Source organism: Camelus ferus, chromosome 26 (assembly GCF_009834535.1).
Source record: "Camelus ferus isolate YT-003-E chromosome 26, BCGSAC_Cfer_1.0, whole genome shotgun sequence".
Taxonomy (NCBI): Eukaryota; Metazoa; Chordata; class Mammalia; order Artiodactyla; family Camelidae; genus Camelus; species Camelus ferus.
In genome coordinates this window covers 13,456,818-13,578,713 of record NC_045721.1, presented here as the reverse complement: position 1 = coordinate 13,578,713, position 121,896 = coordinate 13,456,818, and the positions used below count along the sequence as shown (strand labels likewise).

At 37.0% G+C, this 121,896-nt stretch overlaps 1 protein-coding gene and 1 long non-coding RNA gene across 8 annotated transcripts; both read left to right on the top strand.

Annotated features, from left to right (window-relative positions):
• The first annotated feature begins 7,203 nt into the window (after window positions 1–7,203).
• Window positions 7,204–12,209, top strand: LOC116660065. 2 transcript variants are annotated; one of them, XR_004315430.1, is made up of 3 exons: window positions 7,204–7,260; window positions 10,112–10,342; window positions 11,986–12,209. It is a non-coding gene; the product is annotated as an uncharacterized LOC116660065 (long non-coding RNA). The 2 variants fall into 2 exon arrangements; XR_004315429.1 differs by lacking the exon at window positions 11,986–12,209 and having other exon boundaries at window positions 10,112–10,529.
• Window positions 12,210–12,363: 154 nt separating this feature from the next.
• Window positions 12,364–76,642, top strand: MSR1 (macrophage scavenger receptor 1). Of its 6 annotated transcripts, XM_032468674.1 has the most exons (11): window positions 16,752–16,791; window positions 17,909–17,995; window positions 23,953–24,059; window positions 25,391–25,504; window positions 29,147–29,559; window positions 33,258–33,444; window positions 42,142–42,222; window positions 47,619–47,699; window positions 50,855–50,908; window positions 65,765–65,953; window positions 75,892–76,642. In XM_032468674.1, the coding sequence occupies exons 2-11, from the start codon at window positions 17,958–17,960 to the stop codon at window positions 76,023–76,025; spliced, it is 1,398 nt and encodes a 465-aa protein (XP_032324565.1). In that variant the 5' UTR covers window positions 16,752–16,791; window positions 17,909–17,957; the 3' UTR covers window positions 76,026–76,642. The 6 variants fall into 6 exon arrangements, with proteins under 6 accessions (XP_032324567.1, XP_006191654.1, XP_032324566.1 ...); XM_032468676.1 differs by lacking the exons at window positions 16,752–16,791; window positions 17,909–17,995 and adding an exon at window positions 12,364–12,383; XM_006191592.3 differs by lacking the exon at window positions 17,909–17,995 and having other exon boundaries at window positions 16,661–16,791.
• The last annotated feature ends 45,254 nt before the right edge of the window (window positions 76,643–121,896 follow it).

Here is a 121,896-nt window from a genome sequence, read left to right as displayed (position 1 = left end):
TGGTGGAGTTCAGTCAGTCAGAGCAATGTGTTTAGAGTTGTTTTTGTCATTGTGTCTGATATTTTAGAAGAAAATTGTCCATAAGTAACATTTTTCTTCACGTAGACTGTCATGACCATATCTTAATTCTGTTGTTTTCATAATATGTACAGCCTGCCAACTGGATAAAACACCATTTCCCTGTCTTATGAAAATGCTATCATTAGAGATAAATTTGTAGCATTCACCATTATATTAGAAAAGAAGGACAAATTTATCCTGAAGAATATAAAAGAAAAGGCATAATAAAGATGTGACTAGAAATGCATGAAATTAAAAACAAAAAACAAACAAACAAACAAAAAGAAGTCAATCTAACCAAAAGTTTTTTCTTTGAGAAGAAGAATAGAATATGTAATACTCTCACCAGACTAATCGGTATAAAAAGGGAGAACACATTAAAAAAAATGGTGAAGGGGGTCAAAAGGTACAAATTTCCAGTTATAAAATAAATATCATGGGAATGTAATGTATAGCATGATGACTGCAGTGAGTAACACTGATTGCATGTTTGAAAGTTGCTAAGAGGGTAGATTTCAAAAGTGCTCATTACAAGAAAAAAAAATTTGTAACTGTGGATGGGGTTGGATGTTAACTAGACTTATTGTGATGATCGTTTTGCAGTATATACAAGTACTGAATCATTGTGTTGTACATGTGGAACTAATATACTATTACATGTCAACTGTACCTCAGTTTTTTAAAAAAGTCACTAGATATCTCAAAAAAATACTTCATCCTAGTAACTTCATCAATCTTCCTGAAAAAAAAATAAAGGAAAAACACAAATAATAAATATCTAACATGATATCTAGCAGTTGATATCCTAAAGACTTTAAAAAATAAGTGGGAAATATATTTTTATGATAATACATTTGAAAACTTAGAAAAAATAAATAAATATCATAAAAGACACAAACTAACAAGCTTCACATTGGAAAGAATAGATAACCTGAAAAGCCCTTTAACTTTTTATTTAATTGAAGTGTAGTAATGTACAATATTATATAATTACAGGTACACAGTATAGTGATTTACAATTTTTAAAAGCTATGTTTCTTTTAAAGTTGTTATAAAATATTGAATGTATTCTCTGCTGTAAATATATATCCTTGTAGTTGATTTATTTCCCTGATGATTAACAGTGTTGACCATCTTTTCATGTTGTCTATCTGCATCTCCTCTTTGGAAAAATGTCTTTTCAGGTCTTCTGTCCATTATTTAATCAGCTTGCTTTTGGGGGGGTGTGTTTTGTTTTTGTTTTTGTTTGATGTTGACTTATATAATTTGTTTATATATGTTGGACATTAACCCCTTTTGGTCATATTACTTGCAAATATTTTTCCCATTCATTAGGTTGTCTTTTCATTTTGTCAGTAGTTTACTATGCTGTGCAAAAGCTTTAAGTTTAATTAGGTCCCATTTGTTTATTTTTGCTTTTACTTCCTTTAAGAGACAGATCCAAAAAATATTGCTGTAATTTACATCAAAGAGTGTTCTGCCTTTGTTTTTCTCTAGGAGTTTTATGGTTTCCAGTCTTACATTTAGGTCTTTAGTTCAATTTGAGTTTATTTTTGTATGTGGTGTTAGGGAATGTTCTAATTTCATTCTTCTACAGATAGCTGTCCAGTTTTCCCAGCACCACTTGTTGAAGACACTGTCTTTTGTCCATTGTATATTCTTGCCTATTTTGTCATAGACTAATTGGCCATAAGTGCATGGATTTATTTCTGGGCTCTCTCTCCTGTTCCATTGATCTATGTCTGTCTTTGTGTCAGTACCATACTGTTTTGATTACTCTAGCTTTATAGTGTACTCTAAAGTCAGTGAACATGATTACTCCAGCTCTTTTCTTTTTTCTCAAGATTATTTTGGCTTTTCAGGGTCTTTTGTGTTTCCATATAAATTTTAAAATTATTTTTTCTGGTTCTGTGAAAAATGCCATTGTCTTGTCTTGTTCCTGATCAGAAAAGCCCTATAACTTTTAAAGACATTTAATTAGTAGTTAAGAGTCTTCTCACAAGAGGAACTATTTATAGATCTATTCTGTCAAATTCTACTAAACATTTTAGAAAGAAGTAAACCAATTATACTCAAAATCTGCTAGAAAATACGAAAGGAGAAAACACTTACCATCTGATTCTATGAAGTCAACATTACTCTGATACCAGAACCGAAGAACACTACAAAGAAAGAAAACTACAGACTAATACTTTTCATAAACCTAATCTTAAAATTCCTAACAAAATATTAGCAAATTTAATCCAGATGTATAAATAAGAAGGATGTGCTTCATGACCCAGTGGAGTTTATCCTAAGAATACAAGTATGATTTCAGTTTCAAAAATTAATATAATTTGTAAGATTAATAGGCTAAAATGAAAACCCATATATCCATAGCAATACATACAAAACAAGGCTTTTGATAAATTTTATCACCTGTTCACACTAAATTTTTTCACCTAAATTAGGCTAGAAAAGAATTACTTTAAGCTCATAAAGGACAATTAGAAACAAAAATAAGCAAACAAAACTTTCACTGAGTGCATATTTAATGGTGAAAGACTGAATCCTTTACCCCTAAGTTCAATAGCAGGGCTAGGATGTCCATCCTTACCACTTCTATTCAATATCATACTAGAGGTCATGTCTAGTAAAGTATGGCAATAAGGAAGTAAAATTCATATACATTGGAAAGCAAAGGATCTTTATTTACAGAACATATAATTATTTGTAGAAGAAATTTTGTAAAAACATGCAAAAACTAAGAGAACTATTAATGAAAGTCAGCAAGATTTTAGAATACAAAATCAATATACAAATGTTGATTGCATTTTTATATACTAGCAATGAACAATCTGAAATGGAAATTAAAAATACTATTTACAATGCATCAAAAATGTGAAATACTGAGAGAAGATATTAAACAGAGGTTGCACAAAACCTGTGCACTGAAAACTGTACAACATTCCTGAGAGAAGTTTTTAAAGACCTAAATAAATCATTTGTGATACATACTGTGCTTGTGGGTCAGGAGACTTGATACTGTTTTGTTCTGACCTAATTATCAATGACCTCTTCATAGTATGCCAGGTGTCAATTAACCTGGCAATAATTATACATATATTAATTATATAGAAATACTTAGAATAATAGTAACATTAATATTTATGTAATATTTAAGTTTGCAAAAGGCCTTTACATGTTTTCTGATTTGATTAGACACAAACTACGGTTGAATGAAAGCTATCATAACTACATACTTGAACAAATGAATTAATGGATGCCATCACTGTTTAGAAACCAGTAAATAGAAATTAATCATTTAGGTTACTATTATTTTAACATAAGCTCAGATAATGTTTAGTGTAATCTAATACACTCCAGATCTATTACTGCTCAAAAGTAAACAAAGGAACAGAAATCAGAAGGTCCAGTCTCTACTCTTCAAAACACCTCAGTAATTAAACAGGAATGAGAATAATGGTCATTGGAGAACTCTAATAAATAAGAGAACACATTGGGTTTTTTTCTTTCTTTTTTTTTTTTTTTTTTTTTACCTGAAATAAAATTTCCCATTTCTATCAGTAATACCAGCGGGACTTTATTTTAAAAATTAAGAATGAAAAATCCATAGCAAACACAATCTTAATATACTATCCTTTGTCTTTAATTCATATATGTGAGTTTAGCATTCACTCAAATAATTTTTACACTATTATCTCAGTTTTTATCTTTTGTATCCTGAATCACTTTTTCTTACTAGCATCAATTGATTACATTCTTTTCATGGCCCCTGTTCAATGAAATGCAGAGTAAATTTAGAAGTTCCTGCCTATGTTGCTGAATAATAAATTCTCATTGATGAGTCTACATTGATGATGGTGTGTGATCCATTAGGTTTTCTCATTAGCTAAGTGATTTCCCACACACAACCCTCCCCAGCACGTGTCATCTAAATCCATGCCTCAGCTAATTTGCAAATCACTACATATTCTAAACCTTTAGGTCATTTACAAACTGTCAAACCTCAAATACCGAAGAAAGTCTACTGTCCCTTTTCTTATGCGGGCCAGCCTTCTCTTGACCTTCGGATTCTTTCTATCACTGGATAAAGGTTACAAAGTAAACTTCTTAGACATGCAAACTTACAGAGCATATGTTTGAGGGCACCTCATTTTGCTATCTTTGGAAAGACAAGAGGAATATATGTGGGCTCTAGTGACCCATAATGAGTAATAGGTAAAACAAATTCAGCAGTGACTCTGCAGGCAAAAAAAAAATTCAGAAAGAAGTTAAAGAAAGAAAGAAAGAAGTTCAGTATCATAACAATAGGAAATTTTACTGCATGTTACACATGGATATTTAGAAAGGGAAGAGTTATAAAGATGATGAACATTCCTTTCTAGTATGGCTTTTCAAATTAGTAGAGAAAGAATAAACCAGTTAAAGAGGGGTAGTGGCATATCTGAGTAATATTTGGGAAAGAAAAGCTAGATCCTTCCTGTACACCAACAAAGAATAGAAAACAAATATTTTTTTAAAAAATAGAATAAGTGTTAGTTAACAAATTTTGTTACTTAATTTTGATGTATAATGAATATATAGGAAAGTAGAGTTGTCCTTTAGTATGTATGGGGGATTGGCTCCAGGACCCCTTATAAATAACAAAATCCTTGGATACTCAAGTCCCTTATATAAAATAGCATAATATTTGCATGTAGCCAGTGCACAACCTCCTGTACACTTTAAGCCACCTCTAGATTACTTATAATACCTAACACAATATAAATCCTATGTAAACAGTTACTGATGTGTGGCAAATTCAAGTTTTGTTTTTTGGAACTTTCTGGAATTTTTTTTCCCCTGAATGCTTTTTATTCTTGGTTGGATGAATCTGTGGATGTGGAACCGGAAGCCACAGATTTGGAGAGCCATCTGTAGGGGAAAAAAAAAACATAGTATGTACAGTTTAATTAATTTTTATCAATTATTATTATTATTATCACCTATGGAACCACCCGTCAGATTCAGAAATGTATATTTACACCCTCTCAAAAGCCCACCATCTTCCTTTTGCCAATAAGAACTTCCCCAGAGGTACAGAGGTAACTACTAGTATGACTTTTGTGATAAATATGTATTTGTGATAAATACATATATACAGCTCTAGACTAGAGTTCAATTTTACCTGTTCAGAGTTTTATATGACTAAATCACATTGTATTATTTGAATAATCCTTAAAAAAAAGTATATAGATAGATAGTTAGATATAAGATTAATCTGTGCTGTTTTCTACATCATTAGTTTGCCTGTTTTCATTGCTGAGTAATACAAACCACTGTAATAATACACTAAAACAGTAGTCCTCAAAATATGGTCTGCTGATCCCTTGGGTTCTTGAATCCCTTTTGGGGAGTCCACAAAGTCAGAGCTTTTTCATTATAATACCATGATGCTATTTGACTTTTTCACTCTGTTTCACTGGCATCAGTGTTACAAGGTCACAGGGAAGTAACGTTGCTGGTGTTTTTATGTGAGTCAAGGCAGTGAAACCAAACTGTCATGGTAGCCATCATAGTCTTCAGTGCCGCCCTTTCACAGAAACAAATGATCTGGCCAGTTTTACTAAAATGTACCCATCGTGAAGCCCTAAATGTTACTAATTTTTTTAAAAAACACTACACACTTTCAAAATATTCTGCATGATGAAATGAGAATATGTGAAGCACTTTGTCATATACCAAAATATGAAAGAAAAGTATTTGTGCAGTTGTTTACATTGTGAGCTAAACTAGCCACTTTTAAATGAAACACTAGTTTTACTAGAAAGAACAGCAGCAGACAAAATATGGTTATTCAGACTGGAGTATTTGACAGACATTTTCTCCAAAAAGAACAAAATGAGCTTACACTTCAAGGGTAAAGATTGAAACATATTGGTTACCAGTGATGTAGTTTATATTTTTAAGCAAAAATTTTGAAAATGTGAACCTGACAGATTTCCGGTACTTACTGACTTTTCTAATGGGATTAGTAGTGTTATTAAAAAATGTGATTTAAAAAAATATTGTATAAAGAAGCATATAAACATTTGGGAGATTTACATAATAAGCTATATTTTCTAAATGACTGTACATGACATTACAAATTCAAGTGAAGTAAAATGTCCATTCAAAGTTCAAGACAGGTCAATAATTTTTAATGGAACAGACTGTAAAATTTCATTATTATGGCTTAGATTCCATGCTGCAGTTAACTTTTAAAAAACTACTACTCATCAAATTTTGGTGTCATATCAACAGAGAATATTTTTTAAATATTTCTCATTTTTCCAATTATACATCTGTGTGAGACTGTATTTTCTTTTGTATACTTCAATTAAATATTTTATCAGTTGAATGCAGAAGCTGATACGAGAATCTATCTTCTGATTAGTCAGACATTAAATTAAAAAGATGTACATTTTGTACAAATATAAAGCAATAACAGTCTTTCCTTCATGGGGAATACACTTATTTTTTAGTAAAATAAGATATTTATGATACTATGCAATGGATTTATTATTACCTTAAATACATTTTACATCTTCAATTTTAATTTCTAGTATGGTAAATGTTGATAGACATAACTCACATAAAAGCTCTTTGGGTCATCAATAACTTGTAGAAGTATAAAAGATTCCTGAGATAAAAAGTTTGGAGAACCAACACACCACAATATATATTAATTCTATTCTTAATAGACATTTGAGTTTATTCTAATTGAGGCTTTTACAAAAATGTATGTTTGAATACAAGGGTTATATGTCTCTTAGTGCACATGAGCAGGAACTTCTCTGAGGTATTTTCATGGTTGATTGTCAGTCTGGCTACAGACTGCCCAGATTAAACATTATTTCTGAGTGTGTCTGAGAGAGTGTTTCTGGATGAGATTAGCATTTGAACTGTATACTCAGTCAAGTAAATGGCCCTACCTGATGTGTCCATTGGGCATCATCCAATCCATTGAAGGCCTGAATAGAACAAGTGGCAGAAATGTTCTAGCTCCATCAGTGAGGCAGGGGAAAAGGGCTGACTTCCTCTTTCCTCTACCAGGATTTCCACAGTGGCTTCCCTGCTTCTCAACCCTTCAGACTCAGACTGAATTACACCATTGGCTCTCCCAGGTCCCCAGCTCACAGATGGCAGATCATGGGACTTCTCAGCCTCCATCATCACGTGAGCCAATTCCTCATAACAAATCAAGCAGTCTCTCTCTCTCTCTCTCTGTATATATCTCCCACTAGTTCTATTTCTCTGGAGTACCCTGACTAAAACAGAAATATACTTAGAAATAAAATTACTGAAATATTGTATCTTCTATTAACTAGATAATTATATATATAAGTATATATGTATAATTCATATAATCTGGATATCAGATTTTTTTCACATTAGGTATGCTACAAATGTATTCTCCCACACTAAAATTTTTATTTTCATTGTCCATTGTCATAAAACATTGTTTATATGATACTGAGTTGGGAAAGATTCATTTTAAAAAGTCATGAAATAAAACCATAAAAGATTGATATATCTGACTACATAAAAAGTTTTTAAAATGATATTATAAAATAGCATCAACAAACATAACCAAAATGCAAAAACGAAAAAAGGAAATAATTATAATACTCGGAAAACCAAGAATCATTATCCTTGGTACAGAAATACTAATAAAATCAATAAGGATAAAAAGAAAACAAACTTCTATTCAAGAGACTACATGATGGACAAGTAATAGATAAAATGAATGTAAGTAACCAGTGCACTGAGAACATAGGTTAACCTCTAACCCTCATCCTAGCCCTCACACTAGCCCTAATCCTAGCCCTAGCCCTAGCCCTAACCTTACCTTTACCCTAATCCTAACCCTAAACCTTACACTAACACTAACCCTAAATCTAAACCTCTAGCCCTCTTCCAAGCCCTAATCCTAGACCTAAAGCTAACCCTAACCCTTACCCTGACCCTAGCTCTAATCATAGCCCTAACCATAAACCTTACCCTAACCCTCTAACCCTCGTCCTAGCTCTCACCCTAGCCTAATCCTAGCACTAACCCTAATCCTTATCCTAACCCTAACCCTAGCCCTAATCCTAGCCTTAACCCTAACCCTAACCTCTAACCCTCTTCCTAGCCCTGATCCTAGCCCTAATCATAGCCCTAACCCTAACCCTAAACACTAACCCTAATCCTAACCCTTACACTAACCCTAAACACTAACCCTAGCCCTAACCTTAATCCTAAACCTAAACCTAACCCTTACCCTAAACACTAACCCTAGCCCTAATCCTAACACTCAACCTTACCATAGCACTCACACTAGCCCTAACACTAACCCTAACCCTAGCCCTAAGTTTAGCCCCAACCTTAGTCCTAACCCTAGCCTTAATCCACTGTTTTGATAAACTGAATTTTATTTTTGAAATAAAAATATTTTTATCTTCCATGCTATTTAATTAAGAATCCCATGTATAATAATAAGTAAATTACCATAAGAAAATAAAAATGTTTAGTTCCTGGAATACATTGAGGATTCTATCATGCCTTTCTTAAGTAAATAACTCCATGTATCTTTATTGTATATCTTTTTACTAGCTGATTTAAACTCTATCATTGAAGGTCTCACCTTGCTTATTGTATGAATATAGCAAGAGATTTGGGTGCAAAGTGTTTATTTTGAGATGTAAATATAATCATCTCAGTAACCAATTTTCTAACAATTCTTAATCTGCCTCAGCTAGTAGATATATTAAAATGTAAGAAATAGAGTGTTTTGGGTATAGGGTTTGGAGCCAGGCTGGAATATTTGATATGCCCATGTCAGCCACAGTAAAAACAAAATAAAATGCCAAATAAACAAGCAAAATCTCTTCCATATGATGTAAAAACAGCCAGGCAAGACTGTTCCTTTTGGCTAAGGAATTCTTGTGTAAATTTATTGTAAGCATGATGACAGATGGGAAAGAACTCATTTAAATTAAAAAAAAAAAACCAAAGTTTGCCTTGCAAAGGAATTTTCTTAAGATAGTTTGTATTCATGTCTAAATGGTAGAAGACTCAAGATTAAGCCGTTTCTATTACAAAGAAAAACGCAGTTTTGAGCAGTTTCCGTGAGTTCCATTTCCTCATTTTTCTGCATCCTCCTTCTCTTTGAACTATTATTCAAAAGGTGATGTTGCTTTGTGTCCTTTGTGGGGTTTCTTCACTTTGGCTGATGATAAAAAGTTGCCATTTCTCTTGCCCCTATTACCATGTTCGTTGTTCTCCTTGGTTGGGAGCTTTCTGGATGACGTCCTAGTCCTGCAGAGAGCTGCAGGACTGCATCAGATCTGCTCAGGCATCTGAGCCTCATTAACAACGTTCTAACTATTCTTTCATCACAAATATGGCAAATTAAGGTGTTTACCTCTAAGTCTCTAAGGATTGAGTGAATATTTTTAAATGGATCATAACTGAAGATCACAAAGCATATCTCATATTCGTATGACATATCTAATGAAGAGAAATAGAATATGACCAATTTTTATGTAAAAATTCATTTATTCATACTGCCCATGATTCATTAGAGATAGTAAGCCATTTATAATGTCACCATTGAGATCGTGTAAACTATTGAACTTAGAACTCTTAACAACTGAATTGGGAAAAATAGAAAACGTCCTAGGCAATGGTGATTAGCCAGAGAAGAATAAATCAGTATTCTTGGGACTATCTGGTTTCTCTACAATGACTTCTACTTTGTTATCATCACTATTGTCATAGGAGGAACTCTGACTAATGTCAGCAGCAAAAAAATACAGCCAAAGACTATCTGGTCCCTCACAGAATTAGTGGGAAGATTGGAAAACCCAGGCTTGAGAGGTAAAGTAGGCTGAGCACACAGGCCCAAACCACCTTCAGTCAAGGACGATGCTTGTAGCATCACCAGCACGGGATTCTTGATAAGAAACCTTTCTCTGAACTCTCATTCCTACCATTGCTATGAATTGTTTCTTACCTATCCTAAGATTTTGTCTTGTTTTCTCAGGACTCAGAATTCAGGCAGGATTGAGTCACTGGCATGGCCTGAGTCGCAGCCTGCACTCCAGGTATCAAGGGGAAGAAGACAAAGCTCTTTGAGCTTCTCTCAAAAGATACGTACTCACAATGGGGAATCAGCCAGCAACAAAAAGGGTCTCTAACGCTGCTGAGTCAACTTTTTGGACCCACTTTGGTCATCACGATCATATTCACAAGGAGTACAGTGCTGCAAAGAATGGTCAGTTAATGAACAATTTGGGTTCTAATTCAGACTTGGTCCTTTACCATCCTCATGAAACCATCCTCATGATTTTGGCTTAAGGAAGTTCTCTGAGCCTTTGTTTTCTTAGTTTTGAACTAGAATAATATTATTCTGTTTAGAATATAAGGTTGTTATAAGGAATAAAATGAGATAGCACATGTAATATTTCTTTCATTTTTTTCCATTCAAAAATGTGTAAGATCTACTAAGTGTGAGACCAAAAAAAAAAAAAAAAGTAATGATGTATGCCCTAAAAATATCTTGAATATTATTATTAACATTTTTAAATCAAAAATACGTTGAGAATATGCATGTTCTTATTTGTTATTCTATTTGAAAAGCAGGTGAAGAGTCAAACAACACTATGTTAAATAAGAAATTTAAGGAGAACAGAAAATTGATGCTAGAGTATTCCCAGCACCTGCCCCTTCTCCTCTTCTGAGCGATATTCCTTATCCTAATTCAGCCATTTTGGGGGCAAGAGTTGGCATTCTTATAAAACCCCACCTCCAGGGAAAAGTCTAGTGGATGGGTCTCTCATCAAATTTAACCAATCAGAGCCCATTCCTGAAGCCTTTAAACTTGGAATCGTTTATAAAATACGCTCCTTGATCAGAAGCAATGCTGTGTGGGATCCATCAGTTTTGAATAAGGGATACCCTGCATCTGTTGACCGGTGCTGGGAAAAACAGGAAAGGCAAATTCACATCCTAAGCAAGTGTTTGTTCCAGTGAGGACTGAACATTCCTCCCTGAAGAGGCCATATTAGGAGGTTTCAGTGTCTGCCTCCACTGCTGAAATCTTGGAAACTCGTTAGCGACATCCAGATTGTCCTCGTTGAGAGAAAGCCCATGTGGCCCAGGTCAGGAGTCATTTCCATCTCTGTTGCAAGGTTCCTTTGCATATGTGAGCCTAGGGGAAGAAACTGGCTGACTTTCATCAGAGAACGTCATTTTGTCAGATTGTTAGTTCTCCACGGTGCATGCCCTCTAGTGGACTTTATCTGGGAAATGAGTGTTTTCACACTTGCCCGTTCTGAAAATTTCATTCACATACCCCCAGAATCGCAGGTTTACAACATTAATATTTGATTGTGCCCTGATCTTACTAATTCTCCCAACGACACAGTATTGCTTTTTACTGTCCTGGTGGGGAGGGGTAAGTTCAGTGGCTTCTATTTTCAGCCTTTCCACCATAAGAGCTTTTGCTCGATAGATCAGGAAACCAGTAAGAATTCTGCCGAGTGTTAAATATATCTATTCTTAGTAACATTTTGTAGTTGGTGAAATACGGGTCTGTAGTCCCTTAGGATCCACTATGAGATGGACTTGCGCCAAGACAGGCCATAAGTGCATGAAATGGCATGAGTTCTGAGCCTCTACTTAACAGCCACCAGTAAATCACCTTGGTATATATTACTGCCTTAGGGCCCTCTGGAGATGGTATCAAAAGAGGTTTATGATACAGTCCTTGTTAATAAACAGAGTTGTTTTCCCAGAACCCCTGTATCGAAGTCCTAACCCCTAGTACCTGACTGCTGGCCACCTCGTGCTTTTTTATTCCAGCCACGCTGGCCTTGCTTTGGTGTGTGGTGCTCTTCACATTTCTGTCTTTTTCAGGCATTTGGATGCACTCTTTTCTCCATCCCAGATAGTCTTTCTCCCTTTTCAGCAATTCAGTTTCCACTCCCTCTTCAGATGGTGAGTTTTTCTGAGCTGTCAGACCACATTGATGTTCACTATTGCTTTTTGCCTCACCATGGAACACCACCCTGTTCTTACCGTCCCGTCTTACCGTCCCATGCCCACGGGGGGTGCCGGGAATTACATTGCTCACAGTTACCTCCCCGTTACAGTTCCTGGTGAGAGTTGGCTAAGCAGTGGTGCTTTGGAGAGATTTGGAAGACGAAAGAGGAAGCCCTTTATTCTCCGAAAGCCAGTGCAGGCCTCTCAAACAGCAAGAGACAGGTTTGAGCTTTGGAAGCACTCCTGGAAAGCAGCGGCAGCAGCTTCTGAAGGTATGGGAGGAACGGAGATGTACAGATGAGGAACTGAGCATGTTCACAGACACTAAGCATCCATGTGGCTTCGTGGAAAGAACACCACAGAATGTAGATTCTGGTTTATGCCCTGTCCTGGGCCAGGTGACTCTAGATAATTTTTTTTTGAAGAATCTTTAAGTTCTCTCATTTTAAAATGAAGTGTTTTGCTATGAGGAAAAAAGACTCTGGTATGTATGAAGTTGCCGTGAGGTGGGGATGGTCAGTGGGCCGCGATTCTCTGAGCCGTAGTATAAAGTCCTGTTCTCTTTTTCAGCCCCTAGACTGACATCTCATAAAGATTCCAGGGGACTTCTGGGTAAGAATCTGCTTAATGATTTTTGCTCAGGCTTCAACTAATTGACACTTGGACCACTTTTAAGCTTCTTTAAACCACGTAAGTCTGTCGCTTTAATTCTGAAGCCAGACTTCCCTAAATTCAGAGCAAAGTGCATTCGTGTTTTTAAAAACAGCACTTAAAAATGAGTTGGCATTTCCTTTTTTTCTTAACTGGCACTTTGGGGCCTCTTTAATAAGACATGAATCACAAGGAAGGGTGAATGGGTCCTGTTGCCCTGGGGAGACGGCCAAACTTGCAAGGGACTTAGTCACTGTACCCTCTGCCCCCTCCACTTCCCTGACTATTCAAGGAGTGTGTGATTTTGTGGGGCTTGGCTCCTCTTTCTGGACGTTTAGTGTGACTTTTTATTTTTTGTAGAAAACTGGAGGTGATCTATCAGGTGTAGGAACTGAGGTACATAGGCCTGTTCGTGTGAAGTTTTCTGATAGCCTGGCTAGGAGTTGAGCTGTGTTTCATATTTGCTGGAGCTGGAGCTCTCACAGACTAAAATGTCCTCCAGTGTCCCTTTTTTTGACTCCTCTGTAGTTTTGGGGTTTCTCTAGAAACTTCCCTTAAAAAAAAGAACTCTGCAGCTCCTCCAGCTGTAGTGGTCACGGGAACCCATGGATGAGGGTAAGGTGTGGGGGAGGGGAAGTGTTTCAGAACTGCTCAGTCCCAGTCTTCCTGGGTCCTCCTCCCTGGACTGTGACCCACACAGGGGTTTCTTCTCTGCCCCCTCCCCCTTAAGTTGGGTGGAAGGAAGCTGGAGTAGGGTCAGTGCCCCTCAGCTGCCTGGGTGCTGTAAGATTCTGATAAAGCCTTTCCCCTAGAGAGTAAGGCTTTATTATGGAGAATGAGCCAGGTGTATCTAAAAATGGTTACTCCCGCCTCCCTCTGCCGGAGGCGCCTGGGTGATTTTTCTTACCTCTTCACTGTAAGAACCTGGTGGGTTCCTTGGGCATAAAGCCCAAGGAAGTCTGGGGGTCTCCCTAAGGCAGCAGCCCCCAGGAGTCTCTCACTCACACATTGGCCCCCACTTAGACTCCAGCAATTCGTCAAAATCACGCTTTAAGCCTTCTCACCAGTTTATGATTCTGGTGGCTTCTGCTCCAGGTAAGCTGAATGCAGCTGTGAGTTTATGTATTTATCCTGCTAAATTTGGTTGGGTTTGCCCTGAGACCTCAGTTCTCTGATGGTTCCAGAAAAAGTCACTGATACTCAGGTTGTTCAACTTTTTTTCTTAATGTAGGGACTTCCAAGGTCTTTAGTTATTAGGATTGGAACTGGAGTCTCCCATGCACTTTCTTCTTTCTTTTAAAAACCAGCAGAATGGTAAAGTGCATTGTTTCTCCAAGGAAAATAAATATATTGGTCCCTCTACCTCACTGAGTGTTGAAATATTATTTTATTATAATTATATGTTAAATCACAGAGACATAGATTTAGACCTAAATTCTATAGGTCTATAGTTCTCAACCAACTTTTGGTTAGAAATATATTTTGCAAATACAAAATTGTAAATTAAGTTAAAAAACCCTACAAAAATTCTAAAATTTTAATCACCAGCATCGCCTTAGAATCGTGTGGCTGAGCAAGAAACTTTTTGATAAGATTAACAAAAGGAAGATATGCTGGACTTAGTCTGTTACGTATTTTTAAACTTGTATTTAAAACTTGTATTTATCTTACTATGTAATTATTATTTTGAGTTCAAAATATGAAAAAGCATTATCTTTGCAAATGTGTCACATAAATATATGGTATCATGTGCCTTGTAATGACCTGTTGCAATTTTAGACATTCAAAAGTGTAACTTAATGGGTGTAAAATATGTCTTCCTTTGAGTTCAGCTTGCATGTCTCTACCACAGTGAGCCTTGTGAGACTCAAGTCAGTTCTTCCAACCCATTTCTTTGATTCTGAAACTTTATTTGAATATTAGGCACAATATCATATAGTCTTTACTCAAGACAAATACATCTACAAGCAGCAAAAATGAAGTCATTGAAATCCTGTGGGCATAACTGATGGGAAAGCACCTATTTTGAAGATGTGGAACGTGCCCGTGTTAGTGGTTCATTTTCAATGTAGCATTTGTGATAGAGGCTCCTGAGAATACACATACTGTTCTCAGACTGAGAAAAACGTGATTTTGCCAAGTTTTGAAATCAGACTTCATCGGATTTGAATACCAGCTCTGATGACTATGGTCTTGACAAGTTTACTTACTATCTAAGCCTCAATATCTTAATCAGGAAAATGACCTGACAAAGTTGCTGTGAATTCAAATGAAACAATGAATGTCAAGACTAATTCCCTCCCCCTGTTCTCAATTTAGTTAATCATTAGCTTGACCTGAACATTTTCTACCGGATTGCCTGGTAAGGTATCTTACATATAGTAAGACCTAATAAATAATATCATATGATACATTATATGATATATACACATTCACAGAGGGCTTTTTTTTTTTTATTTTGAATGAATGGTTGGATTGCCTGAGGAATGTGGAAATAATCAAACAGAGAAGTGGTTAGTGTTGTGGAAGTAAAGATATTTACATAATATAGAGACATCCTAGAAATACATCCCACTCTGACAGAAATAAACCTCATTAGGATAGAATTTTGGAAAGTTGGTGTTTTAGCTTGTTATTTCCAGAGTCTGACTTTTCTAGTCATGTAGAATTAACAGGGGTATCCAAATTTAACAATCTACCAAGGATTTCTTGAACTCTAGATTTTTTTAAGACCCTCAAAGGGCCATATTCTATAAGATGTGTATGGAAACAATTATAAAAGAAATAGTGTGGCTTTGGATGTTAGTCTCCATTCGTCTTCACTAAGAATGTGGTGAACTAGTGTGCTTAGGGAATAGTCTCATGCTGGCCCCACCTGGGTCCGCTTCTGAAATCCATTACCCTGTCTAAAAGTGCCTGGCCAGAATTTGTGCTGTTTCAGCACCCCTGTCACTAGTGCTGTTAGCCTGTGCAGTAACGACAATGGCTGTGTGATACTGCTTTCTTTCCAACACTGCATACTGCATACTTCCTGCATTCTCTCTAGAAGGCATGTTTTCTGGGGATAGCGTTTTGTGGTGCCCGTGGGCATGGCGAGATCATTTTGTCCATATTTTGGTAGAACGTTTGACCCTTCCTATTTGGAGCACCAAAACATGTCCATGGAATATAAACTAAACACCTTTCCCCAGAAAAAGTCAGGAATTAGTTCTAAAAAACTTAGCTAATTAATGTAATGTTGTTTGGCTTTTTGTTTTTTTAACATGTGTCCTACTGGAACTTGAATGTGATTAAATAAATGAGGTTAAAAGGGTAAAACTCTGAGGGAGGTAGAAGATGAAGGCCATTCCTTTCCTCTGATCCCATGCTAAGACCCCTTCCCTCCACTATACTCCTGGGGAAATAAACAGCTTCTTAGGTGCTCAAAAGAGACCTGTAGATAATGCTAATAACATCAGTATAGACTGCTGAAGTGAGCAATATTGGATTACTACCTTTACTTAGTGAGTGTCTGTATCCTTTCCTCCTGTGTTTTGCATTTGAAGCTACAGATAAGGGCCACTGGAAAAAGATTAAGAAAAACAAATCACTTAAGTGTGAAGTCTTCCCTCAGTGTTACATAGTGCAAAAGAGATCTTGGGAATTAATGGAGGATAAGGAGATTACTAGAAGATAAATGATATGAGAATCTAGAAGGCAGACATATCTTATAAAAAGGAAGAGTCATCTGCTATATATTATGTACCCTGTTACAATCACTCCCATTTCTTTTTCATTTCACTTCTCTTTTTCTTTTGTAATGTCCTAGATAGGAAGAGGAATGAGTTATCTGACAAATTTAGATTTTGCAAACTTGTGCACTGAGGAGAGTACTATTGAAATACATTGTTAAGAAAGATTTTCAACACACAAATGTGTCATTTCCTTTCTTCATATGCCCTGCTGAAATATTATGTGATAAAGCTTTGAGGTTTCAGTTGTTAAGAGAGGGAAGTGGATAAATCAGTGCTGCCGTCTTTGGGACACACGGTAAAGAAAGTTCATTATAACGGTTTTCCCCAATTGCTTCTGTTGAGTATATATGTCCACTCTGTGTCTTTTTGTGTGTTGATGTGTGTGTGTGTGTTTATGTGTGTATGTGAGATATGATATATATATATGTGTGTGTGTGTATGATCAATACTTTCTGGTAGAATTTTTTTAACCTACCATTAATAATTTGATTTGCCTGTTTGAATGATTAAAAAAAATAGAGCTTTCTGCTAGGTTTTCCATGATTAAAAAAATGTGTATGTGTGCATAAATATATCTGTATATTTTGTACGTTGAGTCAGCAAGAGGTTTTTTGTATATAATTGTGCATATTTGATTTAAGATTATTGCTTTATTTTTAAAATATGATTCAATGTATTTTAATGCATCTCATCTTCTTACTTGTCACGTAATACTTGTGACTTTAATCTAGTCCTTTTTATTACCTTTATTGCTCATGTAGCAAATATTGCCTGGGCAGTCACTGTGGGCACTTAACTGAGCTAGAAGTAGAGAAGGGATGCAAAAAATAAATAGAACTACCATGGGAATACAGGAGAAGCCAACATTCCTTCAAGGGGAGAAAGAATTATTTTTTAAAAATCTTCATGGAGATGCTAGAATTGAATTTAAGTGCATCTTGAAGAATGGTTACAATTTACACAGCATAGAACGGGGGTTAGCATTCTCCTTGGCCATGTGAGAGTAGTGCCAGAAAAGCCATAAAACCGAAATGATAAATGTTTTAGACAGTGATTAGAAGCTGATATTCTGGTGGTGCACGGCCTACATTCAAATCCCAGCTCCCCCACTGCCTCGCTGTGTAACGTTAACTGGTCACTTACACATTTTAGGTTTTGGTTTCTTCCAACCTTATAAAATGGAGAAAATACCTCATGGAGATGCTATGAGGATAAAGTAAAGAAAGTTCATATTTTTTAAAAAAATGATATTTTAAAATAATGTTACTTCATTTATTGGTGAATTGCTATATACTGGTCAATTAAAAATATTTTTAACCATCTTAATAATTTTTAAGTTGATATTATAACAATATTTTATGTATACATATATAAAGAATCTGCAGTCAAATAAATTAAAATATTTGCCAAAGGGCACATAGCTAGGAGAGGACACAGCCAACAGTCAAGCCTAGACCTCACATGAAAGAACTGACGCCCTTTCTCCTTCGCTACCAAAGGTGAGTGTCAGGGATAATATGTATGTTTCTGTTTCTTACCTTAAACCCTGGCATGGCTCTGTTCCTTACGTGGACAGCTGTTGGTTTCACAGACACGTTAATTTAATTTTCACTTCATATACATTTTTAACTGTTCACACAAAATCAGAGTTTTTGTTTTTAAATAATAAGGTTACAAAGTTATTGTTTACCCCAAATCTTAACAGTGAAATTAACATTGAGAGTTTGATGATAACTCTGAATAAGAAGTAGTCTTAGAAAAAGAATAGTCATTAAATATATGTTACATAAAAAAGTTTCATATCTAGATAGATATGATACCCTGGGGATGTATGAGCAATTGATATGAATAAACAAAACCCCAAAAAAATAAATAATAAAAAATTACATGGAAATATCCCTTCCACACTAAAAATTTAAAAATGAAAATGAAAGCTACTTTTGAGGTGTCATTTAACTCTTCTCAAAATCTAAATGGTTCCAAAATAAACCTGTTAGTGAATAGTGGTGAATTTGGTTTTAAACATGTATGTCTGAAATCTTTGTAAATGTGATGATCTTTTTAAAGAGCAGTCAGTCAGTAGATACTAAGAAGTTTAAGACAGTTTTCCTGTCACCTGGCCATTCAACATATGGTGAATTATCGTCAAGAAACATTTCAAAGGAAGAGAGCTAAATTATGAAAGTATTTACGACATCATCATCATCTATATCAGTAAAACATTGCCCTCTAAAGAAAAGGAAAATTTAAAAAAAATTATAGAAAAATGACTACATGAATAAGATATATATAAATTTGATAAATTATTATGCAGCCTGTCATTTTAAATTTGAAAAAATAATTTGAAGTATAAAAATATTGATATGATTTTAAGGGAAATGTATAAGACAAATGATACTGTACACTGTAGTGTCAATTATGTAGCATGAATATACTCAAATTTTTTCTTGTATTAGAGGGATAGAATGATAGAAATAGAGATTTTGTCCCAATTTATCATTGATAGTGTTATAATGTTTTTATAATAAAAACAGGAAAAATAGAGTATTGTTTCCAAAGAGAATAACACTGAAATTCTTTCATATGGTTTTTTTGTCGTAGCCTCTGTAAACTTTTCACCCACTTGGTGAAGAGCTGATATTGCAGAAATGTGTTTCACTTCTCATGAGAACATACTTCTGATAGATTAAACAAACTCAAAAGATTTCACAATTCTTTGTCAGTACGTTGATGTTTGGTAAGAAATTGTCATTTTCTGTGAAGTTACTTTTTCTCTTAACTTTGGAAAAGACATTGTAAGGCTCATTTGGATTGTCGTTTGTTCACAGGGGTATGTTCTCTAATATAACTGAAAATAATTACTCTGCTAGTCAGAGTAAGGGACTGAAGGACTATGGTTAAGTCTAACAAATGCCTTTGAGGCAAAAGTGGGAACTTGGTGGGGGAAATGATTTGTTTCAGTTTCCTATGTACACACAACTCAGAGAAAAACCTTTTATTTCCCAATGTGTAGCAGAAGAATTTTTTACATTTTGGAAATCTAGCTATCTTGCTAAATATTTTGTCTTTCATTTGTTTATGAAATTTCTTCTCAGATACTTATGTATGTGATGAACATCTAATAAGTGGCAGGAACTCTCTGGTCATTGAACCGAAGGGAGAAAAACTCCTGAATCATGGTTCTACCTTGGGTGAAAGGAGACAGACAGTAGACAAGGTACATAGGGAAATGTATTTCATGTTAGATGGTGATGAGTTTGGGTGGGAAAAATCAAGGCAGGAAGGAGAAGAGGAAGTGAAAGAGGTAGGTTGCAGTTTTAAATCTGATGCTGGAGAAAGGTCTGTCTGAGCAAGTGAGCGAGTGAGTCAGGACTTAGTGAGATGGGAAGGTGTTCATGGGTCTTGAGTAGAGGAGTCACGTGATCTGACTTACTTTGTAAGAGAAACACTCTAGAGGCTGTGTAGAGAATAAAGTGGAAGTAATAAGAAAGAAGCTGAGAGACCAAATGGGGAGCTATTAAAAGAGTCCAGGTGAGAATGATGACGAGGCAGGAGAGAGATGATGGGGAAACCAGGATGGCAGGAGGGGAGGTGATGGAAACCGTCAGTTTCCGTCTAGGGTCTGAAAACTAACTCACAGGATCTGATGGTAGATTGGGGTGTGGAGGATGAGAGAAAGTGGGGGACATGTGGGTCATGTTAGAAATTCAGGCTGTGATGTTGTTAGGCAGATGAATATACACGCCTGGAGTTAACGGGCAGTCTGGGCGGGAGATAAAGATGGGAGAGTCCTCAGAATTATAGACTGCTTTAAGCAGTGAGACTAGTGAGATGACCGAGGGGGTGAACAAATCTAAAAAGAGGACAAGAACTGAGACCAGACGCACTACAATGTTACTAGTTCAGGAGAGGAGGAGGGATAAACAGGGAAAAATAACCCCGTCCTCCATGCATGATCTCAGTATCATCTGCAGTATCTCTTCTCAACAGAAAAGCATGAGCAGGACCAGATTTCTGGTATATTCTCACCCTTAGTTCCTGCTCATTCTTCAAAACTCTGATCAAGCGTCATCTTTTCTACGTCCTCACCTTGACTACACACTTTCCCAAGAGTTAATCGTTCCTTTTTGGACTATGCCTGTGCTTTGTGGGTGTATATATTGCACTGGTTTTTCATGGAGATTTTAATCTTCCATTATGAGTGCATAGGATCTTTGGTGGTTGAGAGTGTTCTATACATATTGACTCAGACATCCCAGAGGCTTGCACGGTGCTTGACATCATGCCACATAGCAGGGGTTTGTTGGACTAGCCTACATGAAGGGACAGGTGTTTCCAAGTTAAAGTCATCGATTGTAAACATCACAATACTTGCCATCTATTTTTTTGTTTTTGTTTTTATGATGTAACATCTAGCATTCTAGAGCCACTTTAAGAAAAATGAGATTCTTTCTGTCTCCGAAGAAAATGTTTTTAAGCCAAGGAGGCCCTGTGGGTTCTGAATTGCAAATGCATTCGGAAGCTCAGGTGGAGCTTTTCTGAGCAAGTGTTAATTAAAGTAACGTTCATCCTGCTAGCTGTTGAGGCCAAGATTAGATCAGTGGGTTATCATTCTGGATTTGCTTTCTTTTCTCCTTAAAGTCATACAATGTTTAAGTTTTCTGTAAAAAACATTCATATAGGCTATGACAGAGGTCTGTAATATGTATATTTAAAGAGCTAAACACACAAAGAGTGATTTGAAGGATAGCCTCAAAAACAATTTGAGGAATCTGTATGGTTGCTTAAGCTCATGAAGATACTATATTTTTTCCTTGAAAACAAATCTTTATCAAAGATGTGTTAACTGTCAGATTACTCAAGACCAATAGTGCAGAGAGAGGAAGAGAGAAAGTTGAAGAGCTGAAGAGTGGTTCTCAAAGGCGGATGGGTGTTTGGAAGTGTGCAAGGATGACGTTTTTGGATTTTTTGCAGGGGAAGCAGTGATATAATGATTAGGGGACATTGTTGACATTTAGTGGACGGCAGCCAGGGGTGATAAACATCCTCTACAAGGAAGACAATCCTTCACAAAACAGAATTGTCCCAACCAAAATGCTAGTAATGTTTCCTTGAGAATACAATAGCTGCTCACTGATTAGAACTGACAAAATGAACATGAGTGCTGATTAGGGACAGGCTGGCGTGAGTGGCAGTGTCTCAACAGCCTAGCATAATCACCTGACCCTAAGATTTGCTTCATGTTCAAGGAAAGTATCAAAAGAGTAAGAATGTAGAGAAAAATTATGGACAAAATTGAATTATGGACAAAATCTATTTACAAGTAAATTATCCATCAGAAGAAACAAACCTTTTTTGTCCCCTTATCTCCAAACATCCATCTTTAAAAAACAAACTATATGGGATGACTGTCTCACACAAAACAAATCAGATCATTCATCCAACGGATATTTATTAAAGATATTCCATATTCCAGGTTGTTTTCAGCTCTGGTAACATGATGCTGAACAACGCAGACATGGTGCCTACGCTTATGTAGCTCAGAGTCTAGAGAGATTTATCAGATTCAAAGCTTTCACCTCTTTTTTACAAAAAATATTCCCATCTAGAAGATTGAGTAATACGAGGTGTTTTCTTTATATTTAAGTGAAAATAGAGTCATAATATCTCAACTATTAGAACCCAAGCCAAAGTCAAACACATGGAGATGGGGCCAGTTAGCAGACAGAGAGGAAAGGTTTCTAGGTATATGGCTGGGGTATCTAAGTGTATACTTTTGAGCCCAACCTTTATAAACTGAGTTCAAAGTTTAAAAGCCTTGCCACAGTCCCAATTCCTTTGAGCTATAGCTTTAAAGTGAATTTAGATAAGTTTCATCGTCACTTCATTTTAAAAAATTGTTCATCTGTTTTGCTTAGCCAGCAAAAAGCTGTCATCCAAGTCAAATAATAGGGTAAATTGAAAAGGGGGAAATGGCAGGAGAGTATGGATCTGAATTAACCATTTTGGTTTCCCATAATGGCCAGCGTTCCTGGGTAATTGTTTATTTCTTTTACTTTACCTCTGCCTAAGAAAAGAGGAAGTAGGTCTATAACTTCCCTGTCTGCCCACTTTCTCCACAGTGGCTGAATCATTTAAACAACACACTCCTGGGTCAGTCAGATCAACAGGATTTACAAAAAAACTAAAACCAGTGCACAGAATGATGCATGTACAAACTGCAGATTGCAAAATAAAGAATCCCCTTGATAATATTTAAAAAAAAAATATTGATGGGAGTTCAGTCACATCCTTACTTGTCAATAAATACCTCTTCCCCAAAGCAGGATGAACGTTTGCATGTGAGTGATTGTCCTTCATTTTCTGGATGAGAGATGAATTTGGTGTCCTGGAGCTGCGCGTGCACTCAGTTAAAACTTCAGCTGTGCTAAATCCATAACTCAGCATTAGAGAAAATAAAAAATGATCAGAAGATGTTGGCTTCATGCTAAATTTATCAATCAAATGAATGGAGCTGTTTCCAAGAAAAAGTCACATAATTTCTTTTCACGGCAAATGTTCTTAAAATGCGGTCTTCAGACTGGCAGCAGCCGGTGGTTCTAGAGAAGTTGTTGCAAATTCCTGCTCCTCACCCAAAATACCAGGAACACTGGGGGGTGAGGCCCATCAATCTGTTTTTAATTAAGGCTTTCAGATGATTCTGCTGCGTCTTAAAGAGACATAGACATGGATTGTGTGTGCCGTAGACTATGGATTGTGCTTTAAAAGGTACAAGGACGTATTTGAGAGCTGCCGATGTATGTAGTGAGGGAAGCCCTGAAAAAAAAATATACAAGAAAAAAAAAGTCATGAAAGGGAGAAAAAGGAAGAGGAAGACTCCATTTTCCCTGTGGTTCCTTGTCTAGTGACTAGACTTTATCTTCCTAAAGGGATAAACAGATGCCTTGGCAAAAGAATACTTGGCTCATGAAGCTCCCATAAAAGATCACAGGAAATATTTGTTCTAAATTTTGCATAACTATTTGTTCTATCCAGAACCTGTGACAAAAGATCACAGGAAATACTTGCTCCAACTTCTGCACTACTGTTTGTTTGAAGGGAAATTCTCTCTCTTTTTTTTTTTTTTCAGCTAAACAGTTGTTTTCTGCCACTTGGGAAAATATACATAAATATTTTAGCCAAGAAAGGAAAGTTCTCTCTCACTCTAAAAAAACACACACATGTAATCACAGGTACACGTTTGTACACAGAAAGATGCAGGAGTGGGTTCCATATAAGTCTTTCAATGTCAAAATGAAAATTTATGGCTGGGCATAATACGTTGCTATATAGGGCAGATTGTTATCCTTGTTCCCTTGCTAAAATTGGATTTTAATTATAAATATTAATTTGAAACGTTACACCAAAGGGCCCTAGCAATTCCATGTAATTAACATATTTTCCCCGTATTTGATAGAAGTATGGACCAGTGGGATAACTTTCTGGATCAGCAGGAGGACACTAAGAGCTGTACAGAGTCTGTGAGGTTTGATGCTCGCTCCATGACAGCTTTGCTTCCTCCGAGTAAGTACAATGGTGGGGTGCCTGTGGGGACTGTCCTTAGACTTAGTGACACTATGTAAAATGATGGTCTTGAGACTTAACCCTAAATGTGTGTATTCCATCTGCCAGGTTGGATTTCACACTTTGCTTGGCGGATGGAATACTTCATCTTGCTTGTATTGTGGTTGTTTCTTCTCTTTTTTTCCTCCTTTTCTTTATTTTTTCTTTACTTCTAATTTTTTTTCTCCTTTTCCTTCCAGTCCCTCATAGAACATTATTGAACAATGTCTAAACGTTTGTTTTTAGACAATGGGCCTACTATATGGTACAGGGAACTATATTCAATACCTTGTAATGGCCTATAATGAAAAGGAATATTTATGTATGTATAACTGAATCACTGTGCTGTACACTAGAAATTAACACAGCATTGTAAAGGGACTATACTTCAGTAAAATAAATAAATACATACATACATAAACAAACATAAAAAATGAACTCTCATTTTAACTTAGGAGTTTACAACCTGAAAATAAAATTTCCTTCTTTTTTTATTAAGCAAAAAAACAATGGCCATTGGAAAGAAATTTCTAGTGGATGTTTTATTTACCTAATCAGAGAAATATCTTCCTCTGCTACTAAGATTCCCCTCTACATTGAGTTCTCTTTTCCACAATTGGCATCCCATTATGTGCTGTTCCATATAAACAAATACACTAAAATATTAATAAGTTTTAGAGCATCCAGAGGATGGGCTTTATTGCTCCATTTCAAAGTTTAATCAAAATGTGAATCATTTTGTTATTTCATTATTTTTGCATTGCATGCAAATCCTAAGAGGTCTCCAACTGCAAAATTATTGAGATGGAATTAGAGAAGAAAATTTGCATAATCATCACTGAAAATAACATTTCTCTTATCGAACTTAAAATCTAGGAAAAAAACCTTATAATTATGTAGTTACTTGAGGAATTTTACTTTCACCCAGAATATATTCCCATGTTAAAGAGAAGAGTAAAAGACATGTTTGGATATGTTGATGTGGTATCACTATTAAAACTTACCAACTGATGCCTGCAAATGAGACAAGTACAACTTGTAGAGGATAGTAGCTTTGTCTTGGATGTTTAGATAATGGAGAAAAGATCAAATGTTCGTAGTGATGCCTGTATTGACTTCTCCTGTGACTCTTTTTTGCTTCCTACTGAATAAATGAGAACCTATTTTTTTGTTGTTGTTCCCTTTTTATTCCAGTAGGTTTGATAGGAACAGTATAATTGGTGATTGCAAAAATTGTAATTAAGTAAGAAGAGTAAATTTTCTAACAGTAGTTTGGGCTTTTGCTTTTTTAGATCCTACAAACGGCCCAACCCTTCAAGAGAAGATGAAGTCTCTCAAAGCCGCACTGATCGCCCTTTACCTCCTCGTGTTCGTAGTGCTTGTTCCTATCTTCGGAATCATGGCAGGTACAGGATTCTAGAGTTCGGAGACTCAGCAACTCCTCCTGCAAATTAGTTACTGCAGGAGCAAAAAGAAACATTCCGTCTTTCATATGTGGGAGGGTCATAAGAGGAAACTTCATCTCACAGAGCGCTCCTCAAATTAACTAAAAGAAAAAAGAGATTCTGCATAGTTGTTAAGTAAAACAATTTAAAAAGAAATAGCATAGCAAATGGATATTTAAGATAAAAATAGAGATATGTGGAGGTAAGATGGAAAGAATTAGACCATTTCAAAAATGCTATTATCTATAGAGTCCTATATACTTCTGGGTGTGCATCATAAATTTTGTGATAGATATTCTAGTCATCAATGTGAAGGTATGAATATGATCATTTACATTAGCAATGCCTAAAATATAAAATCAAGCCAGTTATTCAGGAAAAACACTTCTACTCCTAATACTGAGAGCAGAAAGAAACATTCCTGTAAGTCTTCAAAAAGAGGAGACCTTGTAAAATAACAGCCTGTATACCTCAGTGAGATTCTTACAGACTATGTGGGCACATATTTCCTAAGGGTATTATTTAAAACACCTCTAAAAATAACCTGATAGCATCCTTTCAAATTAAAAAAAAAAAAAAACAGAGCACTTTACTTGGTTTCTACATGATGTTTTTCAAGTACATATATTTTTGGAGAGTTTCGCTTGAATTGGGGATAAATTTGAGAGTTTCTACAGGGGTGGATGGCTTAAAAATAACTCAAGAAGATCTGTAAATATTACTCCCCTCAGTAGCATTTTTGAGAGGTTGGCATTTGAATTTATATGCCTTGCAGCTCTCCTCCTCTCTGTGACTGACCAAACGTCCACACGTGTGATCTAACAAGAGACAGGCTGGGAGTAAGATATATTTGTATGTGCCTAGTCATCAGCTTAACAAGAAAATGCTCCTAACATAAGGCTAAACCTCCTTTACCAAGAGGCAACCTAAAGGAATAGTCTAAGTCAGAGCCAAAATTCTACTAAGAAAGAAATGATCATGAAAACAACAACTCTAACAATAGCTATCGTTTTTGAGCATTAACTCTGTTCAGGCGCTGGGCTATAAATTTCCTGCAGATTGTCTTAATACTTACCCTTGAGCAGATGCTTGCCTATCCTCGTCATTCAAAAATAGGAAACTGTTCAGTGGTAAAGCTGGAGTTCCCACCCACGGCTCCTGACTCCTAATCTCTGTGGGCTATTATCTCCCAGTGCAATTGGGTTTTTAGAACAAAATCTGGTCAGCCAATAAAAAACAAAACAAAACAGAGTTGCCATAATTTTAGCCAGGAAGGTATTTTCCATTTGTAAAAATGACTCCTATTTTGGCCATTAAAAACAAAATCAAAACCAACCAAAACCAAACTCAACCAAGCAACCAATCCAAGCAACCGCAGCCATCCAAGTAAAAGAACCTGATGTGTCTGTCATTAGACAACCGACTTCCTGATACACTGAGGTCACCTGTGTTGATTATTTACATGTTTATCTGTAATTAGAAATGCGTAAATAAAAGATGTTTTATTGTTTTTGATCATTAGCTATCAGATAATTAGAATTTGGGTAAAATTCAACACTTTTATACAAACTGTGGCCTGCAGAGCCAACCCCAGGATGTGCAACTTCTTTCTACTAGGCCCCTGCAGAATACAGACTGAAGTCTGGAAAGACTTCAAGGTTGTAACCAAGTTCAAAATCTGTAGGCTAGTAGAAAGTACTACCACAACAATACATTTGTTCTAGGGTTGACAGTGATTGATCTGAAGTAGTTTTGTTTCCTAAAACAAATCTATTAAGATTGACAAAAAACTGAAACTGTTCAAATCTTATGAGTTCACATTAGCTCCCAAAGTCCAGAATTTGGAACATATCTCACTGTGTCTGTCATACTTGAATAATAAGCAATTGATAATCCATTTACAGCTGTAAGTTGTAGATCAGAATATTTTCCAAAAAGAAACTAAAATGCAATACATATCTCTACTTGATATCAGTAAATTTCAAATATAGACAAAAATGTATCCCTGAAATGATAGAAATTACTCGGCAAATATAAATCAGTAGATGAATTTAAATGTAGATGAAAACTCTAAAGTGTCTTTACACATTGAAAGATATTTCTTAAGTATAAAATCACCATGGTACCTTTTTTTAAGAAGCTGCTATTCACTATCATAGTATAACAACATATAATAAAGTCTCTGAACAATAAAATACAATCTAGGATTCATGTATATAAATCGTTACTGACGTACTGAAGATCCTTTAGCTCAAAATAATATAGAATTTTGGTAGGAGAAGGTATTACCAACATGAAAGAGTAAATGTGATCTGTAAAATTAAATATAACTCTCTCCCTAGGTCTTTGCACAAGCCATAAGATTTGTCTCCTTTCAAATATGAAATAAAAAAGACACAAAATGCCATCTCTCTGATGATAATGAAAGAAAGGAACATTTGAAAATAGAAACTCTGGCATTCTTTAGCTATATTGGTGATACAGAGTTAAACATTTTCAAAGAAAGTAAGCATGAGATTAGTTTTCATTCAGAAGTTGGGAAAACAAGCAAAATCTCTAAGCAAAATGTAGCCTTCATTGTCAACTCATGTTGAACTTGGTGTTAAGGAAAATCCCTTGGTAATGTGATGTTTTATCAAATCAGGTCTTCCCTTTCCATACTGTGAAAAGGTCTTATAAAAAAATATTGAATAATATGCAGAAGTCGTTATGATAGAGTACCAATTAAAAAGTCATTTCTGAAAATAAATAAATAAATAAAAAGTCATTTCTGAATTATATATAAAGTCTTATTTTTATAATAATAATAAGATGATAGTGGGAACAGAAATTTGACATGCATATACCATAATGTTAGCACTTAACCTGGAATGGTGAGATTAATGGTAAATTATTTTTCCTTATTACTTGTCTTTTCTAAATTTTCTGCTATGAGTATATATTTTCTAAGAAATAAAGAGGAGCCTTTTAAAAGCAGTATTTTTTTCAAGTTAAAAAAACTTAATTGTCCGATTTCCTGCTCTACTAAAAGTAAATCAGGCCTGAGTAAACTGAAAATGATGATTCTCTGCTAGTTTAGTGGTAAAATCAGGAAGATGAGCCAACAATTTATTCATACAGTGAATAACACTCCAACTTCTACTTTTACTCCATATTGTTTTTGTAAGATCATCATTTATCTTCATAATAACTAACACATTCAACATACTTACTTCAGACACTGTGTTAAACACTATCTCACTTCATCCTAACGGCAGACCTGAGGACCAGGACACAATGTACTTCATAATCTGTAGAATTTACTCTTACTGACAAAGTCAAATGCAATGGCCCAGAAGATTCATCTAAGCAGCAATTCAGAAAGAATGACTTAATCATGGAAGAAATTCTTATGTACAGTGGGAAAAGGAGACTGTTCTCTCTCAGCAGTATGCCTTCCTTGGTTCATACATTGCATATTTAAAATAAATGCCTGATGTAGTAGAGCATTCAGAATGTTAGAATGGGATGGGATGGAATGATATGGGATGGAATGATATGGAATGGAATGGTGGATGCATTTAAGGATACAAGGCGTGACTCTATTTTTACTTAAATATGCAGCGCAGCTCCTGAAGTGGGAAATGAAGAATTGCACATTTGGTTCAATTAGTGCAAATGATGTGTATGCAAGTCTCGCAGGAAAAGGAAACGACAGTGAAGATGAAATAAGATTTCAAGAAGTCGTTACAGAACACATGAGCAACCTGGAGAAGAGAACCCAGTATCTTTCAGATAACCAAGCCAATTTCATAGATTCTGAGAATTTCCAAAATTTCAGTGTAGTGACTGATCAAAGATTTAATGATGTTTTTCTCCAGCTAAGTACCTTGGCTTCCTTCATCCAGGGACATGGAAATGCAATAAGTGAAATCTCCAATTCGTTGATAAGTCTGAACACCACATTGCTTGATTTGCAGCTTACTATTGAGACACTGAATGGCAAAGTCCAAGAGAATGCATTTAAACAACAAGAGGTAAGAGTTTTTGTATTGGAAGGTCACATGCTGGGATTGAATCCATTTGGATCCTGTCTCTGCAGATAGTTCGGGGGTGGTGGCAGTGGTGGGGAGAGTTGGAAACCCTGTTTCAACATTATCCTGCTTACCCTGATTCCCCTGGTAATTTTACTGGAAGGTTTCAAATGGATTTACCTAGTGCCTTTTCCAGGTTCCCAGCAAAAGGATAAGTTTGTGTTTTCATTGAATATAAACTTTTTTAATGTATTTTAATTTTACAAATACTCTTAGAATGTCTCTTGGGACTGTCTAAGCCAATTACAGTTTTTAGATTATCTTAACGGGTTGAAAAAGACACTGTATTTGCAAATTTTACAACAAACCCAAAATTTCTTCATCATCAAAGGACTGGAAGCTTTATTTACTTGGGTAACTTACAAAATCTAAATTTCAAAATAGTTAATTTTGTCACTCTGAGAAAGTATACATAAGGCTTTATGTATAAAGGTAACTAGAATTGAGGAATTAAAGTTTGAATAATGTAAACATCTTATGACCATCATAGGATCAAATACACCAGACAAAAGAGCAAGACATTCTAGACCAGTTGCAGCAAAAATTTCTTTGCAAAGGCCCAAATATAACACTTAGGCTTTGGGGACCACATGATCTCTTTTGCAACTTCTCGTCTCTTCCACCATAGCACAAAAGTGGTCATAGACAATGTGTAGACAGACGAGTGAAAATGTGATCCAATAAATCTTCATTTACAAAAAGACTTTGACCCACGGATCATAATTTTCTCACCTCTGCTCTAGACTATTCTGTGGCCAGCCCTCTGGATAACTTTGTATTGATGAGAAAGAAATCAAGAAGCAAGTTGTTTATTTCAAAACTGGATTATTTTTGTTGTTGTTAAGTAATTATAATTATTCCTTTACATGAAAAACAAGGGTATAGCTAAAACTTTACTACGCATGTGAAAAAATAATATTACAGAGTATCAAAACCCTGAGATGGTGCTTAATGTAAAATCTGTGTATTTTCCACCATTAGCTAAGAAATGCTAGCATCTTTGTAGTAGACTTTGAGGAAAATGTCAGTTATGGGAGTAGAAACTGATTAAATTGGAGGGAAAGGAGAAGGGAGGAGAAAAATGACTTTGTGTAGAAACGGGGTCAGAGGAGTAGTGCTCAGAACAGGGTGAGGAGAAAGAGTTGGACACACTGAAAGAATAAGAATGTACTTGATATTGGTAATGCCCCCAATCCATCAGAGACTGCAGAGTATCTATGATTCCACATAAAAGAGAAATTGAAACCAGATTGGAAGCCATTTGGAGGGCAGTAGAAGTCCTAAATATGTTTGAAGTGATAATTGGTTGAAATTATCAAAATCTGGTGATGAGTGAGCTGTTTGCATTTGGATTTTGCACTTAGGTTTTAGAAGGGGTCCCAACATTAGAAATGGGGGAGGGAGTACAGGGGAATGGGGGAGCTTCCAAAGCTAATTTTTTTTAAAGCTTTTTCAAATTTTTTAAGGCAGTAGTCATTTGTAGAGATTTGGAAATTAAGTCAGTGCTAGTGTGTATGTGTATGTGTGTGTGTGTGTGTGTGTGTCTGTCTGTCTGTCTGTGTGAGCACTTGCTCACTGAAAACAGCATTTGAGATCTCATTCCCACTGCTTAATCGATTTGATTCATCTTTGAATCTTTAGCTCAATGCAGAAATAAGTAAATTAAATGAATGCCTGAATCAGTTAATGCTGTTTGAGGAAAAGGCTTATAAGTAATACCAAAGTAATATTTATCAAGGACAGACCAAGCATTAATTTGAAAGAGAAAAATAAAAGAGGGAAGTAGAATTGATCATCTCCATTGTAGGTAGAAAGAATTGAAAGAACACGAAATTAAATGCTTGTTTCTACCAGTGCCACCGGTGGTAGAGTGTGGGACATGTTTGTGGATGCTGTGTAGGACTTTTAAAAATAATATCAAATACACTTTATCTCTTCCTGATAAAATTATTTCAAGTGGCATCCAGTTAATGTGAGCACCATATGCAGTTTTCAAAGAAAGGGAAAAAGGCAACCTCAGCTTTAGGGATGAAAAACATGGTTGATTTCCAGGTCTTAGGTGACAAAACCATCTGCTAGTCCCTTGACCTTTGCTCTGTGGATATCTGGGACCACCTGACAGAGCTGGAGCAATTTGTAGGCACCTAAATTAAGTTTAGCACATTTATCACGTTGCTGTGCCCCGCAAACATCCACGCTCGCTATTCCACCTTTATACCAAATTGTACGGAAGATGCCATATAGAGGGGGTAGAGGGTAGAGATATTCTAATCAAGAACAAGGTTTTGGATGGAGGAAGACACAGTTGGAGCAGTGAAAACTGAAGACTCTGCTTGAGGACAGTGCTGGAGGAGAGGCAAATCTGGATATATGTTCATTCTTTCCACAGGTTTTACTTGACTATCTAACCTCAACTTGTCCACTCTAGTGGAGGGAAGTATAATTTTCTCTTTATACCCAAATTAAGGAGCAATACACCACTGGTTTCTTAAAAGGAAAAGTAATAAAGAAAAATACTGTCAAAAACTTTATAACTGGATATTTAATTTCATCATAATTCTGAAAGCAAATTAAACAAGAATTTCTTATGTCTACTGTTACTCTGAAAACCTTAGTATGTTGATAATACCCAGTATTTGAGGGCAAAAAGTAAGCACTGATATACAATGAGTAAGATTTTTTAAATGATACTGTATATTTGGAAGGCAGTATGGCAATATTGAACAAAATTTATATTTAGTCCCTTTGATCAGATCCACTAATATAGAAGCACTTGAGTAAATATGTAAATATCTATAAAATGGTGTTCCTTTCAGTATTATTTAAAGTTGTAAAAACAAATGTGCTACTTAGAATCTATCAATAGGAATCAAATACATTATTAAAAATACATACAATATAATTCTACTAAATTATACACAATAAGGCAGTCTCTAAGTACTTTAAGAGGTGAATATTCTTAATGTATTATTAAGTGAAAAATAAAAGCATATTCCAGAATGTACTATGATCTCTCAATGTTCACAATCTCTATATATTAATGCATGTGTGTAAATACACACAAAGTATATGTGCGTTTGAAAACATAAAATAATGAAATCTTAAATACAGAGGCAACAAAAATTGAAAGATATTGTTAATATGCTAGTTGTGATTGTATTGAGTCTGCAAAGCTATCCTTAATGTTCATTGCTACTGAGAATTATGACATTAACCTTTTATTGCTATAAAACAATTTAATACACAGATCTACTGAATTCATAGCATTGGAATTACTCTACAGCATAAAGAATTTCACTTCAGACAAATTAAAAACCATATGACAAGTGTTTTTTTAGCATTTTTATGTCTATATATTTGAGAATAGAAGCATACCTTAAATATATATTTAACCAATTTTTTTTTCTGGCAGGGACTGTGAAAATTCAGCCATTCAGTTAAAAGAGAAAATGCTTCAAAACCAAAGGCTTCAAAACAGTGCTTTGAAAGAGTTCTCTAATTTCCATATTCTTATTCCATTATATTCCTATAATGTTATAATGTGTCTTTAAAAAAAAACCTGACTTGCAGGGCTTCTTAAAATTATGTGTTAGGTAATTACATGTATAATAAAATTGCTGATGTTTGCTCATGTTTCACAGGGGATGAGCAAATTGGAGGAGCGTGTGTACAATGCATCAGCAGAAATTATGTCTCTGAACGAAAAACAAGTGCATTTGGAACAGGAAATAAAAAGAGAAGTGAAACTGTTGAATAACATCACTAATGATCTCAGGCTGAAGGACTGGGAACATTCTCAGACCCTGAAAAATATCACTTTAATTCAAGGTAAAATATCTTCTCATTCCTCCAGAAAATGACATGTTAAAAGATACTGATGTATGTAGAAATTTGGTATTTGAAATTCTATGGTTTAAAATAGTTTGGGGGTATACATTTACTACAAATATCCAGAGGAAGGAGACGAGATGATATCAAGACATATTAAGACAACAATATCTTGGTATCCTTTAAATAGAAAGTAATGGGAGAAAATGAAATCTCACTTAAGTTTTAATGAGTTATTGTTCAGAGCATGTCATATGTACTGAAAGTGAGTCCAAATTTTCTGTAAGGCACAAAGTTCTCTGTGTGCCTAAATCAAACTTGTTAATTCTGCTTCTCTAAACTTCCAGATTCTTTCTTCTTACCTGATTGATTGTATTATTAGTTAGAAAGGTCTTTAGAATTTTCCCAGATAACAATTAATTTGTTCATCTCTTCTTCAGTTCCTGTGAGTAAAACAAGGTGAATTGAATCGTACTGTTTTCAGTTAGTATATACAACATACATATTTCTACACTAACTTTTAGTCATTATTTACATTTTAAATATTTTTCCCATATTTTACTTTCAACCTTTTGATATCCTTTGTACTAGGTTTGTCTCTTGTCAAGAACAGTTTCTAAAATTTACTGTGCAGTGTGGCCATCTCTTTTCACTGTGCTTATTAAATTTTACTGTCTTGTTTTGTGCTCTGCTTTTGTCCAGTTCTGTATTCCTTTTGCTTTCTTTTCTTGTTAACTTTTGGGTTGTTTGAGATTTTTGTCAATAAACTTTTCTCTCTACCAAAGGCACCAAAAAGATGTTGGGAACTTTATAGTTATTTTTATTTTGTTGATAGTTGTCCTTGAAATTTACCTTGAAGTCGCAAATTGATCAGTATCTTCACTTTACCATGAAACAGACAAGGAACTTAAAATGCTCTGCTGACCCACTTCCCTAGTTTCCTGCTGTTTTTGAGTACAGCTCATTTCTATTGTATGTATTTTTTTAAACCAGAAATTTTGTCAATATTATTTTTCTTACATTATGCAAACAGTATTTGTTTAGATTTACCCATGAGTTTACCAGTTTTTCCTCCTTCTAAGTGCATCTGTGACATCTCTTCTGGGATCACTTTCCTTCTTCCTGAAGTACAGTTTTTGGAGGTTCATTTAGTGAAAATCCACTGGTGGTGAGATCTGTTGATTTCATTTTTTCCATTTTGTCCTTGATCTTTAAAATTGTTTTACTACCTGCATATTTCTTAGGGTGACAGTTACTTTGGTGAGTTCCATCTATATTTTCTTCTGGTTTCTGGCCTTTCTTGTTGCTTTTCAAATGATTGCTACCAAACTGCTGGTCAGTCTCTTTATCTTTAATACCTGTCGTTCTACTAATCTGCATTTTTACATTAACAATTTTTTCCATTTGGCATTCGTTTTATTTCATTTTCTTCTTAAATCCACTTCTATTTGTGGATTTAAGTCTATCATAAATTTGGGAACATTATCAGCTTCAGTCTCTTTGAATATTGCCTCTTCACAACTCTCTCTGCCCTTTCCTCTGTAACCCTAATTAAATTCATGTTGGATTTTCTTTTTCTAGCTACCATATCTGTTAAGCTCTATTTTAAAATTTTAACCGTTACATCCTATTAGTAATAAGAGAAACAGAAATCTATGCAATTTCATTTTACAAAGCACTAGGATAATTAAGAAGTCTTAATGTCCAAGTTTTTACAGGAAAAGAAAAATTAAAAAACAAGTCCCAGGAGACTCTATATAGTATAATTTTTGTTTCTAATGCTCACAATTTACCAAAAGTAAGTGTATGTTTACCAGTACATACACATGTAATAAGAATGGTTGTTTTAAAAATGCAAGAAACTGAGAAACACATCAGCTTAATGATGATGATGATGATGATTTTGGTTAATGATTATTTTTGAAAAGGAAGTAGATGAATGGGATTGGTGAGCAGCTAGATCGATAGCTGCTCGTCTGGTCGTTATGTTGCAGGTGTATTCTATTTATTATTGTGCTTTGTAGTTTAATTATATAGAACATTCCACATGTATTCTTAAATTATTACATTAAAACCAGTGATAAAGACAAATTTAAATTAATCCAGTTTTTCACTAACAATTAGACATTCCCACTTGGGATTGCAAATAAATATCCCAAACTTCACAAATCCACACCTCAAACCATTAGTTCTGGAGCACCTACCCCCATCCACCCCTCAAATCTATTGCTTCCCCAGTCTTATCTGTCAGTTGAGTCATTGTCCAACTGATACCTCACTCCAAGATCTTGGACGCAAGCTTTGATCTCCTCTTTCTCTCACTCCCTATGTCCAATCCACATGAGTCCTGTTAACCCTTCTTGACATACACTAAACTGCCTTCTCCCTCTCGCCTCTGCTGCTGTTCTGACTCAGGCAGCTGTAGTCCAGTCCTGTGCACTGCATCAGCTTCGCTACTGTTCTCCCCGATTTCACAATTTAAAACAATTTTTTTTTAGATTTAAAATTAAAAAAAATTTTGTGGGGGGAATTAGTTTTATTTTATTTATTTATTTATTTATTTATTTATTTAATGGTCCAGGGGATCAAACCCAAGACCTCGTGCATGCCAAGCACATACTCTACCACTGCGCTATACCGTACCCTCCCCTTTCCCTGATTCTGCTCTTGATCCATTCTACAGAGAGCAAAAGAGTGCTATCCAAAAATGATAATAATAATACATTATTAGATCTTTTCTCTCTTATGACCTTCCAGTATCTTCCCACTGGGCTTGGAATAAAATCTGAACTCCTACGTGACCTGACACTCACCTACTTCTCTGCCTTCTTTTCTAATCTGCCCTCGGTCCTTCTCTCTAGCCTGAGATCTGGAAGAACGAAAGTGCATGAAAAAGTGTAAGTTATTAAGGAGGAAGCGCTGGTTTCGCTTCTTGCTCTCCGCATTGTGCACGAGACGCCTTCTCTTTCTTTAAATGTTCTCTCTTGGATGTCCATTCCTTCCTGGGTCTACTCAAAATTACCTTGTTGGAGATAATTTCTCCCTCTTCCATTCTCATTTTTTTCCCCGTCTCTCTGTGTCATTGGTGCTGTGACTTCCTCAGAGTACTCAGAACCGCATGATGTGGTTTCACATACGCAGTCGCTCTCTGTTCATCACACATCTTCTCTGATGGAACGTGAGCTCCATGCGGTTGGAGCTCGTCTCTCCTGTCCACGTCTCCATGCCCGGCACCTGTTAGAGGGCCTGGCAGATAGTGGGTGAGCGATTGTATCTGTACTGGATGAAGAAGTGAAAGTGACACTTCTTTTTTATGAAGTTACACTTTGTAATGGCAATGTCATTCTTCCAGCTTTCTGAGACAGAAATTTTAATTGTTGTCATTTTCTTTTCTCCCAGGAATACCATTAGTTCTTAGGTTCCACATTCTCTATCCCTTTCTCATTTGTTTGTATTTGTGTAAACTATTCTTATCACTTCCCTGCCAGAATGTTTCAATAGTCTCCCATTTATTTCCTGCCTCAGTCTTTCAGACTACGATCCTTTCTGCTCTTGTTAGAATGCAGCCTTCCTAGAGGGAAACCCTAGGTTACAAAAAGCCTCTCTGTTGCCTCCTTATTAGACACATTTCTCTCTGTAGCACCCTAAGAGCTTCTATAATGTGTCTCTTAATGACTTAAATGCCTCACTCTCTCTTTTCTCTTTTATAAACCAGTGTATCAATTGATGTTACTGTGATTCTAACATATCCAGTACTTTTTACATCCTGCCTCTTGCCTTTTCCTCCACTTGAAGTGATATCTTTCCTCTTCTATTTATATCTGAAAATATCTTATCTGTCATTAATGTCCATATAGTATGCCACCTCTTACATGAAGCCTTTTCTGCTTCCACTGGATTTTTATAAGGATCTAAATATGAGGGAAGACTGAGAACAAAGTGAGGAGTTTATGATCATCATGTGCAGGACACGGAGAAGCACAGCTCTGGAAATGTTGGCAAATATTATTAATATTATTAGTGCTATGTTATCATCTGAGGATTTTAAGTGATATAATATTCCTGGGTTTGCTTTTCCAGTAAAATGGATAATTTTGATCTATGATATTTTTAAATTGCTGAGTATTTTAAATCAGTACGTCTCTGTGGCCATGTAGAAACCTTAGTTCTTTTTCCCATAACGTGGCAGAACAGATGGCTACGTTTCTTTACAGTTGATGCAGACATTTGTTTTTAAACTGAAACTGAAGGAAATATGAGGGTAAAATAGACAAAGTATGTTCAGACCAAGTTAAAGATAAAACAACAACTCTAGACTAGTCCAAGTGCAGGATGGTATATGAATGACAGCAGGATTGGAGAGACAGGTTTTCGGAAAAAAGCTCGAGAGCATTGTATTGATAATGTTCTCAAAAGTTCTACACAGGGAGCTATGAGAAAAGTACTATGTCATCTGTGTACCTCCATCCCTCCAAAATATCTGAAAGACACTAACATCATTTGTTGAGATACTTCCTACATTTTGTTCCAGGCAGTAGAAGTCTAACATCTTAAAAATGAAACACAATATAATAGGTGAGATTAATGCTACCTAAAAACTAAAATAACAATAAAAATGTAACATCCAGCACATCTAGTTAGAACTCTCTAAGGGAAGCCTTAACCTGGTTTTCTTACTCTGGGATTCAGGTAGCTGGTATCAGTATTTTTACATAAAAATAGACAAAGGGATCTTTAACTCAGAATTTTATAAAATAACACAGATGTATTTTTGTGATTGAATTAATGCTCCCACTTTTTTTGTTTGCCTTTACTGAAGTATAATCATTACAATGTTGTGTTAATTTCTGATGTGCAGCATATTTCAGTCATGCATGTACATAGATACATATATTCTTTTTCATATTCTTTTTCATTATAGGTTACTAGAAGATATTGAATATAGTTCCCCTGTGCTACACAGTAGAAACTTGTAGCTTATCTATTTTATATATAGTAGTTAGTATCTACAATCTCGAACTCTCAGTTTATCCCTTCCCACCCCTTTACCCCTGGTAACCATAAGTTTGTTTTCCATGTCTGTGAGTCTGTTTCTGTTTTGTAAATAACTTTGTGTCATTTTTTTAGATTCCATGTTTAAGTGATATCATATGGTATTTTTCTTTCTCTATCTGGCTTACTTCACTTAGAATGACTATCTCCAGGTCCATCAATGTTGCTGCAAATGACATTATTTTTTTTTTATGGCTGAGTATTGTTCCATTTGTGTGTGTGTGTGTGTGTGTATCACAACTTCTTTATCCAGTTATCTGTAGATGGACGTTTAGGTTGTTTCCTAAATGTTGTCTTGGCCACTGTAAATAGTGCTGCTGTGAACATCAGGGTGCTTCTATCTTTTCAAATTAGAATGCTCCCACATTTTGTTCTGTGTATAATTACTATACACAGTTACATGCAAAATAATTGAAAGGGTAGTTGGTGATTATGAAAGAGTTCCATTTCTTACTTATTAAAGAAATGGTGACAACTCTTCGTCTCAGAGGCGAAGAGCCCAGAGCTAGTCTGTGTCCCCTCTTTCTTGTCTCACGCCTTCTAGCTTTTCCTGGAACGTCTGTGCCTTGCTTTAGAGCCCTGATCACTAACTCAGAGTCTTTGTGTGTGCACTTTTTTTTTGCAAAATGTCATCCTGGAGTACTGTGGATTTGCTTTCCTTCAATTTGCTCAGCAAAATTCAGGCTGCAAATTGAGTCTTTCTGTCCTGCTGTTCCCCTCCTTTGTCACCGTGCAGAGATGAATGAGCTGCAGTTGTGTTCATAGTTGTGGAGGTTAAAACCTCTTTGTTGGGAAGAACTACACCCTGCATGGAATAGATGTGTAGCTTCCCATGACTGTAAAACCATAACATTCCTTGTATAACACCCAGGTGTATGTTCCCAACACCAAGCTATATCATAGGAGCATTTGCTAGTTGTTACTACAACTGCCTAATGCCCAGGAGTGTGTAGTTTGCATGATAATTATGTAAAACAAACAAACAAAAAAAAAATAGACACAACACAAACAGAACATTTGTCAATGGTTATTCTCTCAAGATGACAGAATTATGAATTATATTTTTCCTCTTATTTTTTCTAGGCTTTTATATTTCCTATAATAAGTAGAGTTGCTTTTGTAATGAAAGTGCAATAAGACATTACTGCCCAGTGGTGTCTAGGAAGAGAGATGGATAAGGTGCCATTGAGAAGCAGGATGATATCTAAGTAACCAGGGAGGGAAAGTCCCGAAACCCAAACTAAACCTCAAAAAATCAGAAACAGATCAGAAAAATGGAGAGAAGCAGGGACAAAGATTTCAAAAAAAAGCAAAAGAAATGGACAGAATATACTTATTCATGAGATCATTTTTATCTATTTGTGAATTCCCTCTTATTTTCGTTTACCTTAAATTTTCAGGTATTATATCTACCCACCTGATTAAAAATTGTAAACAAGTGCTCTCTAACCATTGATGCTAAACATAGTTGTGTGTTGACCTTGAGTTATGTGGCTGAATCGCAAGAATTGAAAATGCCTCTTTCAAAACATTGCTATTTGATTATTCTATAGTACATCCAGATTTGTTTCTTCCTTTTGGAACTGAAAATTGCTAAGTGTTCTGCTTTAAATGAAGGGACTAATACTTGTCCTGCAGCAGTCCATGTGGAAGAGGGACATACTCAGTGCCATCTCGCTAAAGAGGTGGTCACCAAATATCTGTTTTGCTGGGCACAGAAAATTCACATGATGAAATCAGGGTTGCTCAAACTCAGTACCAGGGGGACACCTTGGTAATTGTGAGCCTAAATAGTTAAAATCTTCCTTGCAACCTACCCGACTTATTTTATGTTATCTACATCCATCTAGGAATTCCTCTCTAGGAATTTTACTTGAAAAGACATTCCTTTAGCCATTTTCACTTTCCTCCCTTCCTCCACATCCCTCCTGCTTACCCAGAATTCTCTTTCTTCTCATTCTACCCTTTCCTTAAAGTATCCTGCAAGTCCTACCTCCTCCCTCAGTAAAGTCTTTTCAGCCATTGCTGCTCATGCTGATCAGCATCTAACAAATACCCAAGCTTCTCATTTTCAGCAGCTTGGTTTGGGGTTGTCTACTGCTATGTGTGGAGTTTGGTTTCCCTGGAGGGTATCACATGACTTATAAGTCTTTATTCATTAATTCTCCACAGAGCATCTAACTCAGGATAATGAAATCTGCCTGTTGGTGAGGTAACAGGGAGATATTCCGGGAGTCTTAGTCATCAGCCAGCCTCCTGGTTCCAGCCAGTCTGGGGTCGTGTGCTTGTGGTCAGCATGTAGTCACCACCCTCCGCCTGGGTGGGGGTCTTAGCTTCCGCAGAACTACTCAAAGATGTGCGTCAGATTGTCCTGTATGTCCCTCGAGGATAAACTAGGGCTCTGTTTTATCACTACTGACCATTTTTGAAGCTCTCCTTACTGTTCTTGCTTGACTGCCTCTCCTTTATTTCTGCTCTCTCACGTCTCTGGTAACTTCTCTGCCTGCTCTTTGGAGCTCAGGGAAGGCCTAGGAGATGAAAGGCTTTTTTTTTTTTTTTTTTTTAATACAAACAAGAAACAGGGGACCTGTTTAAGAAGTTGAGGTATATGTATATGTATGCATGTGTATATATATTGTGAAATACTACTCATTTGTAAAAAGGAATAAAATAATGCCATTTGCAGCAACATTGATGGACCTGGAGATTATCATAGTGAAGTAAGCCAGACAGAGAAAGAAAAATACCATATGGTATCACTTATATGTGGAATCTAAAAAAAAGATGCAAATGAACTTATTTGCAAAACAAAAACAGACTCACAGACATAGAGAACAAATTTATGGTTACTGGGGGGTAAATGAGGTAGAAAGGGATAAATTGGGAATTCAAGATTTGCAGATACTATCTACTATATAAAATACATAAACAAGTTTTTCTGTGTAGCACAGGGAACTATATTCAATATCTTGTAGTAACCTATATTGAAAAAGAATATGAAAAGGAATATACGTATGTATATGTATGACTGAAACATTATGCTGTACATCAGAAATTGACGCAACACTGTAAACTGACTATACTTCAATAAAAAAAGAAAAACAAACAAACAAAAACCAGGGGACCCAAAGGGGCTTTTGTATCCTGGAAGGCCCTATGGGGTCCTGTTTGGTGTCACTGCCCCCTTTTCTTTGATATTCCTCAATCCTAAGGGGAACAGAGAATAGGAGACCAAAAAAGGGGATAAAGATTTGGATAGAGAGGTCAATCATAAACTTGGCAGGGGAACTCGTTTTAGGGGGACTGTGTGTCATGCCCAGTAGGTGCACAGTACTCATGTGGGTTTGTGCCATCGTTGACTCGGTGTCTTTTCTCTGCCCCCAGGATCTGTGAACCTAGAACAGTGCTGGGCACATTTCAGTACAGAATCCACAATTAGGTTGTCTAATTTAGGGCTGTCTCATCATTGCACTACTCAGTAGCAGGGTCTGCTTCCACTGGGGAAGGTCAGTCTTACTCATTCTGTGGAATTGAACAAGAGATAAAAGGCTTTGGGTTTGCCTGTGTAACTGTCTTGACAGATGACAAATGCATTTTACCTGTGCTTTAAAACTATGATCAGTAATTGTCATTTATTTTTTAAAGGTCCTCCTGGACCTCCAGGTGAGAAAGGAGATAGAGGTTCCATCGGAGAAGTTGGTCCACGAGGCGTTCCAGGTCCAGTAGGTATGGTAATAGTAACTACTCCATCCTGCACTACAGGGCTAGGTGATAGACATCCATGGATGTGTGCAGGGGTAGGAACCATCTGATTGGTTCCCTGTGTGGCATATGTGTGCATGTGTGTGTGTATTGAGGGGATATTAAATGGTCCGGTAGCCTCATCACTATAATGTACTGAATGGTAAGCACTGAATTGATTTTTGAAGAAAGTTAAATGCTTTAACAACATGGGGTTGCTCATAAGTCTAGGGAGTGCTGTCTACTCACTGACTACAAACAGTGTTTGGCAGACCTAGCTTTAGGTCACATGTGAAGGAGAACACGAAAACCATCTTCACATTGAATATATTTGCAAGTTATCTGGTTTTTAAAATACAATAAAAAACACCCAAATTAATATGGGGGGAGGGTATAGCTCAGTGGTATAACTGGAACTTATCTGCTTAAACCTATGCAATCTGAGTGTAAATATTGACCAGAATACAGATGACTTTGACTTTGCTGTGAGCCACTCTCTGTATCTTATTCAGAGAAAAATTGTTTCAAGTTATTTTCCATTGTTTTGTAAACTTGAAAGTAATATTTTGAAAGAAGATAATAGAAGACAGAAAAGGAGAAAGAGCATGAACTTTCTTTGCTCTTAAGAAAATAAAGGAGATAATAATAGTAACATGACCATCATGATATTCATGGCTAGAAATAAACACCTGCATGCTTTTTGAAAGTAGAGAGTATATTGCATGGTCTAATTATAACTAGAATGATGTGTGCTGCTAAAAAATGTCTAAACACTATGAACTTCATCTTATTTTTCTGTGTTTGGATTATATAAAATGTTCTTCTTTTTGATCAATGTATCGACCAGCCCAGGTTACATCAGAAAAACAATTTTTAAAAATGAAAAGCATGAATTTGACACATGCTTGCCCTTTACATCATAGTGCTTAAAAAGCCAATATATAGAGTTTACATTAAAAAAAAAAGACTTTAAGTTTTTTGAAAAAAAAATATATATAGGGTGAATTGTTGGTTTGCTTTTGAAGGTACTGCCAGGTAAGATTCTGTATTCAGAAAAGTCCTTCTACTTGACTAGCATTCAGCAGATCTTAGCAGTGGTGCATTAATGTCACAAGCAGGGGAAGTCACCAGCGTTAAATCATCTGCCAGAGCGGCTATTGTCAAAGGTCTGTCAGCTCCTCCGTTACAAATTGCAATTGTCAAAGCTTTATAACTCAACCATAAAAGTTCAGTCTGGGCCACCACTTGCTGTACAAAGCATCATCTTGGGAACATCTTTTGCAGCTGTTTCTGAACTGTGGCTGTATGAAACAGAAAGAGGGAGTTTAAAGTTTCACCTTTCATTAATACCGTGAACAGACACTACTGCAAAGCTGCTTTGATTCTTCAAGTGAGGTTTTAGTCTGCTGCTGGTGGTACTGCTCATATACATAAATAGGCGTTATCCAGCCCCTCAAAAAAGAGAGGCAGATTTCACTGTTGGTGTGGTAGATGACTCTTGGATTATTAGGTTGCCTATTTGGATTTGGTGCACCGCAGCAAAAATACTGACGTGACCAGGCATCTCTCTGCCTAACTGCTGCATTCTGTCTTGCTCTTGGCCAGATTGCCTATTTTCCCCATGCTTGGTCTTGGAATCAGAAAGTTAAGCGTCTGTGATAGACTGTCATGGTAATCCTACATCCTGTTTTCAGCAAGTTTAGGAAGACTCCGCCATACACACAATCAAGCCCACTAAATACAGCCTGAGTCACAACTGTGATAGGAAAATCTGAGAAAAATGAGTGCTTATCCTAGTGGTCTTAAATGATCAATATAGTAAATATATTACAATTGTTACTCATGTCCTGGGATGGATATTATGTTAAAATAATATAATAGAAATCCATTTCAGAGTGCCATTTTCTTGCAAGCACGCAAGGGAGAATGACCTAAATAGAAAAAATGTTTCCTGAGACCTTTCTTGCACCTGATGCTCTACGAGGCCGCAGGGTCTGTGTACAGGGGTGGCGTCTTTACCGTCACAGAACTGCCAGCATGACAAGTAGTTGTATCAGGCTGATGAATGCCGTGATCGAGGGTTCTTGATCTCATCTCATCTCATCCCTTCTGGGGACCACTTTTAGAATGGTTATTCCCCCATGACAGCAATGCCTTAAAGAAAGGATACTTCCTTGGTTCCTAAAGGAACCTTTTTGTAGGCCATCTAATGGGCTGTGTTTCCACCCAGAGGGATCGGTCACAGGGCAGCCTGACCTGTAGTTATGGGAGGGGCTCCCTACAATTGATGCCTTGGGAAGGGAACCAAAGGTTCCTCCATCTGAAAAATTTTCATCATCACCCAATGCTCTTTCCTTTTCTCACACAACCTGAATTTTCCACCATGGAAATCTGGCATCTGGAAGGGAAAATAAAGTCCATCCTGACTGTAGAGATTGGAGGACAGGAACCATATTTCATTAATCTTTATATCCACACATGTCTTTACTCACACCCTCCCCTCCTCCCGATCAGTGCCCCAGAAAGTCCTCTTTCCCAGCTTTCAACAAGAATGATGCTTCTGAAAATACTCATCTGAGTGAGGAAAGCTGCCAGCCTGCGGCTGTAGCTCTGAGTCTGGGTATTGAAAGTGGGTTTCTTCGGGAGGTCGCAAATTGTGCCTGTGAGTGCAAAGATGTTGCTGCTAACCCAGTACAAAAGGCTGGTGAAAATGATTATGTTACTGTGATGAAGAAGGAGGAGGGAGAAGAAGAGAAGGAGGTGGGGTAAAAGAAAAGCTAACCAGTGCATTTTTTGCATGGCAAGCACTTTTCCATGTGTTTTCATGTGTGAGCTCTTTTAATCATCACATCAAACTTAGGATGTAGGGACAAATTATATACCTATTTTACAGATGCACAGAGAGGTGAAATGACTTGCCCAAGATCAATCAGCAGCTGGTAAGCAGGAGGGACAGTATTTGAACTCAGAGGGGCATGATTGCAAAAATGCATGCTCTTAACCAGTCTACTAGAGCAGAAAAAGAAGCTGAAAGGGAGAGCTGGGAGCCCAGGATATATGGATAATAATCAGACGAGCCATGAATGTGTGTGTGTGTGTGTGTATGTATAGAGAGAGCGAGAGAGAGAGAGTTGGATTTCTCTGATCTGCTATTCCTGCCTCAAGAAAGTGACAGATTTGGATGGTGTGATATGTAAGATCCCTTAAAACTAACATTCCATGGCTAAGTTTCTGTGTCAAATGTACTTATGTTGCCTTTGAGTTAGAAGCAGGTGCCAGACCTTCCCCTTGCTGCTGATTTTTGTAGGAAATTAGCTAACTGTCTCCTCAAAGTTTCAGAGAATCTGACCTCTTGGAGTAAAATTCAGTCGTGCTAGGCTTATATTTAGGGGTTACATTTTCAAACCTGTTAAACAAACAAGTCATATAATTCTACAGGCCATGTAGAGTCTGCTTAAACTTCCCCTCAAATAGAAGTCTAATGATCGAGTGGTTTCTATGAAAGTTCTTCATTTATAGAGTAATTTGTTCGCCCATTGAAAAATGTAGTATAAATCCTAGTTGAATAAGCTGTATTCTGGGAGTCGCTGTAATGTAGTCATTGAGCCATCACTGGAGAGGTTCTTTCTGGTCCCCTTCAATAAAGCAGATCTACACGCATTCTATATAACATTTCTCCATTTTTTCAAAAATTTATCATCTCCAAAATTATTTTTTCATTAACTTTATTACCACCTGTCTCTACATTGGAAAAATCTGTTTGGATAAGAACATTTGTTACCCCAGGGATGTGCATGGACTGACACAATATGTGTGCTCAACCTGTTATTGTTGCGTTAATGGGAAAAAAAAGTGGTAAAGATGGGAGTCACCAATGAGTGGTACTCTAAAAAGAGTGGGGAATGTTCTAAGATTAAAAAAGACAGAGAAAATTTAGAGTCAGTGTTTTTATTTGTAAATTTGTGTGACGCATCTTAATACTGCAAGTACAAAGGTCTGACTGCCTGGCTTGGATATTGAAGAAAGGTGTAACTATTAATCTATCAGCCTGTTTTGAGAACTTATATTAGACCTTGTTTTTAGGCTGTATGTTGTGAAGTCCAGCCAATATATACTACAAAGTCATATATCAATATATTTTATATGTACATGTGTATGTACATTATATAGATATACACACACACACACAATATGTCACTATATATACAAAGTAGTATATATTGAGTAATTTAATTAAGTTGAGATGGCCTGACTTTACTAATACTTCTAAACATAATTTGTCACTGTATTGCTTTGGATATCTGCTTAATTTCTGTTAGAATCAAAGTGTTAATACCTGTTGAGTAATATTTCTTAACTATTTAGAATAATATACTTCTTAAACTGCACACTTCTTGGAGAACAGTTAGCTCAGTTTTAGGGATCTATATGAACGAACCTCAAGGAAAGATTTTTTTAATGAATTAAATATGTGTAAGCCCTGCCTTCTGAACCTGGTGAACCAATGGCAATATGTTGAAAGACAGACATTGGGAAAAGATGTGCTTCCCAAGGAGTTAACTGAAGGTTGGATTAATAGGATCTCTGTAAACGGATAATAACACCTAAAATGAGATCTTTACAGTAGTTTATTCGAAACTGCTGAACTCCAGAATGAAATATTTTATCCCATAGGAAGACAACAGTTGCTTTTATATGCATTTTCATTAGTCACCATAGTGATTTGGGGTTAAAAAGAAATGACTCTTCTTATTTAAGCATGTAAAACTCTGGGTTTATATATATATATCCATAAGTGAATCTTTGTGTACTATACACACACACACATATACGTATGGTTACATTATGGTTTGGAGTTACAGTGGAATATGTAAAAATAAGTCCATGAGAGGTAGAGTAACATTCCAAAACCAGGACTTCAGTTTTTTTTTTAACAAATTTTCTTCAGTACTTCTCATTTCTTGACTTGTGCTTTTTCTGGGACAAATATTTAAGAATTCAGTTTTCAGCTTATACATTTCAAAGTTATTATTTCAGCTACAGCAAAATTCTGCCATTTGAAGATTCCTGATTAGACTGCATAAGCCTGCTGGTTAAGACTCTTAAGATTTTTTTTTGGACTCATGTGTTTTTTATTTGTAATAACAATTTGTTAGGTATTGAATATCTGCAATGTATGGAATGCACTAATGTTTCTACTTGTTGGTACTGTCTATTAATGGTGCACATGAAATTTAAAGACAGATATTATTTCTCCATTTGGAGATACACCTCTTTCATATTCACTAATGATTGTTTCATTATACTCTCAAATCTCTATGAAAAATGAATTGTTACCACTGTTTTTTTTTTTTTTTTTCCTTCATTAACCATGTACGTAGGTCCTCCAGGTCTCAAAGGTGATCGAGGATCGATTGGCTTTCCTGGAAGTCGAGGATTCTCAGGAACACCGGGAAGACCAGGTATTATGATCGTGTGTATTTTCTTTATAGAATATATCAAATAAATACCACCTCATAGCTATTCCTTTCAACTTCTCAGGTAACAAAAACAATGGTCATCATAGTACGAGTAGTGGCACTCACATGCAGTTCATTTTGTCACCTGAAACATTTTGAAATGGATTTCTGTCCACCAGAGGAAAGTTTCTATGTCCCAAAGGAAAATAGCTTAATATAAAACCACAACAGAGGATCTGTCAACTCCAGACCACCATAAATCACCATGAAGAATGGCATCTATCTTAGAATAGAGAGAGTGGAAAGACAACAAAGAAAAACAAAGAACCAAAGTATTAACACCCCTTTAACCAAAACAGACCCAACCCTGTTAAGTTAGCAAAATACAGGTAGACCTGAAATTCTATCCTTTGCAAGATGAACTGCCTGCTATGGTATATTAGTACTTAACAATCAACATTGTTTGGGGCTTTTAAAATTTGCATAATGACGATATTATTTCTGCTTCTTACGCCAGTAGCCTAAGCTTGAATTGTGAATTTTGCACAGAAATTTAAAAGGGAGTAGGTGTGTTGTTTCCTAACTTCAAAGTCAATTATGACCAAGAGAATAGAAGCCTTATCATTGAGGGTTTTATTTCTTTTTTCTTCTTTTTTGTAACAGATTTTGTTTTTTAGAGTACTGTTAGGTTTATAGAAAAATTGCCCAGAAAATGCAGAGATTTCCCAAGTACCACCTACCCACATAGAGTTTTCCCTATTTTTAGCATCTTGCAGTAGTGAGGTGCATTTGTTAGAATTGATGACCCAATGTTGATACATTATTATTAACTAAGGCCCACAGTCTGTATTAGGGTTCATGCTCCGTGTTTTACATTGTATGGGTTTTTACAAATGTATGGTGACGTGAATCCACTGCTAGTGTACCATTTAGAATAGTTTCACAGCCCTAAAGATCCCCTGTGTTCCCCCTACTCATCACCACACTCCTCCCTACCAACCCCATGATAACCAGTGATTTTTGTGCTGTCTCCACAGTTTTGCCCTTTCCAGAATGTCATCTATTTGGAATCATACTATATGTAATTTTTTCAGACTGGCTTATCCCGTTTAGCAATGTACATTAAAGTTTCTCTGTATCTTTTTGTGGCATGATAGTTCATTTATTTTCAATGCTCAGTACATTCTAATATTTGGTTGTACCACAATTTATTTATCTACTCACCTGTTGAGAGATACCTTGGTTGCTTACAAGCCTTGGCAATCAGTGAAAGATGGTATAAGCATTCACTGGGCACATTTTTGTGTGGAGGCACATTTTTGTGTGGACATGAGTTCACCTAGAAGTATGATTGCTGGATTGCATGATAACTAACCTTATATTTAGCTCTGTTAGAAATTGTCAAACTGTCTTCCAAAGTAAATGTACCATTTTGCACTCCTACCAGAAACAAGTGAAAATTCTTAATGCTCCACATCTTCACCAGCATTTGGTGTGGTCAGTGGTTTGGATGTTAGCAATTCTAACAGGTTAACATAAGGTATTTCTGACAGTATCAGTGTCAGACTGTGTCAATGGCAGTCAGGCTTGGGGAAAAAAATCAACTAACCATAAGTAAACAACCTACAGTAGTCTCCACCAGAGATCTGATTACCTGAATTGAACGGCATATTTATGTACCAGTCATCTCTAAAACCATGTAGCTTTAAACTAATCAGCTCTTTTTAGCAACATGGGAAAGAAGCATTTGTTAATTTGTTGGAAATTATCTGTATCACTCAGAAATTTCCTATATGGGCAATTTGTGTTCAACAGATACATGTATTTAAAAACTTTGAATTGGGCAAAAATCACAAAGCTACTTACAGAATCCAAGGTAGTTCAAAATAATTCTGTGAAGTGAGAAAGAAAACATCTTTTATCTGTGTTCTAAGTTTAAAGTTAAAGTGGTACATTAGCCTGTCTCAAATAGATTGTCATTCGTTATTTCTGGCAAAATCATGGTAAGGTTTTGCTGGGAGTCTTTCTAGTGCAGTCTATTTGTAACTTCCTATTTACACTAAATATAAAGGTTAACTTTACAGATGTGAATCACTACGAGCTACGAGTAAGTCAGTTACTAATTTGTCTTTCAAGAAAGCCTACACAAAAAGGAGACAGGTGGCAGAAATTTTAGGAATATTGAAACGGCCTGTTTCTCACAACCATCTATATACATAACCCACAGCCTTTCTCTCAGGGTGGTCAGGGAAGAGGGAAGGAATAAACCACAGAAGAGACAGGTAATTAGAGCACAGCGTAACATTTATTCCAAGAAGGTGATCACTTGCATGGCAGGTGTCTGAGGACTGGTGGAAGAGAGATCAAGAAGCAAGAACAGCACCCCTCTCGTGAGATGAAACTGTCACCATTGAACTCTCTTGTTGGGAGTAAGCGGTGATCCTCCAGACACACCTTTACGAACGGGACTGTGGGTAAAACAGCGACCCGCTAGCAAAGGGCAGGGTCGTAGCAATGTTTCCACACTTATCTGAAGCTTACTTGACCCTACATAAAGCAGCATCTCTACCACACTTCTAAGTATGTGAAGGGGGTTTCTCGAAGCCAGAAGTAACTACCTAGAGGTTTAGACACCAGTCAGACCTTCCTAGCTCCCCCCAGGAGTGCGGGAGTCCGGATCTCAGCTCTCCCAGAAACCCCTTCACAGCCCAGTCCAGAAACAGGAAACACAACAGACAAATTGTAATGGGGAGAGAAAAGTGAGTTTTGGGGTAAGACGGGAGACACCAGGCTTCCTGGGAGAGGTGGGGAAGGCACAGTCAAAGAAGGAGAGGGAAAAGGAGCCTGAATAAGCCTCAAACTGCTTACGCCTCAGTTTTGCCTCTTTTGGAAAATGGAAAATTTAATGCCCTGGTACGTAATTTAAGAGAATACATATATAAAGGACCGACCCAGAAAATGCCAAGTTCATAATAGGGCTTCTAAAATGGATAGCTATCATCCTCCTCCTCGTCCTCCTCAGCAGCACTGTGTTTGCATATCTGTACTTTGTTCCACCTCGATATCTAGATGACCTTGTGACACTGTCTTCATTTAAGACCAGCGTTGTGAATTGCCTTAATTAAAAAGAATTTGTTTCCTTTTTTTTTTTTTCTAAGGAAATCCTGGACAGAAAGGCCAGAAGGGGGAAAAAGGGAGTAGAAGCACGCTAAGTAAGTCTAGACTTTCTTGTTTGTCGTGTGTGCCTTGGGAATCAACAAGCCTGTGGTCATGGTGGTCTGTTGAGACCTTCGATGTTAATCCACAGAGCGTCTCTAGAAGTCAGCCAGTTTCCTACAAATAAACGGTGCCGATTGGAGCAAAGCAAGTAGATTAAATTAAGCGACTCTAAATCTCATTACCCATTTGTATTTAGTTTTTATGATGAGCATACCTTTCTAAAAATTCACGTAGAAAATTGTTCCATTTTCAAGCCAATTTCAATCTGCTGAAGGAAAATTAAGCTTATGAATAAAAACAATTACAGCCTCCTTGCCTACTAACTGAGGTAGCTGAAGAGTCACATACAGGAATTTGGACGTTCTCAGAACCCTAGCAGACTCATTCTCTGACAGCTGGGTTTTTTTTTTTTTTTCATTTTGTTTCTGTTTTAATAAAAACTTGAGAAGTAGTATTTGATATCCCAGACTTTCAAAACAGCAACAGAATAGATTTCACAGCAGGGATCTCTGTGGATGGAATGCTGACCTCATGTTCCAGTGTAGGAAATCTGTAAATTGGACCTTTAAAAATGAAATACTAGATGCGATATCTTCTATAGTCATAATGCCGTTAAGTCAGTAGTCGTGTGTCTAGGCTGAATCTACCCGACATAATGAAAAGATTATGAAAAGCAATGAGGAGTCTGCACTTGATTTCTCAGAAAACAAGTGTTCTTCCTCCATATTCCAGTAGGAGCTGTGTGTGTGTGTGTGTCTGTCTGTCTGTCTGTCTGTCTGTGGGACTGGCTGATACACGGACACAGTGATAATCCTGTTTACCCATCAAGAGTCTGTTTTAGACAGATTTTGGCAAATCCTTTGGTAGACCCCCAAATCTAGCAGTTTTCAGGTGTAATGATTGTCTAAGAAATACAGTATCAGTTTCTCTATCTTAGGAAAAATAATTATTTTAATCTCAAGTGCAGGTGGATTCCACAGTTAGGCAACTTCGGGTAACCATTGTGAACACCAACCGTTAGTGTGTGGTGTAACCCAGGACGATTTCCATGATTCTTTCCCCAGAGTGCTTTGGTGTTATTCCATGACTATCGTGTTGTTATAGTTAAGATAATAGAAACAACAGGAAGTCTCCCTCCTCTTTCTCCTTTGGGTCCATTTACTCTTTAAAGTGATCCGTTTTGTCTGCTGTTAACTTTTTATTCTGTTTCTCTCCTTTCTCCTTGTCACTCCCTTTATCTTCATTTGAGCTTCAGGGCAACACTCTTCCCTATCTGCATGTTTATCTCTGCCTTTATCTTCATCTTTGGTGCTTCTTTATCTCCTTGTCTCCTTTTCCTGAGACTTGCTCTGAGCTTCTTAACCTTGACTCTGGTCAAGCATGGGATGCTTTTATTTTGCAGACTGTTAATCCGACATCCATGCTGTCTTGTTCCCTGAGGTTATCAGATGCTTTGTACATTTTTAAAAAATTATGTTCAGAAACATTCTCAGTTACAGGTATTTTCATGGCTGTTTTGAAGTATATGTGCTTGCTTTCTTTGAGAAAGCATTATGAGAGAGATTTCTCTGTATAAGTGTCTAAAGCCTCCAGATTCCACTGAGAGTGTATCATTCCATGATGTTTCAGAAAGACAAAGAATCAGTATGTTCTGTTTTCGCCTTAATTTACCAGTCACCTGCCACTTCAGTATATACGGCTCTTCCTCTGTTCTCTCAGTGGCTACTCACTGTTCCATTATACAGCTCTACCATGATTTCCATAATAGAACATTCAGTCCCCTAGTCATGAACACTTGATGCTTTTTGTTCACTTTGGTTTGGCTCTAAGAAACAGTGCCACATTCAGCATTCTCGTACATGATTTGGGGAGAATGTTTTTAATAGAGAATTTGCTGTTAGTAGAATCAATAGTTCAGAGGTGACATGCATTTTACAATTTGAAGGATTCTTGCAAATGGCTCCAAAAAGGTGGTACCAAGGTATTCTGTATGATAGTGCCTGATTCCCCACATCTTCAGTGAATTCTGTTATATGAAAATTTATATCGAATTATTTTGCTACACATCTTTTTAATATTTTTCAGGTGTGATTTATGTAATGAAAATAACCATTGATTTCCTCTTTTTATATATGTGTCAGGACCAGAATAACTCCCTGATCATAATAGGGCAGGCCCCTTTTAAGATCAGGTGAGTTGGGCGGGACACCATGTGCTACCATCTCATTAAAAGGCCCTTCATCTCTGGACAAGTCATCAGCACAACTGACTCCAAGATCCCTTTGTGGCTCCTCCAAACAACCTTGGCTCCCATGTGGTGCCTGGTTTCTGTATGGCTTCCTCGCCTGGTCCTTGGCGCTCTTTGGGCCTCTGCTTCCCCGCTCAGACTTCTCCCCACTCTCTTACCACCCCTCCCCCCCCGTCAATACCATCCCCTTGCCAGGACTCCTCCCGTGTTCTGACTGGCTGGCTGCTCCTACCCATGCAGGAGCCTCTGCTGCCCACTCAGCTAGTGTCTCCTGAACCCAACCTAACCCGTTGCGTTCTAGGAGAAATCTCATGGCTACTGATTATACGTGGGTTCTTTGTACTCAGAAACACTGGTCTCAACCAGAGATAGGGATGCCACACAAGAATCCATTTGTTCATTCAGTATACGTTTATTGTGTACCTCCTAGAGCTGGACTTAACAGCTAATAAGATAGCTCTTGTCTCTGGTCTTAGGGAGATAATTGTCCCCACAAGACATAGACATGGAAACAAGCAATTAGACAATAGCAGAGCTGTGTTGGGGGAAGGACAGGGCTCCACTAGTGTTCAGAGATCAAGATTTTAAAATTCCTTAGAATTTTAAGAAGGTAAACTGACTTTGATTGGCTTAGTTTACCTTCTTATATTCTTATTCTCCAAATTACAGCATATTTTGTTCAAGTTTCAGAGTGAGGTGAACCGGAGTTGGGGCCGTTCATTCAACACATTTGAGCCAAAAAAAAAAAAAAAAAACACCCAAAGCTTGTTTCCTTAAGTTACCTGGCCATTTCAAGCAAGAATGTTTTGATCATAAATAATAATTCTGAAATTTTTTTTTTATTCTGAAAAGCTCTTTTCGCCACATTGCTTTGTTCAATATCCTAGGTAAAAAAGCACATGTGAAAAAAAAGTTTCTAAGTATGCTGGTTGTGTAAATAAATAAAAACTGTCAAAACAAACAAACAAAACCCCCACACAACTCTTTGTATTTTATTCTTTAAAGATCCAGTATAGGTCCTGGAGAAAAAGAAATATTTCAGTAGAACTGGAGATGTTTTGTGTAGGTGAAGAAAGGGCTGAAAATGAGAAAGGAGAAAAAGTAAGAAAAGGCAAACCAAAAAAGGAAAAACCAGGGATTCCATGTTAGTTTTGAAATCTATTCATCAGCAGTTTGAACTTTCACAACCGTCCTTTCTTTCCCGGTCTAACATGTAGCCCCCAGGGTTCACAGCATTGAGTTTCCAGTATTGTTCTAAGTAGTGTCCCTAAGTGTGTCTCCCCACTTGCGTTTCCTCCCATGTAAATAATGTCTGTGTTGTGAGGGTCACATAAGATACTGTGTGTATGCAGCTGGTCTGGAAAATCACAAAGTGGTTTCAATATGTGAGGTGTGGTTCACAGTGATCTCTCTGAACTGAAACCATTCTCCCTCGCTGGTATAATGCAGACATTTTCCATCTGTAATCAGAACAGAAGTGAGAGCAGAATGAGAATGCAAGAAGCCAAAGAAATGCCATGGACCAAAAGAGAGATGCTGGAGAGTCAGATAAGATTATCCATTCGATAAAGCAACACAAATGTGACTGGATCACAAATCAATGAGTTTATCTGAGCCAAGCAAAAGAGCCTAAGTTATAAATAAAAGGAGCGACTAAACAGAGTGTATGCCAGAGACCGGAAGCTGTCAACAGAGATCAGAACAAAATGTCAGGCTGATAAAACAGGAATTCCAGGCTCTGAGGAACAAAGCCTGAGCCCAAGACACTGATGAAGAGAAAGTTCCAAGAAGGGTTGAAACATATTAAGAGTTGTCAATTGTACCCTGGGTCTGTGCCTGCTGACACCAGTCTCCAGGAATGAAGGGGCAGAGAGGAATCAGTCCTCAATATTAGCAGACCGGCCAGGCTGACTAGCCTGTTAATGCAAACATCTGGAAATTAGTTGGATCTCCTTGTACATGGTTTGATTGACAGGACTTCCTACCCCATTCTGCACTGAGGGACAGGTAGCACCTGGGAACCCTCTTCCAGCAGAGCTTGATCCTCGTTGGCCCAGGATGGGAGACAGTTCCAGAGAATTTGGGAGACAGATTTTGGGATCCCAGAGATTTTGGGAGACAGTTCCAGAGAATTCAGTTCACAAGTTACCTGGGCACCCCAGAATGCAAAGAGATGCGTAAGTGTGTGAAATACTAACCCAAACTTTCCAAATGAAGGGAGAAGGTCTTCCTTAGACAAAAGTAGATGCTTAATGCCCAGTTCAAATGCCCAAATTATACCAAATTTAATAATGTATAATAAAAAGAAAACAAGTCTGCACCAAACTCTTAATGCTCCTCGCCAATTTGTCTGCTATGTCTCACCCTAACTTGGAAGTGTACAGCCCAGAAGATTTCCTGCCACACAATTGAATTTTGTGTGAAGCTCTGTCCTAAATGTACCAATTTCTGCTGTGTCCTTTGTTAGTGTTTTCTGCTGTATTTTTGGCCCAATAAGACTATAGCTGGGTTGTGAATTTTTTAGCAAATGTCTCATCTTGAAACTCATACCATGATATGAAGTCTCCCTTTGTCTTTCATTCAGTTACTATTGAGGACTCAGCACAATCTTAAATGAATTCATGGTCTTTCTCGAAGCATTCAGCTGACCAAAGTAAATGCTTCTCCAACCACAAAATACCTAGAATAATGAACATTTAGAGAACGTTTGCTCTGCACCACGGGCTTTCATGCATGATCTCGTCTGAACCTCAGAGGAGCCTTGGAGGTAGGTCCTGTTATCACTCCCATTTTATAGATGAGAAGCTGAAGCTCACCACCACGTGGCAGAACAGAAACACAAAGCCGGGTAGATTGATGTGAAGTCCCTGTTTGTAACGGTGGCTCCATCCCACGCTCCTGCACTAGTTTTGTATATTTTTATATATAGATACCACAAATATGTCATACGGAGGGTGTGGAGAGAGAAAGAAGGAAGAGAGACAAAGAGATCTGTAATGAGCAGTTTGGTTTTCTGGAATGGGCCAAGTCATTTGAAGACCTTCAGGAGATAATAGGTGTTATAGTAGGAACTCCATGAGGTCAAATTCCATAAAAGCATTCTTGATTAATCTTCATTTGCTTGTTTCTTCCTTCAAGTCCACTCCAGCAATTGCATCCAGTCTCTCCTCCTGCTACATTAACTCAGACACAGTCTTTCTGGAATGTTCCCAAAGCTTCCATTACCATACTAAGAGTGCATCAGGGGAAGGAACGACCTCTTAATATGCTATTTTAATTTCAGGAACTGGCTCGATTTTAATTATTTTTCAATATATTATGGCTGCTCTGATGTCCCTCTTCTTTCCTTGTGTGTCTTCTTTGCCTCCTCTCTGGACTTTACTCAGTGGCCCCAGCTGTGCTTCAGCAGAGCAGCGTGTCCCTGAACAGTGGTGGCTCAAGCTAACCTAGACAAATGGTACTCATCCGTGGCAGTCAGGTGGTGTTTCAAACTCTATACGGTTCCACAAGTTGTTGCTAAAAACGCATAGCGTTCCATTAACACAATAAATGTGTTCCTCAATAGTGTGTGTAACACATATGTCTTATAAATTGAAATCGAGATTTAAATCATTAATGAATCCAGTGGTGAACGCTTGTCCTGTTGAGGATTTGTCCCAGCTGACTTGGCAGCCTGACTCTCACCAGAGCTAATGAGAAGGGAAAAAAATCAACACAGTTCCAGCCAGGTCTTTTGCACCAGTAAAATTTGAAATTCATCCACCTGTGTGCCAGAATTCAGGCGGAGTAGAGAGATCCAACACACCTCTTTCCGAGGAGAATGCATGTTATCTTTCAGTCCACCTTCCAGTCCAGTTCAAGGTACAAACACTGAGTGATTTTGGAAAATTGTTTTCTCTTCAAAGTCAGAGACTCTGGACTGAGTTGTCGGCCCTGCCAATAACTGGACAGATTCAAGTTTAGTTGGCCAAATTTGGGACATTTTTCTTTACAAGATCCACAGCTCAAATCCTCTACAGTCTATGATTTCACAGGTTCCCAGAATAACTTTCAAAATAAAAGATGATTAATAGTTCTGTTACTACCATTTATGTAGTACTTTACAGTTTAAAATACATTTTTTCACATACTGTCATATTTGAAAGCTCAATCCTAGCAGGTAGATGTTACCATGTTTATTTTATAAATGGGCGGATGAAGGCTCAAAGAGCTTAAATCACTTATCAATGTCACAGCCCCTCTTAAAGGGAGACAAGAGGGCTCTTACGAGGTCTGGGCTAAGGCCTCCATTTTCAGAAATTAGAAAGAATGGTAATGTAATTTATGCTCTTATATAATGTGAAGTTTCTAAAGTAGCTCTGTTCCAGATCTTAATGAGTAACTTGATTATTTGGATGCCCTGGGGTTTTAAATGAAGAGCAAAAATTTAAATACACTATAGATAGGTAAATGAAATACCCCTTTATTCATTTTTTAAACATTCTCCTAAGTAACTCTGGAAACTAAGACTCCCTTAGAAGTGAAATACTAAATAATAACAAGATTTCTCTGAATGATAATAAATATCTCAATATAGGAACTGTGTCCCTTGGAGAAAACAATGTGCTCTGTGAAATGCAGACATTTTTATTTAATTGGCAATTTAAAAATCCAGTGGTAGAATTGGTGGCTCATGACACTCAGAAGAGAACTTAAACTTACACTCACAACTGTGCTCTGCTTTTCTTGTCCCAGTCGTCTTTTCAGGTTTGGGGGAGAGAGGGGGAAGTAATTAGGTTTATTTTTTTATGTATTTAATGGAGGTCCTGGGGATTGAACCCACGACCTCGTGCATGCCAAGCACACCCCCACCTTTCCCCCCATACACTTACTCTTACCCATCCCTGTGGGAATCTGTACAACCAGCGAGGGATTCTTTATAAATACCAAGTTCTTCCTTCATCTTAAATATTTGTCACTTATTTTAGCAAGATTATTTTAAAGTCCTATCTGATGATTCAGTTTACAAACTGAGAAATTAAATATAGGACATATAGCCTTCTGCTACTTTTGAATTTTCATACGTGGAACTAATTTACTCTTACTGATAATTAAGTTATGTTTACTCAGTATCATCTGAGTTTAGTACAGTTTATTTTGACGCCACAAACTCTCAGTCTCTGTTTTAGTTATTGAGCCACTGAACCATGGGTGTTCAGTGTCATCGTGATTGACCTCTGCTAAATCACTCATTTCCAATGTAACCAAATATCTCCCACCCAGCTATTCTGCATCCTTAAATATTGGGCATCAGTTCTTTAATATTGAAATAAAATTGAGCACCAACCAGTCTCATGTTCCAAGGCAATTCCAGTGCCTCCTGTCTAAAGTAGTTTGATGAAAATACAGAAAAATTATATTCCTCCATGTCTCCTCATTCAGATCCCTGCCACCACTGAGATAGTAGGTTTCATAGGGTTTCTAGAAATTCATGTTCACCTGAAGCCTCAGAATGTGCCCTCATTTGGAAGCAGGGTCTTTGCAGGTGTAGTTAGGCTAAGACGAGGTCATGTTGGATTCAGGTGGGCCCTATTGCTAATGATTGGCATCTTAATAAGAGGAGGTGGCACAGAGAAATGGTGAAGGCCATGTGGAGACACAGCAGAGGTCAGAGTGATGCAGTTACAAGTTGAAGAACACTAAGGCTTGCCAGGAGCCACTAGAAGCTAAGAAAAGGTGAGGAAGAATTTCTCCCTACAACCTTCAAAGAAAACATGGTCCTGCTACCATCTTGATTTCAGGCTTCTGGCCTCCAGAACTGTAAGAGAATAAATTTCTGTTGTTTTAAGCTGCACAATACGTGACCATTTATTGTAGTAGCCCTCAGAAACTAGCCTGCCTCGGCATGTTTGGCTGTGGCTTTCCCCCTACGTGACTCGTTCCAACAATGAGCCCCACTTCTCTCCCTTCACTTAGGAAAGGTCCCTAGCTCCACCTGGGGATCTAATAGAGTTTTACTGAAGATTCACGTAAAACAGGAAAATCTAAGCAGAAGAGTCTACAACTTAAAGTTAAACCTTAGACTTCGCTGCGCTGAAATTCCCAGCTGGCTTAGACTCCAGATTTTCCTCACCGGCCACTCTCCTCAGCCTCTCCCCTCGCCACTGACATCTTCTCCCTCTAGTTTCTCCACTTTACTCTATCTTGGGATCCAAAATACTTGTCTCCTTTGACTTCCACAGTAAGATTCAAAAATCTGTTACATTATTTTTCCAAGAAATTCAACCTGTTTTGCCAAACATCTGATACAGGTGGTGCCTTTTATAACTAAATACCTCATTAAGTTAATTATCTTACATGAAAAATCACTTTGCTTTCTAGAGGATATTTGCCATATTGCAAGAACTTTCAGGTCAACTTGGAACCAGGATTTTTTTTTTAAATTTTTTTGTTACATTTGGAGCTCAAACATAATAATCACCGTAGAGTAATAATTAACTGTAAATCCTAATTCTAATAAATAATACTAAAAAAAACCTGATCATGAGGTAAACAATATGATAATAATTGGCATGAAGTAACTACATCCTCAAAAGTCATTTTAACCTCAGTTCTTTACTTCTGCTCCAGTAGCAGTGATGGATACAAGCCAAAAAGCTTCAAGAGTTCACATCTTCCCCGACTCTCTCTTCAAGTTAGAATTTTGTCTAATTGGGGTTAGTAGCTGTGTAGTATTTCCTAACTTTTAAGGAAAGATTTGTGTATGCATTTTTATAATTTATTTAGGACTTGTGTGTGGCCCCATCAGCATCCCTGGGAACATGTTTTCTTTATAATATACTTCAAATATAAAGAAAATAAGGAAGAACATTTACAACAAACAGCTAATAAATAGTTATTACACATCACCTGGATTTGAGAGATGCTGTCATTTTACCACGTTGATTATATGTATATGTTTTTTAGGAAATATGTAAACTGATTTTGAAGCTGCACTTAACCCTGCCTACATTGCTTTTTTTTCTTTTAACATTTTTTTGAGTTTTAGTCATTTTACAATGTTTTGTCAAATTCCAGTGTAGAGCACAATTTTTCAGTTATACATGAACATACATATATTCATTGTCACACTTTTTTTTCGCTGTGAGCTACCACAAGATCTTGTATCTATTTCCCTGTGCTATACAGTATAATCTTGTTTATATATTCTACATTTTGAAATCCCAGTCTGTCCCTTCCTACCTTCTGCCCCCTTGGCAACCGTAAGTTTGTATTCTATGTCTGTGAGTCTGTTTCTATTTTGTATTTATGTTTTTTTCTTTTTTTTTTTTTTTTCTTTTTAGATTCCACATATAAGCGATCTCATATGGTATTTTTCTTTCTCTTTCTGGCTTACTTCACTTAGAATGACATTCTCCAGGTCCATCCGTGTTGCTGCAAATGGCGTTAAGTTGTTGGTTTTTATGGCTGAATAGTATTCCATTGTATAAATATACCACATCTTTATCCAGTCATCTGTTGATGGACATTTAGGCTGTTCTGCCTTCCTTGCTTTTATCAGGGAGTTTACATGTTTCTTTCCATTCATGGTTCTATGCATTTACTACATATGTACGTATGCATAAACAATAAACGGTTTTGTGTGTAATTTTATGTATGTGCTAAATCTCTCACTCTGAACTTGTTCTTTCACTCGGTTTTATGAATTTCAGCTTTATTTTAGTCATAAACCCTTTACAACAGTAGGGATGTTAGTGATTATCTGGCCACCACTTATTTTAATTAAATTAATCTTAGTTTTAAAAATAGCATAATGACAGAAAATAAGAAAAAGATTGTGTATTCGGGTTCTGTCCCATATACAAAATAAGTGTATTACTGTCAATATGACTGGATACTTCCAGTCTTTTTATATATCAAATTTTTTGTATAATTAAAATATTAATCTTAATATAGCCACTTAATACTATATTATCATCTTCCATTTTCTAAATGATTTTTCGATAGTTATGTTGAATGCCTCTAAATCTAAGGTATGTACTGTAATTAGTTCGGCTATTCCTCTATCCTGAGATATTTAGTATCTTTATTTTACTCCCTCCTTTAAAAATAAGCCTTCAGTAAACAAAACAATAATAACCACTGAACTTGTTAACTTTCACTATATTTGAAGTTATTTTCTCAGATTAGGTTAGAAAACCTTCTTTTGTAAATTATCTGCTCTTTAATTTTTTGTTGGATATCTTAAGGTCATAGAAATCTGAATGAGCTATTTGTATAATGAATATTTAATAATATTGTTTTTATTTTACATACAGACTTTTTAAAAGATACAGAAATTATCAGTCTTCTACTGTTCCCTCCCAACCCAGAAAATAAGAATAGTAAGATTGCCTTTCAAAAGTTAAACTACAATGAATCAGAGCAAAGAGATGTCAAATCACCTGACCCGAGGGAACATATTAACATATGTAAAGAAAAATGTATTAACCAAAGAGCCTTGGCCAGTCCCAGAGGCGAAATCTCACTGCTATGTCTCGTTGTAAATTAATAAATTAATTAAAGGAGTAATTCACTGGTGGTGATCTGACTTCTTGTGCTGATTGCCCACAGAGAGAAAATGGCCTTGTCAAGTAGTTAAAAATATTCCTGGTTTTGAGGCAATTACATTTCTGGTTGTAAATTGAATTGACATTTAGTCCCAAGATTCTGTTTAACATTAGTCTGCCACTAAATGATAAAGCCTCTAAACCTACAAAATCAGGCTTTGGAATAGGCGAGGCTTCTGATCAGACCCTCCCACCAGACCCTTCCACCTCGGGGGTCTCTCAGGAGACAACAGTGTCTTTTTGTCCCATAATAGGACTCAGGTTTATCTCAGTTAAATCAACCTTTCCTTCAGAATTTCCTTTACTGCTTTTACACATAGGAACTAAATTCTCTCTAGAGGCTGATGAAGCACTAAATTCTGTTTCTTTTATTTAGTGTTTGCTATTTTCAGCATTTGCCAATTTAATCCACTCAAGTAGTCCAGTTTCCATATCCCAAAGAGCTCAAAATCCATTTGTCCCTTCATTCATACCATAACTCTTCATCAAGTGACAGTTGGTCAGGTATTGAAAAGATCACTGTGAGGATCCCAGTCTAGGGGAGAAAGTCCCCTAGTTCACGTTGCTTTGTAGGTCAGCAGTGCTGTGCTAGCTTGAGGAGGGTTACGGGGCCAAATCTGGAGGGTGAAGAAATGGAAGTGGGGGGAGGGGAAGGTGCAGAGGCTGGAGGGAGCATTCCAGTCCGATGCCCCAGGAACCAAGGAGAGCAAGGCTTATATGGGAAATGTGAGTAGTGATACAACTGGAGTAAAGGGAGCAAGTAGAGGAGAGGTTTTCAAAGGGTTAAACTGGAGAAGTTAGAGATTAATCACAACCTTATTTGTTCTAGCAAGATTTTCCCTACTGAAATCCTTTGTCAATCTACTCTTGTGTTTTCAGTTATTCCCGGGGTTAGCAAGTTTTTCTGTAAAGGACCAGCTAGGAAATATTGCTGGTTTGCATGCAGAAGGTCTGTCATGCTGTTCAGCTCTGCCTTTGTCACCTCCTGAAAGCAGCCCCAGACAGTATTTAAACTAATGAGTATGGCTGCATTCCACTATTATTTACAAAATAGACAGCAAGCTGGGATGGGCTTATGGGCTATCCTTTGCTCATTACTGGTCATCTCTTCAAGATTTATCACGTTTGGAAATAACAGAAGTCAAATACACTCACATCTGAACCCCTACGGTAGGTTTTGTCTGTCTACAAAAGTTTATCCTCCTTGGTTAAGAACATCTGTTTAAGAAAGACAAGCATTAAATAGGGAAGTAGTAAAAAAAAAATTAATAAGTAAGGTATTAATGTCGAGATAATATATTTCTCCCAATGCTTCCACCACAAAATGTAAACCTTTTACATTGTAAATGTAAAAACTTTACATTTGTACTTCATTTTAAAGAATGAACTATTTCTCTAACCTTCATAATAACCTCAAAAATACTTGAAACTTGAGGACAGGATACCTGCTTTACTCAAATAATTCCTGGAACCAAAAATAAAATACCTGGTACAAAGAAGTTGTGTTTAGAAGCATTTAAGTGAAGCAGGTATCATTTTGTCTTTTTAACAGTTGGAAAATTTGGTCCTAGAGTTGTTGGATGTTTTAAAGAAGATCAGACAGTGTCAGAGGTAGAACTAAAGTCCAGATTACCTGACTCTTGGATTTTTAATTTCAGTTATACCCTACCATCAGATTAATGAAAAAGAACACAAGCTAAACATATAATCAATATTTATAAATACACCAAGATTATTAAAATGTCTTTTATGAACTGGACTTACTGTCTTTGCTCAAAGACAAAGACTTCAAAAAAAACAAACACAAAACCTCACCTTCAACAAGGAAATGTGCCCCCCCCATCCACCCACCATTAATGCTATTTGATGCAACTGACACTGTCTTTGGCTCAAGCATCTGGCCCAAATATTTTAGAACTGTCATTAAGGAAGAGACTGTAAAATGTAGGTTTAAGTGTTGTTATCAGACATGTTCTGTCCAGAGGACTGGAAAACAGAGATACCCAGCTCGCAACCAAAGATAAGAATGAAGCAACTTAAAGAGAGATTCTTGGATAAAAGTTGGGAAGAGAATCCTGGGCAATTTCGAGCCTTGGCTCAGTTGCTCTGGACGCCTAACTACAGTCTCTTCCCTGCGACCTACAAGGAAACCTGTGGTCTTTGACATACAGCATCTTTTCCGTTCTGATTTGTGTTTCCGTTTTTAGCCAATTACAAAGTAATAACTAATACAGAGAATCATTCAGTGGGCATATAGTCAGGGTTTATCTGTGGTTACTTGATGTGAATCTGGAAAAAGTCTACCTCAATAAAGTTAAGAGGAGAATTGAGACAGCAATGCAGAAAAAAAAATACATAAAAATTATTCTCTTCTGAAATCTTTAAGTAAAAAGACAAAAATACCCCAATGGAAAAAAAAAAAATCTGCCTGACTAAATATATTAGCTTGATGCCAGAGAAACCATTGGCATTATTTCCATTCACGTAAGGATGAGTTGGCTAAACTCGGAGGAAATTGTAATCTGCAGTCTTGTAGAGAAAATGCTATGATTAAGGCTGAAAAAATGAACTTTTCTCCATCACCGAAACAGAGTAGTTGAATGTGATGCTGACATTGGAGTCTGTTGACCTGCCTCATTCCACTCTTAGTTCAGAGATGGTCAAGGATCAGCAAAGTGTGGTCAGCTATCAATAGCTGATTTATAAGTGAAAATATTTAGGTGACAGGTAAGTACAGGCATGCCCAAACATATTTGGCCCTAAAGGATTCAAATAGAGGGATTCAGTCTCCCTCAAAATCCCACAGGCACAGGGGATCTGGAAGAAATCTGCAAGCCATTCTCCTTGAAATAAATGAAGCCAAAGTGTTGCATGCAAGCATCAGCAGCTGTTTCTCACGTAACATGCCTTCTCTCTTAAATATGGCATATAACGTCATCTTCTGGGATAGTGATTCTTAGAGTGTGGTCCCTGGACCAACAGCATCAACACCACCTGATGCCAGCACCTTGCTCTTGAACTTTCCAGCTTCCAGACTGTGAGAAAGGAATGTTTAACCCACTCAGTCTAGAATGGTACAGGCTGTTGAAAGAAATTTTCTATCTCAAAGTGAAATTTTTTTGTAATACTCACAACAGGCTTTATTTATCTGTCCTTAGGTTCAAAATGTATATGTTGATTTTAAAAATGGGAAAGAGCCATTTCATATTTATGTTCATGGCTGCATATGTTCAAGGTTTTATAAAGGTTTCCTGTATATATGGCAATGTTGATTACTTAGGCAATTGCAGAACTTTTAGTATTGTGGACATGTTATACATCTTCCCAGAGTTTACTGCTCTAGTGATTTCTCAAAATACACAAAAATTGTCTGATTTCTACTTTATTAAACCTTTTTCAAAACAAGAAAAACACTTTGGGGCAAAATCCAGGGGCCTTATTGCAAGGAATATCCTTGCTATTTCTAAATTAATGTTGTCACTATAGTTACCTTGTTTTTCTTGGTAAAGGATAGGATGTTTGTTCATCTATTTTTGTGTTTAGAATACAATGAAATACATTCTCTCTAACCTATATCACTGGACATAGTGATATAGTGTGTCAGTTTTTGTGTTAGTGTGTCAGTTTTTGTGTTAGTGTGTCAAGAAAACAATCACTTTGTTACATTTTTTTAAAATAGTATGAAAAATCTCTGTAATGATAACAGACTTGTAGCTGTTAAATTTTAAAGTCACTGGTACGTAATCATTGAAGTGTTCTCATAGATATTACCTATATTAATGTCAAAACAGAAAGAATAGATTTTACTCTTCAGATTTGACCAATGCAATGTTTGCAGTTAAACTCTTTACCAATAGGTGGTGCTAGAAAGTTTAATATTTATTCGAATAGTTGAACTTAATGGGGAAAATGTGCTAAAATGCTTGTTTTTAAACAAAAAGCATCATAAAGATATATATATGCAACTAATTATATAGATAGATATAATTAACCTCTCTTTGTTTCTGTTGCAGCATTATCTAAGACAGTTCGACTCGTTGGTGGTAGTGGCCCTCATGAAGGCAGAGTGGAAATTTTCCATGATGGCCAGTGGGGTACCATTTGTGACGACCGCTGGGAATTGCGTGTTGGACAGGTCATCTGTAGGAGTTTGGGATACCAAGGTGTTCAGAATGTGCATAAGGATGCTCATTTTGGACAAGGTAATTTTTTTTTAATGAAATGTAGGCATCATTCTCCAATATATACAGTCAAGTAGAGACAGGAATATACAGGATAGGATATAGGATTTCTTTAAAGGCCTTTACTAGAAAGTAGAACTGAAAAGAGGGATATTTAAAAATCAAAAGACATATGCTCTTAGGCAACCTTTAATGTTTGAACATTTAGAGTCAGTCTGTTAGTTGGAGAATGTAACGCAGAGGAAAATAAGGCAAAGTGATTGGTAAAGGTAGAACAAGAGAAATAGGGAATTGGTGACAAGGGATGACTTCCTGGGAAACTTGGTTGACATACCCGAGTCTTGTGGGCATCTGGGCAATCCCATGTCCTCTCTCATCCTCTCTTCTGTGGAACTGGAGAGGAGGCTGCCTGCTTCTGCACCTGTCTCCCAGTCATGTCCCACAGGAATGAGGTGTATCCTTAGTCCATGATGGAGCACCTGTGTTCTGAAAGGACAGTGAAGAGCTTTGAAAGGGAAAGAAGCAATTACGTGGGCTCTCTGTCCCTACTAATCACGCCTTCTCCTTGAAGGAGCATGATGGGAAAGAAGGGAAGAGAAATGTTATTTCCCTCTCTGTTCGAGGTTGAAGTGTATAATTTTTTCGCAGCATGTATTTTGTGTATTTTCTTCTGGATGACTCAGTTATCTGTTCTCAGAATGTATTGAAAGAGCTAGGAAGAAAATCCTCAAGAGGTAAAATATTTGAATGTTCACCCATGGTATGTTTACCACCTCCTTTTTTTCCTCTAAACTGGCACCTAATAATAGGTTTTACATATAATTACACATATGCTTCAATTCTGAATGACAGGTTAGAAGAAAGTAGCCATATATATGTAAACTAGAATTTCAGAGTCAGTCTTTCCTATCTATTTATTCTACTGGCTATATCCGGTAAATAATTGGTGTCACTAAAGTTGATGTGGACCAAAAAAAGATTTAACCATCTCAATTTTATGTTACTCTTCTAGATAGCTGTGGGCAATAGGAAATTGTGTGCAAAATTATAGAGATAAAATAGCATTGCCAGATAATCAGGTATAATGATAAAATAGTAGAGTGTGTCAAATTATATCCGAAGACTAAACAAGATAAGCCAGACTTCTTAAATTCATAAAAGATATTATTAAGTATTATTATGCTACAATTTATTGAGTAATAACCATGTGTCAGGCATGTGCTAAACACATAAATAGAATGAGTAACAGGTCACAATTATTTTCTTTACTCCTTTACCTAAATGAATTAATTGTATCAGATTTAAGAGATTAACTTAAGCAGGGACCCAGTTTTTAGAAGCCAGAAAGGTAATTTAATTTTATGAAGAGGGCAGTCACAAGACAAAAGAGTATGGTGATGTTGAAAGTTTCTGCACCCAGTTTCAGCCCCTGGGCACCAGTTTTTAATTTGTGCCTTAAAAGTTTGAATAGAAGAAACAAATGAAATGGAAAACATCTGTAATCTGCCACCACCAGATAGATCATTGGAATTTTCAAATTTTCCATTTCTACTACACTTTCAGATTTCAGACAGTGCAGATACAACACACTGTAAAATTTACTTCCTAAAGTGAAATGTTTTCAATATCAATAAGGTAGATTTTTTTTTTTTCCCAGAGAAGGGAAAAAGAAAAAAATCCCCAATTCTTAGTCACTGGAGAATCAAATGAATCAGTTAACTGTTTATCAAGACTAACCTGTGAATCTGAGTTTCCGCAGTGGTGTGTGGGGACAGATCCATAGTATGAAAGGCCATTTATTTTAAATATGTAATTGTACCAAACATCTCAGATCACTGTTAGCACCCACGACATGGACAGCTGCAGTCCTTATAGAAGGTGTACAGTTCTGACGCACGGTGCCTTACTCCCCTGGTAGATGGCTAAAAAATGCTTCGGTTTTAGAAATAATGGTGGGCAGATGATTTAAATTTTTAGGATGTGCCTTTGAAATATAGTTTGCCGGTTGTCCAGACGATCGAATAAACATGGACTAGCTGAATAGTACGATCCAAAAAGAGAAAAATATACTAAAATACCTTTCATCAACATGAGTTTTTTTTTTTTTTTTTTTCGGGGTGGGGAGAGATAATTCTGTATTTATTTATTTATGTATGATTTATTTATTTATTTCATGGCAGTACTGGGGATTGAACCCAGGACCTCGTGCATGCTAAGCACATGCTTTACCACTGAGCTATCCCCTCCCCTCACAAGATGAGTTATTTTATAGCTTAAATTATCCAAGGAATTAACAACTCTGCATTCATGTTTATATCTTTAAGAAACAAGCCCAGGAGTCTAGCTTTCTAAGCTCTTATATCTTAAAGTAAACTTTTAATCTATGACAAAGAGGAAACCAAATTCAGAACAGCAGCAATAATAGACGTACCTTAGTTCCAGGGAAACGAATACGACTTGGCAAAATACAATCCGTGGTAGGAAAGTGAGTAAGATATTGTACCCTGGCTCTGTGCCTTTTCTGAGTGTGAAAACTTGCCATGGACTTCAGTGCTGTTTCTCCACTGAGGTTCCAAACCTAGATGGTAAACCCACAGTTCGAGACCATTGTCTTAAGATGCCATTCGCTTGAAGGCCTGGTCTCACAAGTGAAATAGTCTTTTCCCCATGGCTTTTATTCATTCTTGCTTATACCGCTAGGGATTTCTAGTCTAAAGCACAGATAAGAAAGGACGAAAAGAAATATTCTGAAATAGTGGCCAAAAAAAGAAAAAAAAAAAAAGCTCATTATTTAAATATGAAGCAATAGAGTTTAGTCTCATGTGAAATTATTTATTTGACTATCTGGAGACAATCCTCCGACGTTTTCTTCAGATGACTGACTACTTGTCTAAGATGAGTGTCTGTTTTCAGTGTATTTATGGTAGCTGATAATTCCATCCATTATACTATAGTTTTATTATGATAAAACAACAAGGGAAATCAGAATTTTGGTTTTCCACTCACATTTTCAAGTGCCTACTAAAGTAACTTGGAAAGACTGAAAGTTTTATATGCTAATGAGATACGAGGTGAAACCTTAGCTTCTAATAGTGACATCTCAGACTTTCAGTTTCCTTTCCAATAAAATGGGAATAACACAAACCCAGCAGATTTATTTGGACTCTTAAATAAGCTGGCGTATAGGAAGTGCCAACACAAAGCCTGACCCAGGGTCCTGCTCCACAGGGGCAGAGATCACTGGGGGTGACACCGCCAACTGTGTGAAGACACATTTATTTGCCACCTCTTTGAAAGGTAGAAAAGTCAGGTTAGTGTGATGTTGTATAGTGGCATTAGCAATGTTCCAAGGATGGTAAGGTTGAACGTGGCTTTCCCTGTACAGAGGTGTGATTTAAGAAGCATCTTTTGTAACAACTCTCCCATGCTCCCCACTCAACTCCTCGCAGGCCCTGCTCTTGTTTCAGCTCTCTGGGTAGAGTTCAGTTCCAAACAATTGAAGAATGATTATGAGAATTTTTAAATAATAAAGCAAGATGAGCTGGGAGAAGGAACAGAACTGAGGTGATTTGCTCTGGAGAAAAAGAATCCAAGAAATAAATTTCATGATCTGGTTCCTTGTACGTTGTATTGTAAGAAGCAGGCTTACCTCGTAAGCTGATTTTGGATTAGACATGGCAAACAGCCTTTTTATGTAAAGCTGTTTAAACTCCTCCTCCATTTTCTAGTCCTCCACCTTAAATTTACAGTTTACTTAGGAGGAAAAGAAAAAGCAGTCTTGAATGCAGAACCAAGACAGGAAAGGAAATTTAGCAGTATGAGCAGAGGAGTAGAGGGGAGAGGAGGAGAAAGGTGAGTTAGAGTTTTAATATGTATCATTCTCTTAGGAAAGCAAGGAGAATCAGATTCATACTATATTGTACATTATTATCAAAATTGAAACAAGAAGAAAAAAGTTTAAATTTATCTCTTTTGTATAATTCTCCCATTAAAGAAAGAATACAATTTTCTGAACACAGTTTCTCCCCTTCCTTTTTATTTTTATTTTTTTTCCTTTCTGGCTTTAAAATAGTAAACCTGGCTCACCAGAGATAATCCTTATTAGCTTTAAGAACAATTAGTTTTACAGCTGCAAGCAAAATGATTTATAGGAATAAAGCTTAAAGCACATTCCTTTAAATAAGTTCTTTCATGCGGATGCACCTTTTGCATAAAGTGGAACATTCTTTTTTTCTGAGTAGACAAAAAGGTTACATTAAGGAAGCACTGAGCAGGCTCTGGTGCCTGCCACTGCATGTAACAGGGAGGGGACAGTGAGTCTCCTCTCTCCCTGTGCAGACTTTCCAGTCCCTCGTCCTAGTGGTCTCCCTATAGCAAACTTGGATGAGCTCTATCAGACTTTGGTGGCACTCTAGAAATTTGTTCTAGGCGAGTATGAGCCTGTAGGCTGAGGCAGGAAGTGAGAGCTGGATCTGGAGAAGCTATCTCATCTTCTCCTAAATGTAGAGGAGTTGAGGCTGAAGCTGCAAACTTCAAAGCAGAAACACAAGAAAATTCTAAGCCTAAATGCCATCTTTTTTTATTCATTACCGCTTTTGCATCCCATAATCAATTTTCTGAGTGGAATTTTTAAAATTACAAGAATCAACTGAAGAAAATCAAAAATATAACTGTACTTCTGAACTGTCTGGTAGTGACTGGGAGTAAAGACAATCTCAAAAGATAAATAAAATGTATCAGTAGGTCAGAACTCTAGTTCTTACATACTGCTCCCTGCACACTGAAAGTTTTAAAATGTAGATGTTTATATGTTTATATGTTGGATATTATATGTTGGAATCTGATACAGAATTTAGAAGGTTCTTAACATTCGTTTTGTTACTTGTTGGTAACAAAGACAATAAATGAGGCAATGAAAGTACAGAATAATATTGTTTATCAAGTGTTTACTACGTGCTCTCATGTAGTGCTCACAGCACCTGTGAGAAATAGATTTTATAGCCCCAGTTGTCATAGAGAAACTAAGTAAAATGATAGAACTGTCAAAAAACTTGCCCAAATTTACAGAGCTACTGCAGTGGTTGTGGGGGAGGGGTCAGCACTCATTTCTTAAGTTGTCTCTGCACTAGACAGAATGTCCCTCCAAGTTCTTTGTCCTTAAGAACTTCATTTCTAAAGAGCTTGCTTCTTCAGGATCTTAGAATCATAAATTCTAAAGATAAATAAGATCTTAGAGCTATTTCAGCCCCACCCCTCTGTTCAGCATATATGATAAAACAAGGAAAATAAGTAACTTCTCCAGAACCACAAAACTAGACCCAGAACTGTAAGTTCACTCATTCTCTGTTCTGATTCTCATTTCATTTTTTACTTTGATCCAATAATAATAACAACAACAACAACAACAACGTTTTTCTCAAGGAAGAAGCTGTTGACAAAGCACTTCCCAACTAGAAGTCTTAAAAGTGATATAAATGCATGTCACCCAGCCATGACTGGATTTAAATTTCATTCAGAGACTTTTAACCATTAGTGACTTTTGCTTCCCCACTTACTGATTCAGCAGCTGATCTCAAATCTCATCGTGTCACTATGTATCTCACTAACGTTGAAAGTATGATTTCCTCTTTTTTTTTTTTTTTTTTGGTTACTGAAGAAAAGATTAAAGAAACTCAGATCACTCAGAAAAAATACCAATATTTATCTTTTCCAAAGAGAAATTAAGAGGAAATGGTATCATCTGCCAAGCATACTCCCAAGCATCACAAACCAAACTCATAAAGTCGTGGGTTCCACAGACAACACGGTTATCGTCGTCGGCTTTGGGAAACACAGAATCAGTCCATTTGTCCTCCTTATGCAGCCTTCCAGTTGAGAAGGGAGTTGTAGATGTATGGATGGTTAGGTAGGTAGATAAACAGATCAGTAGATAGGATTACAGAATAAAAACATATCTAAAATATACACATCAATTTTGCATAGGTTTCCACCAGTTGAAAGAATAGTTCAGAGGCAAAAAATAACAATGACAGCACAACAAAAATCCTTGAATAACAGTTATAACCTAAAGAAATAAAAACAAATCTAGTTTTTAATCTTTGAGGTATACATGAAGATGAAATTTTACGAATTTTATGCTGCCTTTGCATTAATTTTTAATGCAGAAAACAATTTGTAAGGAGATGAGAAATACATAGGAAATAAATTTTTTCCTTAGGCTCAATAGTCCTGAATATGTTCACATAAAAATAAAATGGCAAATCTTTGAAAGTTATTTTTACATCTCTATTTGGGCTTTTTTGTGGTCAGTGAATAGCACCAAGTTTTAAATGTCATCAGGTTCTGTTGTTTGGCTCTGTTCTCTCTCCTACTTCGAGAAAGCCATGCATCCTTTCTGAGGCTCAGTGTATTTACCTGTAAAACGGAGATAATTGCCAATATTTTACAAAGTTATTAGAAGAAGATTTTTTGAATTATATGTGAAAAGACCTAGCATGTTCACTGTGTCTGAATCTTCCACGTAGCATGAGATCAGAGTTATTGAATGACACAATATATTTATCATATCTCTGTATTCTTGATGGGAAGAGCACTGGAATATGAGCTAGGGGTTCTACATAAAAGAATCAGCTTTGCCATCAGTTTACGTATGTGACCTCAGTTGCAACATTTACCTAAAGCAGAGGCCTTCACTAGAAGGTCAGTGCCAGAGAGAATGGATTCTGATTTTATTCACTCATGTAGGCCTTCAGAAGAGATCTGTTGCATGACTTAATCTGTTAACACAGGGGACTGCAGTCAATCACTGGTTAAAGACACTGGCTCTAGGCCGACCTGGGGTGGTGGGATGCTGGCTCCATCATGCACTGGCTGTGTGACCTTGGACAAAGTGACTTATTCTCTCTGATTTTCACTTTCCTCAAGAGTAATGTGATACCATAATAGCATTTCTTAACTTTTTAAGGTTGCTTGAGAATTCAGTGTGATAACAGCTCAAAATACTTTGAATATTTTCTGCCACATAGTAAACTCTTAAAAGAATGGGCTTAAATGTTCATTATTATGACAACAGCTCTGGTACTCTAACATTCATGAATTCCTCTACTGCGGTTTCTGAAAACTTGTGCTCACATGTCAGCACATTGACTGAGTAATACCTGTTTGGTGCTACCCCTGTGGGGATGGCCCTGCTGGATGTTCAGCCGTTGAGAGAATTCTTACCCTTAATTCTCTTTTCCTGCATTGTAAAAATTCTTCACTGCTGAGATAAACATCGAGTGACTAGATCTATAAAATGTAGAGCAAAAGCACCTCTGTACCATGGGTACAGAGGTCATGGGGCCATACGGTTCTCGTGCTCCCAATCTCAGCAGAACCATGGCTTTCACGAGAAGTTTACTTATGTTTATTGATACAATGTCTGTAAGTGTAATAAATACAATTTATAAATGCCCCACTGTTTTGGCTCCCTGCCATGGTAACATGGAAGTAGTTTTACTATTTATGCAATTGTTATTATTTGCCTGTGGTTTTGAGTTTCCAAAAAGTTTATGTAGACTTTATATATTTAAAACGAACATGCATACACAAACATGCTCCAACATACAAACACTCACGGGATCATAATATACACACAGAAAGAGCAATTTGTAAACCAAAAAGTACTCCTGGCAAGGTTTGTGACTTTGAGATCCTATTTCCCTAATCTGTTCCTTTTTATCTGCCTTAAAATTTCAAGTTGAGAAGGTTCAATACTGTTGTAAACGTTTCAGAAAACACTTGAACTCTCCAGGTTACTACTCTTCTAAAGGATCAGCCCAGGAAAACCTTTGCTTGTCTAATAGAAACATTGTTTGGATCCTAATGATTTAATTACTATTATATGAAGTGAAAAAATGCAATATCCCAAGTTATCTTGATAATATAAACCTAAATATAATTTGTCTTGCATTGGGGTGTTTCTAGTGAAGGTACAAATCATTCAAAAATTAAATGAATGTATCTATCTATATCACATGTAGAAATCAAAATCTCCTAACTCTAAGAGTAAATCTTCACAGAAAATATCTATATAAACACCCTATTAACTGTTTTTTTAGCTTACAGATTTTTTTCTTCTTCAATCCAGCTTGCAAATTTTGCCAGACATACAGTTGTAAAATGTAGTTCTGATGATGTTACTTTTTTCTGGTAACTCACAATATAAAATTCAAAAATTTTTACAGCATGATCCCAGCATTCTATTCAACCTTCCGAAAGAGCCCTTCTCTTTTCATTAATATACTTCATGTTTTAGATGCCAGGAGACCACTAACTGTTCTAATATAGCAAGCATTTTCATGCTGTCCCCACTGTATGGTGTGACTTCTTTTTAATCCATGGAAAACCTCCATTCACTTTTTTAAGGTTTGGTCAGATGTTATCCACATTGTGATTACAAAATTTCTAGTATCTGTTGATTTATTAATATAGGCACATACTACTGAATAATTATGCACATTATTAGCCATGCACATATTGTTAATTTTTATTTATTAAATTCACAGAATATTTGAAAATCAGTCATAAATAAAAATTAACAATATGTGCCATTATATATGCTTCTTTAAAAAACGTCTTTAACTCTTAAAGCTACACAAAGTCTGTTTCTAAGTTTTGAATACATTTCTAAATATGCTTTATGTAGCTCTTGTGACTGAAACATCATATTGATCCAAATGGAAAAAATACATTATTGATTATGCTTACAGTATTAGGATATTTATTTACCACCCACCAATTTTGCAGAAGTATTTATTGAAATTTTGCTATTAAATCATCAGTTTCTTGATGGCATAAAATGTTCTTGAAAACTCATTAGGAGGTTGACAATATTACATGTTTAACAAAACCCAATGAAATCATTCTTTTAGAGTTTTTTTTTTTAAAGGTTCTGTTCCCACATATCTTAAGTGTAAAAGAAAGAACTTTTTAAAAAATCTTTAGAGAATATCAGAAAAACAATTCCAAACATTCATTCTAAAGTTTTCTTGCCATGAATTCCTTTAAAAAAAACAGTTGTTGTCTATTCCTTGATAAAGTAATGTCCTTATCTTGAAAGTGAAGGTTAAGTTTGTTTAGTTAATTATCTGCTCAGTAGCCTACTGCTGACAGCCCTTGTTTTTCCTTCTACTCTGTCTGAGAAAGAATTCAGGCAGAGAATAAGTGTTAGCTCTGCCATTGTCTCTTGGTTTGCTTGTGTTTGCAATTAATAATCTATGGTCTTCTTGCAGGATAGGTTGCAATCCCTTTGCTAATTGTGTTAGTCTTACTTTGGAGTTTTGTTTTTTTTTTTAATTGAAGTGTATAGTTGATTTACAATGTGGTGTTAGTTTCTCGTATACAGCATAGTGATTCAGTTATACATTCTATATATGTATACATTCTTTTCCATATTCTGTTTCATTATAATAATAAGATATTGAGTGTGGTTTAATTAAAAGTAGATAATACACTTGGTAGACCAGGCACGTGCAAACTGAAATACACTGGAACTTAAGAACTCCAGGATCTCTTATGTTCCAGATATGCCTCGTACAGATACACCTAGATCAGTAAGTCACTGCATACATCAGTTATTATTAAAGCTTATTTCCTTCCTTCCTTCTAAAAATAAAACTAATTTATTAAATCCTTAGAGAAAACCAATCATTCTTTACTCTATGACTTCATAGAACTGTGTATATACCTTTGTTATGGCTCTTACTACTTTGTATTGCAGCAGTTTACACATTGACAGAATATAAAATTTTATGCGGCAGTAGGATTAATTTTTGAATCTTAATACAGAGCACAGAATGTGTATATAGATAATGATCAACACATTTTTGTTAAACTAGTGAATAAATTAATGGCTCTGTTCCATTCAAACATAAATATTAAACTATGCTTATTAATACAGTTATATCTGATTTTTGCAGGTACTGGTCCAATATGGCTGAATGAAGTATTTTGTTTTGGGAGAGAATCATCAATTGAAGAGTGCAGAATTAAACAGTGGGGTGTAAGAGCCTGTTCACATGCTGAGGACGCTGGAGTCACTTGCACTACATAATGTATCATATTTTCATTCACATGTACGAAATTGTTGCAAAATGATTTTTATTACTTTGCTTCATTAAAATCAGTTTAATGAATATTTAGGGGTTAAGAATATTGTCCAAAGGAAAGGGATATTTAAAAATCACTCGATAAACATATTAAACACCTTCTACTTACTGTATGTCTATATTTGAACCATTTTAACTTCTCTAGCTTTTTAAATGTAATTTTCTAATATAGTGACTTATGTATTGAATTGAATATATTGAAGTTAAGCCTTCTAGATGACAAATGCCACTGATAATGAAAACACACTCTGATCATTGGCTCCAATTTATATCTTCACCACAAGATTACAGCTTTTGCCTTCTTTGTAATCTATTTAGTTGATTTTAATGTGATTAATTTTTGAATAGGGTTGAGAAGATTTGTTTTGTGCTCAGTTTGCAAATTCTCCAATCCATACACATTTTTAAAGGAAGAATCTTGCCCAGCTATCAAGGTCTCTGTGCAGTAACTATAGCAATGTTAATATATGTTTCTGCCATGATGAAAAACTCATATTGATGTGACTAATAACATGGTTATTAACAATAATATGGTTGTATATTACATGGTCATGTATTGATAGAGCTTTTTTTTGTCTTTTTTTTTTTTTTTTGTCTTTTTTTAAAGTGAACCATAAAGTTAGTTGAGAGCAGGACGTAAGAGAAAAGGAACAGGCCCACCATTGCTGTAGGTGTCTAGACAATTTGTGGATCAAAAATGTCATTTTCAACATGGAGCTCAGTTTGTTATGCATTTTAAATTAAGTTGAGCAGTTGCCTTGTTACAATTCTAGAACACCATGTTTAAAAGGTAAGTAAGATCGATACTTAACTCCATTCTAACTAACAGCATGCAGATGTCTTGAAAGCAGAGGGAAGTTTCAACAACCCTTCTGTGGAGTCTTCCATGAAGTGAGTCAATAATTACAACCAGAGACAGAGGCATCTTCAGCCCTAAAGGGTTGATGACCGTGCACAGGCCAAACTAGTACCAAGTTCACCCTGGAACCTGGTGACTCTGCCCAACTGTCTAGGTGGACAGGCAGAAAGACCAGTGATTGCTCAAGTCCAACTGAATCTAATCTCAGCCTTGAGAAAAATAATTTCCAGGTTTCCTGAGCCCAACACACAGGAACATGTGATGAGAAAACAGTACCAGTACAGACTGGCTCTGCTGTCCTTTCTTTAATAGTGATAAGCCAAAGCACAGGCTTAAGCATTTTTTCATATCCTGAGGTCTCAGCTCACAAAGAGTAACCAGACAGTACCCTCTCGCTTGCAAAGGCACCAATGTTGTCTTGGAATTTGAACTATTGGAGAAGGCCTGCTGGAAATGCACTTTTATCGTGGTATGTTCTGCTTGTTGAACATAGGTGATTTTCTCCAGCAGTGTAATTTTGTGGTTAAGAGAATGAACTCTGAATCTAGACAGACTGTCTCAAACCCTAGCTCTACCTTGAGCTAATCATTCATTCTCTTGGGCTCAATTTCATTACGCAGCTGTTTCCTTCATATGGTAAACAGGATGGTGTTCCTTCACATCATCAGCCTGTGTGAGAGGTCTGGGATCAGTGCTGTGGGTTATGAATTTTATACTGCTGTAGGCTATGTGGATACCAATTTTCCCCCGTCTGTGTAGACACTCATATCTTTAAAACTGATAAGTACACTAAAAGCCCTTTTTGTAACTGAGATAATCTACTAAACTCAGTCCAGTGTAGGAAGGAACTTAGCCATGCCAGTATAATTCGGGGGCTCGAGTTACTTTGGAATGGTGAATTGCATTAACTCCTTCAGGAAGTGGTAATTTGTGATTTGGTTTTGAAAGGAAGGGAGGAAGAAAGTAGAGAAGGAAGGAGGGGAGGGAGGGAAAAAGGAAGAGAGAAAAGAATACCTGACCAGAATCAATGTATTCTACTTGTCTGGACACCTAGCATCAAAATAAATGCAAAATATGCATTAACTTATTTTTTAAGAGGAAGAAGGAAAAAAAAAAGGGGGGGGGGAAGGAGGTAGAAAATAAGAATACCGGTTGATTATTTGAGAATCAAACATATTTTACCTCAATTATCTGAATAATGTCACCTAAAACTTCCAATTTTTCCAAAAAATTATGAACCATGGGAGTCTATACGCAGGGAAAATGTTGAACTGAGGCATATGCCTAATACAAATCACACAGCAATCCTGTTATTAAGAGGGGAGTGGATCCTTTGGAGCCTGGGTCATTTAGGTGTGGTCAGGATTGCTGTGATGGTTATGCCCAAACCAGTCACTGGCAGGAGAACCAAACGTACCGTTGACGGATTAGAACAGTAAGTGTGATTTGCTCTCCAGGGCTGGAAAAGCTCAAGGTCCCATGTTAACTAAATGATATCATGGTTCTTGACAAAACAGGAAGGGAATGGCTGTCAAGCAGACAATTAACAGTGTTTCCACAGAAATAACATTTAGGAGATGGTTCTGTTGACATGTTATTGAAATAGAATATAGGAATTTTAGAAATATCTGTTTGGCACTAGGTGTAGCTCTGTGTCTCTTCCACAAGAATGCTACGGGTAAAAAAAAAAAAAAAAAGACCTTAAAACAAAATATACATCAAATAAGTGATATATGGTAACAATAATTGGTGTAATAGGGTTACCCAACTTTTGCCTCCTCCAATCTACTAAAAGACAAACACAAACAAAAATAAACAAAAACAAACAAAAAACCCTATACTCATTAGGCCATCTCCTCTCTCCACCACAGTGCTGGATTTAGATTGCATCCACATCCAAGTAGCTAGGGTAGAACCACATTTTCCAGAATGTTCTCTCCTGCATTGTTCCGGTTTATCATGAACCAGCAAAGACATTTTGCATGGGGCTGGGAAACAGAGTTCAGCAGCGGCCAGAGTCCTTTTTATGCCCAAAAGTCACTGCAGGCAGCCAGGGGCACAGGTGCAGCTCACGCAGGTGAGGCTGCCTTGCTGGCTGACCTGGTTTGCAGGACGGCAGAGCGTGTAGCTCCTGAACTTCCCTCTGGAGCCTCCTTCGGTGTCGCGCCCTCCTGAGCCAGGTGCACGCTGAGCTCCATGATGAATTTACCACCTTCTCCCGCAGGCCGCCTGGGTCGTCAGAAGCTGGAGGTGTGAAAACCTAATGTGGGTTCCAGCCTATCTCCATGGGTTTTATTTTGTCCTTCCTCTCGTATTGCAGCCTAAAGCCACAATTGCATAAGACTGAATCTCTTGGAGGGAACAAAAGAAAAGTTGCTCTGGATTTTGAGACAGTGGCCTTGGGCAGAAAAGGGAACAGGAGGCTATAGGACATTTATTAATTACAGCTGTGGGCTCCATATGTCGATTCTCTTCCCGTTTGATAAAGGACACATGTAAAACATGGAATTATTTTGAATTACTTTGGCTGTTGAACATGCTTTCTGACAGCAACACTGTGCTGAGGCTGAAAAACATGGGCCCAGGTTTTTTAAAGTGTTACGTAAAGTATCAAACTATTGTGCTGTACGTTTTTCTACAAAAAAAAAAAAAAAAAGGAAAAAAATGCCAAGTATGCAAAGAATTTTTTAAAAAGAAATTAGTATATTGTTTTTAATAACTCTAGAATTGATTGTGACCCTAAAGCTCTTTGAGGTTCCCTGAATGAAAACTTTAGAATTACATGCCTAGGTTAGGGAGAAAAGAAAAAAAAATTGAAATATATTTGTTAATTACCCATTAAGAACCTCCCCGGGGCCAAGTGAGTTCAATCAAACCTACTGTAAAGCATTTCAATTTTTTCAAAATATGTCTTTGATGCTTCATTCTCCTATCATTTCCCTAAGAAGACTGATAAAATTAATGACATAAATTGCTCATTTATTTTCTTTCATTAAATTGAATAAGGTTGTTCTGCTCTAAAGTTTCAGTGGCAGAAGAGAGTGAAAACACAGCATTATTCTGAATCAGGGCTGATTAGAGAGGGCAAGTCCTGCTGACTTAGAACTAATATGTTGTATTGAAATCAGCTGAGTGAACAGGGGGTAAACAGGATAACCAGAAAGTTCAGAAGGAAAAGGAAGGACGGACGGGTGGGAGGAAGGAGACGAGAGGGAGGGAGAGAGAGAGAAGGAAAGAGACCTATGGAATAGCAAAACTCCTGATCACCACTTCATTATACACCAAAAATTTTGAATTTGAAGGTAAGTTGAATTGTGATATTTTTAAAATCTTATTCTGAAGAAACGAGGTAACAATTGAAGAGAAAAAAGGCCCTTGAGACTAGTAATATTATTAGACCATTGTTTTTATCTTAATATTCAGATTCTAAAGTGGACTTCCTACTTAAAAACAGTTTCATTTCCCATTGCAGGTAGGAAGGGAATCTAGAAACTCAAGGGAGCAAATTTAACGTATAAAAATTTCTCCTAGTGGCTGAGCACTCAAATGACAATTGGGGGACTTCTCTACCGGGAAACTTGACTTATAGTCTCAGTGCGACAACAAGACAAACGTTTCCTGTGCTGGGACGCCGTCTGTGGGGCTTTTCCTTCTTAAATACAATTTCAATATTACTATCTTTTAATCCTTAACTTTTAGAAAAGTTGCATTAAGATAAAGCTCAAACGCGTAACGTCCTCTGTCTGTGGATTATGCTCTTCTTAGAGAGATGAGAAGTTTAAGCAATTTGTTAGAAATTATCAAGTGCCTTCTCCAGGAGCGAGGCATTTCATTTTCATCACTTTACGAAAAGACTGGTGTTCGGAAGCTGTGCTGTGGTCTGTGTACTGGTGGAAGGGGCACAGCCGTATTTCTGCCCCGGCTCTGCCTCCTCCTGACTGCACGTTCTTTAGGCAAGTTATTTAATTCTCAAACCCTGGCACATAAAATGGAAGTGATTATATGTGCCCTTCTTAACTTAGGGTGTGCTTGTGAGGACCGAATGTGAACGTGTATTACTGACGGGGCAGAAGTTACTCATTTTCAAGGACCCCCTAAAAGTCACTAGCCCTCACATATTTGATAGTGTGAATACAAGTAAAGAAACAGAATGGTTTTGAAGTTTCTCTTGGTTTCTAGACTGTATCCTTTGCAGTTGGGCATGACTCTGAAACACCAACATATACCATAGCATCTTTGGGTTCAAAATGTGATCATGTTCTGTAAATTCAAACAGAAAGTTTGCTGTGTGTCTAGAACTTTTAATCAGATCTTTAGGGAGGGAGAAATGCTGTGGGAATCGGCTTAGTCTAATTGGGTAAAGGAATTATCTTGTAAACTGGAAAACATTCCAAAGAAACCAGTAAGGCGGACACTTCCAAGGCTGCCTGGGGGTACTTAGCTTACATAGTGTAGACAGTAGCTCGAGGCCTCCACAGGAGTTAAGAGAAAGAAAAAGGGAGAGAGACAAAGAGGAATTTGCTCAGAGACTGATCTGGAGCCCCCACAGAAATCTCAGACAAAGCAGCCAAGACACTCCCCAGGTGAAACCTCTCTCCCTCTGCCTTCTGAAATGTCAGTCCCTTTCCCCGAGGAGTTTTCTCTCTCTGCGCAGGTTCTCTCACCTCTGCTTTTCTTTCCTTTCCTCTCTCACTCTGGAAAAGGCCAGGGGTTTCATGCCCAAGCTGCTAGATGAGAACAGGGCTGGCCTAGAGGAGGCCTGCCAAGGTCTGAATGCAAAGCCCTTGCTCATTAAGTGAGTCCACCAGCACCTGACACAGCACACACTCCTCTGAGTCAGGCTGCGGGAAGTCCCAGAGGTGGAGGGACCAAGAGACAGGAAAGAAGGAAGAAAACTGGGACCCTTCTTGGGCCGTGGTTATGATCTGAAGAAGAGGAATGTGGTTTGGCGCAGAGCTGACTTTTACCAGCAGGGCCATGAAAGGGTAAACCTTGCACAGCCTGAGTAGAAAGAACTGCTAAGAGCTGAAAACAAACAATCCAATGGCTAGAGGGAGACAAACGCCAACTCAGGAGTTTTTAACTGGATTTAAGAGGCATCTGGGAACCACTGTAAAGCCTGTGGAAAGGGAAGTAATATCTGATGATAATTGTGGCTGAAAGGGAAGCTGGTTATCTGCAGGCTTGATGGGCTGGTGATGTGAAACACCAGGCATCTGCTCAGCTCGGTAATAGGCTTGTCAGGCGGAAAGGAGTGCTCCTCTCTGTTACTCCACAGCCCTTGCAAGCGGGTCACAAAACCTGTACTGTAGCCGCCCTGGGGCCCCGACAAGTCGCGTGAAATTAAGCAGGGCAGTGACACGATTTATGCTTAACCTTCATTTATCTCTAAGATATTTACACCTCACCTCCTACTTAATGGTGCCACTGTTGTGATCAGATAGAGTCTGATCTCTATCTGGGGATACTGTTGAAACGTTTTAGTAGCATTGAATTTAGCATGATTATTATTGCTGTCTAGGAGGAGGAGGTGAGAGGCGGAAAATGTGCTGCTGTTTTATTCTCTGGGAGTCATTCTGGCTTGGTTTAATTCTGCGTATAGAATTACACATGTGTGGAGGATGAATTTTTAATATATGATAATATTATAAGTTTCTTAGTAGCTCTGATTAATCATTTTGGCGTAATTGCACTCCTTTATTGTATAATTCATGTTGTGACATTGCCAGGTGCCAGCGTCGTTTGTAATAGAGATTCTGCTTTAATTTCCGTATTTTTTGTAAATGGCTTAAGTAAGGCCCACCTTGGCATATAAAAGGTACAGTGTTGTGTGGAAAGTTTTAGGAAAAGAATTTTTAGCACAGATCGTGATGGCCAGATTCCTGTCTTAACTCATCGATACCTCCTTTAGGTCTGATGGTCAGATTGAGTGAATTTGGTGCTGGTTCCTATATACGACTTTAAACTCCAGACTTCAGTCCATGAGCATCAGTCAGTGGTAGTCTATTTGAACAATGAATGTACTGTAGAAAGAAATGATCTATAGCCATATATACCAATATGAATAAATCTCACAAACAATTAGCTTTAAAAAAGTACAGTAAAATGTAAATTGCTATAGATAAGTGTAGTTTAGCTCCGTTTGTATAGAATTTAAATAAATGCAAATCAACAGTATAAATTATTTAAGGATACATACAAATGTGATCAAAACTGAGAAAATAAAGATAGACAACACTGACCAAATTGAGGGCTTGGGGAATGAGGAGTGAGAGGGAGGATCACTGTCAGGAAATGTCTGGGGGCAGGAAGGGTGTGGTTTGAAGTGCATTTGGTGTTTGACTCTCTTGAGTTAAAGAGGTGGCCTCATAGGTATTCATCACAGCATTAAGACGTTTTGCAATTTTATTTCATAATTTTAAAGGAAAAAGTATGGTCGGGGCACAGTATGTGATGGTGATTGTTTTCAGAAGGAGGGAATGATAGCGTCAGATGCACTCAAAAATGAAGAGGAAAGAGTGTCCTTTGGATTTAAGGACCTAGTCAGTTCTTGTTGACTTGGTGGCAGGAGAGTGGAGTGGTAGGGATGGAGGTTGAGAAGAGACTGGAAGTTGTGGAGCTGGAGACAGGGAGCATAGACGACGTTTCTGAAAGGTAGACTTACACCTGCTGAACTCTCGTAAGATGGTCTGTGCACAGTTCAGAAGCAAACCTCCCATGAAGAGGTTTATCCTGTGTGCTTTTCTCTGTGTATACGCTGGTCACCCTTTAAACCAACAGACGTTGTAATCAGTTCCTCTACTCAGAAGCAGCCAAAACACAGCAAGTGTTTATAGTCATGCATTTTGCATTTTTAGAGACCTTAATTGCTTTGACTCTAGGCCACTTTCCATAAACGAGAAACAGCCAAAAAAGGTCAACAGGGCGGGTGCAGTGGAGTAAATTTACCTAAGAGTTTCCATTTGTTGGCTCAGCTGTAGGGGGATAGGAGGCAGAGGAGAGCTGGAGAGGAACAGATCCAGGGATCAGGAAAGACCAGAGAAAAACAGGAGAAATAAACTAGCATGAGAAGTGAGGATCAGGGAAAGCCTTCCTCAATTTGCAATTTCTGACCCATGAGAGCACAGTTAATACTTCCTTTGCCTTCAATAAATACATTCACAATTAAAAGCGCATTATCAGGGCATAACACATTGTAAAACTATGTGCTCACTTCTTGAAGCAGCCAAGCTCAAGTATTTAACTAAATGCTTATAAAAATGTTAATCCTGTGGCAGTAACATCCAGAAAATCCTGTATACCAAGTGAAGTCAGAAACAAATGATCACAAATGAAGGTTAAACCAGAACATCATACTAAAATAGAAAGGTGGGAAATAAAAATTTAACAGTGATCATCAAAACAAGATTTGGTCGTTGATCTGTTCCTGATAGAGTTGCCAGATTTGACAAATAATAATACAGAATGACCAGTTAAATTTGAATTTCCAATTAACATTTTTATAGCATAATAATACCTCTCATAATATTTGAGAGAAATCACAATTGTTTATTTACTTTTTTAAAGTGTACAGCAAATATCAAGTAATAGATATTTTGAAGCATTTCAACTAAGACTTTCGGTCCAATTTGACAAGAACTCAGAAGAACACTGAGAAGATGGGAAGGAATATTCCTCCAGGAGCTTTGGAGGCAAAGATGGTCTGATAGCCAGGACTCAGAGGCCAGGCTTCTCACAGTCATTTCTTTTGTCACAGCTGCTTTCAGATGAATGGATAGAACTTTAATCAGGTCACCCAAGATAAATCAGTCTCTCAGGCCACTTCCACCTCAGTATTTCCTTAGGAGACCTCATACCATTTTTCATCTGCCTGCAAGTCAGGGAAATGCTTGGACCCAACTGCAATCCATACAGGGGCACATCTTTTCTCAACCAAGAGCAATCAAAAAACCTTCCTGCCCCTTTTTCCTTTGCATTACGTTTTTGTTCTCCTGGTAAACGTTGGTATGAAGATAGGGGAAAGAATGCTGTTTTTGTCAGAGTCTTCTGGCTTGGTTTTAGGATCATTCATAAGAAAATGTCAGGTCCGAATTATCTTCTGTCGACAGAAAATTTAATAGGAAATTCAAAGATCATCCTTAGGATGAATGTCAACCAAAAAAACATTTTTTGAGTTTCAGAATTAGACTTAAAAAAAAAAAAAAGTCAAAGCCTAGGCTATATGCTATCAAAGATGTGGAAATGTGAAGTATGGTGAGGAAGGGTCCTTCTCTGCAGACTCCATCTTACATGTGGTGCCCCCTTAAATTAACCTCTAAGGAGTGTACAGCAAAGAAATCTCTATGGCATGGTTTCTGCAGGAGTGATTAGTTGTGGCCTGTAAACTCTGCTGACTGCTTGGGAGAAAAGAAATGGAAACACTAGTTAATTTGGCCACGAGATCTCTGCTACCGGGGCAAAGTAGGACCCAGAGGGAAAGAAACAACCGTTCCTGTTTAGCTGAAAGTACAGAAGAGCAGAGGGGGATCCAAACGTGGCAACGTCACAGAGCTGCCGCATACCCAGGGCTTACTCGGGAGAACATCCCTCCTTGGGAGAGAACAATGTTTTTTCGTAACGTTGTCAGCAGTTGTCCTCCAGGAGGCAATTTATGGTTAAAAACTTTGAAATTGTTACTTTCTTTTTATTTATTTATTTATTTTGTTATTGAGATATAATTGATATATGACATGAGATTGGTTTCAGATACACACCATGATTTGATATTTGCATATCTATCTAAATCCTCACCACAAGTCTAGTTTACCTGCATCACCACGCGTAGTCACACATTCTTTTCTTGTGATGAGAACTTTTAAGACCTACTGTCCTAGCAACTTTCAAGTATATACTGTAGTATTATTAACTAGAGTCACCAGGCTACATTATATTCCCATGACTTATTTATTTTATAACTGAAAGTTTGTACCTTTTGACTCCCTTGACTCATTTTGCCCAACCTCCACCCCATACCCTGGCAACGTTCAATCCATTCTGTGTATCTGTGTATCTTTTGCCTTTAGAGTCCACATATAAATGAGATCATACCGTTTTTATCTTTCTCTGTCTGACTTACTATACTTAGCTTAATGCCCTAAGTGTCCAACTATGTTGTCTTAAATGGCAAGATTTCCCTCTTTTTATGGGTGAATAATATTCTATTATTCTACACACACACACACACACACACACACACACACACACACTCTATATCTTCTTTATCTGTTCATCCATTGATGGCGACTTAGGTTGCTTACATGTCTTGACTATTGTAAATGTTGCTGCAGTGGACATTGGAGTGCTGTCTTGTGAAGTTAGTGTTTTTGTTTTCCTTGAATATGTACCCAGGAGTGGAATTTCTGGATCATATGGTAGTTCTATTTTTATTATTTTGAGGAACTTCCGTACTGTTTTCCGTAGTGGCTGCACCAATTTATTTTCCCACCAATAGTGCACGACGGGTTGCCTTTTCTCCACATCCTTGCCAGCATCTGTTATCTCTTGTATTCTTGATGGTAGCCATTCTGACAGGTATGAGGTGATACCTCATTGTGGGTTTGATTTGTATTTCCCTGATGATTAGTGATGTTGAGTGTCTTTTCATGTGTCTGTTGGCCATGTGTATGTCTCCTTTGGAAAAATGCTTATTCAGATCATCTGCCTATATTTTTAATTAATTTTTTTTTTGCTCTTGAGTTACACGAGTTCTTTATATATTTTGAATATTAACCCCTTACCAGATACACGATTTGCAAAGTTTTCCTCCCATTAAGTAGGTTGCCCTTTCATTTTGTGGATGGTTTCCTTTGCTGTGCAGAAGCTTTTTAGTTTGTTGTTACTTCCACTTGCTTATTTTGCTATTGATGCTTTTAACGGGCTCTTCTCTATAGATATATTTTTAACTGAGAAATTACTCTCTATAGGGGCAAATTCTACTGGATAGAAAATATATTCAAATCTATTTTTGCATCAAAATGTATAAATATTGTGGCTAAAATACGTTCACAGGTACTGGGGTTTTGTTTTTTTTTTTTTTTTTGGCTTCTTTCAGAAAGAGTACCTTTCTTTTATAAACATTTTTATGAGACAAAAATAGTTTCTATTTATGATAATTTGAATGTTTTGTGAACTTTAGATAATGCAAAATCATAGATAGGGCTTCTTATTTCATTCCAGTACAGAACTGAATGTAAATGTATCCAATTATTTAAAAAAAAAAAGGTACCATCAAATGATTCTTCACACATGTCAATTTTCCTGGCATACATATAATTTCAAAATTATATCTTTTGCACTAAGCTTTAATTAATCTGTTCAGTTCCACTCTTGCTTTTGCTGGGATAACAGTATCTTTCTGTTTGCAACCACTGTTTTCAAGATATTTTGGCATAGGTTGATATTTTTTTATCTGATTTTTACAACAGCCCTCAACAGCCCTTACAGATGTTCTATTTTGACAAGGAAAATCCTGAGTTAGTGACATAAATGGTTATGGGAAGTACATCTTGAATGCAGAATCATTCAAAATTATGAGGAAACAGCCAAAGAATATCTGTAAAACCTTCCCAGAGATCAGAAAAGTGTAGACCATTTCCTACCCACCTATTTTAACCTACACATTTAATATGAGTGCAGAACAGAATTATTGACGTATTCATTGAGACTCAGATCATCTTCCACATATCACCTGGTGGCTTAATTCCCAGCCACTACAGTAGGTAATGCTCCTAACAGTCGTGCGTATCAGAACATTTAGCTGAATAATGCAAGATTTGAACACAAATAGAAAAAAAAATGGGCATAGATTTTTAATGGGAAAAAAAAAAAAGACCCACTCACTGGAGTCAATGACACTGGATAGAAACACTTCTATTCTTATGAACTTTAGCAAATTAAATATTGAGAATGTTAGCTTGGATTCCTGACAGTATAAAAATTAGACAGGTAGAAAAGAATATTTGTAGGTATAAAGTAAGAAAAAAAGAAAAGATCAGGTGTTCTACATGGATTTAGCCCATGAATACTTTGTGTGAGTGTGATGGGGGAAAAAAATGTTAGGCATGATCCTGATAGCCCCACTCCCCTAGTGGCAACCAGAGATGCCTTTTGGCCAAAGAGTCCCTTGGAAGAACACCTGTATCAAAGGTCTGATCATGATTGTGTCTGTACTTGGGGAGATTCTGGGTCAACATCAGCCAAGCCTCCCACCCCCACTCCTGACAGGCTAAGGCTAAACAGGTTCTATGTGAGTGTCTCCAATCACAGCGTACACAGCACTTGCTCAGCGCTTGGGAAGACTATTAAACGCCACAGGTTCAATAAAATTTTAAAGCATCACCTTGCCACATACTCTTCATATCTAAGTCAGTTAGTAACTATATTGGCTGCTGACCTAGATGTTAAAAAAAAAAATGATGATGGGGTTCAATATTTGATTTATGGGTAGTTGCGCCAATTTATAAATCTCTTTGTCTACTTAGCACATTGATTTGCACGTGGGACGGACTTGACACACGTCTGGCAATTAAATGGAAGACCTGAGTGTGAAATACTTCTGGAATTGGGTTTTTAACACAACATTAATTTATATGGATATATGCTTGTGGCTAAGAATTGGGTATCTTTGCTGACAGTTTCTTAAATTTCGGGAGCCTGTTCTTCCTTAAACTCTCATTCTGAAAAGCTTGATTTTCCCTCCCTTTAGATTTGCTAATGTCTAAACTGAGAGTAAGGTTCAGAGCAACGGGCCTTGTTCTGCAAATATCATGCAGTTTGAGAATACTGTCTTTTTCTCCGAAGGGGCTACTGAAAGGGCTGATGACCCTGACTGGTTTGAATAGTAGTGACTCTCTTTCCTCCTCCTCCTCCTCATATGTTGAAAAACATAGTTTCTTTTTTCTTATAATGAAAAATACTGTCATTATTTAATAGTATCTTTATTTTTGTCTTGACTTTTCTCTCAGGAGTAACATCAACTCATTTTCAATATATATTTTGTTTCGCCTGTATGATTTTCTTATTTCTCTGATATCCAGACTGATTTATAAGGTTTAATTTATGAGTTCTAGGTTTTTTTTTTTTTTTTCAGTTCTACGGTTTAAGGGGGTGATTCTTTTCTTACTGTGACCAGTTCCTTTAGAAAGAACATTTTTGTTGCCCTCTTCTCTCTATAAATGATCAAAGATCACTTCAATTCCCTTGTTATTTCTAAACTTACTCCTTTCCTATAAAAATCAGTCTTGAACTCTTTCAAATTTCTGGCCAGAATAAATTGCTTTCCTTTCTCTCTTTTCTTCTCTCTTTCTGGGCTCTTCTGCTCAGTTTTGAATAATAAATAGCCTTCACATCTTGTCTCATTTATCTATGTTTCTGCCTGTTTTTCTACATTGCATTATATCGATTATTTAAAATATGTCCTACCTACCTCTTTAAGGCAGGCCACCCCCACTTATGTATTGAAAAGTATAATTTATCTCCCAGTCTACTTTCTCATTATTGGGGGAGCAACTTGGCTCCTCTTCCCTCGTGCAAAGGTGAAAAGTCTCATAGCAAGTGAGACTATGATGTACCAGAGAAAGAAAGATAATAAGCAAATCCACTTTATTGAGTTACATATTAAATGTACTAAAACAAGGAGAGCAAATTTCTCATCCCAATATTTGATCCTGATGGACTATTTTTAATAAAGAGTATGCCGAGTGGCAAATGAGCTTTCCTGGGGATTTGGAGAGATAGAAAAGAATGGTATCCATCCCCCGCTCGCTGGGAGCTTAGAGATTATTTGTGGTAAGCAAACTTCTAACACAAATATTTAGACAAGTGGACAAGAAACTAAGAGGTAATGCAAGGTCATATTTGATTAAGAGGCAAATAAATGGACTAAACCATTACAATTCTGAGTCCAGAAAGGAGAAAGGAGTTTTATTACAAAGATCAGAGCCCTGATCCTATTGCATTATCATTTTTTCAACTCTCAAGTAATAGTGTGAACTTTCCTATAAGATAAAAAGTTTTTTGTGTACAAATTTTGGAGCCAGTAGTTCTTACTGATTATTATAAACCTGTGGTTATTTAAAAAGGAGGTTGGGATGTCTGCAATTTAAAAAAAAAGTTTGGAATGTTTGCAAGTTAATCAAAGACAGAATAATCACAAAATACGTGCATAAAATGTCAGTCTTTAATAAGCACTCATCACCATTTGGAGCTGTAAAGCTGAATGCGTAACTGCCCAGGTTACTGGTAATCAGGACTGAGTAAAGGCTGCTGCTGGGATGCCAGATGCAAGAGGCCAGGGAGTCAACACAGGGAAGAAAATTGAAAGTAAAATTTAAGCTAGTAGCTAAAATCATAGATTATATTAAATAAATGATAAAATAGCAGAGTTTGAGATAGAGGTTGTTAGTAAGTGTAAACCATCTCAACTGCTTTTTTTTTCCCACAATTTTCTGCAATTTGCCACTTTTCCTGCTAAAGCTGTCAAAGAAGATGACCGCAATTTTGTATGAGATGTTCCACAATTTTCTTATGACGTTGATTAAAACTCGATAGCAAATATTTTGAGCTGCCCCCATGTGCACTTGAAAATGGATCACTATCACAGCAAAGTAACTGAAATCTTTCTCAGAAAGCAGTGTGCCTCAGCATACCACCCTGAACGCGCCCGATCTTGTCTAAAATACTTGATATGTCAAATCCACACTGGCTCATCAGGAAGGAAGAATATGTCGAATCAAGTAGAACGCCCGTTTGGAGAGATGCAGACAATTCGGGTTGGTGTGGTAGGTGCTAACGTTCTCTTGTAGTTCAGAAGCTTTTATTTTAACTGCCCTGTGAGGACTTTGCTGTGTCACATTAATGGAGGATATCTATTTCTGTCTGTCAATACAGATAGTTAACTTACGGATGAATCTGGTTAAATTGGCTTTACTTGGTATTGTTTCTTTTAATCTCTCTAACCTGCAGCCCCCTTCTCAGTATTTACCTGATACATAAGGGGGACACCCTTCAGAGAGCTTGACTTCCCAGACTGTGCACATCTTTATTTAACTTTCTGTCTGTGATTAATGCAGTATTTTTGGTCCAGACCCTGTAATGGGTCTAGCCGTGTTTGCCTACTACCCTCTAGTGACATTTTGCTTGACTAAGATTGGACTTAAGAGGGGGAAAAAATGAAAGAGGAGCGATGCGCCTGTTTGTCTTCTTTGTTCAGTCTTTCAGTGGGTTGGGTTGAGAGCAGGAAAGATTGAGCCAGCTGGATAAAAGATGGAAGCCTTGACAGGCAATCTGGGTTATACAAGGGGGAGGGAATTCCTTCTGAAACAACTTGCTGCAATTTTCTGCCTAGCCAACATGAACTTGTGTTCAGAATCACGTTTAGGGAACCACGTTTTATTTCCAATGTTCTCCAACAGCTGCCTTCCTCTTTAAAGATGCCAATAGTTAACGACTGGTTCTAGAAACTAATCGCTTATGACCGTCATTGGAATCACTGTTGGTGGAGCATTGGTGGAAGGTTCCAGACAATTCCCAGAGATCAAAGCATTAGCTTCAGCATTTTTTATAAAGCTTCTGTGGATGTGTCCAAATTCAATTTTCTGTTCTTTGCAACAGAGGTTCCAAACATTTCTATCAAATTATACTGTGAACAACTCTTTCCACACTGGCAGGGTCTCCTTGGGAATTGTTTTAACAACAAACTCATTTTAAAAGTTATGGTCTGGAATGAACTTGCAGACTCTTCCATTAGAAGCCAGTTATCAGCACTGTGTACATGAAATTGTTTTAATTTGCTCCCTTCCTTCATTTTATCTTTTTATTAATGTATAACATACACGCACAAAAGTTCACATATCATGTGTGTCACTTCATAAATTTTCGTAAACTGAAAACACCCGCATAATCATCACCTAGGCAAAAAGAGAATGTTGATGGCACATAGGAGCTTGTCCTGTCCTCTTCAGTCACCAGCCAGCCCCCAAGAGCAAATACTCTTGTGACATTCACCAGCGTATTTAGTTTTGTCTGTTTGTGCAACTAGCTCCCCTTCTCCCTGCAACCGCAAAGAGATGGGCTGATAATCATGCAGGTGTCTTTGATTCAAACAGGAGTGGCTTTAGACTGAATAAACAAAGTTCCCCTCCAGGGTCTCTTGACGCTCTCTCCATTCACGAACCAAGGCTACAACATCTCCAGGTGAAGGAAGTCTGTCAGGGACGTGAAGTCTGTCAGGCCCCCAACTCATGAGGGCCAGCAAAGCCCGCCTAGGCATAAACTCATCAAGAATTTGACCCGCCTGGTAACTTGTCTAAAGTTAGGACCATTCACAAGGAGGCTCGTCTACAGGCTTCGGAGGTGACACAGAACCCCTCCCTCTGTTTCTCCCCTGCCACGTCATTCCTTTCCCGCCCTCCCTCCTCACTCCTGTAAGCAAACAAATGACTCTCATTTTCTTAATCAGTGCTGCTGTATTCCATTATGTGACAACCATGCTCAACACAGCATTTTCCAAAGTCAATTAGCTCCTTAAATTTAAAACAGTAATTCTCTTATAGGTAGAAAATACACTTTTTATCTGTAGAAAAGCACAAGATAATTATTACTCAAAATCCCACCAACCAACAATAGTTTCTGTTAATATTTTGGTGAACCTAATTTTGGACTTTAAAAAAAATTCTTTTTACACACACACACACACACACACACACACACACAAAAGTGGCCATCATGTCATAAATTTAAAAACTTTTCCTCCTTTTCATCATTTAGTGTCACATCTTTATATACTCTCATATAAACTAATATTAATAGGCACATAGTGTTCCATTGTATCAGTGTTCCTTGATTTATTTAACAAATATTCAATTGCTGAACAATTAGTTTTTTCCTAAATTTTCTAAATTGTTATAAGCATTGCTATGAAAAATAAATATTTCATAATTTTCACCTACAGAGATATGTTGATGGTGCCCTTTTAGGTTTAAGCCAAAAAATCAGTGCAAGATAAGAAAGAACACAGTTAAAAAGTAAGAAGAAAAATTTACAAATTGAGTATCTTCATTATGGACTGAGGGAATGCCTGTGTATTTTTAAGAAACTGTTTTTCTGAAAAGATTGTCACAGAGCCTTCCTTTTTTTAAGTAGAGCAGACAGAGTATCAGAAAACATGATGGATTCACTGACAGATATCATTTGAAGCAAGACAACTAAACCATCTACAGACACTCACTGCAAACCAGTGGCAAAATTCCGTGATACTTGTTTTAATAAAAAAGGAAATCAGATTCCCAGGAGCAGTTCTTTTCTGTACTGAAAAAAAGATTCAAGGAAAAGTGATCTTTCCAAAGCTATAGCCACCAGAGAATTCCTCTGTTTTTAGACTGTAAGCACTGAAATCTTGGAGAATCTAAGCATTGAAAGAATAGGCTGCCCGTGACCTGTGTTTCGAATCCACAAAAAATGTTAACACCATGAACATTGTACAAAGCCACTGAAGGCGAGTTTACCAGTTACTTCAGAGATCTTCCTGTATCTTTCTACCATTGATTGACAGATTTAAGGGGGCTTTTTTCAACGTGGACAGAGTGCAGTGTAATGTAATGTGTGTCTGTGTGAATGCACGCACGCACTGTTGTCATTAGCGTAGAGACATACTAAACAAATAATCACAGGAATAAGTATGATTGAAATAAGAGCTATGTAGAAAACTTCAAGTAAAAAAATCTTACTTAGATACATTTTCAGACTATAAATTGATGGACAAATGAGAACTATATAACGTGAAATATATGTAAGAATATTTTTGTAAATATCCTGCGTACATATATGGCCCCCAAATATTTTACTTTTCTATGTTAAAGGCAAATTAAAAAAAGATCAATTATATGCTAAAGTTTTAAACTATTTAATTTTCAACCAGGGAGGAAATAACATTTAAAAATAATTTTATTCCAGGGAAGTTTTATATTTCCCTAAGGATTTGTTTGCTTTCTCCCTTCCAAATTGAGAATGCTATAACAAATTGGTTTCTCTTTTTGTAATAATTTTGAATAAACACAGACAAATTAAGAATTATTTTGAATATCACAGCTAACATTTGTAACCTTATTTTCCTTTGTTCTGACTTTCTATTTCTATTGCATTATTACTTGTATTTATCTTTTACCATATGCCATTTAAAAAAACTTTGTAAATAAGAATTGGAATATATAAATAACTTCTTTGAATAACTGAAAACAGTATAATTATGAAAATGTATGTCTATATAGATATTAAAAATTTTAGTCATCCATATATTTCTTATCTACCTGTTCTGAAAATTACCCATGAATATAAAAATTATTAATAAAAGAATCTATGACCCTAAAAGGTCCACACAAAAGCTACTAGAGCTGATTGAAGAATTCAGCAAGGTAGCAGGTTACAAAATTAACGTTCAAATATCAGTTGCATTTCTTTACACTAACGATAAATCAACAGGAGAAGAAAGTAAAGAAACAATCCCCTTTAAAATAGCACCCAAAGTAATAAAATATCTGGGAATAAATCTAACCAAGGAGGTGAAAGAATTATACACAGAAAACTATAAACCATTGATGAAGGAAATTAAAGAAGACTTTAAAAAATGGAAAGACATTCCATGCTCTTGGATTGGAAGAATCAATATTGTTAAAATGGTCACACTGCCCAAGGCAATCTACAGATTTAATGCAATCCCTATCCAATTACCCAGGACATATTTCACAGAACTAGAAAAAATCATAATAAAATTCATATGGAACCATCAAAGACCTAGAATTGCCAAAGCATTACTGAAGAGAAAGAAAGAGGCTGGAGGAATAACCCTCCCAGACTTCAGACAATACTATAGAGCTACAGTCATCAAGACAGCATGGTATTGGTACCAAAACAGACATATAGGCCAATGGAACAGAATAGAGAGCCCAGAAATGAACCCACAAACTTTTGGTCAACTCATCTTCGACAAAGGAGGCAAGAATATACACTGGAATAAAGACAGTCTCTTCAGCAAATGGTGTTGGGAAAACTGGACAGCAGCATGTAAAACAATGAAGCTAGAACACTCCCTTACACCATATACAAAAATCAACTCAAAATGGATTAAAGACTTAAACATAAGACAAGATACAATAAACCTCCTAGAGGAAAACATAGGCAAAACATTATCTGACATACATTTCAAAAATTTTCTCCTAGAAGAAATAAAAGCAAGAATAAACAAATGGGACCTAATGAAACTTACAAGCTTCTGCACAGCAAAGGAAACCAGAAATAAAACAAGAAGAAAACCTACGGAATGGGAGAAAATTTTTGCAAGTGAAACTGACAAAGGCTTGATCTCCAGAATATATAAGCAGCTCATACGACTCAATAAGAAAAAAATAAACAACCCAATCCAAAAATGGGCAGAAGACCTAAATAAGCAATTGTCCAAGGAAGACATACAAATGATCAAAAAGCGCATGAAAAAATGCTCAATATCACTAATTATCAGAGAAATGCAAATCAAAACTACAATGAGGTATCACCTCACACCAGTCAGAATGGCCGTCATTCAAAACTCCACAAATGACAAATGCTGGAGAGGCTGTGGAGAAAGGGGAACCCTCCTACACTGCTGGTGGGAATGCAGTTTGGTGCAGCCACTATGGAAAACAGTGTGGAGATTCCTCAAAAGACTAGGAATAGACTTACCATATGACCCAGGAATCCCACTCCTGGGCTTGTATCCAGAAGGAAATCTACTTCAGGATGACACCCTGCACCCCAATGTTCATAGCAGCACTAGTTACAATAGCCAAAACATGGAAACAGCCTAAATGTCCATCAACAGGTGACTGGATAAAGAAGAGGTGGTATATTTATACAATGGAATACTACTCAGCCATAAAAACCGACAACATAATGCCATTTGCAGCAACATGGATGCTCCTGGAGAATGTCATTCTAAGTGAAGTAAGCCAGAAAGAGAAAGAAAAATACCATATGAGATCAGCTCATATGTGGAATCTAAAAAACAAAAACAAAAACAAACAAACAAACAAAAACAAAGCATAAATAAAGGACAGAAATAGACTCACAGAGAATACAGACTTGTGGTTACCAGGGGGGTGGAGGGTGGGTAGGGATAGACTGGGACTTCAAAATTGTAGAATAGACTACACTGTATAGCACAGGGAAATATACACAAAATGTTATGATAACTCACAGAGAAAAAAATGTGACAATGAGTGTGTATATGTCCATGAATAACTGAAAAATTGTGCTGAACACTGGAATTTGACACAACATTGTAAAATGATTATAAATCAATAAAAAATGTTAAAAAAAAATAAACACCAAAATTTCCAGACTCAAAAAAAAAAAAAAGAATCTATGATAGCCATCTATTATTTATCATATACTCCAAGATATAAGCAATAAACTAGAAAAAGGTATTTTTTCTTCAACCTATTAATGTTTCCTGAAAATCTATGTGATTTTTACAAAACACTCATATGTTTCATATCATTAAATATACTTCAAATTTGTTGATAAATGTACAGTCAAAAACCTACATAAATAAGAATATGTACTTGAGGCTTGCTACCTATCTCTCATTGCAATCATATTTATTCCTGTGATTCTTTGATTAACATCTGCTCCTGTTTTAATGAGGGCAGGAACTGTATTACCTTGTTCATCAGTTGCCACATTCCACTAGAGCAGGAGTCAGTAGACTTTTTTTGTATAGGGTCAGATGATAAACATTGTAGTCTTTGCAGACCATAAGGTCTCTCGTAAGAACTCAGTTCTGATGGTCTAGCATGAAAACAGCCATGGACAGTAAGTAAATGCCTGGGTGTGCCTGTGTTCCAATAAAACTTAATTATGCAAACACTGGTGGCAGGCAGGCCCTACTTTGCTCAGCCCTGCAGTGGAGTTCAATACGCATTCAATATTTTTGAAACTGAATGAATGGGAATCAAATTCAACATAAGATCTGGAGAAAGGACAGATTTTGTAGTTAACAGCACTAATGATGGAACCGTTGTTTGCTCCTTTTTTTACACGTATTACTCCTGAGTTCAAAATAACATTTAATATTCCAAAAGCAATTAAGACCAAGATTAATGTGCTCACATTAGCCAACTCTGGATGGTAATGTAGTCTAAAGAAATATTACTTTGGTTGTTTGCAATATAATTTCAGTGGTTTATCATTATATTTTTCCCTAAAAGAAATATTAAATATTTCAAATTTTCAAAATTTTGATTTATTTATGCTTTTAATTATCCCCTCAAGCTATAAACGTTACATTACAAAACAGATTTGGTAAGCTTTAAGTGACGATACTTAACAGATTATCTAAGACAAAATCTATAGTTGCAGAAGTATAGAAAAATAAATAAGACAGCTGAAACTGTGATCCCAATAATTCAACCCAAAACAGTACCTGGCCATTTTGAGAAAGGATTGTTTAGTCTGATTTAGCAATGTAATTAGTCAGTAATGACTGTCTTCTTTCTACAATATTCAGAGGTCAGTAGAATAACAGCCCATTAACAAATATAAAGCATATGCGTATTGACGTTTGTGACAAGTGTCATCAAATCAAGGAATCACTGTAATTGACTGAGTTTAAGCGGCAAAAGCTTCTGAAAGTACTTGCCTATTGAGCTGTGTTTTCGAAGGGAAAGAAATGGATTGCCTGGGAGCACAGGAAAGGACGTTTTAGACACAGCACAGTGGAAAATGGATGCGTGGCAGGACAAGCCTTAATTCTCCCCTCAACCTTGCGAACTTAGGCCTCTCTAAATAAAGACATATTAAATGAATACCTCCAAGTCATTTAGCTCTTAAAAGAAAGGCCAATTTGTCCTCAGACACAGCTTTCCAATAGTTGCCCTAAAAGTATTTTCTACTGCTTCTCACACAGACTATAACATGCTATTGGTTTTTGTGAGCTTTGTAATTTCTTTTTTTTTTTCTGTCTACCATCTCTTTCATGCTCTGCTTTAGAACTTAGCTCACCTGCTGGGCATGCTGCTGGTGGAAACATTTAATCTGAACTTCAGCCATTTTCCTTCTAAGCCTCAAAGAAGAGAAGAATTTTTTCTTTTAATTTCTGATCATTTATTTGCTGGGGAAAAAAAATGAAACATGTTGCAGAAAGAATTAACCCAAATTATGTTGAGATAGCAAAGTAGATCCTGATGAAGTGCTTACCATGTTGCTGGTTTAACATGCTTTGTGGTGTGTGCTTAGATTGGTTCTTTCGCAGATCGGCCTGGAGGACTTACAAAGTACAGAAAAAGCATTGTCAAGAGTTTTAGACTAAAACAACATTTACTTTAAGAGAGAAATTTTATAGAATTGGGAAATAACTGTGCAAAACAATCAAAGAAAATCAGAAAGTAAACTTCAGTATTGGGGTGGGAAGTAACACTGAAAAGAATCACTGAAAACTTTTACATATGAGAGTGAATGCAATTTATTATATTCTATGGCTCTCTTGAAATGGAAGCATGGTAAGTAACCAACATATAAATGAAAAAAGGAAATACATGAACATAAAATGTGAGAAAGACAAATAGAACTTGATAGCAAATGTAAGGACACACTTCAACACTTGTAAACAAAGACTGATGTGTAGCAACAGTTTGGTCAAACTCATTAATCCATTTTAGGTGCACTCCCCAGTGTTGGTAAAGATGCAATGAAGCTAGTTGGGACTAAACGTGCTGGCGGCATGAAATTTCTTTAGGAAGTGATAAAATAGCTGATAATATCCGTCAAGAGGGGTAAAAATGTTAACACTTGGGATAAATCATCCCTCTTCAGGGAAATCATGCAGTGGAGATAATCTAAATGAAGAAAGGTACATATCTATCTAAAGATTTTCATAGCATCTTAAAAATAATAAAAAGCTATGAAAAATCTAAATATTAGTGATGATGGCAGATGCAGATATTTAAAATAGCACTTGTGAATACCATGTATCACAAGAAAAATGCTGCTAATAGTATTAAATAAAAATCTGAATACAAAATTGTATGTATCCACACACCTATACACACACACACACACACACACACACACACACAATGTTACATAATGATATGTAGTAGAGGTGGGAATATGGCTGATCTTAAAAATTTCTCATTCTAGTTAATGATTGGAAAATACAATTAAAAATTTAAATTAAGATTAATGCTACAAACTTAGTAATTTTCAATATAATTAATAGAATCATTTAATTAGAATAGTTAACATTATCGGGTAACTTTTTTTATGAACTCACACTTTTTGAGGTTAGAAAAAAGTTTATCTTTCTTAGTGGCATCATTGCTTTTACTTTTCAAGGATCTCTTTGGAATTGGCTCATCTGCCAAACTGCACATAAGCCAAGTTTCTGCTTTGGGGTGATGACAACAACCTGAGAAAAAATATCTTGGTGAAATAAAGATTCCACAGACTTCTCTTCCCAAAATAACACTGATTCCTTCCCAGGGAAGGCGAGGTTGTATGAATATGGAGTATCTGAAAACATTTCATAAGGATGTGGCTTTAGCCTGTTTATTTAATCAGGAGCTTTAGATTCCTAATCCGTAAAATGGAAACGATGTTTTCTATTTTTCAAGATTATCGTAAGGATTAAATGAGATACACCTAAGCTGCATTAACATAAATATATTTCACTTCCTCTTTTAAGTAATAAAGTGAAAATCAGAAAAGCATATGATAAAATTCCCTGCCATGAGAAGCATGAGACCTGGTTCTAAACTTGTGCTTCCTGGATACTCACCCTGTTTGAGTCTCAGTTATCTGATCTGTGAAATGGAGCTTGTCTGGATGACTTACTGAGGTTCTGCCTCACTTTTTTTTCCTCCCAAAATTGAGTTATTCAACCATATGCATAATTATAATATTTCCCTCATTTCATTTTAACAAAAGATTTATGTTTTGTCACTAGGAATAATCATCTCTAATTAGGGATATTCTTAAATGTCATATTTATAACTGAGGAACTTTTAAAGCACCAGATTGCAAGTTAAAAATTGAAAAAAGCATTGTCTAGATGAGCTTTTGTTTGCTTACTGGACGTGAGTCAGACAGACGAACGCCAAGTCAGCCTGGATTATGCTAAGTTAGCTCAGACAATAGTGAGTCTGCGCCAAGTGTGCTGAGTCAGCTCAGACCACACTGAGTCAGCTGAGATGACCCTGAGTCACCACGGACTCAGAGGTGGAGATCCATGTGACAGCTCCCTGGTCGCTCCTCCAAATCTCCCAACTCCATCAAATTGGCCTTCTTTGTTTAAAGCTATCAATTGACCATATGTTACAAATGGGATGCTCGCATAATGATTCCAGTTATACTAGACAGTCCCTCTCCATGATCGTGCTAGTGCCTTGGATATCTCAATGCCCTTGACCATTCTGTCCTGGGATTTGATGACAGGCTATTTCTTCTGGCTGCAAACACAAGATTGCCTTGAAACTGAAAACAGAGAAGCAGACTGAAAGGAAGGCAAAACCCATTTTCATAAGAGAGGCTTATCACTCTGAGTAATAAACACTCAAGCTCCACTTGAAAGTCAGGCTTTCTCTCCTAGATGGGGAAAAAATAAAGATTTGAAGAGGAAATACAATGTAAAGAATACAGAAAGAAGTGAGGACTCAATCAGATGCCAACATCCCGGAAAGCAAGAAGAGCAGGGTGCACCATCCCAGCTGACCTGGTCACCATGTGGCTGTACCAGAGCCTCACAGAGAAAGCTGTGTGTTATAAAGCACAACATAGATGGGAAATTCCCAGAAGCTTTAAGAATACTCCCCATGTTGGTGCATATGTGATTAAAAATAGGACTGAAGAAAATGTGCCGACGGGGATGGTTAAAGGGAAGATGCCCTGCATTTATTTAACACTTACAAGACTCGTGTTGGGTACGTATCCCTGACTCAGCAGGGTGGTAGCAGTAGACCTGTCGGTGGCAAGGTCTTCCAGAGCACACAATACTGCGTTTTTATGGTTTCCTTTTTTATAGCAGATACTACTTAATTAGGAAAAGAGATTTTATTGCGGATTTTATTTTACTATAAAAGTCAGAGCACTTTCAGGAAATGAATGTCGTGTTTTCCCAAGGTGCTTAGCTAAATGAGAGTTTCCAAAAAATGGCAACTGGCAACATCCTCCCTTTTCCTATGAATGATTGGCGTAAAGAAAAGTGATGGAATAATCCTCTGCCTGAAAAACCTAAATACCTGTTAAATGTAGATTTAATCTTTGTCAGATTTAAGCTTTGGAAGCTGTAGAACTGTTCAGTGACTTTTATACAAATCTCAACCTCCATGGGAATGGCAGATTTGAACTTATATTCACTCAATTTTGATTATTTACTATGCATAGCATGGTGCTGGATGTTACAGACGTAAGGGGCTCCACTACTGTCCCTTTGTGCCTTTCACTTTTGAACCCATTAAGAAATATGACCCCCAGAAAAGAGACATAGTCCAGAATTCCCATCCCTTAAGAAATTCCCACGGAGACTATCAATTAGTAGTTCGGCTAGTACACACCAAGTATGGACCGTGGGTTTTTCAAAAAGATGCTGATAAAGCAACACGAATACAACAGGGTTATAAAGAAGGGGAAGGAAGGAGGATTTGGTTGGGAGGGTTTCAAACTGCAGTGCTGCTCTAAGAAACTTCTGCTAGGTTGACCCCGGGGGCTTCCTGCCCAAGAGAAGTCAAAAGAATGAAGTGTGTGGGTTCACCCTCTGTTCTCAGGCATTTGCTGGGAGCAACCTAGCATAGCAAAGCCTCAACACGCAGTGTCAAGAGGGCAGCAGTGAGGGCTGACAGTGTACTAGTCCGGCACAGGAGACCAGGGTGTTGCAATTTGCGCTGCCACACCTTGTACGGTAATTATGATTTTTTTCCTTTCAGGCTAACGTCAGGTCAGCATAGTTATAGACTGGTAGAAAACTCTCTCAGTTTTTTATCTGCAAGCATATTTGTTTCACCTTCATGCTTTAAATATATCCCCTGTGTGGTATACCGTATCGATAGGCACAACTCTAGTCCTTTGAAAATAGTCTTGCATGATTTTTAACTTTCATTTTGTAGTAAATCAACTTTCAGTCTAATTCTCTTTTCTAAAGTAAATAATTTTCTTTCTGGTTACTTTTAAGATTGCTGTCCTTGATGTTCTGCAGTTTCACTACCATGTGCTTAGGTATAATTTTGATTTGATTATACTAACAGATGTGCTTGCATTGCTGAATCTGGGCATTCACTTCTCCTGCCAATTCTGGAGGGTTTCTTTTTTTTCCACCTCTATGATCTCTTTCTGGAACTCAAATTATACTTATATTGTACCTTCTCCCTCTAATGGTTGGGAGGTACCTGGGGATAGATTTTGCTAAACCAAAGAAAGAGCTGATTAAAAACTTGGTGTTTCTAGATGCATCCTACATTGCATAAGGAAGTAGGGAGAGATTGTCTATTTGTTGTCAGAAAGGTATGAGCAGAGCCTGAGCATGTTTGAAGAATGTCTTCTTGCTGATATTCTAGCATGATAAGGGTGAATTTATAAGATGATCTTAAAGTTTCTTCAAATCTTGAAATTCTATTATTTTAATAAAATAATGTTCAAGTACTTTTACTGCTAAAGCCTCAAGTGGTGTTAAATACAGTACTTTAACCTAAATCCCATAGTAATATGTGTAAAATTGTCTACCTCACCATTCTATCAAGAACTCTGAAATTAATTTAAGATGTTCTAGACAGTTGACCTTGCTGTTCAATCAGCATGGGTTAATGTTGATATGAATAGTCGAAATTATTTTAGATTGCCTCAGTGTTCTTGTGAAGTTTTCATCCATTTAAAAATGTACTAAAGAAGCAAATCTTCCTTCTTTGGCTACAGTTCCCATTTATCGTTCCATAATTCTTTTTAAAAATGTCTTGCCTATAGGGTCTTTGAAAAAAAAAGAACAAATACTTCTATTTGTCCAAATGCTTGTCTTCAGAAGGCACTGCTCCCTCCTCCAGTACACATTTCTCATATCCTTAAGTTCATAATGTAATTCATATCAGTCTACTTCCCCCGTACTACTCAGCAGCCTTTATTAGCATTTTCTTCTAAATCAAATGAACAAAAGGCAAATGAATGAATAAATGTAGAGCATTTAAAACAATGCCTGCAGGTAGATGAGGAAGTCTATGGTGGCATGTGAAGGGTTTATGACATCTTTTGCCTTGTTCACTGTCATTGGGATCATCTTTTACACTGCCGTCCACTATGCTTGGTGGTGTATCACCCTCTCCTGCTCCCCATCTGGTCCAAAGGACACTTAGTTATTGCGATTGGAGGGGCACCCTAGCCACATAGAGACTGGAAGACCTGTGTTTCCTGGACTGAGAATCAATGTGTTGGGTGTCAGGATTTTCTGCAAGAGTTGTGATTTTAAAAAATCCATCCACTTTTTGGGGAAGCATTTATGAATTACCCATCACCAACCATTTTTTCTTGGATACTACCGTGAAACACCAGTTTGCCAATTAGAGTTGTCATTTAATTTGATGCACATGGGGATGTGGAAACATGCAGTTGTCTTCCTCACCTCCACCAGGTGTGTAGTATTTAAACTGTTAGTGGAATTTCAAGTCTTCTGAAAACAGAATGGCAGTATGTGCATGGTACAAGTGCAGCTAATAATGGTTTCCATTGTAGAATGTTTCAGATGTTAAATCAATTCAATTCAATTTTTTAATTAATTCAAGTCTTTAATTGAAAGAAGTTGTTTTTAATATATGTTGCCATTCCACTTTAAGAGAGCTTTCATATTACACATCCAAGTAAATGGCTCCCCCTTGGTTTATGTAGTGCACAGCCTGTGTGGCTGTAGAAAGTGGTCTTGTTTGTTCATGTAACTGGAAAAAAGTTACCACATTTCCCTGCAGAGGTGAGAAAAATGCTCTCATTGCATTAGTCTTAAGGAAATTCAATAACTACTATGATTACTCTGAACAACTTCTCAGTAACACTAATTATTGATATGCATCCATTCAAATTGATATGTTTACTGATATATGTATGTATGGTAATTTATGATTTTCAAAATGTTAAAACTATTAATCTCATGCAAAAACAAAACACAAGTCAGCAATTTTATTCAATTCAGGAATTAATGAGCAAACTAGTAAGGTGTAAAGATTTTTTTAAAGACAAAGCTCTTAATGAAGTGAGAGAATTTGAAGATCATATATCTGTGTGTGCACACAGATGTGTGTGCATGCAACAAATACGTTATATAATACTAAATTGGTTAGTATCTCTTAGGGAAATAAAATGAGATATTGGTGGTTATCTTGTCTACATGGCAGAAATTGCTTTGTCTCCACTAAACAAAATTTGCTCTATTACTGTGGACAAATATTTTTTGCAGTACTAATAGTTCCGTACAAGTGAATTTCTAACCCACAAAATTATAAAATAGCCTACAAATAGAAAATCAATTAAATATGCACCCTCATACAAGATGAGACAATCGCTGGAGGGTTTCATAGACAATGCGCACTGAAATTCTCTGCTCCTTTCCAAGTCTCAACTCAGAGAACCACCAAATATATTAGGGATGTGAAAAATGTGAATATGGTGGAAGATACGTGAATTGTGTTGTCCTGGGCTGTTTTCTGAACATACAATGAAAGCAGAGTCTTTCTAGTTACTTACTTACATAGTTATATTTATGGAGCTAAGTATAGTATTTCTTCTTAAGGAACAATTTTTTTTCTTATATAGTCTTTCTGGGTTAATCCTTTGTGTGTGTGTGTATGTAATTTACTTCGGTCTTTAATATAGGGCATGTAAAAAATTTAAGATGTAAGATCAATGGATTTAAGTAAAAAGTCTTTACCATCAAGCCCAGTGTTATGTTTACATTTTAAGCAATGCAAGATAAGCTTGTCTATTAATCCCATCTGCTATGATGGTTTATATAATGATTTTATACAATGAATATTGTCTCATAATTGGCAGATTTTTCTTTTAGATACCCAAATAGTTAACTTACTTGCAAATTCTTCCCACAGAGTTTAGACATGATCTGTGCTAGTATATTTCTTTCCTGCCTAAATTTTTTTTAAGTTGCCCTAAAATGTTGGTCTTTTTGTAGGGTGAGATGCTCTCTGTTCCTTACTCCCATCATTTTTCTGTTCCTTCATCAACCAAAGTATTGATTGGTCCATATTTACTAATGGGCTGAATCACTGAAGCCTGAAATGCACACTTGTGTGTGTACCTCTTACGCTAGATTCCTGTCACCTCCCGGTGACATCAGCAAGCCAATTAGTTCTCCCTTCCTGAACTCTTTTCCTTGTATACACAGCTAAAGCAGACTTGGGATCACTTTGGATTGTGCAGCCAAGTGGAAGGAAGTACTCAAGTCACAAGATTAGGATTTAGGCTTAGGGAAAGATGTTCTGTTCACTTCCAGTAAGTTGCATGTTCCTGTGGTGTTTTTCCAAGACTCTGAACTTGAGGTCTCAGGCAATAGACCAGCTAAAGACATAGGGGCTACTTTTTGCCCCAGAAGTGTTGCCTGCTGCTTAGTGTCCTCAGCTCCCTTGGGAAGCCTGGGGAGAGAAGGAATGATGGGTAACTTCACTCATACACCTAATAGGTGTCACTATTGATTTTTTCTGCAACATGCATATACAGATTGATGCTTGGTACAGATGGTTGTACTGTCACATTGAAGCTCTTTATGGGACATAAAAAGAGGATAATATTTTGCATGGAAAAGAGCTTTTTTCAGTACATTTTCCAGTGTATTTTTCTCTAGTCCTCCCCACTAGGCAAAAACGACATTAAAATTACTACTTAAAATAGGGGAAAGAAAAGCAAACAAGCAAAAAAAAAAAAAAAAAAAAAAGGAGAGAGTGGAGGAGAAAGAGAGAGACTGAGAGAGAGAAAGTGAAATAAAAAGGAAATTGAGTCTTTCTTGAGTTCGTTAGGTATCAGGGGCTCTGGTTTTCCTTGGGAGCAGCATATTGCCATGATGAAGGGGTTGGATTCTGAAATCATATTTCCTGGACTCAAAACCTTCCACCACTTACTGGCTAAGTAACTTTCAGCAAATTATATAACCTTTTTGATCCTCAGTTTTTCCATCTGAAAAGTGGAATTAGTAATGGTTGCTGACAGGATGACGTAACTTGTTGCCTATGAGACACATACCAAGTGATGTGATTTGGGGTGGTTGCCTTCAATTTTCACAGACACATTGTAAGAAGCACTTAACATTTCAATGAGAAAAGGTAATCAACGTGTGAAAGATCATATCTAAATTATTAACACTTTCCTTCTTACTGAAGTAAAGGCGTAAATATGAGTCTGTCTTTTAGATTTACTGCAAGCAAAATAAGTTTGGAGGTGATCAAGAGTTAGAAAACACGTGTCTGTAAACATTTAGTTTATTTGTTTTTCTCATCAAGACAGCCCTAATGTGTAGCAGAGAGAAGTAACACACTGAGGTAACTTTTTCCATTTATAAGGAAGATGGACAAGAAGAGACATTTTATTTGGAGAAAATTGAAACCCCTTTTACCAAATTTCCTTTAGATTGTAGCCACTACTTAGCTTTTCCAAATTACTGTCATGGTTTCTGACATACCTCAGATCTCTAGGCAAAAAGCGTCCCTTGCTTTTTCCCATACATGCACCAGTATTTATTGTCTCTGTGATAGATATTTTGGTATTCAGGTCGATTCTAGAAAGCATTTATTCTATCCCTGAATTATCCTAATCACACTGCTGGGCCAGCCAAAATACAAAGAAGTCTTGACTGAGTCTGAGTTCCCCAAATAAATGTAAACTCTCCCTCCTCTAAACAGACTTCAGACTTTCTCTGCATGCCTCTTTAGACATTGTTGTCATTATTATTATTATTTTTGTGATGAAGAGGAGGAATTGCCAGTTGCAGGCTACGTTGTGGCTGAGTGTGCCATTTACTCTACATGGCTATGTCTAGGGAGTTACACAGTCTGTTAAACCCAACTCCTTACGTCTCACATGATGCAGCTTCCAAGGAGAACATCTCTCCTAAGAGAGAAGGGCGTTAGACATAATGAAGCTTGGTTTGTTGGGGAAGTGGTGAGAATTGCTTGATGTCTTCCACTTGAGTTTGTTGTAGTGTATTTCCGTCTTGCATGTTTAAGAAAATGGAGTTGCAAGGAGGTTGGAAATTAAAACAGAAAGATGTTTTCCTAAAACTCTATGAGAAGTTGGAAAATAATCTGCTTTGCATAATCACAGTGCATTACACAAAGAGAAAAGGGCCTTTTCCTCTTTATGCCTTGGATGTCTTGGGAGCCATTGTGGTAGCACCTGACAGAAATCTAGAAGTCAGCAGCAACACTTCTTAGGTGTAGATGGTGGTGCTTGGACGTTTGAGATGCCCGGTGGAAGAAACCAAGGAGCTTCCTTACAGCTCTGTACCTTGAGAGTGTCCCAGAATCTAGTGAAAAAGGCAAGGATGCCCCAAAGACCCACATGACCTGGGGGGGCCCAGTGCCCATGGCAGGGGCCAGCATCTATTGAATGAGGGACAAGTCCTGTTGGAGCCTAAAAATACTTGGTGGTAAATGACTCCACAGTAAACTGAAGTCTTAATCTGGAAAATGACAGCAAACATAACTTGTCCCATCCAGTGTTCATATATTCTATACAACTCTGCTCTCTCCTACTAGGATTGTAGGGAGGAAACTGAACAGAGAACAAATCCCACAATGATAACCTAGTATCACACGTGAAATAATGTAAACAGAAGTTTGAGAAGTAAATGAATGAAAATGGAATAACATGTAAGTAACGAGATTAGTGATTTTTAGATCCTGACTATGTGTCTGGGATCATATATTTATTGGATACAAATGACATATGAGGAACTGTGTTAGGCACTGTCAGAGGCACAATAAATAACTACAACCGACAATGTGAAAACAACACAATTTTCTTAACAAGATGACAGACCTAACAGGAAATGAGAAGTTAGACAAATGAGATATCTAACACAATTCTTATATAAGTAGCTTTGAATTTGGCCTCAATCTCTTTCAGTTTTCAGGATACCAGAAATGTAGGAAATACATGCTTCATGCCATAAGAAATAAAGCATAAGCAATTTGAAAACTGCTTCACTTCTTTTATTGATCAAAATAATAATGATCGCTATATATCTTTGTTCACAAAGCATGATTCGTTCATGACATAAAGCTACTTTTAAAAAAGGATTCTTACAGCCAAATTCAGGAAATGCTACCTCATATTTCATTTTCTTGAAGAGTCACCAAATATGAGCATATTAAAGACCTTGATAAAAAAAAAATTACCTAGCACTTACACCATGCCATGTGGACGACAGGTCAAGATTTACAAATGAATGTGTGTACGGGGGAAGTTGAATTGCTCAAGAAGATAGGTTGAAAAAAATTATTTAAATTATTACCTTACAATAAATACAAATGTACTAAACTGTATATTTTAATTGAAACTAAAAATAAAGCCAAAAAAATATGAAAAAATAGTGGAAAATATTTAGCTAATATATAATTATAAACTAATTTGTAGGCATATGAACAGTGAATACATTTTTAAAGTCAGCGTATGTGATGATGCTGGTATAAAAGATCTGTGCCTTGGAAATATCATAAATAAGATTGAAAAGCAAATATCAAGTTGAGAAATATACCAGGTGGGAAGGACCCAACCTGCTGTTGCCGACTTTGAAGGAATAGGAGGAGACATATGAGCCCAGGAGTGCGGGAGGCCACTGAATGCTGGAAAGGAGGAGGAAAAAGCTTCTCTTCTAGAAACTCTAGAAGGAATGCGGCGCTGTCAACACTCTGCCTTTACCCAGTAAGATCCATTTCAAACTTCTGCTGTAAAGAACTGTAACATATGTGTGTTGTTTCAAGTCAGTTGTGGGAATTTGTTATAGTGCAGCAGAAAGCTAATCTCCCAAGCATAACTGAATGTGTTTTACTATTATGCTCTCATCCTTACACTTCTGAAGGTAGAAAGCACATATTCTAAAGAAAAAAAGACTAAACAAAAGTAAGAGTCCTCTTATATTTCTGGCGTAGACTTGGATGTTCTCTGAATCCTGGGTTGAGTCAGAGACCATGTCTAACTTCATCTGAAGAGTGTCACTCAGTCATGCTAATTCAGTTCAAAGAAGACTTTATCCACTGGGCAGATGGCTATGAGAGAGAGCTGAGAAACAAACCCACTTTCTGAAAACTCAAAATCATTGTCTTTCTATTTCAATATTAAATTAAGCCATTATTTTCTGTATAGTTATCTTTTTAATTGCACCTTTTGGGATACCTCAGCGGGAGAGACATAATTATAAGGTGTGATATGAGCAATTTCATTTTCCTTTCTGTTTATTCAGTGGCTAAGAATGGTTGAAAATTGTCCTTTTATTTTTCTGGTGTAGTATTCAGATATTTAATCTGATTTGAATAAAACTGCAAAAGGGTTTCTGAACAATTACTTTGCTCACACATTGAAACCACAGCCCTCATTAAAATGTAATCATCAAGTTCTGTTTTATACAAGAATGGAAACATACAATGCATTCATTGTCAATTTACTCTGGAAGAAAAAAGGAGATATTTGTGGGAGAAAACCTGCATCTTTACGAACAAATTACCGATGCCTTCTAAATCGAAAAATGACAGTGCTCTAACGATTATCCATGTCTATGACAAAAAAAAAAGTTTAAGCTGATAAAACTGAGAATGACTTAGACTTACTTTCAGAGCACTGTAGCTATTTCCCTGTGTAGTATACATAGGCAGATAAATTCTTGGGAAAGAGAATCATGCTTTGTGAGCATCACTGGTGTGGGTGATGTATAGTAAATGTGGCCTCTTTGCTGGGGTTCATCAGTATAGTTCGTTTCTTGCCTACTTCAGATAATGAGCTAGACGATCATACAGAACTTGTAGCACTAGGATGAAGATGTCAGTTAAGCACCTGAGCATCCCCACGTCCTTGCTGTCAAAATAATAGTTTCTCACTAGATCCCCAAGTTGCTCAAAACAACAGATGACTTCATAAATATGTAACTGATTTAGTCAAACTTAACATTTTGAACTGAAGACTTCACTTAGGTAAACACCTACAAAACACACATTGATGTGTATATACACATACAGGCATTTATACATATGTACAGACATACACACCACACTATACACACCACTTACACACATGAATTCCACAATTATGATTAAATGTGATTATTTAATTTTCAGACAAAATTCATTCTAGTCATTAAAATTCTATAACTGGAGAGCAGTGAGACCCTATAGTTAATATTCTCAGTCTATAAAAGGAAATCTAAGACTCCCAAATGTTAGTAAATAAAACTGTATATAAATTAGGGCTGAAACTCAGGTCTCTTCATGCTTCTACCTCTTTTTTCCCATTGCTTTAATCTCACACTATAAATAGTATGCATGGATTTTATAAGTGTGTTCAAATTTGACATTATTTTTTACAGTGAGACATCTGGCTCAAAATCTTTCATTTGAGAAAAGATGCCTGCATGATCTCTAACTGTTATATGCGTGTATAGATACATATATATCTACATACACATGCACACATACATATAATTTGAAGGTATATGAAGATTAAAAATCTACAAACCTGTGTTGAGCATACCTGGCTTAGATGATCAGTGCATTAGCTCAAAGCTTTCCTAGATATTTCTAACATGATGTATTTACCTACCAAATTAGTTTGATTTTCTAGGTCACCTTTTTTCTACTTTTTTCCTCCAGGCAGATGTTAAGGAAAAATGAAATGAATTCACTAGCTTGTGTATTTTATGCAAATCGTTTCAAAACCTACTTTCTAATATTCCTTTATCTGTTTTAAGTCCTTCAAATGAATCTCATCTACGGCAGATTTTTAAAATTTGAATATTTTCTAGTGTGCTTTTAAAAGCAAGGCAAAATAAATCTTTTCTGATTTTTTTTTTTTTTTTCTGATCTACTACAACATGGTAGGGTAAATTGCACTGCGATCCTGAGAAAGAGAAACAATATGCTTTCCTGCATCTCTTCAAAAATTTTCCTTCTGGAGTTTCTTTTTCCTACTTCTTTGTGTTTCTACCCATATACCACCCAGTCTCTAGAGGCATGTTCCTCTCCCCCAAACAGCGCAGTTGATGTATGTAAGTGCGTATCTGTATCTTCTTAGTTTGACTGTTCACTAGGGCTGTCTGTTTCTACTCTCAAATGGTCTGAAGTTTCGGATCAAATCTGTGATTTGATAATGTTACCATATGGAAGTTTTTCATTAGCAGGAATTGATTATACATAAATGTGACGCTTTCTTTTTGTTTTTACACTTCAACTCATATACAAACCGTATAAAGACAGTCAAATCAGTTTAATCGTGTTGGTAGCCTTGTTGAAGAACTGGTCATTGCATTTGGAAAGATGGAGTTCTTTAGTGACCTTGGAAGAAGTAGTTGCAGGATGGTGAGGACAAAATCCAATTGGAAAAATTTCTAGAGAGGATGGAAAGTTAAAATGGAAGGTGAAAGCTGCAGTAAACACAGTGCTTTCTGAGGGTTTTTCTGTAAAAGAGAGTGGCGAAATCAGGCAGCAGCTAGTTGGAAATGTCGGGTCTAGGCAGATGTTCTGTTTGAAGATGGGAGATAGTCTATCAAACTCTGATTAAATCATCCTAGGTGGGGGAAATGGTGCTGATGGGAAGGAGGAAAAGAAGAAGAAGGTGAGAAAGAAAGAATGAGAGAGGGAATATTTGTACGAATAAAACCTTGGAATAGGAAATTTGTGAACAGTACACACAAAGGGAGGGATCAGTGGAGATAGAAGCAGAAACAGTTCATGCTTATAACCAGAGGAAAGACAGATCCTCTGGGTCTAGATGCAGGTAAGAAGGTCTGGTAGAGGACAGATGAGAACATTCTTTTCTAATTGTCTCACTTTTTTTGCAAAATAAGAAGTATTTCCTTCTGCTGAGAGTGAGGCTGTAAAGAGGGTGTTGATGGTTTGAAAAGGATCAGAAATTCTGACTAGTGGAATAAATGATTGAAGGGCAGGGTTGAGCCCACCTGGAGATTTGTGGTAAACACTTAAAATGAGAGAGGTCACAAAGCCGGTATGTTTTCTTCAGCCACAAGCACTTACTGGGGTTCTGACACAGACTGGATTAGTCAGTTGGGTTTGGCCAGGCCAGGACCACAGAGAGAGATTTGGGAGCCTGCCCTGGGCATGTTTCCTCATCCTGCTCTTAGAAGCTTTTGTCCTTGTGTTGCTCCTCCCTTCCCCCCAACTTCTCTCTCCCAAGAGTTTAAAAAACTGCCCAAAATTTCTGCAACAGGTAGGAAATAATAGGAGACTGTGCCAGGCAAAGCCAGAATCCTTTTGCTCAGGGACAATAAAGAGAAAGACAGGAACAATCTATATATCTTAATAATTACTCTGATTTGTTTTTTTCTTCTCAGTTAAGCCCTGTGATTTCTGAAACATCTTACCAGTTTGGAAATGGAATTAAAATTCTGCAGTAGACCCTAGTAAGTTACATATTATTGGTAAATACAACTAGTCACCAGGTGTAAAACTTTAATATTTCCTGTATTACCTGCCTACCCTGGGGTTTCAGAACCCAGAAAGTAAAATGAAATCAACCTTATTAATTGAGCAGAAGGGATTGCCTATAAAATCAGTGATTTGGCCATAAAGACATTTACACAGGCAAAAATGGTTCTATTGTTGTTTGTGAGTGGGCGTTTATTATAAATAAGGGCTGGAGAACCTGTGTGAAACAAACTCAGTGTGCTCAATGCTAACTTTCTAAAATACTCAGTTACCACCCATTTCTTGTAAAGTACAATTTATTATTCGGGAGTCTACTGGTTAGTCTAAATTATTACTTTCTTAACCTCCAAAATAGAGAAGATTTTAATAATATCACTACAGGGCACTGAGAGCTATTTTAACTAAATAACTCAAAAGATAATATATGAAGGGAATATACTTCCTTAGGTCTTTTTAAACCCTTCAGCATAAAGTGCCAAGAAGAAGTAAAACACAGACTTTTTTTTTTTTATCTTATAAGACACAAGGAATCAAAGAACTAGCCAGAGTCATTTGCAACAATCAAGCCATGAATTTAAGAAACAAAGGCTCTAAATACAAACAGTTCAGCTTTTTTATTTGGATTAGCTTATTACCCCTAGGATGCAGAATCTCTTTCAATAATCGTTATTAATATGGGAAACTAGACTCTTTGGCTGGACAGTATTTCAATCCATTGATCGCTTGCTGTGGTTTAGCCAACCTCACTGCCTGGCAACAACGTCTGCACCTTCTTCCTTGCTACATGCGTTGTCTAAAAAAAATGACCTTCCCAGAAAGATGAGGACAGCTTTCTTTCAGCAATAAAATATAGAGCCAATTGGTTTCTTTGCTCTCAGTCTCCAAACTCTTCAAAGTAACCAACAAACAAAGGCAATGAGATTTGAACATTGAAAGAATATTTGCAGAGAACGCAACTCAAAATTAAATAATAACAGAGTAACAAGAAGGAAAGGTACATTGAAATATTTTGATTTTGGTTACTTTAGGTTGTTCTTGAGAGGAGAAAAGAAAATAAGAACCTGTCCAAATCCATTTTCGTGGTCGTAAACCCAGTTTGACAAATATTCTACCGTCAAGAAAACATCTTACGCAAAACTTTCCACAGAAATAGGAATGAGCCTGCATATTTGTGTTCAAACTCATCTACAGCATGGTGTATCCACAGACAGTCTCACGCTGGGTTTTGATTGATGCGTCCATTAAGATGGTTTGGCTGTCATTTTATCTTCCCATTTTCACCTAGACAAACAATTGATTTTCTTAAAATACATAAAAGCAAAGAGAGTATAGTATATAAATAACATAATCTTCTTTAAACTAAAATTATATAATTCATGGATGGTGCTGGATACTTCTGCAAAGATCTCCCTGTTTTGGTATGCATGAGAGAAGAGGAAAGGGAACAGATCCAAATAGAAGTTGAGATCTGAATAGTAGGCGTTGTCTTTTACAGACACACTAAGCAGTCTATTTTTCTGCAGCCTTTGCCCTGCCTGTGCTTTCTGTCTGGAAATCGCTTTCTTTAGGAAGATGCAGGACTCTTTCCTGCCTTTCTTCAAGCCTTTGCTAAAACCTCATGCCCTCACACAGGTTGTCTCTGATCACCCTGTCTACAATAGTGTCATGTTATTTATTCTCTGTTCCTTGCATCTTTCATAGCCCCATCATCATTTGCCATGTTGTGTATTCATTTGCTTGTTTGTTGTTGGTTCCTTCTCATGCCCCCACTGTAAGGCAAATTTCATGGGAGTAGGGATCTTGTCTGTTTTATTGCCTGCTGTTTCTCCAAGTGCCTAGAACAGAGCCTGGCCCCTATTTGATGAATAAATAAGTAAATTCTTCATTCTCCTTGAAGTCCCAGTAAGTCAAAGTCCCTTACTTGGAATATTTAGTAAGTTTTCTGATTAGTTGTTTAAGTGCCTTGTTGTTTAAAACTTGAATCCCACAGTCTACTAAGCATTTACTCTTATGTCACTTCCACAGTGTCTACTTAGGGTCAGAGGAAAAGAAGGAGGAAGGTAAATTTGTAATAAACTGAACAAAACAGACACTGGGAGCTATAGTCTATGACGTAGAATGTGACTGCGACAGTCAAGTATTTTGTATTTTGAAATAATGTCCTCTTGATTTTATCATTCATTTCTCGTGTTGCATTCTGTCCCTTTTAACATCCCTCTTTTATTTTTCATGATTTTCTCTTTTATAGCAAAATTGCCTTATGGCCAATTAGTTCTGTGATAAAAATGTTTGTGGCAAAGATGCTTATGGAAAAAGGGCCTAGAACTGTGCCTGAATACTGTGAAACCTTCCCTTTCCGTATTCCACTGGGCTAGCAGAAGCAATTCCTTCTCGCTTACTTTTGAGAAGCCCAGCTTACCTGTGTCTGGATACCTTAAAGGACTTCATTACAGCAGGTGTTTTCCGAGATAATGCTTCCCTTCTTCCAGACCGGCCTCGCCTGCTATCATAACACACAGGCCAATAGCGAGAGCCACATCTCAGCACAGTCCTTAAGAACTGCCCCTGTTCGGGGACTCCCCACTGAACGGCCCATTCATTGGAAGGCTGGGGACCTGGCCAGTATGTATTGGCAGGAAACAGGAAAGCAACATGGAAGTGGATCTCAGGAGGGTTAGGCTGTAGAAGAGGTGGAACACAGTGGGACAGGAGAGAGTTTATTTCCTGTCGCTCAGGATTTTACCTCCTAGATGGACAGTTACAGCAGCATTAAGAAAAGACTTCCATTTGCTTAGTCTGGACCGTCTGGACCCTCTCTCTTGTCTGGCTAGAGATTCATATTCCAAAGTACCCCGTCTGTTTTCTGTTTCTGGTTGTGTTTATGTTTAAAACATGTTTCTGGATTGCTTAGGAAGGAGCCTAAGCATGTCAAGTCACGTCTTACGACGTCACCTCAAGGATCCTACGGAATTGCCAGTCCTCTGCATTTCCTTTTGGTAACTTTGCTAATAAAGTGGTTCTATGCTGTGGGAAAGAAAGATGATCAACCTGTACCCATTTTTAGTTTAATATTCTATTTTTCTTTAAAATTTATTTTAACCCTAAAATTCTATACTATAATTATTAAATTACAACTTGTATTACATACATCAGTTTTGATGCGTTGGGCCATCTCAAATATACTCCAAGGAAATGCATGATCTCTCATAGCAAAAGTCCTAGAAATGGGGTGCCTGCAGGCAATTTATAATCATTAAGGGCAGTATCATCAAAGAACTAGGTTGTTTCCTGTCTTGGCTTTACCATTTTCAGTGTTTTGTCTTTGCTCTTAGATTGAGTCTCTATTATTGAAAGAGGTTCCAGATGTTAGATCTAGACTCAGCATACCCAGGGGAGGTAAAGAAGCACTTTACTGCAGAGAAGGTAAATGGGTTAACACTCCCGTCAGAGTCTAGAGGTCTGTGCAAACAGGTCTCGGATTTTGACAGATGTCTTCCAAATGCTCAGCATCTCAAACCGTCTTCCCCACAAGCCCCAACCTTACTTTCTACACTTTGCATACATTTACCAACTGCATCCGTTATCCTAATGAATAAAACAAGTGGGTGACAGTTCAATTATGGGATATAATAGGGCCAAAGAGAGGTAATTTGTAATCATGTTGGAAAGTTCGTTTTTTGACAGTTACCACATCCTAAAACCGCGTGCTCACTGATTGCCAACCACTTTTATAACTTAAGCCAGATTTCTCTTGATAAATAGTAGAGAAAATGAAAATATCAAGGGAGAATTACACTTTGGTTATTGCGAAGGTTTTCTGTCAGTTCTCATAAGCATCTGAAAAAGGAAGCAACATTTAACCTGTCTCTAGTTTTCTTGGAGAAAACACATGTGCTGTTCAGAAGTGCTTTAATGTGTTTCTTTAGAGGAAATGTTCATATATATATATATATATATTTAATATTAGTACTTTTTTCTTTGATAAAATCAGAGCAATCGACTTAACTGGGGACAAGAATCATAGCCATTATCACCAGAGTATGTTTGGAAGAAGGTAATTACTGTCAACACAATGGAATGAAGGTTCCATAATTGATGATCAGACACTGAGCTTCCCTCTGTCAGTTGGGTTAGAATTACTTGTACTTTTTTAAAATTTTGAGCTCAATTTAAGTGGTCAGAGGGTGATAGGGAAAAAAGGAACAAGAAAATAAGGAAATGAAGCATTTACTGAGCACATAGGGATGTGCTCAGTAAATGTCAGGCACCCTATGAAGTGTTCCATGTGCATTTTCATATGTATCTGCCATAATTAATTCATGAGCGTGTTTATTAGTCCCATTTGATAGAGAAGAAAAGCAAACTGTAGACAGAATAAGATCTTTCTCAAGGGGCTTACTTGTTAGAAGTGGGCTGTGCTGCCCGAATCAGCCTGGTTCCAAAGACTTTTCCCTTCCTGTTCTGTCACACCTGGCATGTTTGTTCAGGTTGTTACTTCCTCGGGAGTCACGCCTTTATTCATTTGGAGCAAAAGATCTTTAAAAAACAGTATAGCTCAGTGGTAGAGTGTGCGCTTGGCGTGCATGAGGTTCTAGGTTCAGTGCCTCTGTTAAATACATAAATAAACCTAATTGCCACCACCACCACCACCACCCTACCCCCGCGGGGAAAAAAAAAAAAAAAAAAGACCTTAAAAACAAACAAGGTAGGGACTGCAGGAAGAAAGAGGAAATTCCTCTCTTAGGAACCAAATTCACAAAGTAAAAATCCAGGACTTGGTAGGTTTGGAGCCAGCGTGGTGACAGTGGGCTCCCTTGCAGCTCCTGGGCAGCGCTCTGTGGGTTCCGCGGGCTCTTGGAGGATAGTTTTTAAATAAGATTTCTTTCATCCTGAGGAATAAATGAGCAGTTGACTGGCATGCAGCAAGAGAGAGCTCTTGGTAGATAGGCTTCTGGGTTGGTGATGATGATGATATAAGGACTTGAATTTAGACATTAGCCGAAAGCTGAAAGTATACATTTAGCAGCATGAATGGTAAAAATAAATAAATTAATAACTGAGCATCGTAGAGAAAAGCAACGAAAAAACATTTTTCTGTCACAGGGTGAACTTGCTGGGAAGCCACTGGGAACTGGGCTCAAGGAGAGACGCAGAGCTTCTCTGGGCTTCACTGAAATCTTTGGCCTTTTGATTAACTACGTATACGTTAGAAGTAGCCTGAGCCCCTCTCAGTGTTTACAAACCTGGAGGGACCCGGGAGGTGGAAGAGAAAGCAGTTTGGGAATCACCCTGGGAATCTCCCCACCAAGTTTAAGCACTTAAGTTGGTTTTGAATTCTAGCAAATCTAAAGTAAGGGGACCAATGTAAGAAACACACACACACACACACACACACACACACACACACACACGCCACCGTCTTCTATCTTAAAGAGTTTCACTTTCTAACTCCCAGTTTCCTGTGGGGGGTGAAAATGAAGACGAGAACCAATCTCTGTTGGAGAGAAAGTATCTCTCATCTCCATTCCATCCTTGCTGTCTAGCTGGGCTGTGCGTGAGGAGGCAGGAATAAAGAAATACAGGCCACAAACGGCCAGGTCACTTTCCTTGGAATAGCCTGCTTATCATTATGCCTTTTAAATTCCATTTGCCAAAGAAGCCACGGTATACTGAATATACCAAATCGGTTATTTCGAGATGTCCTTTTCCAAGCAATTCAAAGTGATCTTATTCCTCACTGTACCTTTGAAAATTTCATCTATTTACCCTGACTATCTAGTTTTCATTTTTTACAGGAAACCCATAAAGAAATAACTGAAATTGTTATGGAAATATCTGAGAGTCATTGGTTCTGTGGCCCTCTGTATTCATGTCATTTCTTCGTCAACAAGAGAAGATTAGGGTTGAAACTCTATTTTCTACTCTTGGCTCAACAATTTCACAAAAGTGAACAACTCTAAATAAAAGGAAGGAGAGAAAAATATAATCGGGAGCCACGTTTACTGAGTACCTTTTCCTTCCAATGTGTTGGACCCAGCGAATACTGTGTGTGGAAGGATAAGGCATAATGCAACCGAGAAACTGCCACTTACAGTTGAATATTTTCAATCTGTAGGAACAGATACTTTTTTATTTCCAGAGAAAGCAAACTAAATGTCATATTTAAGCAGTTTTCTTCAAGACAGAGTAATTACTCTTAGTATTAGCAGTAGGAAAATTTATTCCCAGGAATTCAGAAAGCCTCAAACATGAGCCGGGAAAACGGATGGTAGAGCTGGGCTTTCTAACACCAGGAGCCCCCTCTGGGCATGGCAGTTCTTCACCCATAACCACAAGCAGATCCATTGTTCAAAGCAAAAGGCAGCGCAAATTCTCTTTCCATCTCCTGGTAACAGAGGGAAGTTGCGCATCTGATTCGGAAAATAGAAATCCGATTGGTGGATGCCGAGCTTGCACTTGGTGAATGACTAGAGACTACTGCACGTTCCCATCAATCAAAGAAGCTTCTTTCCCAGTGTTATGAAGTGGGCACGTAGTTCATTACTGCAGACACAGTGATGCGGAACCACAGATAAATCCTGGTAAACCAAAGACTAGCTTATCATAGAGCACAGGAACAGATGGAGGATTCTGTATCGCTCAAAGTCTGGAGTCACACACACGGGCCCGGAAACTAAAATCCATGGGTTAAGGAAAAGATTTGCTAGCTTTCCACTAGTTTGCCCTTTTTTGCTGCCCTTTAACTCCATACTTTGAAGTTTAAATTGGCTGAGAACTCTTGGGAAAACCCTGAGAGAGATTTTGTATCTTTGTACACAGTAACTGCTGGCTTCCAGAATTTTCTTCCCAGGGGAGGACTTATGCTTCAAAGACTTAATTTTGAGGGAGTGGGGATAGCTCAGTGGTGGAGCACATGTTTAGCATGCACAAAGTCCTGGGTTCAATCCCCAGTACCCCCTGTTTAAAAAAGATAAAAGGCATCCAGATTGGAAAGGAAAAAGTAAAACTATTTGAATTTTTTTAAAAAAAGTTTTAATCCTTATAAGTGGAGAATAACCATCTTACAGACATTTGTCATATTTTCAGCAATTCAAAGCAGTGATATTATTTGGTCACTAACAAGCAGTTGATGCAGGATGACTGGATCTGTGCTGACCTTGCCCCTGTAGGTTTTCTAGGCTTTCCTCTTCGCAAAACTTAGAGCAGGTACTCCCCTGAATGTGGTGTAATGACACCGGTACAACAGAGCGTAAACAGACTCCTTGGAAAACACAGGAGAGGGAACAATGATCTCTGTAAAAGAGCTTCAACAAACACTGCCCAGAAGAGGTGACATTTGAATTCCGTGTAGAGATTTGCTGGGTGGAGACTGGAGTGCACAGATTGGAAAGGCATTACAGAAAGGGCAATCCGCATTTGCAAATTAATTAAAGTATGTTTAGGGAAGGGTGAGCCATTGGGTTTGGCTCCAGTATGGCAGTAATAGACAAGAGGAGCAGGAAATAGAGATGTGTGTGAGAGCCCCAGGGTATGAAGACCAACAGCAGCCATTTGACGCAGCAGAATGACTGGTTTCAATGGGGACAAAGTCATGCTGTCTCCCCTACTGGACATGCTTTGTTTCTCCCACCATTTTCTCCATGTCCATCCCGCACTTCGTCTCCCTTATTCAACAGAGCCAGGTTTAGAATGGATGAGTAGAGATGCAGAACATTTTTAGAGATAAAAATCTCATCCTTTTAAGTGCCAAGGGCATAAACACAAACAGAGGAATTCACGGAAGCTATCTGTGCTCTGGATCATTGTTTACAAACAGACTAAATTTTATCAACGTACTAGAAGCAGAGTCAAACAAATGAAGATAAATTCTTACCTTCATATACAAATAACTGAAATTTTTGTTTCCATTTAGTATGTAGAAACCCACAAAGAAAGTTACTCCCCATCAACTGTGAAAAAAGCCAGATAAAATACAAAGTCATAAGTTTTCATGGGCCCATCAGAGAGATGAGGTCACAAGGCAAATTTGTAATCTGAATTTCAGGGAGACAAGCATATCCAAGCATATGAACTGTAGCACTTATGGTACACAGGGAAGAGCTAAACCCCATAAACATGAGCCAGGAGAAATCAGCAAAATTTTAACAAATCATTAAAGGACAAGTGTTCACTAGTGTGTCAGTGTGGAAGAGCTGGAGGCCCCAGACACAAGGGAAAAGTTCACACTCGTCCCTGGCAACCACCGATCTGTTCTGTTTCTATCAGTTTGGTTTTTTTTTTTTTTTTTTTAGATTCCATTATAAGTGATATCATACAGTATTTGTCTTTCGCTGTCTGACTCATTTTATTTGCACTATGCCCTCAAGTTTCATCCATGTTGTCAGAAATGGCAGAAGTGTATTCTTTTTTATGGTCAGTGGACACTTAGGTTGTTTCCATGTCTTGGAAATGATGCTGCAGTGAACACAGAGGAGCAGCTATCTCTTCAAGATAGGAATTCATTTCCTTCAGATATAAATCCAAAAGTAGAATTGTGGAATCATATGGTAGTTCTGTTTTTAATTTTTTGAGGAATCGGCATACTGTTTTCCATAGTGGCTGCACTGACTTCCATTCCCACCAATAGTGCACAAGGCTTCCCTTTTCTCCACAGCCTCCCCAGCACTTGTTATTTCTTGACTTTTTGGTAATAGCTATTCTAATATGTGTGAGGTGATACCTCATTGTGGTTTGCATTTCCCTGATGATTAATGATGTCTGCACCTTTTCACGTACTTGTTGGCATTCTGAATACCTTCTTTGGCAAAATTTCTATTCAGGTCCTTTCCCCATTTTTAAATTGGATTATTTATTTTTATTGCTATTGAGTTGTATGAGTTCCAAAATATATTCTGGATATTAACCTCTTATTAGACACATGGTTTGCAAATATTTTCTCCCATTTGGTAGGTTGCCTTTAGATATATATCCAAAAGTAGATTGTAATTTTTGCTGTATAGAGCTTTTCAGTTTGACAAAGTGCCAGTTGCTTATTTTTGCTTTTGTTGCCTGTGTTTTAGGTGCTGTATCCATAAAATCATTGCCAAGACCAATGTCAAGGAGCATTTTCCTTACGTTTTCCCCTCGGAATTTTGTAGTGTTAGGTATTACATGTAAGTCTTTAATCCATTTTGAGTTGTTTCTGTGAGTGATGAAAGATAAAGGTCCAGTTTCATTTTTTTTATTTGTGAACATCCAGTTTTCCCTGCACCGTTTATAGAAAAGACT

What these genes read in the sequence shown, in the direction of transcription:
- MSR1 (XM_032468674.1), top strand. Translation starts at nt 17,958, where the DNA reads ATGAAAGAACTGACGCCCTTTCTCCTTCGCTACCAAAG. An exon ending in ATGCATTTAAACAACAAGAG is followed by an intron (nt 29,560 to 33,257) that starts GTAAGAGTTTTT and finishes CATGTTTCACAG; the next exon opens with GGGATGAGCAAATTGGAGGA. An exon ending in AAATATCACTTTAATTCAAG is followed by an intron (nt 33,445 to 42,141) that starts GTAAAATATCTT and finishes TATTTTTTAAAG; the next exon opens with GTCCTCCTGGACCTCCAGGT.